Source organism: Theropithecus gelada, chromosome 20 (assembly GCF_003255815.1).
Source record: "Theropithecus gelada isolate Dixy chromosome 20, Tgel_1.0, whole genome shotgun sequence".
In the NCBI taxonomy this organism is placed as follows: Eukaryota; Metazoa; Chordata; class Mammalia; order Primates; family Cercopithecidae; genus Theropithecus; species Theropithecus gelada.
In genome coordinates this window covers 38908410-39052588 of record NC_037688.1, presented here as the reverse complement: position 1 = coordinate 39052588, position 144179 = coordinate 38908410, and the positions used below count along the sequence as shown (strand labels likewise).

The window sequence follows — 144179 nt, the reverse complement described above, 5'->3', positions numbered from 1 at the left end:
TGAGACAGAGTCTCGCGCTGTCGCCCAGGCTGGAGTGGAGGGGTATGATCTCAGCTCACTACAACCTATGCCTCCCGGGTTCAAGCGATTCTCTGTCTCAGCTGCCTGAGCAGCTGGGATTACAGACACCCACCACCATGCCTGACTAATTTTTGTATTTTTAGTAGAAATGGGGTTTCTCCATGTTGGCCAGTCTGGTCTTGAACTCCTGACTTCAAGTGAGCTGCCCACCTCAGCCTCCGAAAGTGCTGGGATAACAAGTGTGAGCCACTGCACCCAGCCAAATCTATCATCAAGCCCATTATTCAGATGAGAAAACTGAGGCCCTGGCAAAGATTAAGTCCCGTGTCCAAGGCCCTCGATCAACACTGGGCTAGATTCCGAGGCCAGTGCTCTTTTTTGCCTTGCCAGCCCTCCTGGCAAAGCTATAGTAGGCCCTGGCTAACACACAGGGACCCCCCCACTTGTGCCTGCTACACCTCAGTTTCCTCCTCTGTAAAATAAGATAATGATAACAGCACTTACCTCAGAGGGAGCATGTGAAGAGGAAAGGAACTAATATTTACATATATAACATTCTTGGCCAAGCATGGTGGCTCACGCCTGTAATCTCAGCACTTTGGGAGGCCAAGGTGGGAGGATCCATTGAGCCCAGGAGTTTCAGACCAGCGTGGGCAACGTAGTGAGGCCGTCTCTACAAACAATTTACAAATTAGCCAGGTGTGGTTGCATGCACCTGTAGTCCTAGCTACTCAGGGAGCTGAGGAGGGAGGATCGCTGCCCAGGAGGTCAAGGCTGTAGTGAGCCATGATTGTGCCACTGCACTCCAGCCTGGGTGACACAGCAAGACCCTGTCTCAAAAGAAAAGAATAAGCATTAAAATACATATATAAAAATAAAATCCTTAAAGCCTAGCACAAGATGACTTATCAGCAAATGTGGGGGCTGGACACGGTGGCTCACGCCTGTGATCCTGGCACTTTGGGAGACTGAGGTGGGCAGACCACCTGAGGTCAGGAGTTAGAGAACAGCCTGGACAACATGGTGAAACCCTGTCTCTACTAAAAATACAAAAACTTAGCCAGCCATGGTGGCGGGCATCTGTAATCCCAGCTACTTGGGAGGCTGAGGCAGGAGAGTTGCTTGAACCTGGGAAGTGGAGGTTGCAGTGAGCCGAGATTGTGCCACTGCATTCCAGCCTGGGCGACAGAGCAAGACTCTGTCTCAAAAAAAAAAAAAAAAAAAAAAAAAAAATCAACCAACCAACCAAACAAAAATGTGGGATTTTACTGCCTACCAGCCTAGTACTCTCAGCCCCGGCTGCAAATCCACCTGGGAGATTGATTTTAATGGACCAATTAGAGCAGGACCTCCTCTAATTGGTCTCAGGTGAAGCCCAAACACGGGTGTTTGTGGGAGCTCCCCAGGTGTTTCTCATGTTCAAGCAAAGGTGTGAAGTGCCAGGCCAGAGCCTCCACCACAGGGCTGGCGTCCTGGGTGCGCAGGACAGTCGGTGGCAGCTGGCAGGTGTCAGGAAATGCTGAAGGGCTGCTTTGTCGCCCTTGGTGTCTACATTGCTTGTTACTCAGCATCGAGAGTTTGGATCTCATCTCCCATCAGTTAGGAGGGAGGTCACCCACTCAGACCTAGGTCATCAGCCTTGAAATAAAGATGGGCTTTGTCCCATTCTGAAATTCCCTAATCCAAACATGAAGTCATCCCAGCCCTGCCTTTGGAAGTTCCACTCAAGGCTGAGCTGAGAAGGAGCCCGCCTGTTTCCTTCTAAAGTTGCACGCTGCGGGGCTCTGGATTCCCAGGAAAACACCCGAAGGGGAAATTTGGGTCTAGCAAGGACATGGGGTTGAGCAGAGGTCATTGAGCTCCTGCCTGGGGCTTGGGTCCAGGCTCACCCCTGCCAAATTTCTCGAATCCCTCTCCCGGAAAGGATGATAAATGTGTCTTCATTTCCTCATCCGAAAATGCCCTGCAGGTTCAGGATTGGAATGATGACACAGGGCTGGGCTGCGTGGGGTGGGGCTACCACACAACAGTCATGCAGGCTGGTGTGTGAGCCTCCTGGCAGCTCTTCCAGGATCAGCCGGTCCCCACTTAAAGACAGCTGTGGCTTGGAGGGGTTAAGTGCTCCAGAATCCAAGCATAATTTGTTGGAGTGTGAAGGTATCCATACCTTTCCTGGTCTGTCTAGACTAGAAATATGGCAGAATAAGATGCGGCTGAAACATCAGCCAGGGGCCCAAGAGACTTTCTTTTTCTTTTTTTTTTTTTTTTTGAGGCGGAGTCTTCACTCTGTCGCCCAGGCTGGAGTACAGTGGCACCATCTCGGCTCACTGCAAGCTCTGCCTCCCGGGTTCGCGCCATTCTCCTGCCTCAGCCTCCCGAGTAGCTGGGACTACAGGCACCCGCCACCGCGCCCGGCTAATTTTTTGTATTTTAGTAGAGACGGGGTTTCACCATGTTAGCCGGGATGGTCTCGATCTCCTGACCTCGTGATCCACCCGCCTCGGCCTCCCAAAGTGCAGGGATTACAGGCGTGAGCCACCGCGCCCGGCCGAGACTTTCTTAAGTTGTCTCTTTAAAATAACATGATTTCCATCCCAGGCAACAAGGCAAAAACCCGTCTCTACAAAATGTACAAAAATTATTACTAGCTAGGCACATGCCTGTAGTCCCAGCTACTTGGGGTGCTGAGAGTGGGAAGAATCTCTTGAGCTTGAGAGGTCAAGGCTGCAGTGAGCCATATTCATGCCACTGCACTCCAACCTGGGTAACAAAGTGAGACCCTGTCTCAAACAAACCAACCAACCAACCATGACTGGCTAGGTGAGGTAGCTCATGCCAGTAATCCTAGCACTTTGAGAGGCCAAGATTGGAGGATCACTTGAGGCCAGGAGATCAACACCAGCCTGGGCAATAAAGCAACACCCTGTTTCTACAAATAATAAAAAATAAAGTAAAATAAAATAACATGATGGAAGATGAGGAACAAGTCTGGGAAGCTACGTGTTTCCTCTTGGAGAGATTGGATCACCCTCATCTCCAGCCTGGTGTCTTGTGACAAGAGGTTGGCACTGGAAATGTTTGTTGACCTAAGCATTTATTTATTCACTCTTCAGCAGATATGTATTGAGCGCCTACTGGGCATTGTATGAGCACTGGGAACTGGAAAAGAAACAAGACTGACAAGGTCCATGGGCTGATGGAGCTGACATTCCAGTGAGTGTGTGGGGAAAGGGGTGGGCAGGGAAGAGAGACAAAAAAGTAAACAAGTAAAGATGATGAAAGATCATAATAAGGGCTGAGTATCAGTTATCTATTGTTGTATAACAAACACCCAACAATGTGTCGCTTAACACAACCTCCATTTATTTCCTCACAATTGTGCAATGTGGGCTGGGCTCAGCTGGGTGGTTCTTTTGCTGGTCTTTTCTGAAGTCATTCATAGCCTCAGTTCTCTGTCATCAGGTGGCTTGAGAGGGACTAGTCTTAACAATTAGACTTACATTTTTTTTTAAGTTGAATTAATTTTAAATGCAGAAACCAAAGCATTTCACATAAACCTCCAGCTTCTTTGGAAAAATCAGAAGGTGTGGCCATCCTGAGCCCACATTTCTGCATGGCAGCAGAGCATGTGCTGGGCAGTGGCTGTCCCCAGGAGATGGGGCATTGCTCCCCAGGTTCCCACAGCCCTGGCTTCTCTCTGCAGATTTCTAACTCTGAGCCTGTGCATCCACTGCCATTAAAACCCCTCAGTGATTGTTGTTCTGACTGTAGAGCCGAGAGGAAAGTGACACCTCTCTCCAACCCATGGCTCTAATCACAGTGGAAAGTGAAAATGGGCTGAGAAGAGCCTGCTTTTGATTATTTGTATTTGTTATTTCTCTCCACCTTTGCTTCACTTTTGTAACCACTTTGGCCTTTGCAGCATTTTAAACCTTCTGATACACAGTGGGAGGAGAGGGGCAGAGAAGTCTTCTGTAAACAGGTGACTTTGATGCTGTGCTCTGAAGGATGAGAAGTTGGTAGCTGAGAATAGTGTTAGGGGGAGATGCATTACCAATATCCTGAGAGAGCCCCGTGGCTGGAGCTGGAGGTAAGGGACTTCTTGCAGGGTCTCAGATGGCACATGCAAAGTTTGGGTTTCATTCTCAATGCAGTGAGACAGCAGCAGAAGGTTAAATGGTGCAGCTGCCGTGGAAAACAGCTTGGTGGTTCCTCCTGTTAAACATGGAGTTACCATATGATCCAGCAATTCTACCCCTGGGTGTATAGACCCAAGAGAAGTAAAAACAAGGACTCAAATACTTGTACTCAAATGCCCACAGCAATGCTATTCACATTAGCCAAAAGAGGAAGCAACCCAAATGTCCATCAATGAAGGAGGAATGGATAAACACAATGCGCTCTAGCTATACAATGGAATATTATTCAGTCATATGAAGGAATGCGGCGCTGGCCCAGGTGACAATAGGGATAAACCTGCAAAATACCGTGGGAAGTGAGAGAAGACTGTCACAAAAGGCTACTTACTGCGTGGCTTCATTTATATAAGTGTCCAGAACTGGCAAATTCCTAGAGACAAACAGCAGGTTATTGGTTGCCAAAGGCTGGGGAGAGCCGGGAATGACAGTGTACGGGGTTGCATGGGTACGGGGTTTCCCCTGAGGGTAACAAAAATGTTTCGGAATTCAATCGATGAATGCCCAACACCATGAATGTGCAAAATGTCACTGAATTGTTCTCTCTAGAATGGCTGACATTTGGGCAATTTTACCTCAATTTAAAAAAAGAAAAAATGAGGCCAGGTACAGTGGCTCACGCCTGTAATCCCAGCACTTTGGGAGGCCGAGGCAGGCAGATCACTGAAAGTTGGGAGTTCGAGACCAGCCTGTCCAACATGGTGAAACCCCGTCTCTACTAAAAATACAAAAGAAAAATTAGCCGAGTGTGTCTGTAATCCCAGCTACACGGGAGGCTGAGGCAGGAGAATCACTTGAGGTGGAGGTTGCGGTGAGGTGGTATCATGCCACTGCACTTCAGCCGGGACAAAAACGCAAGACTCTGTCTCAAAAAACAAAACAAAAAACAAACAAAAAAAGGAATAGAAAATAGGGAACAAATAAGACAAGCAATCAACACTCCACTAGCTACGTCGCTGGCAGTATTGAGGAAATGGGGAATCCATTTTCATGCCCAAAGTGGTGTTTCCCGTAGATGATCCAGGGGTGTGCAAGACTCTGGCTGGAGAGGGGTGGGTTAGCAGCATCAGGAGGGGTCCACCCACGTGTGCACCTGCCAGCTTTCCTGGTTCCCCCCCAATCTTGCCCCAGCATCAGGGAACTGGAGGGAACCTGGTCAGGCAAGTCTTCTACAGCCCTTAAACCCACATTTCTGAATTGGATTCAACGGAAGGCAGCTTTCTAGTTAAAAGCCCAGGGCCTGGAGCTGGGGGGTGACAAGGTGGGCCTCCCAAAGACACTGATGACTGAGGAACAGACTGCAGAGGCAGAGGGTGGGACTGGGCGGGCAGTTTACAGAAGGTGAGCAGGATGAGCAGGAATTGCTGGTGAAGGCAGGAGGGTGCATCTGTCGGGACTCCCCGCCCTCTCTGCTGTCTAACAAGAGAGCCTGGGTAAGGAGGGGCCTCCAGCAGCTCAAGTGGGCCCAGGGACTCCAGCTGTAGTGTCTGTGGAGCAGGACATTTGAGTGGCTCAGATCTAGGGAGAAGAGGACCAGCAGGCTCTGACCAAGGAAAGCTACGGCAACGTCCGGCCAACTCTGGCAGCAGATAGGTCATTTCCAAGATGTCCTGAGAAGGGTCCTATTCCGGGGTCCCTCCCCTCTGGACTCATCAGATTCTAACTTAGAGGGTGGGCTGCGTCGGTTTCCTATGGCTGCTGTAACAAAGTCCCACACACGCAGTGGCCTAAAGCAACATGGATGTGTTATCTCACCGTCCAGGAGGTCTGGTGTCCAACGCTGGTCTCGCTGGACTCGAATCAAGGCGTCAGCAAGGCTGGTTCCTCCTGGAGGCTCTCGGGAGAATCTTTTCCTTGCTCTTTGCAGCTTCTAGCGCTGCCACATCCTTGGCCTTCAGCCCTGTGCCCTGCTCCAGCCTCCGTGCTGGTTGTCACATCTCCTCTCTCTGGCCCTCCTGCCTCCTTGATAAGGACCTTTGTGATTGCAGTGGGCCCTGAGCGCGTGTGGATGTTTGTTCCTCCAAATCTCACGTTGAAATGTGATCCCCAGTGTTGGAGATGGGGCCGGTGGGAGGTGTTGGGGTCATCATGGAGGCAGATACCTCATGAATGGCTTGGTGCCCTCCCCACGGTAGTGAGTTCACGTGACAGTTGATTATTCAAAGAGCCTGGCACATGGCTGGGCATGGTGGCTCACACCTGTAATCCCAGCACTTTGGGAGGCCAAGTGGGGTGGATCTCTTGAGGCCAGGAGTTCGAGATCAGCCTGGCCAATATAGTGAAACCCTGTCTCTACTAAAAATACAACAATTACCTGGGCATCGTGGTGGGTGCCTGTAATCCCAGCTACTCAGGAGGCTGAGGCAGGAGAATCACTTGAACCTGGGAGGTGGAGGTTGCAGTGAGCTGAGATTCCATCATGAGGTCAAGAGATTGAGACCATCCTGGCCAACATGGTGAGACCCCGTCTCTACTGAAAATACAAAAATTAGCCAGGGTGGTTTGCACCTGTGGTCCCAGCTACTCAGGAGGCTGAGGCAGAAGAATTGCTTGCACCTGAGAGGCAAAGGTTGCAGTGAGCCGAGATCATGCCATGCTCTCCAGCCTGGGCAACAGAGCAAGATTCCATCTAAAAAAAAAAAAAAAAAAAAAAAGCCTGGCACCTCCCACCTCCCCTCTCCCTCTCCTTGCTCCCTCTCTTGCCATGTGACGCCGTGTGATGCACCTGCTCCCCCTTCACCTCTCGCCATGACTACCAGCTCCCTGAGGCTCTTGAGCCAATGCTGGTGCCATGCTTGTATGGCCTGCAGAACCGTGAGCCAAAAGATCTCTTTTCTGCGTACATTACTCAGTCGCAGATATTCCTTTATAGCAATGCAAAACGGACTAATGCAGGCCCACTTTGAAAATCAAGAATAACTGCCTCATCTCAGAGTCCTTAATCACATCTGCAAAGCCCTTTTTGCTGTGTCAGGTGACATATTCACTGGCTCTAGGAGTAGGGTGTAGATGTAATTGGTGGGGAGGTGGCAAAGATCAGGAATCTCAAGGTTTTTTTCCTGCAGAGGTGAGAACTCTGAAAGGTAGGCCCCTGAACGCGGCCAGGCTCTTCTGGCTGTGTCTCTGGGGCCCGTTGGAGCAGAGGAAGATTTGTTGGTGCCAGCCTCATTATACTGTGTATAATGACACAGAGATGGCACAAAGGACAAAGGACAGTCAGAGAGAGAATACAGGCCTGGGTATCACACAGATGTGGGTCCAAATCCTGGCTCTGCCTCAGACAAGCCATGAGACTTGGAGCAAGTTTGTTTTTCTTTTTATTTGAGACAGAGTCTCACTCTGTTGTCCAGGCTGGAGTGCAGTGGTACCATCTCAGCTCAACAAGACCTCCATCCCCCGGGTTCGAGTGATTCTCCTGCCTCAGCCTCCCAAGCTGGGATTACAGGCATGTGCCACCATGCCTGGCTAATTTTTGTATTTTGGTAGAGATGGGGTTTTATCACGTTGGCCAGGCTGGTCTCGAACTCCTGACCTCAAGTGATCTGCCCACTTTGGCCTCCCAAAGTGCTGGGATTACAGGCACGAGCCACCGTACCCAGCCATGGAACAAGTTTCTTAATAGCTTCTGACCATCTCGTCTCATCTCAGGAATATTCTGAGTGTAATGACTAAGTTTAGCAACCCCTCCACGGGATCTGGTAGGGGAGGTGTTTGATGAATGCTGGCCCTAGACAATCGCTGGGGAGTGCAGAGGACGGGAGGGGAGGGAGGCCAAGGCAAGCTGCACTTCCCTCTTCCTCTTCCGCCCTGCCCCACAGCTGTGCTGGACACACACGGGGCGGCTGTGGCAACTGCTCTCTGGCCGTGCTGGAATTGTGAGTGTCTCCTTTCCTGGTCACAGCTGATAAGTATATCCTGCTTGATACAAATACATCCACCCTTATGGCAAGAGTCCCAGGCTGGGAAACTGAGCACCCCACCTCTAACCCAAGGAAGTGTGCACTGCCTTTTCCCCATAAATAGTTCAGGAGTACACACTGTGGATGGGTGAGGGGTCTTCCCACCTCCAGGATCCATGCTCTGGGATGCAGCTGGGGAGATGTAGGCTGGGCTGGCAGTGGCGACCGTGCGGAAGTGGCGACTGTGCAGAAGTGGGTAGTTTGTAGCTATCAGTACCGCTGGGGCTCAGCGCCGAAGGCTTAACGGCCAGCAGGAGGAGGTCTCGACTGCACCAGCCACTGTTCTCAGCACTACCATGCATTAACTCACCGAGTTCTGGCACAGCTCTGAGTCTGTGGGTCCTTGCCACTCACTGTCCCCAGGGAACTTGAGGCAGAGAGAGTAGGGACCCAGCTGACAAACGAGTTAGTGCCGGAGAATGGATTTAAACCCAAGGTTAGCTCCAAGGCCTGAGCTTTTAACTGGAAGGTTGGCTCCTACGGAATTTGATTCAGAAATATGAGTTTAAAGGCTGTAGGAGACTTGCCTTCCCAGGTTCCTCCCAATTCCCTGATGCTGGGGCGAGATGGGGGATCACTGGGGAACACTGGTTGGTACACACGTGGCTGGGCTCCTCCGGGTGCTGTTAACCCACCTCTCTCCAGCCGGAGTCTGGGCCACCCCGGACCATCTACAGGAAACAGCACTTTGGGTATTAATATGGTGGGGCTCTGTGTCCCCACCCAAATCTTATCTCAATTGTAATCTGAATTGTAATCCCCATATGTCAAGGGAGGGAGCCGTTGGGAGGTGGCTGGATCATGAGGGCGGTTTCCCAAGCTGCTTTCATGCTAGAGTCCCACAAGATCTGGTTGTCTGGTAAGTGTACGGCTCTTCCCCCTTCTCTCTCCTCTGCTGCCATGTAAGACATGCCTTACTTCTCCTTCTGTCCATGACTGTGAGGCCTCCCCAGCCATGTGAACTTGAGCCAATTAAACTTCTTTTCTTTATAAATTACTCATTCTCAGGTAGTTCTTTATAGCGGTGTGAAAATGGACTAATGCAGGTATAAAAGTAGACTCCTGGCCTGGTGTGGTGGCTCACCCCTGTAATCCCAGTACTTTGGGAGGCTGGGGTGGGTACATTGCTTGAGGTGAGGAGTTCAAGACCAGCCTGGTCTTGAACATGGTGAAACCCCATCTCTACTAAAAATACAAAAATTAGGTGGGTGTGGTGGTGCATGCCTGTGATCCCAGCTACATGGGAGGCTGAGGCATGAGAATCGCTTGAACTCAGGAGGTGAAGGTTGCAGTGAGTGGAGATCGCACCACTGCACTCCAGCCTAGGCAACAGAGCAAGACCTTGTTTCAAAAAATTTAAAAAAAATAAAGACAGAAAAAAAAGAGTGGATTTCCATTTCCTCAATATCACCAGCGACGCAGCTACTGGAATATTAATCACTTTTCTTATTTGCCCCCTATATTCTCTCTTTTTAAAAATTGGGGTAAAATTGACCAAATGTCAGTCATTTTTGAGAGAACAATTCTGTGGCATTTAGCACACTCACCATGTTGGGCATTCATCTATTCAGTTTCAAAACATTTTTGTCACCCTCAAAGGAAACCCTGTGCCCATGAATAGTCACGCTCAATCCCCCCGTCTCCCCAGCCCTTGGCAGCCAGTAACCTGCGGTTCGTCTCTAGGAAATCTGCCAGTTCTGGACACTTATATAAATGAAGCCATGCAGTAAGCGGCCTTTTGTGATGGTCTTCTCTCACTTCCCATGGTACGCTGCAGGTTTATTCCTATTGTAACATGGGTCAGCACCCCATTCCTTCATATGGCTGAATAATACTCCACTGAGTGGGCAGACTGCGTTCTGTTTACCCATTCATCCACTGACGCACATGTTGGTTGTGTGGGCACATTTGGCTTGTGAATAGCGCTGCTATGAGCATTCGAGACAAGTATTTATTTGAGTCTTCGCTTCTCTTGGGTCTACAGGTCCAGGGGTGGAACTCCTGGGTCATATGGTAACGCCACCAAGCTGTTTTCCACAGTGGCTGCACCATTTACATTTCCACCAGCAGTGCACGAGGTCCCTGTTTCTCCATATCCTTGCCAACATCTATTTTCTGCTTTATTAAAATTTAAAAAAGTTATAGCCATGCTAGAGTAGAGAGGAGAGTAGAGAGTGTTTATCTTTTTTTTTTTGACAGGGTCTTGCTCTATTGCCCAGGCTGAAATGCAGTGGTGTGATCACAGCTCTCTGTAGCCTTGACCTCCGGGCCTCAAGCAATCCTCCCACCTCAGCCTCACAGGTAGCTGGGACTACATGCATGTGCCACCACACCTGGCTAATTTTTAAATGTTTTGTACAGACTGGTGGAGGTTCGGGGGAGGTGGATGGTCACGTTCTGTTGCCTAGGCTGTTCTGGAACTCTTGGATTCGAGCGATCCTTCTGCCCCAGCCTTTCAAATGCTGGGATTTACAGCCGTGAGCCACTGTGTCTGGGCTTATCCCTCACTTTTAAAAGCAGAGCTAAGATACCACTTGGCCCCACCTCTGCATAGCCAGTTAAGGAAATGGGTTTTTCAAGTCCAGTGCCCTTGGTAGAGAAGGATCATTGGTGTCAATGGACTGGGGCCAGTGGAACCAGCTGACCCAATCTTCAGAGGAAACCCAATCTTCCCCTTGGCCCAGTAACCATGGAGACAACCCCAAGCATGACCTGCTCACACCCCAACTCCAGAGTGGGCAGAGTTCACATGGATGGACTCCCTCAAGTTCTCCAGACACATACAGGTTTCTCTAAGAAGTCACTCAAACTTGGTATTAAAAAAAAAAAATCTTTGCTTCCATCAGCTCCTATTCCAGCTGAAGGACAGTGGTCCTGACTCAGCCCCCAGCAGCAGGATTTCCTGACCCCTTTACCACATACTGTCTGACTTTCCACCCATGGCTCTTCAACAACTGAGCCAGTTTCAAAAAAGGTCTGTCCTGTCTCCAGAGAGACAGGCCGGACTATAACATCATTCATTATGGGTGTGCACACTGGAACTGGCCTTGAATCCCAGCTCTGCCCTCCGCATGGGCCATGAGTTTGGCAAAGTGACTTCTCAATGCCTCAGTTTTCTGTGCTGTAAAATGGACACAATGATAGTGCCTTCTTCTTAGGGCTATTGCAAGGATGAAGTGAGTTAACACGTGAGGTGCTGAAGATGGGCTCCGTCATGTAGTTTTTCAATAGCAGATCTGTTATTACCATTGGGAGCAGTCCACACGGTTAAGGATGGTGACAGTCAACCCCTCACCTCTCCACTTGCAAAGTGCCTTCCTCCATAGACAGAGCGTCCCTCTGTCTCAGGCACTGGTTTTTGGTGGAGACTCTGTTAGCAACTCGCCCTCACCCCAAAGATAAAAGGGCTACAGGCCAGGCACGGTGGCTCATGCCTGTAATCCCAGCACTTTGCGAAGCTGAGGTGAGCAGATCATTTGAGGCCAGAAGTTCAAGACCAGCCTAGCCAACATGGTGAAACCCCATTTCTACTAAAAATACAAAAATCAGCCAGGCGCGGTGGCATGTGCCAGTCATCCTAGCTACTTGGGAGGCTGAAGCAGGAGAATCACTCGAACTCAGGAGGTGAAGGTTGCAGTGAGCTGAGATCGCGCCACTGCACTCCAGTCCGGGCAAGAGAGCCAGACCCTGTCTCAAAGTTAAATGAAAATTTAAAGGGCTACAGGCCACTGGACCACATGACCTTGTTATGAAAGGTGGAAAAAAATTTAAACCCACCTGCCACACCTACGCTCTGCCATGCTGTGGGACCAAAGATTAATATACTGCCTCTTTTCATGTGATTTCAGGGGGAGTCTGCAGGCGGCCTGTGCACTTGCCTGTCCTTACCTAACCTGGACGTTACGGCAGAGTTGCTGAGCTCTTTACCCCTTGCCCTCAGTGCAGATCTGTATTTGAATTATCTTTTTTTAAGTACTACCAGTCTTCGTAGGTTTACTGTCTCCGGACAGTGCAGGAAGAGGGAGCGACCGAGAATTCTGCTTTCTGCAGATGGAATTCTGCCTCATATTACTAAGCCCTTAGTATCAAGGTCCTCTAGTCCGCTGAAATCTACTTTCTTTCTCTCTTCTGAGGAAAGCCAATTTGAAACCATTTTCCAAGGAAGACAGCAAGGAGATTTACGCTGATGGCGGTGGAGAGGCTCAGGCAGTCAGCGATGGAGGAGGCTCAGGCAGTGACTGGGGTGTGGCTGCCAAGGGACGGATCTAACATCACAAGCCAGGGTCTAGGAGCTGACACCCACACCGTGTAAATGACAGAAACGACAACGTTCCATTCTGAAATCAAGCTGTATTGATAATGCTGATTTAGCAGGAACCACTCTAAAAATCAGAAACAATTAGAATGCCTTCCCCATCGAATTATTTTATTAGGTTAATTAAACAGCTTAAAGATGATTCATTTTGTGTGGCACCCTTCTAGAAAATATTTCAAGTTTTTAAATGAACTTCCAATACATAAAACAAAATTAGTTCAGCATATACACAAATTTCAGATCAAAATACAACACTCTGTTTCTGTTTTCTTACAGTTATAAAATCCAGTCAATACAAACTACATAAAAAAGATAAAACACTTTCACTGATCCTTGGTACAAGAGAACAGCATGATGGCAAAACGTTCCCCAAGCACAGGTCCTGGGTTCATGAAAAGGGACCAACCCCACAATATACTGAAGCATGGAAACAAAGTGCGTGCCACTTCAGTTAGGTTAACAAATGCTTTTTGCATCAGTATTACTTGTAAACCATAAAGCAACTTTTTAAAAGAAAGGTTATTAATTAAAAATTATTCTGACTGCTAAATTTCTTACCAGCAAGTGAATAGAAAATTATTCCACAAAACAAACTAATACCTTTGGACCACAGGATGTGAGACGTGACATTTCAATGAAATCAACTTAGCACAACTTCTCTACTATCCTACTGAACTTGGGGAGTACAATTTTATAAGTCGCAGCCTTCTAGCACTTCCAGTATTTTGACCTTTCTAAACCTGCCTTCCATTTAGCTATTATTTTCATTGCAAATCCCTGTTTTTCAGGAGTAGGACTTTATTAAAGATAGGATAATATCACACACAATATAATCTTAACTGAATATGTGTCTAAGTAGACCTACTTGGAATTCTACTAGATAATCAAGTTGCGGGATTTAAAGGAAATACTATTCTGCAGGTCCCATGTCGGAAAACACAGATATGTCCAACAGGTTTGTGTTGAACAAGATGAGTTTTGGTGTGGTATTTATATGGTATTCATGGCATTTTCCTTATAGTATTCAAAGCATCAAAATGACAAATCACGACTGCTAAAACCAGTCTTGGACAAAGGTGACAGTCACATATTCGAGGGTCCAGCACAACACTGGCATGAGCCAACAGGAGCCATGCCGGCCACCTGCTGGGCCAGGGACCACTGCAAACAGCAGCCCTGAATTAGGGAGGGTCAAATCGAATTTATGAATCTTGTTTTCAGAATTTCCTTGACGGTTCTCTTTCATGGCAGAAGACCCACACCCATGATGGAAAATGAAACAATGTACACGCTTCTAGTGTGTCATGAATGGACCTCACTCGCAGATCGGTACAGACATCACCGTCACTAGTAACACAGCAGGGAGTCTGCCCGCGCCTACCTGAGGAGCATCTGCGATACCGTTTCTGATGAGGACGGGACTGTGCGGAGGTGGGCAGAGCGAGGGGTGCTTTTGTCAGCTCTGCCGATCACTTCCAGGCTGCTGGTACACACCCCAACAGTGGCTGCAAAGCTTGCTCAAAACTTCTGCTGAAGCCACAGTGATTACTGGATGGTTGTCACAAAAGGTACGACACAAAAAACAAAGGGATATCACCATTATGTCGCCGGCGAACTGAAGGGGTACAAGATAGAGGAACTGAACAAAAGCTGAATTCAAAACGAAAAGAACCCCAATGGCAGAAAAAGCCACGAATTATTTAATTAAGCAAGTTGTGCTAATAAATAGCCTGTGCTTTTCTTAACTAAAGGCCACTTGATAGATCTCCCAACATAAAATTTTTATTCAGATTATCTTTGTTCTCATGGAGAGCTTGAATTTTGAGGTACGATCTCGGAAAAAGATGTTATCACCCACACAAATGGAAGGCTTACTTCTTTTTTCTTAAGCTGATGATATCCTTTTGCCTGCCCCATGTACCAGATCCTACATGATTTTTTAAAATAAAACGTAAGTCAATTTCAATGAGCATATGCTAGACTAACAATACATTTATTTTCTGAAGTTTCTTTTGAAGCACAAATTCCTTTTAAGAAGAATATGAAAAGGTGGTCTCTCTTGTAAACAAGCAGTTCTAGTTTCCGATCCCATCCACGATTTGGAGCACAGTGTGTTTTAAAGTCAGAGCTGAAGAGGAGAGAAGGAAACAAGGGCCGCCGCGCTCCGCTCTGGCGAATGCGAGCTGGAAAGGGACAGAGGAGAACCCACACGGAGGCTCCCCACATGGCTCTGCGAACGGACGTGGCAGAGGGCCTGTCACATAAGAGGCCACCCGGGTAGAGCACGTCTGGGAGCGCGGAGTTGCGCAGGGTGCTGAGGTAGTGAGTGCGGCCTCTGCCTGCCTGCTCTCCCAACTTGGAGGGGAGCCCTGAGGGCCTCTGGGGCCGGCCTGGAAGGTGTCATTCTAGCCTACAGGTGCCTAAGGGGCTGGGATGTGTCCTTAGTGGCACCTCTGAAGGGAGAGGCCCTGGGCCTGAGTTCTGACCTGGAGACTTGGGGACAGATCTGACTCTCGCAGCCAGGGCCAGCTGGTTGTGGAAAGTGCTAGTATGAAGGTCTGCTTAGGGATCTCTGAGGCTCCTGCTTTGGGCATTATGTGGTCCGAGGAACCAGAAGAGCTACTCTTCTCACCTCCCGCAACCTGCCCCAACCACACCTTTCTTTTCCTTTTTATTTTGGTTACATAACTCAAGCAGTTAAAAAAGCAGGCTGGAAGAGGGTTGGGACAGAGGAGCAGAGGGCAGGGTGGGAAAGCTATCCCAAGAAGAGTGAGTAAAAGCAATGACTCCAAACACGGCCAAAGCACCCTTCCTCCACCTTGACGGCAATCCCTAAGCCGGCAGAGAAAGATGCGCTGACTGCGAAGTGCCTGTTTTCTCAGAGATTCCACCTAGCAGGGTCTGTGGGGAGCCATAGCGGAACATGGAGAGAAAAACCAACACTGGTTCGAACGAAAGGTCATTCACCAGTGAAGGAAACGGGGAGAAGACACAGCCGGCAAGCTCTGAAGACGTGGCTTGCACCTCAGCCTATAAACCTCTTATGATCACGATCCCGTGTTTCCCCTATTTCTGAGCAGATCTTTTAAATTTTTTTTTAAATTTTTTATTTTTGTGAGACAGAGACCCCCTCTGTCGCTCAGGCTAGAGTGGAGTGGCACATTCCTGGCTTACTACAACCTCCGCCTCCTGGGGTCAAGTGATTCTCCTCCCTCAACCTCCCGAGTAGCTGGGATTACAGGGGTCCACCACCACACTCAGCTAATTTTTGTATTCTTAGTAGAGACAGGGTTTCACCATTTTGGCCAGGCTAGTCTTGAACTCCTACATCAAGAGATCCACCTGCCTTTGCCTCCCAAAGTGCTGGGATTACAGGCGTGAGCCACTGCACCCGGCCTGAGCAGATCTTTTAGAAGGCAAGAGGGGTCAGGACCCACAGGCAGAGGCTCGTGCCCTCTCCTCCGGAGCCGAGAGTAAAACTGCAGTAGATTTTCACCAGAGAGGAGGACAAGACAAAACCATGACAACAATCAGGTCCCTTGGTGACGACGTGCCCTGTCAGCAAGGCTACCGATCTGGACAGTGGGATGGTCGCCGCACCAACCTCCCCTAGGGCAGGAGAAACAGCTGGCTCACGTTCAAATGCTCAATATCCCACCCACCCCACCAAAACGTTTTCCTGAAATTTCATATAGCAATGTTCTTTCTTGAACCAAGACATAAGACTTTACATTTAGCCATTAGACTGTGACGAGTATTGCAGATCTAACACCCAACACGTCTCGCCCAGCACTCCTTTGCCTTCTATATTTTTATACAAGTTATGGATAAAAATGTCAAACAGGATGCTGCTAGAGTAGCTCACCTTAAGTGCTCTTGCCAAAGATACGTTCTTACCAACACTGTCTGAATATGGCTATTCAACCGACTTTTTGGTCCCTTGTTAAATCCTAGTTCTACTTCCTTTTCTTTTTTTTTCTTTTGAGATGGAGTTTTGCCCTTGTTGCCAAGGCTGGAGTGCAATGGCACCATCTTGGTTCACCGCAACCTCCACCTCCTGGGTTCAAGAGATTATCCTGCCTCAGTCTCCCAAGTAGCTGGGATTACAGGCATGTGCCATCACGCCCGGCTAATCTCCACGTTGGTCAGGCTGGTCTCAAACTCCTGACCTCAGGTGATCTGCCCGCCTCGGCCTCCCAAAGTGCTAGGATTATAGGCGTGAGCCACCGCGCCCGGCTGTTCTACTTCCTTTTCATATTCAGAGATCAAGAATGACTTTATCAAATGTCTTATTGAAATCGAGATAAGCTGAGCACATCATATACTCCTACCTCTGCCAGTCTCATAACCTAACCAGGAAAAGATGTGTATGATATGATAGAATGATTAAGTAGTTTACTTTTTGTACGACTTTGTTAAATAACCTTCTTTATGCGAAGGTACCAAAGTTCCACACGCACAGACACATGCACAAACACACATGCACTTACACACAAGTACTTGTAACACATATTTGTTTTTAAATTTCATGTAACATCCAAGTTAAGAAAGCATAGTTTAGGTCTACTGATCTAAAACAGAGATATAGGAAATATCTAATTTCTTTGACCAATATAGATTACCACCTTTGCTATTTCAATGAAAAAAAGAAAAATTCAACTTAAAGAGTTTTAAGTAATACTGGAGAATTTCACTGGGCATATTCTAAACAGAGGGTTATTTATAACTCTATGTATTCTAAACATGTATTTTGGGCTGTTTCAGCTATCTAGAATTGTCTTGAATTTAAGTATGAGAGATGTAGGAGAGAGGTGGCACGGGTCTAGAAAGTAAATCATTTTCTGGCTGGAAGCTCACACCTGTAATCCCAGCACTTTGGGAGGCTGGGGCAGGTGGACTGCCTGAGCTCAGGAGCTCGAGACCAGCCTGGGCAACATGGTGAAAACACATCTGTTAAAAAAATACAAAAAATCAGCTGGGCATAGTGGTGCGCACCTGTAGTCCCAGCTACTCGGGAGGCGGAGGCAGGAGGATCCCTTGAACTTGGGAGATCACGCCACTGCACTCCAGCCTGGGTAACAGAGCGAGACTCTGTTTCAAAAAAAAATAATAATAATAATAAAAATAAGAAAGTATTTTATGAACACAAGCATATAATACATTTACTTGTATATCATGTGGCAGCAGATGTGAGAATGCAGAAAGCTGTAAGGCCCGGGACACTCAGTGCAGGCAGCCTTGGCCTCACCCACAGGGCCTCCTATCACCCCATGTTGAGAGGTGACATAATCATGGTGGCAGCAACAGCGGTCACTGCATGCCAGGCGCTCTCCCAAGTGCTTACAGTCATCACCCAGTTAATCCTCGCAACGACCCACAGAGGTAAATCCTCCTGCTATTCTTCCGCATAAGAAATACAGCCTTGGGGTTAAAGAGCTTCTCAAGTCACAGAGCAATAAGTGTGGCAGAAGCCCCCAACCCCAGATGCACCTGACACCAAGGCCTACGCTCTCAACCACTGGGTTTGCAAGGAAAGTATATAAAGATGATTGCCTGAAAATAATTAAAATAACAAAGTCTGGGTTAAGTTAAAGGAATAAGCCTTTGTTCTCATGGAAATCACTTCCAGGAAATGTCTCATGTCCTGAGCTAAGTCAGTCTCATGTCCTGAGCTAAGTCAACAGGGTGCTAACAGATTGTCATTGGAGGAGAAGCTTTGCCATTCTACTATTGAAAGCAAGCCCTTTACTCTGAAAAGTACAAACATAAAAATTAAATCTTATTAATGCTTAAGGACAGTTAAACTTGGCTATACGTGGTACAACTTAAGCACCAGGTAAAATATACCAAGTATGCCAGGCTTTTAGAAATGGGCATAACTCTTTCGGCCACGACATCACTGAAGTCCTCCATTTAAGTAGGGCTGTGTACGACTGTGCCCTGAAACTGGGCGTTACAAGATCTCCCGGGAGGAGGAGTCTTGCCTACCACTGGTGAGCCTCCTCAGTTCCTTCCTCCTGACTTGGGGACCAGGCAAGCTGACAGACAGTAGGGAGGATGGAGGCCACCACGTGCGGGGTGTAGACGGCGCATACTGGAGGAAGTTGAGGGATGTTCCACGGACACATGGAACAAATCACATCATTCATGATTTTAAGTATCATCCAACTCTATATAGTTCTGCCAACCTCAACTCTGCACTTGGGGAACACTTTGAGTGAGGAGGAACTTAGCAATGAGCAGATTTTCATCAAAATTAAAGATTTTTGGGAAGCAATAGCACCTTATAGAAAACGAAAAAAACAGTATCCTCAAGCACCCAAATCCCAAATACTGGGTCAGATGACAGATGGACACATTTTCTTGTCTGATGCTAACAAGAATGGAAATCGAGCCCTCTGTTTTACACAGCAGTGGCGTTTAAATATACTACTTTTCTGCATTATGAAAACACAGCCTTTTAAAGACTCTTTAAAGTTCAAGTTGAGTTTCAAGTAATCATTTTGCAGCAACTCTAGGAGAATTATTGTTCCTCCTGGTTGTAAGTGCTTTTTTCTTTTTTTATTTTTTGTGTTTTTTTTTTTGTTTGTTTTTTAAGTAGTAAAATGGAAAAGAGGCCTTAGAGAATTGTATTCCTCAAGGCTGCTGACTGCCTGCTTCCAAGCTTTTGTTAAAGAACAGAATGTGTTGAATTCTTCTAAGTTGGCAGGGGATCAAGCACAACACGACATAATGAGGTAGCTGAGAACAGAGTTTTTCCTACAAACACAAAGAACAAGTGAATGAGTGCATGTAATTCTCATCCAATTAAACAGGAAACATGATAAAGCAAGTTACTACAGTTGTATTTAAACCAAGTTCACTGGTATAACTTGAAAAAATTTAACCCAAGGTTCTAAGGTATGCCTTATTCGTAACTGATGAGTAAAAACAATAAAAATAAGGTACCCAAACCTACTATTTGTACTGAAATGCTAAAAATAAGATCCTAATAAATATAATTCACCAACCAGAAGACAGAAGAACCTACGTTTGGGATGTGAATGATTTGAAAAGGCCGCTCATTTACGTGGATCCTATTCAGTGTCTAGTTGTTCACTTTATCTTAAGGCAGTGGGTCCCGCGGACTCTGTGGGTTGCCATCCTTTTCCACCTGTTCCTTCTCTAATTCAAATCACGAATGTACAATTTCTGGTTTTCTTTCAATGTCTGCAGGGAGGGAAGCTCAACAACTTTGTTGACCCAGGAAGAAATTAATATCAACATTTATAATCAGGCCAAACTTCAGTTGAGTAGTGACTTTAAAAGAATTAGTTTTAATCTCATCTCAAAAAAAAAAAAAGAAAAAAAGGCTGGGCGAGGTGGCTCACACCTGTAATCCAGCATTTTGGGAGGCCGAGGCGGGCGGATCATGAGGTTTAGGAGATCGAGACCATCCTGGCTAACATGGTGAAACCCCATCTCTATTAAAAATACAAAAAATTCACCAAGCGTGGTGATAAGCACCTGTAATCCTAGGTACTGGGGAGGCTGAGGCAGGAGAACTGCTTGAACCCAGGAGGCGGAGGCTGCAGTGAGCCGAGATCTCGCCATTGCACTCCAGCCTGGGCGACAGAGCGAGACTCTGTCTCAGAAAAAAAAAAAAAAAAAAAAAGAGAGGGCAACAGACATTTCTGACTAAATAATTATATAATGCAGTTTTATTTATTAGATGTTTAATTTCATGAGAAAGGGAAGGAGTTTAAAAATCCAATCACTTAGAGAATTTCAATGACAGAACTAAAAAAGAACAAACTTTCTACTGAGCGTGGCGGCTCATGCCTGTAGTCCCAGCTGGGTCTCCACGTCTAAGGCCAGGAGTTTGAGATCAGCCTGGGCAACACAGCAAAACCCTGTTTCTAAGAGAAATGAAAAATAAATAAATAAATAAAAAAGAACAAACTTTCCTAAACTGTATGCATTAGACCAAACCATTTGGCAGTATGACTCAATTCCTTAGATGTCACATAAATGGAACTATTATAATGAGACAATATTGAACTATGTTTAAAATGGAAATAATAACAGGATTACTTCTGAAAAACACAAAACCTTAGCAAGTTTTACCAGCTAACTTGCAAAAAATATAGGAAATGCCTAGCAGTCAATACCACTGAGCCTTCACTGCCAGCAGGCACGACAGACACCCAATCCAAGTTCGTGTTCTCGAATATGGGCAAATGGGTCCCTTCTCATCCTAACACTATAAATCTCTATAATTTCTACAAAACTACAGAAAGAGGAAAGAGTATTTCAAGAATTATTAAAAGCTAGCAATATATTTTCCTCAACATTCTAAGACATAGTTTATTTTCCCTTACTAATTACAAGGAATAAGAGAGGGAAGTATACATGAAGCTCTTTGAAATAAAAAAGTTTCTCTTTCAAACACATTTTCTTCTGTTCTTACGCCCTTAGTAAATTCTTAACCTTCCTACAGCTAACTAACAAAGAAAATCAAAGATCTTTCAGCTCATGCCTGTGCAACCAGCAAAGGACATGTTTGGGAGCTTAAATTGTATTAATACTAAAAATGATTATCCTATTATTAAAAATACTTGTATGCCTAGAAAAATCACGTTCTAGCCTCGCTGGCTGACTGGTAAGCTGATCATCCGAAGACCTGGCTTTTGCTTGTGGTTCTTGCTCCTCCCTAAAGTGAGAAATGAAGCCGTATCTATCAGGCCTCCAAGATTATCCTGGTACAACAGGGAGAGTGCCCCGCCTGTCCCAGAGGTGTGAGGATCAAAGGGGTATGTCCTGGAAAGATTTTGAGACCCACATAAAAAGAAGTCAATAAAGCCCAATATTAAACATGATCAACATTACAAGCTGTGCTGAGTCTACAGAGGGTCTCAAAAACCTGCAGCACACACGGAGATCACAGGACTGTACATCATGTACGTGAGGCACGTGGCATTGTTTATGCTATCCTACTTTCAGCTCCGTATAGGAGGCCGGCCCATCCGGATATAAAGTTTCTCACTGAAAACCCAGTAAAATCAGTCACTCTTGGAGTGCCCTTTTCAACAGAAGAACATTACTTTGATCACAAGAATCTTCTATTTATTTGTCAAATGTTTACTGACTACCTACTCTGTGCAGGCACTGAAATTGGCAGATGACAAAGACAGGGCCCTTGCTCATCCTATAGTGGGTTTATGACCTTGAGTGGGAGGGTGGTGTGACATCTGTCTCACTGTTCAGCTCCCAGGACGGCAAGCATAGTTTCTAGTGGGTGCTCATCAGACAGGTGTTGGCGGACCCCAGGCGGGTTTTGCTACACTCAGCTGGTCTCTTCTCACTGACTTCTGGACTCTAGTGCTCAGTAAGCCGCCAGTGGAAAAGCGTCGCCTCACCTTTCCCTTCCACCAGGTGTTTTTCACGGGGTTCCGGCATCTTTAAATTGAAACAGTCAAAGCGCCACCTCACTCTTCCCCCATTTAACCAAAGGTCTTCATCTGACCACGGGAGGCCTCTTGAATCATGAATGCCAACATTCTGGAAGGGAATACTGTGGTGTTTCTAGAATTCCTTGGAAGGTTTTTGGAATTCCTGGTTTGGTACACTGAGGTAGGAATGTACCAAATGGAACTCTAATGGGCCACGGTAGCTAAGACATTTCTCTAGAAATGAAACTTAACTACCCATGAGTAGCTTAGGTGCCATAGCTAAGACAGTCCTCTCTTTACCATGTTTGTACAAAGGATGTATTTCCTATACATTGACTAGGGAATCCCCCCAACTCATAAATTATAAAAATGACACTTCCAAACCATCAATGAAGAAAGTATCATCATTAAAGTGGTAGTGCAATATAACAAAGTGTTTACAAACAAAACAACATCCAACATACCCCCAAGTGCTCTTTTTTGGTTGTTATACAGTTTGAAAAAAGCCTCCGGTTAGCTATCAATTCCTTACAGCAATGAAATATTAAGCTAAACAATGAATTTACAAATTTCTTAGCCAAATCTTGACAGTATACCAATTACGAGTTGGTAACACTGTTTTTGATCCTTCTAAAGAAGAGAAATGCGAACACCAAGTAAAACTTATTATAAACTATAAATATTTCAATATTTACACTCAATATGAGTTTGACACCGTAGTATAAACTGAAGGTCAACAGGCTCAAGAATTTATCTGAAGCACCAGGAGACAGTAATATATGTAGTTTAGAACTACAATTCAAAAAGTAAACACATACCAATACATTTATCAGGTCAAATAGTATCACACACACACACGCACACTCACTCACTCCTCTCTCACACTTTTTCTTCTCACAGGATATAAGCACTATCAAAAACAAAACAAAAAACACTTTAAATTAAACACTTAAATCTTTGAAAAATCTAAATTTGGATGTGTTAAAGAAAGAAACTACCTATTTTAGACTGCAGCCTAGGAGAGATTCTTTAAATATTCACTTATTCTAACCTGAGACAACTTTCCTTCCGAAAATAAATTGCACTTCCCCCAAAGATATTTGTATGTAAAATTTAAGACCTATCCTGAGCCACCAATCCCAACACACACCTGGTAAAAGTGACTTATCAAGAAACAAGTATCAAAAAGTTATCAAGAAATGATGTTTCAAGGCATAAGTGGAATGTTAAAACACAAACCTGCATGAAATGAGTCAAAATTTATTTTACAATACTGAAATAACTATAATTTACAAAAGAGTCATGATTAATTTTGGAGCATAGTAAAACTAAATACAACCCTTTACTTCAACACAGTATTTGAATGCTGATATAGAGTAAAGTGACAGTTTGGCACTTAGCAGCTTTTGTTGGTTATTGCATCCCATATTATGTGGCAAATTTATTTTATAAAACATGATCTAATTTCTGCAGTTACAGTGTCAATGAACCGAAATTTAAAAAAAAAAAACACTATTTTTATAAAATGAATTTACCAAGTCATGCAGGTACTGATAATATTGCAAGAGGAACACATTCACTCCTAAATAATGAACTGTCTCCTTGGAGAGGCCTGGCGTAGACTGGAAAAAAAACTTTAAATGTCAGAAATTAAAAAAAAGAGAATTGCTGACGATCGTGGCTTTAACTGCATGTCAGTTACTGTTTTAATGTTCCCCAATTGCAGCTGCTGAATGCCAAGGTACTGTTCTGTACAGGATATTTCACCAAAGCAAATTTAGTTTTTCAGCTATTTGCTTCCTCTAAAACTAATGTCTAGTTGTAAAAAAGAAAAATCTGCCTTTCTTTGCAGAGGCCACATAGTTTGCTTTCATTAAAAGATCTCCACAGTGTCACTAAGAAAATGTGCAGACAACAGCTGACTGGTACACAAAACAATTCTGAACTTGGTTTTGACTGACATATTAAACATTATTGAATTACATGACTCTGCGGCACATCTGGCCTGGTGCCTCTGGTACATAAGATAAAAACCTTACACCTTCTCTTATCAGGTATCTTCTGGTTAAAATGGAGAGTTAATGTACCACACTCAACACTCTCTAGAACCCCACAGGCATAGCATCTTTCAGCAACTTTTGTAGCACTGTACTGACTTCCGGCAGGTATAAGAAAAAAAATCACAGTTAGGTCACCCTTTTTCATGTCTATGGGTGGGAGAACATAAGTCATGTTTTTCATATGCATGTTAATTGCATACAAACGTTCCATATAGGAAGTTTCTGGAGGAAATTCCTGTTCTCGATTTACAACCAAAGGATACCTTTATACATGTGTTAGTAAGACAAAATGCTGCTTCTTACAGCCATATTCCAAGAGGAAAAAAAAAGCTGTAGAAAACAATTAAAAATGAAGTACTGTATATTAAATTGATTAGAAATTTGACATTGCATAAAATTTAATTTAGGAAGTAATCAAGCACTTTGAAGTCCCCGATTTCACACTAGGGTGGTGTAATTCAAGTGGAAAACAAAGTATCTTACAAGATACGTTCCACGAACAAAAGACGTTTTTCCCCCAATGAGAAGTGGGGTAAAGTGAGTTGAGGTGGGAATGAGAGATAGGAAAGGAGGGAAGGAGGAAAAGATTAATTTGCTCTACTATGAACAGAATGAAATTAAGTTGAGGTAGTTTATTCTACCAGCCAAACTTTACTCGTAACACAATTTATCTAAAACTCTCACTAGCGAATGCCACTGGGAAACTTCTATTACAAAGACTAGATTCTTAACACAGATTCGCAGTCTAAGACAAGCTTTCAAACCCTAAACAGTAGTAAACAAGACTTTGTGTGCTTTCAGACAGGTTATGTGAAAAAGTTTTTGATCCCTATATATTTTGTCTGGAGAGCTTTTTTGTTTGTGTTTTTTTAGCCATAGCAGACCTTTATTATTTGTCTGACTCAGGTCTTTCTTTTATAAAATCTCCTACTCACTAATATCCTCATACTTAGAAAATGGTTTTGTTCATTGAGAAGGCAGAATGGCACTGCAGGAGACCCTTCCCAGCTCCACAGGTACTACCCCAGAAAGGATGCGTGACGTGTCTTGATCTAAGTCAACACAGAAGTGAGCAACTTCTTTCAGTTCACATGAGGGCTGCAACCTGACTCATCAATTTACTGAAGCTTTACATTACTAAGATAAAGTTATAAAAGAGCAATTTTCTCTTCATTTCAATTCATTATGATATAGCTTTAAAAAGATTCTTAGGACAGAGTACTAGGAATAAATGGAGACTAACTGGCATACGGTCCGATCTAACATTTTAGACACAAACCTTAATTTGTTGGGCAGGGTTAGGCATAATACATCCTTCCAAGTGCAGTGGAAAAGCAGTCTTGGCATGTTTGGATATGTTGATTTGCATATATGGATTTTGTTTGTTACCAAAGCTACGTATTTGAACACAGCAGTCAGACATGAGTTCCCTTCAGGGAAAATGCACCTTAGTATTTTAACTTTGATATTTTACATGATACCAATTCCCACTCCCTTTTCCTTTTGATATTTACTAGCCTCCATTGTCTACAGCCGCATCTAACTGGAGGAACTCACTCCTCCCAGGTAGTTTTTCAACAGTTACGTGTTCGCCCAAACAAGAGCTGAAGCTCAAGTTTGTAAGCATCATAAAGCCACCAAAGAGTTACCATACCAAAGCCCAGCACAGAGTGAGTTCAGCTGCCATCTCTGCTCTCCCTTTCGTAGCTATGTTATGGTGCCCTTGGGTCAGGATCTCGCTCTCTGCTCTGCTTCCTCCTCACGGGGAATGAACACGAATACGGAATAAGCCTTGCTGAAGCTGCAGGCGGAAAAGCTTGCAATTCGCAATGCGTAAGGCTGCACACCCTGTGCGGCGAAGGTCGGATGGAAGGAGTGGTTTAGTGTGGTGCCAGGTTCCTGTGCTTCTTTTAAACTCACGCACGTAGTCATAATTGGTACCTAAGCCACGGAAATAAGCAAGGGTGAGAAAACGTACCCAGAATCACCAGGAAACAGTTCCAAGCAAATCACCATAACACCCTTACCTGTATCAAGATCTCCAATAACATAAATACTGGCTCCTATAGGTACAGCTCCATAAACAAAAGAGGAACTGGCGGGGATGCATAAATTCTGGTCGTTAAGATAGATCCACCTGAAAACAAAGCCGATGCACAAAATTAAAGAAATCAAAAGGATGACAACAACGTCTCGGAAGACTGACACAGCAAACTTGGTGAGTCATCAGCAGTATCAGGCACTGCGCCAATCTCGACCCCATGTTCCACTGCCAGGTAATCGCCGACATGCTGCCAGTTGCTACAGATAGGAGTTTTGTCTGTGCTAGAATGAAGCATGTATTGAGTCATAAACAGCATGTGCTTTCCAACCTGCTTCTGCTCAGCACAAGGTTTCTGAGATTCATCCATGCTGTTGTTTACATCTGTCATTCATTTCTGTTTATTTCTAAGCAGTATTCCATCATACAGATGTACCAGAATTTGTTGGTTTTTCAGACAGGCTCTCCCTCTGTTGCCCCAGGCTGGAAAGCAGTGACGCAACTATGGTTCACTGCAGCCTCAACCTACCAGTTCAGGTGATCCTCCCACCCCAGCCTTCCAAGCAGCTGATATTACAGGTGTGCACCACCACACTCAGCTAATTCCTGTGTGTGTGTGTTTGTGTGTGTGTGTGTGTGTGTGTGTGTATTCATAAAGATGGGATTTTGCCATGTTGCCCAGGCTGGTCTCGAGCTCCTGGGCTCAGGTGATCTGCCCACCTCAGCCTCCCAAAATGCTGTATTACAGGCGTAAGCCACAGAGCCCAGCCCCAGACTTTCTTATTCATTCACCTGTTGATGTTCCAGTTGTTGGCTATTATGAATAAGGCTGTCAGGAACATTAGAGAGCAAGTTGTTTTTGTGGACTGATGAAATTGCTGTGCTATATGGTAAGGGTATTTTCTACTGGAAAAAAAAAGTGCCCCACTGCTTTCCAACATGGTATGTCATAATTTTGCATTCCAATTAGCAATGTGTGAGAATTCCAACTGCTCAGTATTACTGTGAGATCTCAGTATTATATTTTTAATTTTAGCGATTTTAATGGCGTACACTTCCCTGAAGACTAATGATGTTGAGCATTTTTGCATGTGCTTCTTGGTCATTTTACAGATTTTTTTTTTTTTTTGAGACAGGGTCTCACTGTCACTCATCCAGGTTGGAGTGCTGTGGCGCAATCACAGCTCACTGCAGTCTCAACCTCTTGGGCTCTAGTGATCCTCTCACCCCACCCTCCCAAGTTGGGACCATAGGTGCACACCACCACACCCAGCTAATGAAAACAATTTTTTTTTTCACAGAGATGAGATCTCACCACGCTACCCAGGCTAATCTCAGGTTCCAGGGCTCAAGTGATCCTTCTGCCTTGGCCTCCTAAAGTGTTGGGATTGCAGGTGTGAGCCACCATACCCAGCCCTATTTTATGTTCTGTTATAAAATGTCTGTTAAAAGGTTTGCTCATTTTAAAACTGGGGGCCAGATGTGGTGGCTCATGTCTGTAATCCCAATACTTTGGGAGGCTGAGGCAGGTGGATCACTTGAGCCCAGGAGTTCAAGACCAGCTGGGCAACATGGTGAAACCTTGTCTTTACAAAAATTACAACAATTAGCCAAGTGTGGTGGCATCTGTCTGTAGTCCCAGCTACTCAGGCTGAGGTGGGAGGATCGCTTGAGTTAAGGAGGTCAAGGCTGCAATGAGTTGAGATCATATCACTGCACTCCAGCCTGGGCAAAAGTGAGACCCTGTCTCAAAACAAACAAAAAAAAGGACGTAGCAAGACTGTCTCTAAATTTTTTTAAAATTGGGTTTACTGTCTTCTTATTGAATTGTCAGATTCTTTATATTCTGTGGATACAGATACTTTGTTAGATACATGTATTATGAATCTTTTTCCCAGCATGTAGGTTGCCTTTTCATTTTCCTAATGGAACCTTTTGAAGAACAGAAGTTTTTAACTTTGATGAATTCCAATATATCCTTTTCTTTTTTTTTTTTTGAGACGGAGTCTCGTTCTGTCCCCCAGGCTGGAGCGCAGTGGCCGGATCTCAGCTCACTGCAAGCTCCGCCTCCCGGGTTTACGCCATTCTCCTGCCTCAGCCTCCCAAGTAGCTGGGACTACAGGCACCCGCCACCTCGCCCGGCTAGGTTTTTGTATTTTTTTTTAGTAGAGACGGGGTTTCATCGTGTTAGCCAGGATGGTCTCGATCTCCTGACCTCGTGATCCGCCTATCTCGGCCTCCCAAAGTGCTGGGATTGCAGGCTTGAGCCACCGCGCCCGGCCTCCAATATATCCTTTTCTTCTTTTACAGTCACAGTTTCTGCGTCATTCTAAAAAATCTTTGCCTACCCCAATATGAAGATTTTTCTCCTATGCTCTCTTCTGGAAATTTTACAGTTTTCTCTTTTACATTTAGGTCTATGATACATTTCAAGTTACTTTTTTGTGTCTGGCAAGAATCACAGTTCACCTTCTTCCATATAGATAGCTAGCTGTTCCAGCACCATTTGCTAAAGGCTTTTCTTTCCCCTACTACATTGTCTTGGCACCTCTGCTGAAAATCAATTTAATAACCACTAAAAAGATTTAAGGCTCTATGAAGAAGTTGGTCCCAGAGCTGAGGCAGAGAAAATGTAAGAGGGGTCTGGGGCATCCTGTTGTGCCAGATAGGAAGTGCTTAAAAAAGGATGGGGGTGTGTCAAAGGACAAGGAAGCCACGGTGAAGCAGCTCCTGACAGCCGAGGCTGGAACTATGTGAGCATGAAAATCAGTAATGATGGTGCTGGATTTATAACTCAGGGAGTAAAATAAATATCCATGAATCCACATACTATAAATAATTTGAAAACATTAACAGGAAAAAGGGACAGGTTTCCTTTACTGAAAAATTCCAATTCATAAATGCAGAGGAATGACGGAAACAAAATCATCATCAGGCAAACACCACCGTAATGACTTCTGCAGGCTAGGTCTACCAGTGGACGCTCAAATGAGTGCTTGAGAGTTTCAGGAGAAAATGGTTTTGCAAATTCTCAAATTATCTCCACTAAGATATTTATTAATCACAACAAGAAAATCAGTTAACTTTCCAGCGGAGAAATTTAACACATACCACCTTAACCAAGTCATCAAGGTTAACGTCACCAGCAACAAGGCACATCAATGTGTTCTCCCTGATATGATGCAGAGAAGTGCATAATATGACTTCTGTGGTATTGCCAAACTGCATAACCTCAGTCTAATTGCAAGAAATCATTAGATCAATCCAAATTAAGAGATCCTACAAAAACAAAAAACAAAAAAAAAACACGAACCAATAACCTTCAAGAGGACGAAGGTCGTGAGACTCAACGAAAGAATGAAGAACCTGCTGGGTGTGGTGGCTCACGTCTGTAATCCCAGCACTTTGGGAGGCTGAGGCGGGTGGATCACAAGGTCAAGAGATCGAGACCATCCTGGCCAACATGGTGAAACCTCGTCTCTCCTAAAAACACAAAAATTAGCTGGGAGTGGTGGCACGCACTCGTAGTCCCAGCTACTCGGGAGGCTGAGGCAGGAAAATCACTTGAATCCAGGAGGTGGAGCTTGCAGTGAGCTGAGATGGTGCCATTGCACTTCAGCCTGGTGACAGAGCAAGACTCCGTCTCAAAAATAAATAAATAAATAAATAAAATAAAAAAAATTAAAAAAAAGAATGAAGAACGATCACAGATTAAAGGAGTCTAAGCAAACACAGTATCTGAATGCAATGTAGAATCCTGGATTGGATCTGGAAACTGAGAAAAAAGACATTAGAGGACAAGCTGGTGAAACTCCAGTAAGTCTGTAGTTTACCTAATAATTCTGGACAATGTAAATATCCTGGTTTTGATGCTTGTACTACAGTCATGTAAGATGTTAACACTAGGAGAAGCTGAGTGAATGACTTATTGGAAATGAGAACTCTTTGACTTTACAACTTTTCTACAAGTCTATAATAGTATTCGGGAAAAAAAGTTTTTTATTTCTTTTTCTTAAAGAGTAAATCTAGACCCTGCTAGGTAATAATAATGTTCTCTCAAGGAACAATCATCTGTTAACAGCTAAAAGGCATAGCTTGGTCACAGCGGACTTCAGTAGGACCTTGGGAACGCATCTAAATGGTCTTAAGAGTAACCAAGGTCCAGGCCTACCCTCACTGGAGGACACAGTCATTTGGTCATCACTCCATCATCTCTAACTCTATGCTGTGAAGCAGCCAGGGCATCTCAATGTCAAATAGAAATGTACAATTATTTCCCAAACAGCACTACTTTTATTTCAATGAACACTCTTCCTAGACTCTTCTACAGCAGGTAGCTTCCACATTTAGAATTCCAATAAACACAGAAGCCTAACGATCACAGAACAACTCAGAAACAAAGCTAAGCACCATGCTTCTAATGCCATTCATCTAATATTTGATTCAACTAACATCTGAATGTTGATAGGTGTCAGGTAGTTTGCTGGGACTGGGATATAGATTTTGAACCCTGACTCCCAAATGCCTCCAATAAAATGGAAAAGGGAAAAAAATCTAAAAGCTTGTGCTGAAAGTGAAAATGGAGGCCCTGAACACAACTTTGAAAGAAAATGTTTGAAAAACATCAAACTACAATGCTAGTTTATTCACATTTCACGTCTTTAGGCGTAAACATAAATAACTACACCTCAGCATTTAAGTTCTTCCCAGATTCTGAATCAAACCAACTTAGTTCATCCCTGGAATGATTGTATTAAGCTAAAGAAACTGGATTACATAGATGATCTACCAGGTTTTGTCCCAAGCACATCAATGATTCAGTTCCTGGGTTTCAGAAAAATAAGCCTAGGTGATCTATTTTAGGTAAAGACGAGGCTTCAAATTAAACAGAACTAATTTGAAAATTTAATTGAATTGCATCTTCAGGTGTGGCTGCTTATAAAATAGGTATAAAGGGCCATGAGGTTTTACATGCCACTCATCCTCTCACTGACCTGAACAGTTTAGCTGTCCCAGCCTGTCTCCTCATCTGTCCAGTGAGATACCAGATACCGTCACCAACCTCAAATGATTGTTGTGAGGATGAAATGAAATACCAATGTAAAGTATTTTGCATAGTTTCTAGTACTTAGAAGGTATCATTAAATGATAGTAATTTTTGCAATGAACAAGGCAATATCATGTCTTCAGTTACAATGTTTTCAAACATGGGCTTGTCAGTACTTGGCGGCTATAATGATGCACCCTCTGGTAACTCAGAATTAAGACTGCTCTGAGACTGAAGCTTTAAAATACAGCATGAATTACAACAGTGAACTTCAGAGACAGGGAAATAGAAGGGGAATGACAGGAAAGGAGAGAGGAAGAGAGCTACAGAGGAAAAGAGGGCAATCAATTGAGGAGAAAGGAGAGGAGGAAAGAAAAAGAGAGCTATCGTGAGGCATCTGCTTCCAGTATGGCAGAAGAAACTCTTCAAATGGCTCCTCAGCTGCTGCAAGTGTCAGCTGTAAACTCTGGACAAAATACAACTACCTGAGCGCTCTGGAAACTGAAGAAAAGCAGGTAGATTCCGGAAAGCAATGGAAAGTTGATTGAGCAAGCAACCCGTATGGACTAAGTTCCCTGCTTCTTGGTAGCTTTCTCTGAAGGCAGCCTCATGGGGGCAGCTCTGGGTAGCTAAACCCCTACAGAAAAGATAGCCATCTTTCTGGCTACAGGACTCAGCAATCAGGAAAAGGGGTCTTGAGGCAACCAGGATCTCCAAAGTGTGAGTGGAGAACCTGAGAAAGAAGAGAGGTAGAGAAGCACCCCTCAATTTGTGCGCATCCACTCATCTCAAGTCTTCAACTAACCCTGGAACCATGTATGCTTATGACTGAGGCTTCGAGAACTGGATTGAGATTTCAGCTGCCACCCATGGCAGGTGGCACGGCTTGCAATTTATGTCTAACGAAGTCAATTGCTGACTAAAACTCAGAGCAACACTCTAAAGCAATATAAGAAAATTCAAGGCCTCAACAACATAATAGTAACCACATCCAGGATCCAGTCTAGAGTTTCTCAACAAAAGAAGGCCGGAAAAATGAGAACCCATTTCTCAAGGGAGCAAACAATCAATAGACACCAACTCTTGAGATGACTCAGATACTGGAATTAACAGGCAAGGACTTGAACACAACTACCACAATGATGCTCAGTATGAGAAAGAAAAATATGCTTGTGATGGAAAGATAAGAAATTTCAGCACAGAAAATTCAGAAACCTAAAAACAAACTACACAAACATTTTAGAATTGCTAACATAATACTTGAAATAAAAAAATTCATTGGATGGAGATAACAAAAGAAAGCAGCAGCAAACAAGACAGAGAAACAGAAACCATCCAATCTGAAGAAGGAAAAACGATACTGCAGACTGAATGGTCATGAAAATAAAACATATCAGTATGTCCAGCTAAAGTGGTGCTCTGTGGAAAGCTGAAGGCTTTCACTGTTTGCCTTAGAAAAGCAAAAGATCTACCATAATTAATCTAGAATTCTACCTGAAGAAGCTAGAAAAGAGTAAAAGAAACCCAAAGTAAAAGGAAAACCTAAAAACAAACTACACAAACATTTAAAAATTGATAACATACTGTTTGAAATAAAAAATTTCTAAGATTTTCCGAGATCCATTTTACTTTTCTACTTTTTCTAGGTGAATTAAGTGGGGATGTGATAGGCATCGCCTCTCCTGCATTTTCTAGTCTTTGATGGTGGCATAATGTTTGCAGATTCCCCCAGGATGCAGTATTGCTTCTGGTTTTCTATTTTGGTAGAGAAGGAAAGTTCCAGGGACTTCCACTTAGCCCTTGTTGTCACAGTGGCCCCCAATCCATGTGTCAGAGAACCAGTATGGTGATTCTGCCAGTTGTCAAGTATGTCTATTCTAGTTATATATTCAGGAATCAAAAGAGGAAACTGACAGACCTCAACTTCAAAGAACAGTTAATATAACTCATATACTGTAAAAAATGAAGTAGAGGGGCATCCAGGCTAAGCAAATGCACGGAGGCAGTAAAACACAAGAGGGTTTAAAAAGTGAGCTGGAGTATAGGACATGTGAAAGAAAGATACTAAAAAAGGGTGAAGCTTTTTCTTAACTTCAAATCATGGAGAACCCTGAGTAGGTGGCTAAGTACTATTATCTTTACTTGGTAAGCAATGGGAAACAGTCAAGAACTTTGAGAAGGGCAATCAAAAACTCTGAGCAAAAAGTTTTTGTCAGGTTCGTCTTTCAAAACCACAAATGAGTAACTGCACAGGCAAGGCTGGCCAGAGGCTAAAGACACTACACAGATGAAGGAGTGACTGTGAGGAGAGCAGCGGGGCAGAGAAGGTGGGAAATGTGAAAAGTGCTACTGAGATTTAAAAAAGGACCAGACCTGGCAACTGATGAGTTGCAAAGTACAAGACAGAATTCAAGATGACTCCCTTTTTTGAGACAGGGTCTTGCTCTGGCACTCAGGTTGGAGTGTAGTGGCATGATCATGGTCCACTGCAGCTTTCACCACTTCCCAGGTTCAAGTGATCCTTCTGCCTCAGCCTCCTGAGTAGCTGGGACCATAGGCACGGACCACCATGCTCAGCTCATTTCTGAATCTTTTGTAGAGACAAGGTCTCACTATGTTACTCAGGGTTGTCTTGAACTCCTGGGCTCAAGGGATCCTCCCACCTGGGTCTCCCAGAGTTCTGGGATTATAGGTGTCAGTCACTGTGCCTGGCCAAGATGACCCTTTTTTGAACATGGATGACTGGGAGGACAGTAGTGTTACTAACAGAATAGGGACACAAGGAACAGAAATAGAGAAACTGTCATTCTGGGTATATGACGCTGTTGCTCTGACTTGGTAATACTTTATGGCAGTTTCTTTGCTTGCCTTTCAAGCAGTTTTGCTTTTATTCAGAAAAACAGAAAAGAATAAGATATGGCCTTTTTTTCCCGGAAAGTTTTAACCTAAAAATAGGGAACAAAGACAGGAAAGACAAGAGATTACTTAAAAACAATCGACATGGTCTCCAATCGAATATGGACTGCTCATCCGGCAACTACAGTTTCCACGCTCTGCCAATGTAACACATTTGCATCTGATCTTTTAAGAAAGAAACTACTCCTATATGTTGTTTTGTTCTATCAATAGTTATAGGAAAGCCTACATTTTTTTTTTTTTTTTTTTTTTTTGGAGACGGAGTCTCGCTGTGTCGCCCAGGCTGGAGTGCAGTGGCCGGATCTCAGCTCACTGCAAGCTCCGCCTCCCGGGTTTACGCCATTCTCCTGCCTCAGCCTCCCGAGTAGCTGGGACTACAGGCGCCCGCCACCTCGCCCGGCTAGTTTTTTGTATTTTTTAGTAGAGACGGGGTTTCACTGTGTTAGCCAAGATGGTCTCGATCTCCTGACCTCGTGATCCACCCGTCTCGGCCTCCCAAAGTGCTGGGATTACAGGCTTGAGCCACCGCGCCCGGCAGGAAAGCCTACATTTTAAAGTCAACCTACTGTGGTAGTTGAAAAGGTGGACTCTGGGGCCAGAATGCCTGAGTTCAGATCCCGCCTCAGCTCCTTGCTCCTTGTTTGTCTGTGGGCACATCGCTCACCCTTTCTGTGCTGTGATTTCCTCATATGGAAAATAGGAATAGTAACAGTACCTACATACACTTCAGAGTGCTGTTTTGAAGATTAAATAAATACATGGCATTTGGTGTTGTGTGTTTAATGTTATCTAAACATGTCAGAATCTTACATTGATAAGATAAATTAACAGCTTTCTTTATTCTATTTACAAACATTGGAGAGCTTAGGAATAAGGAACCAAACATACATGAATTTTATTTGGAAGTGCTTTTATTTATTTATTTATTTATAGACAGGGTCTTACTTTGTTGCCCAGGCTAGAGTGCTGTGGCACAATCACGACTCACTGCACCCTCCACCTCCTGGGTTCAACCAATTCTCATGCCTCAGCCTTCTGAGCAGCCAGGACTACAGGCGTGTGCCACTAGGCCTGGATAATTTTTTTTTTTTTTGTACTTTTAGTTAGAGACAGGGTTTCACCATGTTGGCCAGGCTGGTTTTGAACTCCTGGCCTCAAGTGATCCGCCTGCCTTGGCCTCCCAAAGTGTTGGGAATATAGGCTTGAGCCACTGTGCCTGGCCTGGAAGTGCTTTTAAATAGCAAAGAAGGAACAACAGTCTTATGTTTAATTATTATGAACTTAAAGCAAGTAATAGTTGTATTAAAAGCTTATCCACTACAAATATGTAACAACCTGATAGGCCAGGTGTGGTGGCTCGTGCCTGTAATCTCAGCACTTTGAGAGGCTGAGGCAGGCGGATTATGAGGTCAGGAGTTCGAGACCAACCTGGCCAACATAGTGAAACCCTGTCTCTACTGAAAACACAAAAATTAGCCGGGTATGGTGGTGCGTGCCTGTAGTCCCACCTACTCGGGAGGCCGAGGGGGAAGAATTGCTTGAACCTGGGAGGCAGAGCTTGCAGTACGCTGAGATCATGCCACTGCACTCTAGCCCGGGCGACAGAGCGAGACTCCGTCTCAAAAAAAGAAAAAAAAAAGGCCTTCATCCCTTGGGCCGTCAGCCCTCCCAGTCATGTAACAAGGAAGGAAAAATGTAGAGAAGTCTGAAAATTGGCCCCACTACAGCAAGTATCCTCTAAACTGCTCTCTAATAAACTTTCCTAAGATAGTCTATTCCTATAATTAGAAAAAAAGGCTACGCAAATATCCTAAATTTAAAATACAAGTTAGGTAGCATTTACATGCATTTCCAGCATCTTTGTAACTGCTCACTGACTGCCTTAACCTAAAACAGCATGAAATTAAACATTATGTTATGGCACCCTCTTCTGGTAACATAACTGAACTACTCAAATAAAATTATGGTTAGCATACCCATTTCCCCTTAGGATTTAAACATATTACCGCAATAAAAATACTGTTCAGTGGTTACAACAATAAAATGCGTGAGGAAAGAGAGAAGACATCGAGAAGGATGTTATCGACTCTACAAGACATAAGTGGCACTTTTCAGAGGTTTTAAGAATCTCGGACACCACGCTTTAGCCACTTAATCAACATTTTACTAAGTATCTGATACAAGCAGGTAGGATGTTGGAAGCCAGGATACAGAGCTGACGAAGGTGGACCTTGCCCTGAAGTTGCTTGCAGTTAACAGTTACAACCCCAGAGAGAGACTTGTCTGGAGTGCCTGGGATCACAGATGAAGGGATTTGAATCAGAGTAGAAGGTGTGAGAAGGCTTTCTCCAGGTTTTGAAAACTAAGCAGTTTTGAAAAAGGCCAAGCTAACTGGATGCTCAGCGGGAAGGAAGCTTTTAGGCAAGAAGCAGCATATGAACACAGAGCTGAGACAATCATACTTGATTTCGCAGGGGAAAGTGGCTCAGTGTAAAGTATCCAGGTTAGTAGCAGAAAAAGCAAAGGCCATATCACAAAAGGCCACATATGCTAAGTTAAGGAGTTTATTTATTTTTCTTTGGAGAACACAGGGTCTTGTTATGTGGCCCAGGCAAATCTCCAACTCCTGGGCTCAAGCAATCTTCAGTTTCTACTTCCCTAAATGTTGAGATTACCGGTGTGAGCCACCACGCCCAACAAGGTAAGGAGTTTTAAACTCTTTCCTAAAAGCTATAGGGAGCCAATAAATGATTTTAAGCAACTAAGTGTCAAGATCTGATCTACATATTAGAAACATTTTCTATTTAGAGACATTTTAAGTCACTAGCACTTGTGAAGTCACTGAATAAATACCTAGTATGCATTAGACATATCTCCTAAACCCATAATTTAATAAAGTGACTGAAAACAAAACTAAACAAAGCTAAAATACAACTTTGAAAGCACAAAGAAAAAGTTGCAGTAGCTACGTGAAACCATTCTTAGTTACCTTTTAAACTCGTCATGGTAGAACTCGGACTTGCAAGTTACCATCTCGCTACCCTGGGCGTCCTCACGACTTCGGACTCCCCCAAACACATACAGCTCCATAGCAACTCCACAGGCCACTGCTCCAAACCTGAAAGGCCACACACAGTGTATCAGGCACAAGCAGTACAACGCGAGATCTCACTCCCTCGTTCCTCTTATGCTGGTTTAACTCTGCAGCATTACTATGTAGGCCTTCCTTTCTCAGGAAATGCCAAGTCAAAGAAAAGGTTACTCTGAAAGAAAAGAACAAAACCCAGGTAGGGTAAGGGCTCCAGACCCAGTGAAGAGCGAGGGAATCTACAAAGTCCACCCACATCCGTGTACCTCCTCTCTTTCAGGGGACATATGGCAGTCCACTGCTGGGTCCTGGGATCATAACACTCCACAGACTCAAAAAGCTTTCCATAGGAGCCTCCACCCATGGCGTAGATTTTCTTTTTCATAGCTGCATAGCAGCCGATCTGAAAGTAGAAAACAATGGTGGGGGAGAGGCAACATTTCTCATTCAGGTCAGGTGGTGCCCACCACCAGGGTAAACTCTCACACATGCCCACCTTCCTATCTTGGTGTGTGGCTGATGACAGGGAAGGCAAACTACCAATAAAGGCAGACTTCTATAAAGTTAATTCTTTTAACACTATCAGTTATATTAAAGGTTTATTCAGGATATGAAGACACATTAAGTTTAAAATCCAATGTGTACACAAACTAGTTACCACAAAATGCGGTCCTCACCTTTCTGACCATGGTCAAATCAGGTTGCTTTGTCCAGGTTTTAGAATAAATATCGTAACACTCCATGGAAATCAGCTCCTTTTCACCATCCTCTCCTCCCAAAATGTACAGCATCCCATCTATCTCCACAATTCCGAAGTTATGTCTTGCCTGAAACGACATCAGCGATCTCTGAACACACAAGGCCAAGGATCATATTAAAAGCTAATATTCATATACTTAATAAAAATTAGAGAGACATAAAGAAGGCAACAATAGACACTGGGGACTCCTAGAGCAGGGAGGCAGGGAGGGGAGCAAAGGCTGAAAAACTAACTATTGGGTACGATGCTCAGTACCTGGGAGACTGGATTAATCTTACTGCAAACCTCAGCATGGTGCAATATACACACGTAACAAACCTACACATGTAGGTTTATACCTACCCCGAGTATAAAATAAAAGTTGGAATTATTTTTAAAAATTAGAGACATCTCTTTTTCCCAGTGTTCCAGCTGGAAGTAACACGTTCAAAACCATTTCTCCGGTAATGCTTCTTAAGGATTTCTGGCTTCCCTAGCAGCCCCTCTTCCAGCACAACAGCCAGAGAGGCCAAAGTCATTTCTCAAAACAAGGTTATGAAATACATGGTGAGTTCCTCAGAAAATCCTCACTTTTTAACCCATAATAGCTCACAAAAAGAAAATGAACTGTTACCTCTGGTTCAACACAATTATTTTTGCATAACAATGGGCAGTATTTTCAGGTTGATGTGGGAAAGGCTAGTATTGACCAGGGCAGAAAGGGCTGTGGAGGACAGGGTCAGGCCAAGGCTATTTGGGATCACAGAAGCCCTAGGTGTTTCATGTCCGTTTGTCAGCGAATATTTACGTAGTGAACCCTATGTGCCAAGCACGATTCTAGCGCTGAAAAAATGAAACACTGACCAGAACACACGTAATTCTCTGCCATCAAAGAGCTTATGTGAAAAACTTCAAAATGCCTGGTCCATGAGATGGTTAGACGTGGTATGAAGACAGGGACAGGAGAGCTAAGAGGCAGGAGGGAGGCCCGCTGAGAAGGTGCTGCGAGGAGGGGGCAGGCCACGCTGGCATCTGCACAGGGCAGGACAAACGGGAAGGCCGGCGTGAGAGCATTCCTGGAAGATTTCAGAAACGGAAGGAGGCCAGAATGAGTGAGGGCCAGGAAGGCGAGGAGAGACGGGCACTAGAAGGAGAGGTTGGAGCAAACGAGGCGGGGGCTTGGCAGGGCTGCTGTTTCTTCCCTGAACTCAGACACAAAACAAACAGAAGTGCTAAGGGGAAAGAGAAACACATCAAACACACCGAACCAGTGTTTTACCTCGTTCATGGGCGGCAATGCTGTCCAGGTATTTGCATCTGGATCATACTTTTCTCCCGAGCTAAGAGTCTGCTTATTTTCATCTTGGCCCCCAAATACAAACAAAAATCCTTCTGCAAAGATCAAAGGAAACACAAGAAATATGAAATGTGAGCCTTCAACACCCATAAATGCCATAGAATATATAGAAACAGCATCTGAAGAAACTCTGACGACAACAATGTTCTCTTTGGATTCAGGACTTTTATTACATCCCATTGGATCCTTGGTGATGGAGCCCAACCTGTGACTCACTTTGACCATTTCGCTTTACTCATTACTGTCTTTGAGTGGATTTTCACCACCCTATGATGAAAAAGGAAGCCTGACGTCACCCATTCAGTCACCAGCCAGCTCTGGGCCATGTCAGTTCATCTCTTCCACTCCCTCCCAGCCTCTGGGATTCTCATACAACATCCACACCACAGCGCACATCTGTTCATTCAAAACCCCAGGAATACCCAGATCTGAAGCACCTGTGTGCACTTTCTATTCAAAACAGGATCTAAGAGCAACTGAACTTCCGATTTCATGTAATGGTGTATTACGTTATTCTTCCGCAAAAAACACTTAATTTGCTGGATAAAACATTTAAAAAATAATCTTAGCTGGGTGGTGGTGGCTCACATCTGTAATCTCAGCACTTTTGGAAGCCAAGGTACATGGACTGCTTGACCCCAGGAGGTTCAAGACCAGCCTGGGCAACACAGTAAGACCTCATCTCTACAGAAAGCAATGAAATTAGCCAGGCATTGTGGTATTTGCCTATAGTCTCAACTACTTAGGAGGCTGAAATGGGAGGACCACTTGAGCCCAGGAGTGTGAGGCTGAAGTGGGCCATGATCATGCCACTGCACTCCAGCCTGGGTAACAGAGTGAGATCTTGTCTCAAAAATAACAACAATAATAATTTTCTTAGAAGAGGAGAAGCCAACAAAATAACAAGGCAAAACTGAGGGGAAAATTGGGACCTACAGAGGTTACCAAGCATGAAAACCATTTCACTCTGAGGGCATTTCCAATCTAGGAAAACCTAAATCTTTTGTCCTCGGGATGAAAAAGACAGACGTTTAAGCTCCAGGTCCACAGAAAATGTAGCTTCTGGCAGGAGATCCTCTCCAAAGTTCTACACTGTCAGGATGAAGGCCAACCAGAATTCGTATTCAGATTTAAACCTCCTTGCTATCTGGGAAATTATAAGCCTTGAATTTAATTTACAGTTAATACCAAATTAGTAATGTTTTCAGGCAACTGGCAGAGACAAATGCAAAACTTCTGTAGAAGAAAGGACCTTAATCTAAGACTTAGATTCTAACATCCCAGGACATCTAAGGCAGAAAGTTACGGCTACAAATAATTTTTTTCGATTTTTTTTTTCAGACAGTCTCGCTCTGTTGCCCAGGCTGGAGGGCAGTGGTGTGATCACAGCTCACTGCAACTTCTGCCTCCAGGGTTCCTGAATATCTGGGATTACAGGCACATGCCACCACACACCCAGCTACTTTTTGTACTTTTAGTAGAGATGGGGTTTCACCATGTTGGTCAGCTGATTTCAAACTCCTGACCTCAAGTGATCCACCCGCCTCAGCCTCCAAAAGTGCTGGGATTATAGGCATGAGCTGCGCCCGGCTGCTACGTATAATGTTTAATAAAATGAGCAGCATCCAGCCACAGATATCGGACATAACAAATATTAGACTCTAAGAAAAGACCAGCAGAAGTAGATCATAGGAAATAGTCTTGCAAAGATTTCAAATATTATAGTAACCAGAAAGATGATTTTTTCAAGTTGGATGATGAAGAATAAAGTCTAATATTTATTTAAAAAAGAAAGATAATTTAAACAAATGCTTATCATGTTTAAAAAATAAAAATTAACTTGAAGATAACTCCAGTAACAGGAACTATAGAAATAAGAGTGGATTTGAAGGTAATTAAGTTATTCTCCTGTAAAAAGACAAGAACTTGTAGAAATTTAAAAAAAAAAATCAATGGATAAATTTAATAGTAGATTCATCACAGTTAAGGAGAAAAGTCATTGACTAGAAGATAATCAAAAGATAGTAATGAAGAGAACAGCACAGTGAGACAAAAAGATGGAAAATAGTAAGAAAACACCAGAGAAAAATAGTAAGAAAACACCAGAGAAAAGATTTTTTAGACTCGCCACTGTCTTAACAACAATGGAAGCCAGAAGTCAGGGGAATGACTTCAATGTGCTGAAAAATAATAAATACCAAGCTGAAATGCTATACTCAGCAAAAATATTCTTTACGAATGAAGACAAAATAATGACATTTGCAGGCAATCAAATCTGAGTGTTGTCCACTAAAAGACCCATATTAAAGGAAATTCAAAAGGATGAACTTCAGAGAGAAGGGAGATGATCCCAGGTGGAAAGTTTGAGGAGTTAAGGAGGAACAAAGAAAGTGGCAAATCTAAATGAACACTATCTAACTACCTGCCTGCCTTCCTATCTAGATAATCAATCAACTATCTACCTACCTGTCTGTCCGCCCGTCCGTCCGTCCATCCATCCATCCATCCATCCATCCATCCATCCATCCATCCATCCATCCAACATATATCAAAAAAACACATATTGCATATATAGTAGCTCCCCCTTATGTGAAGTTTCGGTTTCTGTGGTTTTATCACCCATGATCAACTCAGTCCGAAAATAGGTGAGTTCAGTAAAGTAAGACATTTTGAGAGAGAGACCACATTCACATAACTTTTATTACAGTACATTGTTATAGTTGTTTTATTACTAGTTAATGTTGTTAATCTTTTACTGTGCCGAACTTAAACTTCATCATGGGTATGCATGTACAGTAAAAACACACAGTATGTACAGGGTTCAGCACTATCTATAGTCTCAGGCATCCACTGGGGGGGTCTTGGAACGCATCCCTCATGGATAAGGGCGATCTACTGTACATATTTATTAGTAATAATGTATTTTAATACTACAAGAGTGTGGAACATGGAAAATGAAGAAAAACTATTCTGAAGAGAACACAGGTACTGACTAACTTTGGACTTTGCTAATTTAAGACAGGCTGTAATTTCTAAGGTAATCTTCCTAAAGGACTATTAACAAGAATGTAAACTCCAAACTGGTAGAGAAGAAAAACTGAATGACAAGAAACAGTCAAAATCAATTTTTAAAAGGCCAAAAAAAAAAAAAAAAAGAAACAATGCAGGCTGGACAAATGGGAGGACCTCTTCATTCACTCATTTCCGTTTCCGTCAATTCCACTGTACACAGTTGCTCCTTCCATTGCTGGGTTTCTGAAACACTAATCCCTCTGGGATACTTTCAAAAATTAGTGATATAGGAGCCTTTGTGATAGGTGTGTATGAGTGAAAATTAGGAATATGTGTATATATTTTGGAGGGAAATGTAAGGGAGCTAATTCTGAGATGATGCAACAGGGACACTAGACCTACATCCTGCAGGCTACACTACTCTGTCCAGCTCTTCACTATTGACAGTAACTTTAATAATTTCGGGACTCATAAAAAGACTCCACTTCTATACTATGGTAGAGCCTTGGCCATTTGTATGATACAGAATGGTAAAGTATAGCTTTAAAAATGTTATAGCCTGGGCAACATAGCAAGATCCCATCTCTAAAAAGAAAAATAAAATAAAAAATAAATTTTTAAAGATAATGTTGCTGGGGAAAGACAATTAAATAAAGACTGCAGGAGGGCTGCTGACCATAATTAGAATGATGTGAGATGACACTTCTCAGGTGGACAAGGGGGCAGGACCATGGCGAAAAGAAAGGCAGCCAGCAAAGGCAATGCCTCAATGGCTATCTTTTCTATCACCTCCTTAAGGGAGAGCTTTGGATAAAGTAGTTTTCAAACTTGTAAAGGTCAAGTAAAACATTTTCTGTAGTAAATAACTTTAAGCTATTGCCTATTTAAGTAGCATTTCCTAAAGTCTCATAACTTCTTTTTTTTTTTTTGAGACAGGGTCTTATTCTATCACCCAGGCTAGAATGCAGTGGTGTGATCACAGCTCACAGCAGTCTCAATCTCCTGGGCTCAAGAGATTCTCCCACCTCAGCCTCCCAAGTAGTTGGGACCACAAGTGCATGGCCACCATTCCTGGCTAATTTTTTTGATTTTTAGTAAGGACAGTTGTCTCTCCTACGTTGTCCAGGCTGGTCTTGAACTCCTGGGTTCAAGTGATCTTCTCACTTTAGCCTCCTAAACTGCTGGGATTACAGGTGTGAGCCACTGTGCCCGGCCTTATACAACATATTTCATATAATTACATATTGTAATTCTAAGCTGCATGAATTTCAAAGATGGGACTACCATGGTGCAAAGAAATGCTGTGTTCCAGGTGCGGCCCTCCAGCTACTTAGTGGTAAGCCTCACTGAAGTTTGCTCTCCTGACATTAAGTCATCAAGTAATTGCTCCTCCACTAGTTCTGAAAAGCAGCTATGTGCTGAAGATCTGTGGAAAATAAGGACTGACAGAAGATACGGTTTTCCTAACCACGGTCTCAAAAGCTAGAACTACACTAAAAATATCATGTAGAGATAATAAAGTTGTATCTTTAAAAGGCTCTGAGTCATTCTGTAAAACCTTGAGATTACACATTACTTCATCTGGTGTTTAAGGAAAATTTGCCACAGAACGGTACCTGCTGAGAGAACTCCATGGTTAATTCTCGGCATGCTTAAAGGGGCCAGTTCGATCCAAAGCTGCCTGTTAGGGTCATAGAGAGGGCACATGCATCGCATCGCTGCTGTGGGTTTCCGGGAACTAAGGAAGTAAATCATTGATCAGTAGTTAATATGCTTCGTACAGTTCTTTTTATAAGTAACCATCACTAGTTTTAGTGCACTAAAGAATATTTAACACATCTAAAAAACTGAATGTAATTATGCTTTAGATACTGAAAAACATTATGAATTCTTGTTTACATGGAACTACCTCTTCCCATATACCACTTTTCAAACAACTCCCACCTCATACTTACACCCTCTCTTCTCCACCAACAGTCACGATGCACTCGGAGTAGCCCCGGGGTTTGAAGTTGGCCAGCATCGCCTCTCCTTGCTGTGGCTGGCTGAGCGGTATATTGCTACACTCTTTGACAATTTCTCGCACTAATGGTTCATTCAGCATCTGTTCCCGTAAATAACTGGAGTCCAACCCTGAAACCCACAGAGCTGACATAACATCCTTCATGTGGACCTGCAGAAGAGGGAAGAAAGATGGGGCGAAAACAATGGAAAATGCAACGCATCATTTTTAGAATCTACATTTTCCACCTCATGGAAAACAAACGGTTAACACTCAGGTTATTACCAGGCAAGTGAGACACATCGGTCCTGCTTGAACATCTTCTCATGGCCCTGACTGTCTACTTCCCAGAGTCTTGATAAGTAAAAGTTTAATTTTTAAAAATCATCAGTTTGAGGTATCACTGTAAAGTTTCAAGCAGCTTCCTTTACACCTTAAAGAAGTCCCATTTCAATAGGAAAAGAGAGGGAAAATACCAGCTATAATTTGCTTTCTTTCACACATTTGGATGTGCCATGAGTTAAATCATGTTTATACAAATATTATATACAGTAATAGCTCGATACAATATGGTAAACTTAGATAACATATCAACATTAATATTACAAGAAAAATATACAAAAGCCAAATTTAAAAAACATCCTGAGTACTATATAATCATTTCTGCAGTAATTACTATTAAAAAATATCTAACACGACTAATATGAATTATATCCTTTTACTGCTCAATCACTAAATTTGAACCAACCGACTAAAGTACTTTACAAATGTAAAATAAAACTGTGAGTTTTAAAAATCAACTGTCTTTACAGCATGACCAAAGGACAAAGAACTGCCTCACTTCCCCAGCAACCAGCCAACCTTAAGCATATCCCTTGCTTTAAGGCAAGAAAAGGGCAGGACGGAAGCTGGTGAGGAGCAGCATGTCCCACTGTGATCTTGGTGAGTAGGAGCACATTGGGAATTTTTCTAATTTTTCTACCTCCTTTACCAATTTCCCCAACTCACATGGAGAACAGAACACTACCTGTCCTTACCTGTCCCAATTAAAACTAATACTACAAATATGGTTTCTAAATACACATACTTCTGGGCTTACCGAATTCAAAAAATTATGTTCATCATCATCAAAACTTAATAGTTGAGTTTTAACTTACAAGAACAATTAACAGTACAATTATACATTTTGAGATCCATTCTCTAACACTTAATATATTTCTTATTTTGAAAACAGTAATTGGAGCTACTGTCTTATTTATAATAATCAGACTTAACATCCTGGCTGGGCATGGAGGCTCACACTTGTAATCCCAGCACTTCGGGAAGCTGGAGTGGGAGGATTGCTTGAGCACAGGAGTTTGAGACCAGCCTGGGCAACACAGCAAGACCCTGTCTCTACAAATATCAAACAATTAGCTAGGCATGGTGGCACACACCTATGGTCCTAGCTACTCGGAGGCTGAGGTGGGAAGATCACTTCTGCCGGGAAGGTTGGGACTGCAGTGAGCTATGATCGTGCCACTCTGGCTGCTGCACTTCAGCCTGGGAGACAGACTGAGACTCTCTGCCCCCCAAAACCCTCAAGTCCTGTGATTTTGCTCCTTCCTCCAAGGTATTCACAATTTGGATCTAGCGGCTGATATTCTTTAAGACTCTCTTTCCAGGCTGTCACTCCCAGGACCTTCCCTCTCGAAACTGCACTGCCACACAAACTCCAGAGCTTGCCTGCTTTCTCCTGTGTGGTGTCAATCACACCTGAAGCTCCTCAGGCCCATGCCCCTCCACCCCTGCCAGCGCTCCAAGTGTCACCCCCCTGCCTGCTGCAAGCACCTGAGGCCTGGCAGAGGTTAGCCTAGTGATGTAGTAGGTCAGGAAGCTGAGAGCCAGGGTGGGGATACTGCAATTCTATCATCTCCAGCTTGAGCTTGAAATGCATTTTCCCATTAAAAACAACATGCAAAGGATATTACACTCCTTACAAGGGTTAATATTTTCACTGATCTATTGTGTGGCATGGGCTTTTGCAGACTGGTCTCAAAAACCAACTACTTTCATGATATAGGAAAACATGTTTTACAGGTATCTTTTAGATTGCTGCTTTGTAAGTCTTTCACATTGAAGAAGAAAAATAAAACAACTATAACTGTAATTAAAAAGAAATACAAAGGCAAATTTGACCATGTTATAAATGACAGGTACCTTTCTTATTTCTGTATCATGTGCTATCCATCGAATTACTGCTTCAAAGACGTATCTTTCATTGCCAACGTTTAACTTCTCAAGAGAAATCACTTCTTTAAGCTTTTGAGGACTCAGTTCTAAGAATTCTTCCGTGCTGCTGACATCTCGGAAATGAGTCTCCAGGTATTCTGTGGCAAGGTAATGAACGTGATGGAGGCAGTAATGTAGTGCAAAGTCACGGATACCGATACAGTTCTCAGCAGCAATGCAGCCTTCCAAAAACTCACAGCACAGGGTTTTAAGGTCTGTCAGTAGTAGCAGGTCTGCTGCCTGAACAACATCTTGGATTGTATCTTCATTTAGCCTGATCTAAAAAAGTAGCATAATTATCTTATATTTGAATGTGTACATTTAAAACCCAAACCACTCATCTATTAGTTTGGGCCACATGAAATTTCCATTTATTTTAGATCAAAGATAATCGAATATTGGCAATTTCATACGGTTTAACCCAGCATTTTTTTTTTTCCCAAGAGTTGGAAGGCACCAACACAAGCAAATGTGTGCTTGGTTAACTTTTCCCAGCTCTGCCCTTGCTGTACCAATGTCAACCACCAATCACCCTTCTAGGGTAAACCGTCCATGTTGCTCACTTCTGTAATTCAGAGAAAAACCTTAATGACTCAAATGCTTGGGAAATGGAAAGTTCTACATTCTATGGTAAAGTCAACATGATTAAGCACCAGCATCAGAACTGATGAAAATCTTGTCTCCCAACCTATGAAGTTCACCCTTCTGCTAAATGGCATGCTAACCTGAATGCTAATCCCTTGAAGGAAGAAGGGTTTACAGTGTTTCAGAAGCCTCATTCCACATCCCAAAACACTGTACACAGTGCAATTTGGTTCACAGACAGATACATGTAGGCCTCAAAACTACTTTTTGGAATGAATCCCTAACACAAGGGTGTTTTTAGTTTTTTTTCTTCTTATTATGAACATCTACTTTTCCTTAATTTTCTTCAATTTTCTGACTAATGCTTCTTTCTCCACCCACTTCACAGTGTTCCAAAGCATCAGGAAAGAAACAGTTCTCCAAAATATTGCCACAGTCCTAAGTGGACGACCCCAAAGCATGGGCACTTCACCCACATTCGCAAATGCAAGGGAGACTTCATGAAGAGTACAGCAAGACACATTTTTATATTTTACACTTTTTGTACCACAGATTTCTTAAAAACTATAATTGCCAATCGTCTTAGAAACTGAAAAACAAAAATTTGGAAAGTAGTATGTTGAGTAAGCCACAAGTAGGGGAAAATGTTCCATTTATATGACATTACATTTAGCCACAAGACAGCAGGCAGCTGTAGACTCTTCAAATATAGGCACGTGAAAAAAACACTGAATTGCATTTCAATAAAACAAAACTGCTAATTCAGGAGTTTGTTATAACTTACATTGCAACTATCATTTTAAATTTCAATTGGAAACAAATCACAGAAGTCAATCCGTAAATAAGGTTTCAAGTTTCAAATCCAAGCCTAAACATGAATAGGCTCTTACTGGCTTATAACTCGTTATACTAATAACTGCTGCTGGACTGACTTTACAAGTTGGACCAGAGGTTGGTCTTAGGCCTGGTTTTGTGATGCTACAGAGTATCTCCGGGCTGTCCCCAAATTAACTTAAATTCATTTACTTTTAACAATCATCCATGTACATACCCACCCCCTAGTGTTGAGAGAAGAGAGAAAGCATGAAATCAAACCAAAAGCTTCAAAAAGGATGAGAATCACTGCGTTTAACTCTGGACAGAATGAATATATTTAGACAAAGAAAGCAATACATTCAGAATACTTAGAAAATATGTAGGAGAAACAGCCCCTACAGAAAGGAAAACAAGAGGGATGAAGAAGGAATAAAGGAGAGAGTAGGGAACAAGATCTCAGAAAGAATAAAGATGAAATGCATTCTCACACAGCAAAGGTAAGACGCACTGACCTCTTCCTTCGGTTAAAAAAACCCTCAAAAACCAAAAAACAAAAAAAATAACTAGCCCTGATTCACATGGAAGATTTTTCTTGAGTCCTCATGCTATGCTTGAAATCACATCATGGGGAATGGGTAGTCGGAGGAGGGCAAAGGAAAAGAAAGAAGTCTGATCGCTTATCATTTTCCTCCCTGGGTATCACAAAGCCTCCAGAAGTTCAAGTGGACATGGAGAGGAAAGGGACATCAGGAAGAGAGAATGAGGATGGGGCAGGGATGTGGGTACTACTGGGGCAACAGGACCAGGGCATCGTGAATAAGCTGCTTGTCATTTCTGTCAGTCCTCTTTCTCTGGGAACGATCTACAAGGAACTCTCTGTCTCTACCAAATAATCCACAATGCCCCAGGAAGTTCCTATTTCCATGCTATGGAGACAAAACAAGTTTTGTATCCCCAGTTGTGTGGATACAAAGCAAGATTGGATTTGGGATTCCAAAGCAAAAACCAAAAAGACAGCAGTCAGGGCAGCATCCCATGTTCTTTAATATCTCATATGAGAAGGTGGAGCTCAGAATGGTAGCGACAAACTGGGATTTGGGTCTAAGATCTTACTTCATCTGCTTCTCTAGGAGCAGAGCCATGGAAGAACACACGTGGGATGCCATTACCAGTAGGAGATGTCAGTCAATGCACACAGTGACAGAAGATGAAGATGACAGTGCTACTTTGTCATATAATGGATGAAAGGAGACCCTCACCCTGAGCTTGAGAAGCCTCTACTTAGGTCTTCCTTCCTTTGTTTCTCATCATACCTGCCCACTGAAGATGTAATCCAGGATCTCTCTCATAACCATTACCGATATCCCTTCAAGTTCAATCTTATAAGTTGATCCATCATCTTTTGGAGGATTATAGTTTAACTTTGTCCTAAGAAAGGGAAAAAAATGTAAAATTTCTATGAAAGAACAGAAATAGCTATAAATATTTATGTACTCAATACTCTATAACGTATAAGATACTTATCAGTACATGCATCCCCACCTAGAAAATTTAGTTCGTTAACTTTAGGTCTATGTATTTTTATAACTTTCAGCTACAAAACATTGGTCCCAGGATCCCAAATACTACTTCTTAAAAAACAAAAACAAAACAGATGAGCAAAGAACTAAGATCCACATGACCATGAATCTGTATTTCACCTTGGAAATCTCACTGTGTTTAGGCTTATTTTCTAATGGACTGAATTACCTAATTAATCTTCAATAATGTAACAAGGACTCCACAAACCTGCCATCCAAAACAAAAGCTAAGACCTTGTCAATAGCCCGCTTCTAACCAGATGGTCTTTCCCACCAATCCACTCCTCTGCTTCCACCATCGGATGTAACCATTATCCTAAATCCTACGCTCAATTTTTCCTTGCTTTATTACTGCATCCATGAAATAGATACTTTAAATTTTAAGGTGTTTTATAATTTATTGATCATCCATTTTTTATTGTTGTTTTATAAAGATGACTTAGTTTATAGAGGTGTGCATATCACACTGGTTCTTCTGTTCTTTCTGCCGTGCAATACTCTACTTTCCTGTTAATGGGCATCTGGGGTTGTCTCCAGGTTTTTGATACTGTGAACCGTGATGCTTCGACTATTACTGCATATGACTCTTTTGTACTATGATAAATACTTTTTCGGCTGGGTGCAGTGGCTCACGCCTGTAATCCCAGCACTTTGGGAGGCTGAGGTGGGTGGATCACTTGAGGCCAGGAGATCGAGGCCAGCCTAGCCAACATGGTGAAACCCCATCTCTACTAAAAATGCAAAAATCGACTGGGAGCAGTGGTGGCACACGCCTGTAATCCCAGCTACTCAGGAGGCTGAGGCACGAGGATAGCTTGAACCTGGGAGTAGAGGTCGCAGTAAGCTGAGATAACGCCGCTGCACTCCAGCCTGGGTGACAGAGCAAGACTCTGCCTCAAAAAAAAAAAAAAAATGTCCCTTGGGTCTACTCCGGGGAGTAGAATTATGCTAACTTATTCTCCGTAGTAGGTGGCGCAGTTTACAGCCTCATATACTATGCATGTGTAAGAGCATCTGTTGATTCATAAACTCCACAACATTTGAGTCTGTCATACTTCTTAAGTTTTGTCAACTGAATAAGTGAAATATGGTATCTCACTGTGGTTGTCATCTGCATTCTCTTACTAGCCACGTGCTGAACATCTCTTTGTATGTTTGTGGCCACATGTTTCCCCTTCCGCAAAACATTCATTCATGTCTCTCGTGTTCATTTTTTACTAACTGTCCTTCACATATTGAGGTGGAGGAGTTCTTTATGTATTTGTGATACTAATCGTTTAACAGATGAACTTTTTAAAAGGTGCCTTTCAAAAAACTTAAAAAAAGACTTCTTCCTTTTTTTTTTTGAGACGGAGTCTCACTTTGTTGCCTAGGCTGGAGTGCAGAGGCGCAATCTCGGCTCACTACAAGCTCCGCCTCCTGGGTTCACGCCATTCTCCTGCCTCAGCCTCCCCAGTAGCTGGGACTACAGGCGTCCACCACCACGCCCGGCTAATCTTTTGTATTTTTAGTAGAGATGGGGTTTCACCGTGTTAGCCGGGATGGTCTCGATCTCCTGACCTCGTGATCCGCCCGCCTCGGCCTCCCAAAGTGAAAAAAAGACTTCTTAAACAAAGTGATACAGAATTTGAAGAACAATTTTTCAGTCAATGCTTTTTGTTTTAAGAACTTATACCCAGATATTCTTGATATTTTACTAAGAAAATTTGAGGTTTTTAAAAAAAATTCAAGTGAAATTTAAAAATAGCTTTGAAACATGCTGTTGGCATGAATTATAACTCTGTTAAATCTCAGGATTGACACTGTGTTACCTGCTACCTAATAACCATGTTTTCTAAGAAAAGAAAAGTACACTTTCAAATACTGGTAATCCAAATAGTGAGTTACAGGGAGAACTTCTTAGAAACAAATATTTAAATTCATTATTTGCATTCAGACTTCTATAATAAAGTCAATAAAGAATCAGACTTTTGGTAGACTGAATACAAAGAGAATAGGAAATAATATTAACAAAATTTCATTTTTTTTTGTTTTTGAGACAGGGTCTCACTCTGTCACCCAGTCTGGAGTGCAGTGGCGCGATCATGGCTCACTGCAACCTCCTCTTCCCAGGTACAAGTGATTCTCCTGCCTCAGCCCCCCAAGTAGCTGGGATGACAGGCACCCATCACCACATCCAACTAATTTTTGTACTTTTTGTAGAGACAGGGTTTCGTCATCTTGCCCAGGCTAGTTTCGAACTCCTAAACTGATCTGCCTACCTCAGCCTCCCAAAGTGCTGCGATTACAGGAATGAGCCACCGCACCCGGTCACTGAAATTTCATATGCTAGAAAACAGACAAGGGTAACTGACTTGGAGTATCTGAGGAAGCTTAATCCTAATTTAGCAGTAAGCAAAGCTGAGATTCAACCTAAATTGGACTGAAGACTCCCGAAAGGCTCCAGGAACTGGTAATACAGGGTAGGTGACGACGGGGTTGGGGTGGGGCAGGGGGTATAAGATAAGCTAAAAAGAGAACTATTAACAAAGTCTTAGGAAATAGCTGAATTTCCGGATTCTCCCTCCATGTGTATACACTTCTTCCCTTCAAAGCTTAGTAAGACTCTTCCCAGCTCTAGTGAAAAACAAATGACTTATATTTTGAATAATATACAACTGAGGATCTCTGTACAGCGGAGCACCAGGCACATTTGAGGGTAGGTGTATTGTAACTGAGAGTTAACAGAATGTTTACATACTGAATGCTGGACCATTAGTCTTTTTCTCCCAACTCTGCTCCTAAAATACTGAAAGCCAGTACATATCTTCCAAGCAAGAGACAAAGACTTCTGGAGGACTTGATCTGCCCAAGGGTACAGACCCAAGGGCATGAACATCAATCTGCCCTAAGAAAATGACTCAGTTTGATCACACAATAGCGAAACCTGTGTTCAACAAGTCTTACCTATAGGACTCTGGTACTTCTAAAACTTTCTCATGTCACATTACACACAGAAAACGTAATATTACTCTGGGCTAAATAGAGGCGGCCTGTAGGCTCAGCTTCTGGATATGCTGCTCAGCTACTCTGAAGACTGACGCCATCAGTATCTTCACACACTTGCAACATATTTTTTTGGCACATGGGTTAAGAAACTGTTTTAGAGCACTGCTATTAAAATTGAGCAAACAGGACTCACTAGATATTTAACAAAGATAAAAGACAGGACCAAAACTGATAAGAAAAAAAGTAACTTAAAGGAAGTAAGGATTGTGCTAAAATGAAAAGTTCAAGAAAAAAGAAAAATTCATCTTAATCTTCCCAGAGGGAAAAGACAGGATATTGTGTACATAAAACAAGAGTAGGATGATATAAAAAGGAACATTCATAAGCCAGCAAAACATGTTAATGATTGCAAAAAAAAGTTTGTTTTTTCTTTTAATGTAGGATCAAGATAAAAAGTTGAGGAAATCTCCCAGAAAAGAGCAAAAAGACAAAGGCAGAAAATACAAGAGATGGCTGAACACATGGCTTACGCCTATAACCCCAGTGCTGTGGAAGGACGGCTTGAGCCCAGGTGTTCGAGACCAGACTGGACAACACAGCAAGACTTCACTCTATTTTTAAAAAATTTATTAAATAGTTTTTTAAAAAAGAAAATAGGAGAGGTAAGTTAAGAAAGCTGGAAGATCAGTCCAGAAGATTCAACATCTGAAAAAAAGGAATGTCACCCCACCAAAAAAGATAAGACTACTAAGGAAGTACTCTCAACAACAGATGAAAACACACCCACTCCAGAGCACATCATCATAATAATTCAGGACACTGGAAATAAAGAAAAAAGTCTTACAAGCTTTCAGAAAGAAAAATAGGCTATATGGAAAGGATCAAGAATCAGAATGGCTTCATACTTGTAAATGGAAGCTAAATAACAAAAAATAAATTACTTTAAAATTCTGAAAGAAAATTATTTCAGACCTAGATTTTTATAACCAGCCAAACTATCAATCAAGTGGCAGGAGGGAACAAAGACATTTTCGGCTATATGAAGTCACAAAACAATTTACTTCCCATGCAGCCTTTCTCGGGATGGTGTTAGAAAATGTGCCCCAACAAAACAAAGGAGTGTATCAAGAAAGTGGAACATTCTGGATATTAACAAGATGTAATCCAAACAGGAAGGAAGTGAAAGGAATGCAGAGTAATGGTGAAGGATGATCCTGGGATGACAGCTATGTACCAGCAGAAGGAAGCCAGTCCATTCTGGTGACAGAAGGCCCTCGTAGGTCTTTAACACAGAATATGTAATGTGTATGACAGTATACAGAGGATATTTAGACAACTTTCTTTCCTCCCTGTATTTGCTATCTACTATTCCTGCCCATACGGTTTCCAGTGAACTAATGATTTTACTCAAAAGGTACTTCATTGCCACTGGCTGTCCTCTAGGTGTATCTATTTGCCTGATGCTTTTATTAAAAGTGAAGGAAAGAATCTGAGTCAATTCTCCATCAAGAGAGAAAACAGTGTAAGTGGTAAGAACAAAATACCGAAGTATCTGGCTTTGAAATGCATCATATAATCTTTTTGGTAGCAGACATGTCTTCACTTAGGATGTCATGACTATTTGTATTTCTCAGTCACTGAACCGATTATCAACATATATAGCTTCCCAGCTCCAAATTCACCCTTTTTTGCTTGCTTTGGAAAAATGGATCTGATCCTTTTAAATCATTTTCCTTTGTCAAATGGCATGATGCTAAGCTTCAGTTAAAGGCACTGGAGAGACACTGCAGGAAGTGAGAATTTTGCTTGCTGGTTCTGGTGAAGAGACCTGCCTCCTGCTAGGCAGTCTTCTCCCCAGCACCAGGCTCCCACAGTGCACAGCTGCAACCACACCCTGAAGTCTTCCCCAGAGCCTCCTTCAAGCACCTTCCCATGAATAGCTTTCTCAGGCATCTTAGAGCAGCAGTCCCCAACCTTTCTGGCACCAGGGACTGCTTCCATGGAAGACAATTTTTCCACAGATGGGAGTTGTGGGGATAGTTTCAGGGTGAAACTGTTCCATCTCAAATCATCAGGCATTAGCTTCTCAAAAGGAATGTGCAACCTAGATCCCTCACATGCCCAGTTCACAATAGCGTTCACGCTCCTATGAGAATCTAATGCCACCGCTGATCTGACAGGAGCTCAGGCGGGAAAGCTCGATCACATACCTCCGTGTGGCCCAGTCCTAAGGACATGGACTGGTGCCTTAGAAGACAGATTTCCAGCAAGTTCCACAATGTGGCTTTTCTGCCACGCAGTGAGCCGTGGGTGTGTCCTAGTAAGTCAGCTCTGGGGTAGCAGATGCTCCATATATCTATTCCTGTATTTTTTAGAGTTTTCTTTACTTCTTACTGGCCAATCCCTCATTACTCTAATCTCCTGTTGTAGTTAACTCTTTATATTAAATTTTCTTTGTTCAAACTGCTCTGTGGTTTCTCTCTCCTGACTAGACCCAGATGGACACTAACAGTCACTAACGAATTTAGAGGAGGTATCTCCAAAACATGTTTGGATAGAGGAGCTTCAGGCTAGAATTAGAGTTCTTATTTTAAAGTAACCCAGGTTCAAACAAGAGCTAGCTGTACTTGTTTGCGTCTGTGGCATTAGATTCTCATAGGAGCGCAAACCCTATTGTGAACTGGGCATGTGAGGGATCTAGGTTGCACGTTCCTTGTGAAAATCTAATGCCTGACGATCTGAGGTGGAACAGTGACACCCTGAAACCATCCCCAGAACTCCTGTTGGTGGAAAACTTGCATGTGTCTTGCAGACAGTACTAGGATGGGGGAAACTAGGCTATCAAGGAAAAGGTTACAAGAAGCCCCTTTTATTATTATTATTATTAAAGTTCTGGGTTACATGTGCAGAATGTGCAGTTTTGTTACATAGGTATACACGTGCCATGGTGGTTTGCTGAACCTATTAACCCGTCATCTACATTAGATATTTCTCCTGTTATCCTTCCCCTAGACCCCCACCCACAACAGGCCCTGGTGTGTGATGTTCCCCTCCCTATGTCCATGTGTTCTCATTGTTGAGCTCCCACTTATGAGTGAGAACATGTGTTGTTTGGTTTTCTGATCTTGTGATAGTTTGCTGAGAATGATGGTTTCCAGCTTCATCCATGTCCCTGCAAAAGACATGAACTCACCAATTTTTATGGCTGCATAGTATTCCATGGTGTATATGCGCCACATTTTCTTAGTGTATCACTGATGGACATTTAGTTGGTTCCAAGTCTTTGCTATTGTGAATACTGCCACACTAAACATATGTGTATATGTGTCTTTATAGAATGATTTATAATCCTTCGTATATGCCCAGTAATGGGATTGCTGGGTCAAATGGTATTTCTGGTTCTAGATCCTCGAGGAATCACCACACTGTCTTCCACAATGGTTGAACTAATTTACACTCCCACCAACAGTGTACAAGTGTTCTTACTTTTCCACAACTTCTCCAGCATCTGTTGTTTCCTGACTTTTTAATGATTGCCATTCTAACTGGTGTGAGATGGTATCTCATTGGGGTTCTGATTTGCATTTCTCTAATGACCAGTGACAATGGGCGTTTTTTCATATGTCTGCTGGCTGCATGAATGTCTTCTTTTGAAAAGTGTCTGTTCATACCCTTTGCCCATTTTTTGATAGGGTTGTTTGCTTTTTTCTTGTAAATTTAAGTTCTTTATAGATTCTGGATATTAGCCCCTTGTCTGATGGATACATTGCAAAAATTTTCTCCCATTCTGTAGGTTGCCTGTTCACTCTGATGATAGTTTATTTTGCAGTGCGGAATTTCTTTAATTAGATCCCATTTGTCAATTTTGGCTTTTGTTGCCATTGCTTTTGGTGTTTTAGACATGAAGTCTTTGCCCATGCCTATGTCCTGAATGGTACTGCCCAGGTTTTCTTCTAGGATTTTTATGGCCCTAGGTCTTACGTTTAAGTCTTCGATCCATCTTGAGTTGATCTGTGTATAAGATGTAAGGAGGTTCAGTTTCAGTTTTCTGCATATGGCTAGCCAGTTTTCCCAACACCACTTATTAAATAGGGAATCTGTTCCCTATTGCTTGTGTGTGTCAGGTTTGCCAAACATCAGATGGTGGTAGATGTATGGTGTTATTTCTGAGGCCTCCGTTCTGTTCCATTGGTCTATGTATGTTTGGTACCAGTACCATGCTGTTTTGGTTACTGTAGCCTTGTGGTAAAGTTTGAAGTCAGGTAGCATGATGCCTCCTGACTTTGTTCTTTGTTCTTCTTGCCCAGGATTGTCTTGGCTATGCGGGCTCTTTTTTGGTTCCATATGAAGTTTAAAGTAGTTTTTCCCAATTCTGTGAAGAAAGTCAGTGGTAGCTTGATGGGGATAGCATTGAATCTATAAATTACTTTGGGCAGTAAGGCCATATTCACAATATTGATTCTTCCTATCCATAAGCATGGGATATTTTTCCATTGTTTGTGTCCTCTCTTATTTCCTTGAGCAGTGGTTTGTAGTTCTCCTTGAAGAGGTCCTTCACATCCCTTGTAAGTTGTATTCCTGTGTATTTTATTCTCTTAGTAGCAATTGTGAATGTGAGTTCACTCATGATTTGGCTGTTTGTCTGTTATTGGAATACAGGAATGCTTGTGATTTTTGTACATTGATTTTGTATCCTGAGACTTTGCTGGAGTTGCTTATCAGCTTAAGGAGATTCTGGGCTGAGATGATGGGGTTTTCTAAATACATAATCATGTCATCCACAAACAGAGACAATTTGACTTCCTCTCTTTCTATTTGAATACCCTTTATTGCTTTCTCTTGCCTGATAGCCCTGGCCAGAACTTCCAATACTACGTTGAAAAGGAGTGGTGACAGAGGGCATCCTTGTCTTGTGCCAGTTTTCAAAGGGAATACTTCCAATTTTTGCCCATTCAGGATGATATTGGCTCTGGGTTTGTCACGAATAGGTCTTACTATGTTGAGATACATTCCACTGATACCTAGTTTACTGAGAGTTTTTATCACGAAAGGCTGCTGAATTTTGTCGAAGGCCTTTTCTGCATCTATTGAGATAATCGTGGTTTTTGTCGCTGGTTCTGTTTATGTGATGGATTACATTTATTGATTTGCGTATGTTGAACCAGTCTTGCATCCCAGGGATGAAGCCAACTTGACTGTGGTGGATAAGCTTTTAGATGTGCTGTTGGATTTGGCTTGCCAGTATTTTATTGAGGATTTTCGCATTGATGAGGATTTTCACATCAGGGATATTGGCCTAAAATTATCTTTTTTTTTGTTGTGTTTCCACCAGGTTTTGGTATCAGGATGATGCTGGCTTCATAAAATGAGTTAGTGAGGATTCCCTCTTTTTCTATTGATGGGAATAGTTTCAGAAGGAATGGTGCCCGCTCCTCTTTGCAGAACTCGGCTGTGAATCCGTCTGGTCCTGGACTTTTTTTTGGTTGGTAGGCTATTAATTATTGCCTCAATTTCAGAACCTGTTATTGGCTTATTCAGAGATTCAACTTCTTCCTGGTTTAGTTTTGGGAGGCTCTATGTGTCCAGGAATTTATCCATTTCTTCTAGATGTTCTAGTTTACTTGAGTAGAGGTGTTTATAGTATTCTCTGATGGTAGTTTGTATTTCTGTGGAATCGGTGGTGATAACCCCTTTATCATTTTTTACTACATCTATTTGATTCTTCTCTCTTTTCTTCTTTATTAGTCTTGCAAGCAGTCTATCCATTTTGTTGATCTTTTCAAAAAACCACTTCCTGGATTCACTGACTTTTTGAAGAGGTTTTTGTGTCTCTATCTCCTTCAGTTCTGCTCTGATCTTAGTTATTTCTTGTCTTCTGCTAGCTTTTAAATTTGTTTAATCTTGCTTCTCTAGTTCTTTTAATTGTGATGTTAGGGTGTTGATTTTAGATCTCTCCTGCTTTCTCTTGTAGGCATTTAGTGCTATAAATTTCCCTCTACACACTGCTTTAAATGTGTCCCAAAGATTCTGGTACATTGTGTGTTTGTTCTCATTGGTTTCAAAGAACATCTTTATTTCTGCCTTCATTTCGTTATTTACCCAGTAATCATTCAGGAGCAGGTTGTTCAGCTTCCACGTAGTTGTGCGATTTTAAGTAGGATTCTTAATCCTGAGTTCTAATTCGACTGCACTGTGGTCTGAGAGACAGTTTGTTGTGATTTCTGTTCTTTTACATTTGCTGAGAAGTGCTTTACTTCCAATTATGTGGTCAATTTTAGAATAAGTGCAATGTGGTGCTGAGAAGAATGTATATTCTGTTGATTTGGGGTGGAGAGTTCTGTAGATGTCTATTTGGTCCGCTTGGTCCAGAGCTGAGTTCAAGTCCTGCATAACCTTGTTAATTTCCTGTCTCATTGATCTGTCTAATATTGACAGTGGGGTGTTAAAGTCTCCCATTATTATTGTGTGGGAGTCTAACTCTCTTTGTAGGTCTCTAAGAACTTGCTTTATGAATCTGGGTGCTCCTGTATTGGGTGCATATATATTTAGGATAGTTAGCTCCTCTTGTTGAATCCCTTTACCATTATGTAATGGCCTTCCTTGCCTCTTTTGATCTTTGTTGGTTTAAAGTCTGTTTTATCAGAGACCAGGATTGCAACCGCTGCTTTTTTTTGCTTTCCATTTGCTTGGTAGATCTTCCTCCATCCCTTTACTTTGAGCCTATATGTGTCTTTGCACATGAGATGGGTCTCCCAAATACAGCACACTGATGGGTCTTGACTCTATCCAATTTGCCAGTCTGTGTCTTTTAATCGGGGTATTCAGCCCATTTACATTTAAGGTTAATATTGTTATGTGTGAATTTGATCCTGTCATTATGATGCTAGCTGGTTATCTCGCCTGTTAATTGATGCAGTTTCTTCATAGCATCAATGGTCTTTACAATTTGGCATGTTTTTGCAGTGGCTGGTACCAGTTGTTCCTATCCATGTTTAGTGCTTCCTTCAGGAGCTCTCGTAAGGCAGGCCTGGTGGTGACAAAATCTCTCAGCATTTGTTTGTCTGTAAAGGATTTTATTTATCCTTCACTTACGAAGCTTAGTTTGGCTGGATATGAAATTCTGGGTTGAAAATTCCTTTCTTTAAGAATGTTGAATATTGGCCCCCACTCTCTTTTGGCTTGTAGGGTTTCGGCAGAGAGATCCACTGTTAGTCTGATGGGTTCCCTTTGTGGGTAACCCGACCTTTCTCTCTGGCTGCCCTTAATATTTTTTCCTTCATTTCAACCTTGGTGAATCTGACAATTATGGGTCTTGGGGTTGCTCTTCTCAAGAAGTATCTTTGTGGTGTTCTCTGTGTTTCCTGAATTTGAATGCTGGCCTGCCTTGCTAGGTTGGGGAAGTTCTCCTGGATAATATCCTGAAAAGTGTTTTCTAAGTTGGTTCCATTCTCCCCATCACTTTCAGGTACACCAATCAAACACAGATTTGGTCTTTTCACATAGTCCCATATTTCTTGGAGTTTTTGTTCATTTCCTTTTACTCTTTTTTTCTCTAATCTTGTCTTCTTGCTTTATTTCATTAATTTGATCTTTGATCACTGGATATCTTTTCTTCCGCTTGATCAAATCAGCTACTGAAGCTTGTGTATGCTTCACGAAGTTCTCATACTGTGGTTTTCAGCTCCATCAGGTCATTTAAGCTCTTCTCTACACTGGTCATTGTAGTTAGCCATTTGTCTAACCTCTTTTCAAGGTTTTTTGGTTCCTTGTGATGGGTTAGAACATGCTTCATTAGCTCGGAGAATTTTGTTGTTACTGACCTTCTGAAGCCTACTTCCATCAACTCGTCAAACTCATTCTCTGCCCAGGTTTGTTCCTTTGCTGGCGAGGAGTTGGGTTCCAAAGAATTTTCAGCCTTTCTGCTCTGGTTTCTCCCCATCTTTGTGGTTTTATCTACCTTTGGTCTTTGATGTTGGTGACCTACTAATGGGATTTTGGTTTGGATGTCCTTTTTGTTTATGTTGATGCTATTCCTTTCTGTTCGTTAGTTTTCCTTCTAACAGAGAGGCCCCTCAGCTGCAGGTCTGTTGGAGCTTGCTGGAGTTCCACTCCAGACCCTATCACCAGTGGAGGCTGCAGAACAGCAAATATTGCTGCCTGATCCCTCCTCTGAAAGCTTCATCCCAGAGTGGCACCTGCCTGTATGAGATGTCTGTTGGACAAGGAGCCCTTTTATTGTTTTCTATTATTTTTATTTTTGACTCATGTGACTGGATGGGTTTTATTATTATTATTTTTTAAAGATTATTCTACTGTCATATGTTTCCACAATGAAAGAGGATCATTTTTAAAGAGTACAGATTTTGGCTGGGCACAGTGGCTCATGCCTGTAATCCCAGGACTTTGTAAGGCTGAGGTGAGAGGACTGCTTGAGCCCAGGAGTTCAAGACCATTCTGGGCAACATAGTGAGACCTCATCTCTATTTAAAACAACAACAACAACAACAACAAAAAACGAACAAATATAAAGAATACAGGTTTTTCTCAGCAGGTGGCAGAGGATACACAATGGCTAAAAGGACAGAAAAAGAGACTTTCTGAAATATAAGCATGGACCATTTCAGACTTCCATAAAATGTGATCCTTTCCAAAGCCCATGAAAAAATGAATTGCTGTACAAAGTCTTCAAACATCTGAAGGTTAAATAACAAAACTTTAATTATGGTTTAAATTAAGATACTTACATCTGCCCCTGACACTCTCCCATCATCCTATCCTGCCCTTAACGTCCCTCAATACCATTTCTGCCTGCCCAATTCCTACCCGTCTTTGAAAGATCGGTTCTAATGCCAGCTGTTCTACAGGTTTTTCCTAGATCATTCCATCATGCCACAGGCTGCACCTCCGCCCTTACCTCTTTGCAGGTAAAAATAAATTCCTGTTATAAATTTCCCCAGCACTTTATCAGTAACTTTATTATGACATATGGGATATCAAGTTCTGGCCTACATTATGGTATTTCTGTATTTCCTTTACTAAACTCCAAGTTCCTTAAGGCTGGAGCCCTCTTTATCACTGTATGCTTACAATCAGCCCAGCAGTTTACAAAGTGAAGATGATGTTCAATGATCACATGTACAATAAACTTGGAGCTGACAGTGGTCTTTAAACACTCAAGTCTTTAAATGTGGAGCGCTGTCACATATGACTTTTTCTGATGACCTCAGGTACAACAAAGCTGAATCAGACCAAAAATTAGGAAGAACTTTTAATAACTGTATCTGTACAACACTGAAAGGATTCAGGCCCAGTGCTTCTCAAACTTTGATGCTCATACAAATCAACTGGCAACTTGTCAAAACAAGGTTTTTCTGATTCAGAAGGTTGGCGATGTGGCCTGAGTGCCTGCCTTTGTAATGAGCTCTTGGGTGATGAGGATTCTGTCGGTCTTCAAACCACTCTTTGAGTAGCAAGGGGTTAATATGTGCTTCTCCAATTATCTGTGCTATGTTTTTTGTATTTCCAATTAATCCCAGATGAATATTTTGTAAAACATAATGACTTAATTCCTAGATAAATAAAATTCAACAGACATAAATTACTCTGTCAGACTGCTAACAGAGTCTCTAAACTCTTGTGCTTCTATGACCACGGGCAGGTAACAATTTGCAGACCATCACCAGCCTGCACATGACATCTTAGTAGCATCAGGCTGGATGATCATCTATCTGTCTGCCAAGAATGAAGTGAAAGTTGGAAATCAGGGCCTCTAAAAGCCCTTCCTTCCAGTCGTGGATTGTAAGAGTCACTCAAACCTACTGGGAAGCAGTCTTGCTCCACAGCCTTCTGCCATTCACAGCCATTTCTCTCCCGCATTTCTGGGACAGTCACCATTCCTTTCTAATTTTGTAACTACACAAACTTGTTCTTATTCTTACTGTCTTCACTTTTCCCCCAACTCCCCAACTTAAATCTCTATATACCTTTTGTTTTATTCCATTGTTTTGCATTTCTTTCCTTCCATATACCTTCATTTTTCTAATACCTACCAAAACATTTTCGCCTTAGATTTCCCTTTTTTATCTAGAATTTTCTCATCTTGCACTTTGTTTTTATCTCTGCCACATATAACTGAGAAGTCAATGAACTGTACTGAATGAGTAATGAATAATAATCATTTAAAAAGAGCTAAGCTAAAGGGTTAACAACTGATCATTTTTTCCTTGAGTGAGCCTACAAATCAACAGGCCTTTTCTACGTTCTCCGTCCCCACCTCAGAAGGCTACAGGATCACACATGTAAATTTGTTGGAAGTCTTAATATTCTTTTATTATTACATGATTTCAATTTACAAACTCTCCTAGAAAATGCAGCAACCTTAAAATACCACCTTGACAATTTTACAACACTCTTAAAAAAATTAGAAACAATTGAGAGTATTATAAAAATGGATCTCAGGTGTTCAAATACAAATACCATGCATGACACATTGTTCCCAGCTTTCCGTTTCTAGGGGAAGACATTTCCCCTCTCTGCCCTGTTGCTCAACTGTAAACAGAAGAGATTAAGGTGATTTGCAGTCTCTTCCATCCCTGAACATTTCTTGACTGAGCTGCTGAAACGAGCTATATAGAATTACTGCAGAGACTCAGCCCCGAGACCTACCCTAGTAAGTCTTCGAGGCTTAACTCTGGCCAAATCAATCAGTACTCGAGGATTTATAATATACTTCTTGCACATCATGTGGTCCAAATTTATTTTTCTCCCAAGCACCCATCCTCTGGCCAAACTTTTAAAAAAAATTTTCTGTTCTATTACAGTAGAACAGAAAATAAAACAATATTCATTTTATTTTCTTGACAATATGGAAAAAAAGGACATAAGAAAAGTCACTGACTACCAGCTAAAAAAGAAGTTGGTATCCATGTTCCAGTGGATACCAAAAAAAAAAAAAAAAAACCAAAGTTTTACATCCATGAAAGGGGTCTACAACTTGTAAGTAACTAAAATTGAACCAAAGTCATCCACTGGGTACATACAGTCCTCTTCTTGCTTCCAAACTGCTGGAAAAGTTCAATGTGTCTAAATGCCACAACAAACCACCCAGGTAATAGGCCTGGTCATTGTCTTCTAAGAATCATTTTAGACGTGACTGAATGGGGTGTGACGTAACAGTGATAGAGAGTAAGTCTTCGTGACTTTTCTTCCCCTCTGATGTAAAAGCTTGTCTCCAATAGAAGCAAAGAAACATATTTAAATACAAAACAAGAGAATGTAATGTTGAAGAAGTCAAGATTTGCAGAAATTTGTGGGTGATTCATGGGCATTACTCATACAATTTCAAATGAATCATGTCATCATGTCACCTTGGATTGTGTCGCTACCAGGAACAGACTCTGAGATATTTGAAGAGGGGCCTGTGTAGCTTCTTCCTGTACCCACTTATGCCAAACTAATAATTCATATTCCCATGGGGAATTTGTTTCACAGATGCCTTCCAACTGCTTTTTTGTCTTCAGGAGCTCCTGAAAATAGACATTCAGGGAAGAGGATTTTTAGGGCAGTGAAACCACTCTGGGTGATACTGTAATAGTGGATCTGTGTCATGACACATTTGTCCAAACCCACAGAAGGCATACCACCAAGAGTGAACCCTGATGTCAACTACAATCTTTGAGTGACAACGATGTGCCAATGTAGGTTCAGGAATTGTAACAAATGTATACCACCCTCGTGTGGGATATTGATAATGGGGGAGGCTGTGCACGGGTAGGGATGGGGGTACATGGGATATATTTGTACCTTCCTCTCAGTTTTGCTGTGAACGTAAAGTTGCTCTGAAAAATAAAGCTTTTGGCATGGTGGCTCACACCTACCAATCCCAACACTTTTGGAGGTCAAGGTGGGAGAATTGCTTGAGCCCAGGAGTTTGAGACCAGCCTGGACAACAGAGTGAGACCTCCTCTCTACAAATAAAATAAAATAAAATAAATTAGCCAGTTGGGGTGGTGTGCACATCTGTGGTCCAAGCTACTTAAGAGGCTGAGGTAGGAGGATCACTTGAGCCCAGGAGGTCGGCGCTGCAGTGAGCTGTGATCATGCCACTGCACTTCAGCCTGGGCAACAGAGTGAGACCCTATCTCAAAATAAATAAATACATAAAAATAAAAAATAAAAGGATCTTTTTAGTACCCATTCAACTTAAACGAAATATCAATTTGCAGTTAATGTTTCCATTAACAGATGGCCTTGTCTCACACAAGCCTTTACAGCCCACTTTTGTGGGTGGGAAAACATCAACCCCTCTATCTCACAGTTCCTGCCATCCAAGAATTCCATCTACATGGAAGAAGAGCATTTCCACAGATGTCTGAGACACAACCAGAGGTCTCAGAGGGAAACCCAAGGAAGCCCCTCATCAGGCAGTGGGGTGTGGACTGGGTGTCAGGGGCCTAGAGGTGAGCTGCCCTCTGTACAGCTCCATGAGCTACGCAGGCTAATACCAAGGTGCTCTCCCCACTGGACAAAGCCACGTTAGTGGAGTGCTGAGGGGAGGAGAGAGCAACAACACACAGGATGGTCTTGGTGACCTGCCTGGGAACCGCCATCAGCCTCACACTGGAGCACTGAGAGCAAAGGAGATAAGGCAGGGGAAGGGGAGGAAATGCAGGAACCTGCAGGGGGCACCTCCTCTCACTGAGCTCGGAGCTGGACTCTTTACTATTTCCTTTCATTTCCCTCTATTCATTTCTCTCTGCCACCAATTCTTTTTACCTAGATTATGGTTTTTACTCACCATAAACACTTTTTTCCTCATACAGATCTTAGAATCATTTGAATGGACTTTTTTTTTTTTTGAGACAGAGTCTCATTCTGTTGCCCAGGCTGGAGTGCAGTGGCGTGATCTTGGCTCACTGCAACCTCTGTCTCCCGGGTTCAAGCGATTCTCCTGCCTCAGCCTCATGAGTAGCTGGGATTGCAAGTGTGCACCACCGCACCCAGCTAATTTTTGTATTTTTAGTAGAGAGGGGATTTCACCATGTTGGGTAGGCTCATCTCGAACTCTTGACCTCAAGTGATCCGCCCACCTGGGTCTCCCAAAGGGCTGGGATTACAGGGGTGAACTACCATGCCCGGCCACGTATTTTTAGTAGACACAAGATTTCACCATGTTGTCCAGGCTGGTCTTGAACTCCTAACCTCAGGTGATCTGCCCGACTCAGCCTCCGAAAGTGCTGGGATTACAGGCGTGAGCCACTGTGCCCGGCCATTTGAATGGATTTTAAGAGTAGTTCCCCAGTCTGCCTTCTCAGAATGTTCAGGAGAGCTTTATAAAAAAACAGATTCCTAGGTTCCAAACTAGGCCAATCAAATCCAGTCCAAGCATGTGCATGTTAAAAAAGTTCCCAGCTTGTCCTGACCTCCTCCATGCCTGGAACACCATCCCTCCACCCACCACCACCACCACCCCATAGTCACACAGTTTAATCCTTCCCTGGATCCAGGTCTCTGCTCCAATAATACCTCCAAAGAGCAGCCAAGGTACGCGCCATGTCTAAAACAACAAGCTTCCAACCCCCTTCCCTTGCTTTATTTTTCCATAGAATTTATCACCATCTAGTATGATGCATTTGTTTAATGTCAATATCCATGAAAATAGGGACTTTGTTTTGTTTCCTGCTCTATCCCCATACCAAATAAAATGGTACTGAACGGGCACTTGATAAATATGAATTGACTTGATAAGTGAGCACAGAGCCAGCTTAAAGAACCAGTAGATTTTAATATCGTGATGTTGGTGACTATTCTCATGTGGTTCTGTAGTCAAATGGCCACACTATTTAGAATGGCATCATGAACTGGCTGAGCGGTTGTGAGCTTTTCCGCACTTCATCCCGCTGCTTTGTCCTCCATGAGAAGGGGATTCTTTCTCTCCATATCAACCCAGGGTGTGCTGGACAGTCAGCAGTTCAATTCAATGCTCAAATGTTCCGCTATCCACAGTTGCCTGAATGTCCCCAGTGCAATAATCCGAATGGGAACTGGACTCTAGGGCTGGCTACAGGAGGAGGCTTTCATTTGGGAATAAAATAGTCGCACATCATCTCAGCCCGCTTCTCTGCTCTCTACTCAACATCACACATGCCCTGCCTGGGAAGATTCGGAGATGCAATGTAGTGAAAAGTCAGGAAAGGTTTCAGGAAAATCAAGGGTTTACTGTCCAGGTATCTTCATCCCACCAACCAACAACACAGTAACGAAGGTGACGGAGACCCACCTTCACAAGGGAGGTGCAGAAGCAACTCCCAGGAGGCCACAGCCACAGTCCTATCCTTCCCCAACAGCCTCCCTTCCCCCAACTATATAACACAGGCAGATCCACAGAAACCTTTCCATTCTCCTCTTGATATCACATCATCCACTTTGAAGAGGAAATATAATGTAGCATTTTGTATTTAGCTTTGCTCTGCGTAACCATGTCCAATTACATCTGTATCTGGAAGAAATATGAGAATAGCAATTATGTATCTTTGAGAGTCATGTGATTTGAAGAAAGGAGAAATTTATCTCAAGGAAGGTTATGTTTTCAGAAAAGAGAACATGGCAAGTGTGACTTACAAATGAAATGGGAAGACAGTGCAATGAAACTTTTGCAGAGTGTGCATGTGTTTGGGGGACAGGAAGCAGGAAGACAGCAGTCACAGAGCACCCCGGGACTGTAGACGTGCACAACTATAAGTCACAACTGGACCAGGGAGGAACGCAGCCACCCCTAGAGGGAGAGCTACAAAGTGTAACCAAACCAGTGAAAACTGGATTGGTGGATAGGTGGTTTGTTTTGTGTAGCTAGCCTCCTCACTGCAGCAGGTGAGATATTAGGTACTAAGTATGGATTCGGAAATAAGATCTCAACTAGTTGGTAGTCTCTGCCCTTGAGGAGCTGACAAACTTTTACTTCTAACCATAGACTTAATGTCAACGAAATGAAATGCTATGAATCATTTCTGGTTTGGATTTTAATCCAGTCATGTAAGCCTCTAGCATTATGTTTCATGATATAAAGTATCCACTGTGTTCCATAAATCCTTTTCCCCCCAGGCTGCTCATAGCCTATTCTTCCCCAGTTGTCCCTAATTAGTAAATGGTACTATTTTCTACCCACCTGCTTAAGTCTAAAATTTCAGAGTCCACCTATTAAATACAGAAGGAATGACTGAGTTATAAAATAAAAGTGGATACTAAAACTGGTGAATGCAGGTTGGTGAAGAATGGGATATTTACATAATCTCAAAGTGTTGCTCCCACAAATTATTAATTATAAAAAGAAAAACAGATTAATCTAGTGGAGTACTTTTTTTTGGCGGGGCGGGGGGGGGATGGAGTCTTGCTCTGTTGCCCAGGCTGGAGCGGAGCGGAGTGGAGTGGAGTGTGATCTCGGCTCACTGCAATCTCCGCCTCTTGGGTTCAAGCGATTCTCCTACCTCAGCCTCCCAAGTAGCTGGGACTACAGGCACATGCCACCATGCCCGGCTTATTTTTTTTGTATTTTTGGTAGAGATGGGGTTTCACCGTGTTAGCCAGGATGATCTCGATCTTCTGACCTTGTGATCCGCCTGCCTCGGCCTCCCAAAGTGCTGGGATTAAGCCACTGCGCTTGGCCCTAAACCTAGAGGATACCTCTTAAATCACGTGATCAAACTGAACAATACCCGTGTTGGGACAAACGAACATCACGGGTCTCCTGATATGATGCACTGAAGAGGACATGGTATCAATTTCGTGGCGTTCTTGCCAAAAATGCACCCCTCCCACCCAACTTAATCATAAGAAACCAAGCAAACCCAAGACAAGGGATATTCTATAAAAAAACTGACCAGTACCCACCAGAAGAGCTATGGTCATGAAAGACAAGGAAAGACTGAGGAACCACCACAGACTGGAGACCAAGGAGACAAGACAGTTGTAAGCACTGTGGAGCAGGCGTGTGCTATGTACAAGAGAGGGCAGAATCAGCTCTCGGGAGAGTGGTCACAGGAGGCTTCACAGAGATGGCACCCAACTCGGGTTGGCTGAGCACTTGCAGGCATACTTGGAGGGAAAGCAAGTACACCAAGGAAGGGGGACAGCAAAATCATTAGAGTAAAAGACTATATCCCAGGTGTGAAAGTTGATCATACAAACTGGGCCATTCTAGTCACACCCAATTAAATCTGAGTCAAGGACCAGGGTAAAAAGCATTTAGGGCACATAGCTCCTGCTCCAGGAACTAACTTTTCCACAAGACCAGCTGCTGAAACAGCCTGCTGCAACCCCACAGCCAGTCTGACCTGGTAGCTTGCTGAAATGACTTGCCATGTCTCCAACTGGTTTATCCACCACTGTTGCTTCCCAGTTCCTGAAAGCTTCTCTAGAGTTCATGAGTTTTCTTTATCTTTTTCTTTTGTCTTTTTTTTTTTTTTTTTGAGACAGATTTTCACTCTCGTTGCCCAGACTGAAGTGCAATGGCATGATCTTGGCTCACAGCAACCTCCGCCTCCCAGGTTCAAGAGATTCTTCTGCCTCAACCTTCCGAGTAGCTGAGATTACAGGCATGTGCCACCATGCCCGGCTAATTTTGTATTTTTAGTAGAGACAGGTTCCTCCATGTTGGTCAGGCTGGTCTCAAACTCCCGCCCTCAGGTGATCCACCCACCTTGACCTCCCAAAGTGCTCGGATTACAGGCATGAGCCACCGCGCCCAGCCTTCCAAGAGTTTTCTTTCAGAATATGTCCCAGTCTTCTCTTTGTTCTTCTGACATATTGAAGACCACCCAGTCTGGGCATATGTCCCAAAATGTAATTGTTGCTTCCCAAATAAACCGTTTTAAATTTAGAGATTTGCTCTATATTGTATACGACTTCAACAAAGGAATGAGAGAATACAAGGAATTTGGCAAAGCTAGAGAGCGGAATGCAGCCATGTGTATGAGGGGACAGGGTGGGATATGGGGAAGAGCTGTTCCTGAAGGACTTCCCACAAACAAACTTGGACTTCGCCTTGAGGGAAATGGAGCCGCTCCTTCAGAATCTGGTTTTCTTTTTTTCACCTATTGATTTTGAAAAAATTTTAGATTCTAAAAAAAGTTTTAAAAAATTGTACTGAGTTCCTTCGCACCCTACAATTATCCAAACTCAGAAATAAATATTGTTACAGAACTACTAATTACACTATATGCTTTATTCGAGTATCACCACTTTCTCCCCCGCAGTGTCCTTTCTCTGTTCTGGGATCCAATCTAGTCCCAACCTGCAGTTAGCTGTCATGTCTCTAATTGGTGACAGTTTGTCCTTCCTTCCTTGTCTTTGATGACCTTAACACTTTGATGTGCACTAGTCAATTACTTCGCATCTCGTTCCTCAACTGGGATTTGTCTTTCTTCTTTTTTGGAGACATGGTCTCTGTTGCCCAGGGTAGAGTGCAGTGATACGAGCACAGTGCAGCCTCAAACTTCCAGGCTCAAGTGCTCCTCCTCCCTCAGCCTTCTGAGTAGCTGGGACTACAGGTATGCGCCACCATGCCTGACTAATTTTTAAAGTTTTTGTAAAGATGGGGTCTTGCTATGTTACCCAGGTTGGTCTAGACTCCTGGGCTTCAGCAACCCTCCTGCTTCAGCCTCATACCTGCCAGGATTACAGGCTTGAGCCACCATGCTTGTTCTGTTTAACTTCTCATAATTCCACTGAGGTTATGCATTTTTAGCAGACACACTACAAAAATGACCTTGTATCCTTGTCTGTATCATATCAGGGAGAACATGATATTGCTATGCCTTGTTACTAGTGATGTTGAACTTTGTCACTTGGTTAAAGTGGTGCCTGTCGGGTTTCTCCACTGTTAAGTTATAATTTTTCCCTTTGTAATAAGTATACACAAGGAGATAATTTGAGAATATATAAATATCTTTTTCTCCTCAAAATCTCACCCTTTTTGTAGCCATCAGTAGATCTTGTCTGCTACAATAACTGTGGTATTTCAATGATGATTTCTATCCTCTATTCCTTCTACATATACACATTGAAATTCTTTTATAAGAAAGACCCATCTCCTCTCCTCCATTTATTAGTTTATTCATCCATTTATTCATTTATCCATGCACAGGCACATGGGTGTTTATCTTATTCTCTGGAGTAGAATGCAATGTTATATTGTTATTTATTTTCTTGCTCACATTGCTGAAGCACTGGCCTCCGGGAGTCCCTTCCGGGTGGCTCCTGTGCCCTGCACAAAGCCTCTGTCTTCTGAGTTCCTCAGTGCTTTCTGGCACAAAATGCTCCAGCCTCTTTGTGTCTTTTTCCTGCCCCAGCACTGAATCAGCCATGTCTCTGGAGATTAGAGTTTTAAACATTATCCAATTACATTCTAGAAACACCACTCTGGCGGCAGCAGTGTGGAGACTGATGGGGGCTGAGCAGGGAGGCAGACGGACCAGTGAGAGGTCCTGCCACAAGTCAGAACTGATGGAAGCTGGCACTTGAGCATGGGCAGGGCCAGTGGCAATGGTGAAGAGGAGACAGATTCCAGAGATGTGAGAGGTAGAAACGAGAGGCATGGGTATCAATTAGATGCTGAGAGTGAGGGAGGTGGTGGTATCTCTGTTGCCTCCTAGATTTCTCCTGGGGAGTCTAGTAGTATATTAACCCACGAAGTCAATGGAGGACAGCCCACTGGCAGGGGAAGGGAGCTAGGCTGACTGGGTTTAAGGTGGCCATGTAGCGGGCTTGGTATCAGCGGGTGTGGGGCTCAGGAGAGAGGTCAAGGCAGTAGCATCTCTGGGGTGGATGAGATCACCATGGGAGAGTGCAGGGTGAGGATGGAATCTTATGCCTAATCAAGGAATAGGAACAGATGAGGAGGAGAGCTAGAAAAGCAAGCCGTGGGCAACATGGGACAAAAGGTGCCATAGAAGCCTTGAGAGACTGAGTATCAACAAAAGGTATTAACAAAAAGATCTAACAGTGATAAATACAGCAGACAGGTCAAGATAAACACGTTTTCACTTGATTTGGCAATTATACATAGCAATTTTTTAAAGAACAGTTTTAATGGAGTCGTAAGACAAAAGCCTAACTGCAGATTGAACAAAAACCAGGAACCGAGACTGTGCACAAGATAGAGATATTATTCTTTCAAGAAGCCTGGTTGCAAGGTCAGGGAAATTATGCACTTGTTAGAAGAGGATGTTTTCTTTTTTCTTTTTTTTTCCAATATAAGTAGAGAGTTTATCTGGCCACATTTGAGGGCTGCAACCCAGGAACACCGATTCCAGTTGCCCTGAATGAATCTATGCTTCCTCTGTTTGCTTTTAACAGATGCGTTTGTTCAACATTTGCACATCTCCTACATGCCAGGCATTGGGAAAGATGAGCAGACTTTTCTGCTGGGGCAAAGAATCCAGGAGAGAAGGAAAAAATATAGAGGAGAAGGAAGAGAATAAACAACAGGAGAAAAAGGGTGGAGGAAGAGGAGATGAGAGAGTCAGGGAGGACAGGCCTTGACTATCAATCTTTGCTCTACAGAAGACTGGCATATAAATCATCATTAGGTCTAATTAGCGTTTTAAACATGATCTTCAGAGTTACAAGATTTTATGCCCAGATTTTAAAAAATCTAATACTGTAGATGAAAGGGTGACAAATTACAACCTGCTGCCTGTTTAGCCATGGAGATAGAAACGGTTGTTATATTTTTAAAAGGCTGTTAAAACAAAAACAAAGAAGAATATGTGACCAAGACCACGGGGCTTGCAAAGCACAAAATTATTTCTGACCCTTCAGAGAAAAAGTCTGCCAATCCCTGCTCTGAATGTTTTTACAATAGCAAACACACAACATTTAAAAATCCAGTCTAACAGATATGTGAAATAACAATTTTTGAGAAATCATTTCCAAAAGTGATGAAGTAATGCTGATAGATCTTAAAAAATGGTGACAGATCTAAAAAAAAAAACATAAGTAAGACACACACTGCTAGGGTCTTTATATGATAAGACAGTTTTCCTGGACAGTAACCTGGCTTCATGTAACAAACAACAAATCTGTTTCTATCTTAAGACCTGGGATATAGTCTCCAAAGTAGGTTTACCTGTACTCACAAAAAATACAAAAAGAACCCAAACTCTTTTTCTGATTTGTTTATGGTGTCATGATTCAGAAGGAAAAAACCCTACAAATTAAATGGCAAATGGAATGATATTTCTGAAGCATATAATATGAAATAGTAATATGACATAATAAGTTATTAAAAATGACAACTATGGGCATTACACTGAGATACGAGAGAGATGTAAAATGAATTCAAGTAAAAAGATGAACCGTAAATAACATGTAAATACAGATTTCAACTACTTCAACTGTAACTATACATTAAGTACACTGTTCAGAAATTGAGGGCAACATAAACTAAGCTCCAGTGTAATTTCCCTTTTGTGTGTATAAAATAGATTTTTAAAATGTAAATCCAGTTCATGTAATTTTGAAAGTGAAGCAGTCAATAAAATTTTTCTCTTATAAGACAAGTTTTGAAAATGCATGTTAAAATTTTAAGAGTTCAAAGACGATTAAAATGATGATGCAGCAACTTGTGAAGCCAAGAAATTCTGCTTGAATGAAACAAGCCTGGTTCCTTGTTCTGGTCACACCCTGACCTTTTGGAAAGGTACATAAAAGAAAGGCATTCATGCCACAACCTGTCAAACAGTTCTAGATTTTCTACTTTGGTGTTCTATTTCAGAGGCTATTCAGAGGCTCTTTCTACCTAACCTTAAGACCCCATGCAAATGAGCATCTCAAGAACAAGCCCCTTCACTCTGGGGGGTACTCTTATAAGTCTCCCCTATCTAATTAAAAACAGGCTCATCTTTTTTTTTTTTTTTTTTTTCTACAGTACACAAGCAGCACTTTAGATACCATAGGAGCTCCATATTTCAGAAGTAAGTTCACGTTTCTACTCACTTTCCATTTTCTCTTGCCCAATGTAGAGAGTTACAAGGAAGATAAAATGTTGTGCCTTTTCGAAGAAAGTAGACCTCCTAAATGAATCCAAAAGGAAGGCAGGAATTCATGTGAATTTATCATTGTCTTTGTACTCGTCCTTTTTGTGTAGTTCAAACCGAGGCATTAAGTGAGTGTTAAGAGACTGCCTCCTTTTTCCTTTTTTAGAAAGCAGATAGTGGGTGTAGGGGAAACAAAAACTACAGCCCCCAACACACCCCTCCAGTTCCCTTTAATAAAAGACAGGCAGCTCCAGGATGAACTTCCCGTTAGCATCTTTAAGCTCCGTCTGAAAACCACCTTTTTGCTTCTGGCGCCTCCTTAATTTATAATCCACTGCTATAACTTCTCCAAACAACTTGAAGCTGAAAATGCCTTCCAAAATGTTGTCAAGGAAATGAATGCTTCTCAATTAATTCTTTAGTCATGTTGAGACAAAACGCTCTCTCATCGGAGCTACTCTTTCTGAATAAAGAATTCGGTCTCTTCTTCTCTCAGCTTTCTTGGCATCAGAAATTGAAATCGTGGGCGCTGACCATGCCATCTAAAACAGTCCAAAATTAAGACTCTAAACTCTGTTGTAAAATGGTTTATTCTGTCCCTTTGCCCTACCCCACAAACGTATTCAGCTACATACTGAAATGTTATGGCAGAAAGTTCAACCTTACTTGGAAGTAGTATATTCAGCATCCTGAACTCTGACCTTTTACTTTTTTCGGCAGGACAGTCATGCACCATGTAATGACGTTTCAGTCCCTGATGGATAGCATATACAACAGTGGACCCGTAAGATTATCGTGCCGTATTTTTACTGTGGTTTTTCTATGTTTAGATACACAAAATATACTTACTGCTGTGTTAAAACTGCCTACAGTGTTCAGTACAGTCATATGCTGTATAGGTCTGTGGCCTGGGAGCAACAGACTACACCAGATAGTCCAGGCATGTAGTAGGCTATGCCCTCTAGGTTTGTACACTCTGTGATGTTCGAACAGTGACAAAATTGCCCCATGATGTATTTCTCAGAATGTATTGGTGCCATTAAGCAATGCTGACTGTACATACGTATCACAGACAACTCAATTATCTTTTTTTTTTTTTTTTTTGAGATGGAGTTTCACTCTTGTTGCCCAGGCTAGAATGCAACAGTGCGATCTCGGCTCACTGCAACCTCCGCCTCCCGGGTTCAAACACTTCTCCTGCCTCAGCCTCCCGAGTAGCTGGGATTACATGCATGTGCCACCACGCCCGGCTACTTTCTTTTTTGTATTTTTAGTAGAGACGGTGTTTCTCCATGTTGGTCAGGCTGGTCTCGAACTCCTGACCTCAGGTGATCCGCCCGCCTTGGCCTCCCAAAGTGCTGGGATTATAGGCGTGAGCCACGGCGACCGGCCAACTCAATTATCTTACATATGAAAGTTCTGCTTACGGACTGTGCCCCAGGCCCTGGACATAAAAGATGATGGGCTTGAAAATTACCCAGTCCATATGTCTACTGGTTTTCCACACTAAATGAAAGGCGATGATGCACGCCTTGCTGGAGGCACACACCATGAACTAAAGGAGCCTGCTGGAGGGAGTGATTATTTGGCAGAGTTGGAAAAATCTTACAGAGAAAGAGATACTTGAACTGGGCCTTGAATTATCTGCCAAGCAAGAGAAGGAAGTCAAGGAAGGCAGAGAGACAAGACACACATGCAGAAAGCAAAACACATTCACAGACAGGTGAAGTACTCTGCAGAGCTGTCAAGGACTAGAAGAATATAATTAAGGTGTTTAAACAGCAATGTTAACTCAAATTCAACACATCTAAGACAGACTGTTATCTCTGCGACTTTCCCTAGGCAGCCAGGCTCAAATCCTGTTGTCTCTTTTTTCTTCATTCTTAGTTCTCATGTTCAATTAGCATTCAGTTGATTTCCTCCCTAATTCTGGAGACCCACTGCCACCTTGGTGCCTAGGACACTGTCCCAGTGTGCTGCTCTCAATCGGTCTAGTAGCTCCATGTTCATCCCTTCCTGGTCCTGTAGATACACAGCAACTAAATACCTTCTTAAAGTAGGGCTTCAGCATAGTACTAGTCTTTCATGATCACCAACTGATGATAAAGTAAAAATCTAAACCAATAACCCGGTATGCTAGAATATGTCTTACCTTCCTCCCAGCCACTGTTTCTATTCACTACCCTGAACATGTGCCTGATGTTCCTACATTTATCCTTTGTTCTGCCTCAATGGCCCTGCTGTCCCCTTTCACCCACCCTACTCCTACTCATCCTCTCCAAGGCTGTGTTCAAATACCATTTCCTCCATATGTGATCGTCCAAGTAGTTCTTCCCTTCACAATTCCTACAGCTAGAAGTATCTGTATAATTAAAATAGCTTTTGTTCTATACTCTGTTTTTTCACAACTAAGCTGTAAAACTTGAGAGCAGACTCTGTATTTCACTAATCTTTCTACACTGTCCTGACTTTAATGCCCACAGTAAGTGTGATGAACATCATCTGTTGGTGACGATGAAGAAGGCGACAGCATGCCTGGGAGCCATCCTTGGCTGTGAGCCATCCCTGGTCTGCCCTTTTCCTCACCAACATGTCTTGGTGCCAAATGTCTGTAATCCAGCTGCTGTGTCCACCTCCACTGCCAAACCCTGGCCCAGGCCATCCCACTTTCCATCTGAACAACTGCAGTGCCCGCTGAAATGGCCACTGATTCCACTCTTGGCTTTTATAGAGCACACCCAGCAGCAATACATTGGAGTGACTTTAAAACAATGTACAAACAAGATGCTATATTCCTCTTTTAGAATACATCACTGCCCATCCATAGCCCCTGGATTTAGAAAAAGCCTAAATTCTCTATCAGACTCAACTATGCCATAAATTGCATTTTTGTCCCTTTCTCACACCCCACCACCTCCCCAGCCAGCTCCACATGGCAGCAGAAGTTTCATCTTCTTTGGAAGCAGTCTAAATGCCAGCTCTAACTCAGGGACCAAAGGCCTTCCCAGCCTCTCATCTGTGTCGATGCCATCCCACCCTTTCCTCACCACTCCCAGGTATGTGATGCTCTGTTCCCAGAGAGGTCTGACCTGGTCCTGGTGCCACCCCTGGTCCTGGTGCCTCCCCCTGCTCTTCTCGTGCCTAGGCCTCTTCCTTCCTCAGATCTCAGCTTCAATGGCACTACCTCGGAGCAGGGATCCTGTCACTCAGGCCACAGCGGCAGCCATGCCCATCCTCTGTGGACTTCCTTCAGTGTACTCACATGGCTTTGTAATTAGATCTCTTTACCACTCACCTTCCCAGGTAGCCCCCATGGATGCTGGCACCCCATCTAGAAAGGTCAATGAACAAACGAGCATATTAGAGAGGCTTAGCCAAGAACTGATGTTCTCTACTTAAAGAAAGTCGTTTCTGTAAATGTGATTAATTGCGGTAACTACTATAATAGTAAATGGTCAAATCAGCCAATTAAATTCTTTTAGGGCAGACTATCAGAAGTGTCTACTCTGATAAACACAGCAAATCTATTCTCTGCTCATTTTTGAGATTCTGAAACTACCCATAACACAGGGATGTTCTAAAAAAAAATAAGTGAAATCGAACATAATCTTTAAATCTTTAGTTTTATGTTTATTTCCTTCTCCGGCCCCACAGAGATAGAAAAATAAATAGACTGACATAGGTCTCCACATACTGTGTTAGTTTTGATACTCTTTGTGGGAGATCACTGAATACATGCTCCAGTGGCAGGTAGTACAAGAGGATGGAATCCCGGAAGGCGCAATCCTCTGTAAGTGACTGAAATGGAGGCTCCAGGAGGGCAGTGGCCTTGCCAGTTGGTTGCTGCTATCTTGCTAGTACACAGCCACTGCTGAGATGTCTCCAGTTATCTCCTCTGCATGTGTTGAACGACTACACCTGTAATCAACTCCCTAAACAACACCCTAATTATATATAAGGCCCCTTTACTGTGAAGAAACAATGCACAGTATATCTCAGTAACCTTAGACAATGCTAATTCTTGAACTGTAATCTACTGTTGGTAAACACATCCCCACAGCATATGGGTTAAGGCACTGATGACATTTCTTAAGGATGTCCCAAGACCTGTGATGACGGTGAATATTTTCATAACCCCTTTTCTAATCACTATGAAAGAAGCCTGTAAATAAAGGAAATGGTAACTTATTTTGCTCACGCCCCCCACTCAGCGGGTGATAAAAATGAGATGTCCATTCCTTTCCTACCAACAGCTGGGGTTACAATTTTTAGGCGGGAAATAAAGTTGATAGCTTTGATAGCACAAGACAGTAGCTGTTAAGGAGCCCAAGCAGGAGAACAAACCAACCCACCAAAAATCCCGAGAGAAGTCTCTCATCTGTTATAGTAAGTGTCAAATCCCTGTACCAACTTTCATGTAAGGAAGAGAAGCTAGAAGTTGTGGGAAACTATTCCCTTGACTAACCAAATGGAAGACTATATAATTAGCCAATGGGTCCTGCTGGCTTCCAGCTCCATCACTGAAGTAGACTGGGCGCTGTGGCATGGAGAGGAGAATGGCAAACACGAATATCAGGGGCCTTTCTAAGGATTTTCATTGTCCTTCAAAATCCCACTGTCCTTAAACTTCTGGCTTCACTTCTAGCGAATGTTCTCTGTGGGTTAGAAGACTCATATCAAACTTACAGCCTAAATGTGAGGTTTCAGTATGAAGTGTCTTACAATTCAGGGACTGATCAATATAAACAATTTAAGTAACAAAAGTGCAAATATTTTGAGCTCAGTAATTAAACAATTTAATATTATTCAGAGGCGTAGGCAGTTGTTACTGATGAATGCTAATATGACCATAAAACTACGTTTCAAAATATATCTACTCATATTAATATGTTACCATAAAAATCACAAGCATCAAATGGTCTTTAAAATTGTTCTTAAAAACAGAAACACTTTGTAGTTGAGAGAACCACAAAATATCTACGAGCAAAAATATACATTTAAGTTTCTATAAAAACTCAACTTCAAAAAAAACCCAAAGATATTTAATTGGTCTATATTCCATTATTCAACAGTCACCTTTTAAAAACTAGTCCTCCCATCTTCCATTTATGATATGCATTGGCATATCTAGGGCTTTACTGGCAGAAAGCCCTCTAGGCTTTACTCTACTGAAATGGAGGGCAGTGGCCTTGCCAGTTGGTTGCCATCATCTTGCTGGTATCTACCCGCTGCTGAGATGTCTTATCTCCTGTGTATGTGGTGAACACTGGAGATAACTAACAAAACATTTCACCAATATCTTATTTTCCCTAAGTATCCCATTTTTCTAATTTATTTGAACAGAGGAAAAGTCCAAATCCCTTCACTATAATAGCAAATGGCAAAGCACTATGTATTTCTATTTCGCAGTATTTCTGTAACAATTTTATGAGAAATTAGGGCATTCACCATTTATTCCCAGAGAGAAATGGATGCAGCAAACATCTGACCATCATTCTATGGCTAAGTCACTCTTTGGCCCTAAGTACTTAGGAAGATGATTTAACTCTGCTTTTCCGAGCACCAGGATCAGGAACTCTGGCAGAGTGTCCAGGCATCTAGATGCACATAGAATCTTTATGCTCTACAGAGCCAGAGCTGCCACCTTTACCTGAGCCTTTGATTTTCTTCCTTCTTTGGATTCATTGTGGCTTAGGAGGCAGAGAACCCACGGGAAGCACTCAAATGCAAGGTCGCAACCATAGTCTGCCACTTGTCACACCCCACACCCCCGCATCTCCACCCTTAACCCAGAATTCAAACTCACAAATCATTCATTTATATTACAGCTTTAGTACACAAAATGATAGTCTTGTATCTTTCAGAAGGATGATGCAACCCTGTGAAGAACTTACTGCATGGCACTCATAGGCCAAAGGAACCCTTATTTGTCCTAATTATGTTTTCTTTACAAATTATAAATAGATTTTAAGTCCCACTTTGATATCATAAGAACTCGTTAACACTTTAAACAATGGATAAGGCGGTTTTATAAACTGGATGCTTAGTCTATATCATCCAAATATAAATCCTAAGGAACCAGAATTTCTATGTGGAAGAGCATTTTACTTCAATCCTAAATTATATAACAAAAACTAATTTAAGAACATTGAAGGAGACGTCACAGGAGAAAATGCAAACTATAATAAGAGGCAGAAGTAAAAACAGTATAGGTAAACGAGTGAGGACTTATCCACTAGAGAAATTAACCAGAGCTAGGTTTTACTTCTATTACATTACTATTACTCACAGTAACAATCCTCGGGAAAGTTCTATGATAAATCTGAACACCCCACACTTCCCTTTATGCTAGAGTCATTAGTCTAACAAGAATTTTATTGATTTGTTTCATCATTTGAAACCTTCCAAAAACCTCCCAGAATTAGAACATCTACTACTACCAATAGTGACAACCACTGTGTTATATAAAATAAACAAACATCTTTAAACTGACATGAGTAATCTGTGTTAAACTGAAATTTACAAGTGCTCAGTTTCCTTAGAAGCCTGGATAAAATATGTCTTTGATCTTCTGAAACTGAACATAGTTATTATCACTTTTGAAAAACTCAGTAAGAATAGGGTTTAATCAAACAAGGTTGTGATTACAAAAAAGAAAAAAGGAAAAAAAGAAAAGGAAAATCATTGAGAACCATTTAACTATCAAGACCTTCTGGACAAATTTCATCTTCGGAGTAGTTGTTAGGAATGCCTTATAATAAGTAGATAAAAACGAAGTCTAGATCCCTTAAAAGAGACTCAGGCCCAGCTTATTTCCCATCACCATAAGAGTACAAGAAATAGGTAATGTCAATTTGATTTTAAGAGGGCTCAGGATTTGAAAAGAGACTCAGAAATTGGAGCTTCTAACCCCTGAGCACTAAGAAACTTCACAGGCTACAATCACTATTCAAGATCCTTATGACAATCATTCGGGAGCTGCTATGGAAGACTATCAACTCGAAGCACAAGCGGAGAAAAGATTATCAAAATATTGTAAAGTAAGCAAAACATTATTAACTGAGCATTACTGCGAAATCACTTTGCTTCACAGCCAGACTTTCATTACCAGGGAACGCTTAGTAGATGCTGCTGCCTCGGTAGTGTATTTTCAGCATTAACAGGGAAGCAAAGAATCTAAAAAGAGGCTGTGCAGTTATTCATATAAATTAATCAAGAAAAGTAAACTGGGAATGAAAAGCAGCCTCTGCACACACCACATAGTACTCATGGACTTTAGTGCCCATGTGACATTAAACTACAGTGTATGTTTCAGATATTCAAAATAATAATAATAATAATGTCCATGTTACTATGAAACTTGGACCTCCTACAGAGATCATATTGGTTTCCTTAAGTAGTTTCATCAGCATCATCTATGAGTCAAACTTTATATTTAAATGGCAAAACAGGCTCATCAATAATTAAGCCTTGGAACATACCCAGATTAATAGCATAAAACAAATGCTTGTTGCGATACAACTCTACAGGCCTGGATTTATACAACCGAATACCCAATAAAGTTCTATATGACAGGGGAAGAGAAATGCTTTAACATTAACATAACACAAAACTTTAAATGATACAATAAAGCTATAAAAACAGAAACAGGTCCTCCTCCTCACAACACATACACGAGAGGCAAAACAAAAATAGCACAGAGCTACATAACTTAGACTTAAAGGGGATTTGCTGTCCATGTAGCCCAACCACCTCAACTGACAGATAAGGAAGCTAGAGCCCAGAAAATTTGCTCATGATGACCTAGGCTGGATTTGAGGCCCAACGTCTCACTCTATCCTCACTAGACCTCAAAAAATAAGAGGGGGGAAAAAAGCCATTTACATTCTTAGCTGACTCATCATAGGATCTAAAAATCTTAGGAATCTTTTTTTCTTTTTCTCTCCAGGACTGAAAGCTAAACAAACTTTTGTTGCAATAGGTTTCAAGAAAACCCTAAATTTTACAAGTGACCACAGGACTGGGAACCTGTACAGAGCCACCACAATGTCATAGCAGTTCACTTTCAAATCCTTTTCACACACATTACTCCCCAAGAACCACAGCTCTGGAGAGAAATGGGTCTGAACTTTGCATCAGATCAATGGGACTGTGCCAGAATCGGAAGAGCCTCAGACATGAAGCAGAGCAAACTGTAATACTCAAAAGAAAAATAAATTTCCTGCAAGCCCCAGGGAGCTTTCCCCGGAAGGTCTCAGAGTTGCTGAGAAAGGAAAGACTCTGTGGGTGCTTATGACTACGAATTCAGTTTTGCCATTCTTATAAAGGTTGTTAGCTACTTTTTTTTTTTTTTAACCTAAGAGACAGGGTCTCACTCTGTCGCCCAGACACACTGCAGTGCAGTGGCAGTCATAGCTCACTGCATCCTGGAACTCAGGGGTCAAGGGATCCTCCTGCCTTAGCCTCCCAAAGTGCTGTAATTACAGCCATGAGCCACTGTGCCCAGCCTGTCAACTACTTTTGGTTTAGTTTCCCCAACAAACCAAAGAGAAAATCTCACCCAGGAACCAAAAGGAGGAAAAGCTTTGGGAAAGGAGCATGCTGGGAAAGGGGCATGCATGCCATTTACTGAGCTGAGGGACCCCAGGAGGTCCTGCCTCCTTCCTGGAGCAGCTGCACCCTAGGGCTGCATGACACATGCTCTCTACATAACCTGGGAATGCCAGTCCTCTGTGAGCTGATCATGAGGGTGTGCTGCCAAAGTTGAGTTTTCGGGCTTTTTCCTTTTATATTTAAAATCTTTCTAATATGGTATGATTGTTAAGGGAGTCAGCAGGAAAAACAAAAGCTAGATCAAAGATAAAGTAGAGTAAAAGATTAAACCAGTAAGTCAAAAGACTTTTCCATATTAAGTAGATAGTATGCCAAACAAAGTTACTTTAATTCCCAGTGTGACAGAGTTGGACTGGCTCCCTTCGTTGGGCACATAGTAAGCAACAGATAATACTGCTCCTATTTTTTTATGTATATGATTTATTACTGTACACACTGGGTCTATGTTGCCCAGGCTAGTCTGGAACTCCTGGCCTCAAATGATCCTCCCACCTCCACCTCTCATAATGCTAGGATTACAGGTGTGAGCTACCATGCCAGGTCATAACATTGCTTCTAAACCATAGAATGACACCAGCACTTATGTCAGTTACCAACACTAGGCCAAACACAGACATTAAACAAAATCAGAACTTCATAAAACTTCAGAGATAACCAAACTTTTGAACATCCAATTCACAGATTAATGACATCACAGATCTAAATGCTTAAGTTTCAAAAGGGAAAGATAAGAAACATCAAGTTCTAGAATACATAAATACATTTTGTTTCAATATAATTCTCTAAAGGGCTATTCAAACAAAACAAATACATTATAAAAGCCTAATATTACTGGTATTAAAATTACCAGTAAAAATAAAAAATTAACAAATTTATTTCTAGTCAGTAATACAGATTCGTCAAATTACTTTGAAACAGCTTTGAAATTGATAATTTTTAAAAAATCTCAAGACATTCTATCACTTCAAAAGCCAAATAAACTTTAAGCAATTAATCTGTCACTGATGAAACACGTATTGACTGATTCATGTTTACCTACAAAATGTAAAAAAAAAATCTGCCTTGCCTTTAAAGATGGTTGAAAATGGAAACCAAAATGAGACAGTATATAAAAGTGCTTGATAAGCATTTTAATTATAAGATACTCTAAGCCAGCTAACAGAGTTTACACAGAGAGAACAGTGAAATACAAGTGATGCTCTAACTTGGTAGGGTAAGAGTAGTTAGAAGGCTAGGTGCAATTAATTCGGAGTCTAATTCTAGTTCAACCATTAAGTACTAATAACCTCATAACACAAGTCACTAAAGTCCACTGAGCCCCTATTTTCTTATTTAGAAAGTGAAAGAACTGGACTAGAGATACTTCCTAATTCAATGGGTACTACCTTTGAAAACCTGGGAACAGACCTATGATGTGTCAAAACACTATTACATATTTCTTCACAGGTGGGTCAGTGATTAAATGAGAAGACTCATTTTTATCCCTCACTCATCAGATTAGTGAGCTGAAGCCTTGTCATCTACCAACAACTCACAGCTAACATGAGTAAAAGCTGGAAGCACAAAGCTGGTCTTCAAACTCTGAACCCAGTGCGTTTCTCAATTAGGTATAACTCAGTGTCTATCTACTATGAAAATGTAATGGAGTCAATTTGCTAATGTCCGAATTTGCTGTGGTAGAAAGAAAGGCAGTCATTCATTCGATACATTAACTGATAGGCACTGTTCTTTCTGGGTGCAAAGAGTAAAGCAGTGGATAAAAGAAAACACCGCCGGGTACCATGGCTCACGCCTATAATCCCAGCACTTTGGGAGGCCGAGGAGGGCAGATCACGAGGTCAGGAGTTCGAGACCAGACTGGCCAACATGGTAAAACCCCGTCTCTACTAAAAATACAAAAATTATCCGCGCGTGGTAGTGGGTGTTTATAATCCCAGCTACTTGGGAGGCTGAGGCAGGAGAATCGCTTGAAACTGGAAGGCGGAGGTTGCAGTGAGCCGAGATCACACCACTGCACTCCAGCCTGGGCGAAAGAGTGAAACGCCGTTTCAAAAAACAAAACAAAACACCACGACCTCATAGAGCTCACACTGTGGTTGGGAAAGACCACCAACGTAAATGTGTAAAATACGGGGTACATCATAGTGGTAAGTGCTACGGAGAAAAATGAACAAGGATAGCAAGCAAGGACAAGGCGATTTGCAATTTACTTCTTTTAAGCCAAACGGATGCCATTTAAAGAACTGTAACAATAACGCATCTAAAGTAGTTTTCTTCAGCATTTTCCCAAACAGGGAAGATGGTCTGCTGATTCCAATTTGAGATTGGTTGCTCAAACCTCTGAACTGCCAGCTAGAAGCTGTCTGTCACACTAGCAATCCCAATTCTGTACTAACGATGATACCTCGGCCCCCACTCCCGCCCCCCCACCACTCCACACCCCCCACCGCCAAAGAGCCCAAACGGATTTATAAAACAAATCCAGGAGAAACCAGAAGTTACAAGAGCGCTTGAACTGCTTCTAAGTTAGCACAAATGTCTCCCCAGTTCAAAGGTTAAAGTGCAGCGTTTGTGGTGGTTTTGCTGGGACAAAGCGCTAAGAATACACATCATTTTGCTTTTTCTGACCTGTCAATTGTAGTGATATTCTCTATCATTAGCCTATATTTAACCAGCTTACTAGGCAGTTTCTCCAGTTTTTAGCATTCCCCCCTTCCCTTTTATTAAAACAGCAATCTAGTTTGCAAGAAGGTTGCTAAAAGAAAAGATAGCCTCCTGCAAGATCTGATATACTTGTATAAGCACTGTCTTATCAACCTTTTAATTAACCTGGTTAGTTGAATTGGCAAATCAGGTTAAGTTTTGTTTTACTAAAGTATTAAAATGCCCTTAGTCGCAAGGCTCTCACGGTCCTCGGGTTGTAACAGCATCCTGAGAATTCGCCACAGTTTACTTCAACGTGTAACTCTTCTTTTAAACAGTTACCAGAAAGGAGCGGAAAAGACACGTTTGGCAAGGAGAAGAATTTCGCCCGGGGGATCTGACTACCAACCCAAGGAGAACTTCGAGAGGGTTTTCTCTGCCAGCACCCCGCGAGGCGCTGTCGGTCCGGCCTCCCAGCGGGCAGGGCGCTCCCGGCCGGGTTGGCGGCGCGGGCCCAGCCCCCGAGCGTGAATTCGGAGGCGACCGGCCGGCGAACTTCAGCTGGGACCGCGGGCCCGGCCAGGGCGAGGGGGCGACTCTTCCCCAGGGCGGCCTCGCCCAGCCCGCAAGTGCGGGTCCCGGCCGGCCCAGGACGGGGTCTGCGGGCTTCCGGGTCTCCGAGGCCGGGCGCCCGCCGGCGCATTGGGAACCGGGAGGGACAGGGCAGGGGATCGCGGCCCGGGTCCGGGGACAACTCCGAGGGGCGCGGGGGTCCCGTGGGGAGCGCGGGCCCGGAAAGCACAGAGGCCGCCCGGGGGACGCGGTCAGCGGGGCCGGGTTCCGGCGCGTGCCGGGAGGGACGCCACGCCAACGGTGACGCGGGGACCCCTGCGCCGGGGACAGGGGACAGGGTCTGGGGGCCACGCCCGGCCCGGCCGCCCCGCCTCCGGCTCCGGGCAGCAACGCCGCACCCGCCCGCCCGCCCGCCCGCCGCGGCCCCCTCCCCACCTGATGTAGGGACTGGCCGCCGCCAGGATGTTCTTCTGCACCGGGATCTCCTCCCCGTCGAGGACCAGGTGCGCGTCGCAGAAGCGGGACTCCTCACGGAAAGAGCTGAGCGCTCGCAGCAAACGCGCGGCGTGCTGAGGGTCAGACACGGCACTGCCCTCAGCCATCGCGGCGCCCGCTCCTCTGCCAGCGGGTCCGGCTCCCGACACCGCCCGGCCGGACCACTCGAGCCGCCGAGTCCCGCGCGCGCGCCCGCCCGGCCCGGCTCTCCGCGCTCTGAACAGAAGCTGGAGCCCCCGGAACGCGCCTGTGCCATCCGCGGCGCGCTGGGTCGGCGCCTTTAAGAAGCCGCGTCATGAAGTCATTTCTCCGCGACGCCCCCGCACCGTCGCTCCCCTTCCTCTCGCCCCTGCCGCTGGAGGCAGCCAATCAGAAGCCTCCTTCCTCCGCCCGCGTGACCAGCTCCGCCTGGGTGCAGCGGAAGGTGTAGAGGGATGAGGTAGGTCCCTGCGGCGGTGGAGGGATGTGCGGGCGGGCTAGGATTCTGTGGTTGAGCCTGTGGCCTCTGGGGCCGCGAGTTTGAATCCTGGTTGCAGCTCTTCCACTTACTAGCTGTGTGGCCATGGATAAGGTGCCCATCCTCAGTTTCTCCGTCTGCAAAATGAAAACGACTTTTTAGTGGTGTTGTGGACGCATGAGATGACGCATGGAAGCAAGGGCGCAGTCGCTGTAGCTTGCTTTATTTATGAGAGAAAAGGAGCTGCCCAGGTGAGAGCACAAAGACCCGAGAAAACAGACCCAGAAAAGATGGTTTTGGTTGCGGGCTAGGAAGGAGACGTGGCAAATGAAGCTGGAGAAGTCCGAAGGAGTCCTTAAGTTTTGCAGGGCCTCCTCGGTGTGGGAAGGAGGTTACTTTCTGCAGGGGTGAAGAACCATGCAAGGGTATTTAGCAGAGGGTTTTGTGCAGATCACTCAGCTCCTGCGTGGAGAATAAGGCGGGGATGAATGTGCTAAAGGCGATCGATGTTTAGGTATTGCAGGACTTGAGAGAAGGGAATGGGCACCTGGATGAAAGGGTGATGGGAGGTGGACAATGGTGGATTGTTTTAAAAGTAATTATGAGGGAGAGGGAGTCAAGGATAAATATTCTGGTTGAGTAACTGCATGCATGTTTGTACCTTTCAGGGAGAGCTAGGAAATGCTGAAGGGGTGGGCAGTAGAGAAGCAGATGTTTAGATTCAGACAGGCTCCCAACCCAGTGAAGATCAAAGCTGTGACAGAAAGGATCTCTGGGCCAGCTCAGCTGGCAGGCCAAGCCCCACAGTATCTGAAGTTTCCCTGGAGGCTGCTCAGGGCACATGGGAGTGTGGAATGTAGCTACCATTTTGTGCAAACGTTAGGTACTCCATAAGCCTCTAAAAAATTAACAATTTTATGAGGACCCCGGACCAGAAGAATGTGGCCAGCATTCCAGTTAAGACAGGATAGGATTTTCACTGAAGCAGCCCAGTCTTTTCCTTCAACCAACTGAGAGGCTCCAATAAAGTCTTGGGTATTTACCCTGACCAGCCAAGACTTTGGAGTCACTGGCAGGAATCTGGGTATCTAACTGTTTTCAGAGCAGAAGAATAGACGGGAAGGGAACGGCTGTGGAAGACACATGCATTTCCACTTCCTTCTGTAAATGCAGCGCAGTATTCCCGGATGCAATGATGTCTAGGATTTGCTTCAAAACAAAACAAAGAGATGGGAAGCAGATGGGAGTGTAGATGAGTCAAAAGTGGCCACAAGTTACTAATTGTTAAAGCCAGGTAATGGGGATGTGGAGATTCGTCGTACTGTCTCTATATTTTTGTGGATGTTTAATGGGGATGTGGAGATTCATTGTACTGTTTCTATATTTTTGTGGATGTTGAAAAATATTTTCTTTTTCTTTTTCTTTTTTTTTTGAGATGGAGTCTCGCTCTATTGCCCAGGCTGGAGTGCAGTGGCACAATCTCTGTTCACTGCAACCTCCGCCTCCCAGGTTCAAGTGATTCTCCTGCCTCAGCCTCCCAAGTAGCTGGGACTACAGGCGGGTACCACCATGCCTGACTAATTTTTGTATTTTCGGTAGAGATGGGCTTTTACCATGTTGGCCAGGCTGGTCTTGAACTCCTGAGCTTGTGATCTGCTTGCCTCGGTCTCGGCCTCCCAAAGTGCCGGAATTACAGGTGTGAGCCACCACACCCAGCCAAAAAATATATTTAAAAAGGTAAGAAACACACAAGACAAGCAGCTCGGACTTATCTTCTCCATGATACCTGCCCAGGAATGTCAGCTGCCCTGGGAGTCCTGCAGTACCTCCCAGGGCAGCTGACATTCCTTTCTCCAAGCAGTTGCTGTATTTTGAACATTGCTCCAGCAAGAAACTTATTGTAATGGGTTTATTTATCCATGTCACCTGCTATACTATGTTTATCGTAGCTCAGCATGATTTCCAGGTGTCAAGCACAGTACTTGGTGTGTAACAGTGCTAACTGAATGTTGGATGGATGGAGGGATTAAAAAAAAAAAGAAAAACACCTAAATACCAGACACTTAATAAATGTTTCTTGGGAGGCCGAGGTGGGCAGATCACAAGGTCAGAAGTTCAAGACCAGCCTGGCCAACACAGAAAAACCTCATCTCTCCTAAAAATACAAAATTAGCCAGGCGTGGTGGCGGGCACCTGTAATCCCAGCTGCTCAGGAGGCTGGGGCAGGAGAATCGCTTAAGCCTGGGAGGCAGAGGTTGCAGTGACCTGATACCGCGCCATTCCACTCCAGCCTGGGAGACAGAGCAAGACTCTGTCTCAAAAAAATAAAAAATAAAATAAATGAATGTTTTCTGAACTGTATTCTCTGTTGCTTCATAGTTAATTTGTGTTTGCCATTTTTAAGATAAAAAACCAAGGAGAGTTCTCTACACAATGTAGATATTTGATAAGTACTTATTCATTGCTTGATGTGCTAGTCTATTCTTTAAATAACAGAGGTTCCAAAACAAAGAGCTTCAGTAATAGGATCACAGTCAGGTAACCAATTATCCGAGTAGGAAGGTTGCCTTAGTTGAAGTAACTGGAGGTGAATGGGGATTTGTCAGGCAGGCTCTTCCAGGCAGAGGTGAACATTCCCTGTTGTTTTGACAGAAGGAGGAAATGGAATGACCATCAAGAGAAAGGTAGTCGCTGGCTTGAAAGGATCATCTGTGCAACAGGCAGCTAATCAGAAGAAGACCTTATAAATACTTTTGATACCACCCACACTGTTCCTATTATTCCCCGCCACTCCATCGGCCTAGTGAACTCTTCCTCATCCTTCAAAACCCAGCTTAAACATGACCTTCAGGAAATCTTCAGCTGGCTTCCCAGGACAAAGTGGGTCTGTCCTCTGCATGCTCCTGCTGCTGTGCGGTACTCACCACACTCTACTGTAATTTACTGGTTTATCAGTCAGTTCCGCTGCTGGGTTGTGAGCTCCTCCAAGGCAGGAGCTTTGCCATATCTACCTATGCTCCCAGGACTTACACAGTGCCTGATGTGTAGGAGGTACCCCCTGAATGTTTAATATAATTAGAAGGAGCATATCAGGTAAATTAGCAAAACAACCTATGGGATGCAGGATGTCAGACAATAGGGGTAGGTGGGCTTATGGGAGCTGAAGAGCACATGCTCCTCACCTCTAGCTGATTGCTCTGTGCGATAGGGGCCCAGTGGTGGTGGATCTAACAACTTTTTAAGAGATTCTGAAAATTCAGACTGACTTGAATATTCCGGGTTTTCAACATTAGCAACTAATTCCATTTGGGGGAAAAAATGTAGCATGGGTCTGCAGATAAGATCTGGCTATAATTCATGTTCAGAGGTAATCAGGAAACGATTAGTTGACTGAAAATGTAGTTGACAATCAGATGGATGCTAGGTTGCCAATAAAACGTGTTGAGTGGAATTCACATGCCCCAGAAAGCTCGTCCTGGTGCTGTGGGCCAGGAAAGGGGCCCAAGTGTGGGAAGAAGGATTCAGGAGGCAGAGCCTACTCTCTCAGTGCTGCCGGAGCCACTCTTGCTTGAGCTGAAGTACTGTGGACTCTTTTGCAGCCTTTCCTGGTATTGCTCAAACTGAGCCACCCTTGATACTGTGCCTCTCAGAATGATGGATTAAATGTTATTGTTTCCTTGCGTTCCATAGGCATCAGATATCAACTGTCATTGTGAAACATATTACAATGTAAGAGATTTGATATTGTCCTAACAGTGTTAGTCTCTGGTGGCTATACTGAGCTCTTCTGGTTTAGACGTGAAACAACCCAGAGAAAGGATTTATTTATGTATTCGTTTTTGGTCTGAAGACCAAAAAGGATGTTTACAAGATATTAACAGTAATAATTCATTCAGCAGCTGTTTTTAAAGCACCAGCTATATGATAACTGCTACAGATACAGTGATGGTGAAAGCACAGTTAGCTCAGTGTTATTTTAGAAGCTTTTATTTTGTGCTTCCTCGATTTATATTTTCTGTACTGATCGTGCATAATTTTTTACAATCATTTAAAAAACAAAGCAATTTCTTTTTGCAAAAAAAGGAAAAAAAGAGCTTTCTTTTGCTTTGAAAAATGAGCCCTCAAGAGAGGAATCCACTTGGGGATTTGGGCTTTTATTTTCTAAAAACTACCTAAAGAGTCCAGTAAGAGAAATAATGCAAAGAAAATATTAACACTGAAAATTCTTTAGCAAATATCAAGTCCAACTGATTCATCTTATTGAAGAGAAAACCAAAGTACAGATGAGCAAATGACTCAGTCTAGGTCATAGGTGTGACCCAGTCAGGACAGAACAGACTGAGGTCTAGATCTTCTGCTTTCCAGCCCTGTAAGCTTTTCCATTATACCAAGTCGACTTATCATAAACATTCATTTGTTTGAGACAGTCTCTTCTGATTCATTTGAAGGTAGTCTTCAGACATTTTATTGGGTAAATCTTTCATTTGTCCAAATCTATATATAGCTCTTTTCTTTCCAAAAAAAGTCTAGGCTCTTCCAAATTGCTGAGTCAGAGAACATCTCAGTATTTATAATGCTTGAGAGTTGGTTCTATATATTTACACAGTACTCAGAGATGTGTCTCAGAAACCAGTGAACTAATTAAATTGTAATGAAACTCCATGAAGGTAGTAACTGTTCCTATCCAAATTCATCGTGTACCCTACCCCAGCACCCAGTGCAGTGCCTGACACACGGTAGGTGCCCAATAAATATTTGCTGAAGGAATGAATTCTAATAGAATTGAGATTTTTCTGTGTACAAGGGATTATTTCACATGTTGTTTTTCATATTTCCCCAATGAACTCAAAATGGAAATATTCACCAGCCTGCTTGACGTTGCCATTTGAATAATAGAAACCTAGAATTTAACACCTCAGAAAGTAAGCTTCTACTTAAAAAAAATTAGCTGGGTGTGGTGACATCCACCTGTAGTGCCAGCAGGATCGGTTGAGCCCAAGAGGTCGAGGCTGCAGTGAGCCATGATCATGCCACCGCACTGCAGCCTGGGAGACAGAGTGAGGCCCTGTTTCAAAAAACAAACAAAACCAAAAGCTCCTGATTTTACCCCTAAACCTAATCATTTTCCAAGTAAATGGCAGCACCATTCATTTACCTAGGGGCAGAAACTTCGGGTCATTCTTGACCTCTGTCTCTCATACTCTTCATCCACTTCTCCAGTGAATCCTGCAGCTCTTCCTGCAGACTACATTTTTTTCTTTTTCTTTTATTTATTTATTTATTTTTTGAGATGGAGTCTTGCTCTGTCGCCCAGACTGGAGTGTAGTGGCTTACTGCAACCTCCAACTCTGAGGTTCAAGTGATTCTCCTTCCTCAGGCTCCTGAGTAGCTGGGATTACAGGCGCCCACCACCACACCTGGCTAATTTTTGTATTTTTAGTAGAGATGGCATTTCACTATGTTGGTCAGGCTGGTCTCGAACTCCTGACCTCAGGTGATCCGCCCACCTTGGCCTCCCAAAGTGGTGGGATTACAGGTGTGAGCCACCATGCCCGGCCCTGCAGACTAACTTCTGAATCCAGCCAGTTCTCCCCACCTCCTCCAAGACCACGCTGATCCAGGTACCATTCAGCTCTCCCGCAACAGCCTCCTAACTGCTCCCCTTGCTTTTTCTCTTGCCCCCTTATGAACTGTTTTCTCCTCCTAAGGTAATCAGATCAAGTCACTTCCCGGTTCAAAGCTCTCCCATGGCTTTCCTTCAAACTTAGGAAAAAAACCCAAAGCCCTTACGGTGGTCTAAAAAGCCCTGCGTGATCTGGCTCCCTCCATGGCCTCCTTTCCTGCCATTCCCCCCTCAGTGTGCACCAACCAAAATGGCCTTCTTTGCTCTTTCTTGAACAAGCCAAGTATATTCCCACCTCAGGGCTTTTGCACCGGCTAATTGCTCAGCCTGGAACTCTCTTTCCTCGGATTCTCATAGCTTGCTCTTTCATTCTTCTTACATCAGAGCTGCCATGTCAGCTCCTCATAAAGGCTTTGGCTCACACTCCTGTATAAATGCCTCCCCTTAACCGGCTTCATCTTTCTTCACTACGTGTAATCACTACCTAAAATTATATATGTTTATTAGTGTATTATGTATCTCCTCTGATTATAAGGTTTCATGAGGCCTGGCAAGGATTCTTATTTTATATATCAATGTATTCTTAACCTCTAAAGCAATGCCTGGCATATAGTATGTGCTCGATAAATATTTACTTATTGAATGAATGAATGAATGAATATTTTCCTGGACCTTTTCATCTCTTACTGCCTAACCTGATATTGCCAACTTGGAGGAAGATGAATTATCAAGAGTGATTCAAAGGACCTGAAATAAAACTTGCAAAGCTTAGAAGTTCACAATATAGCAGCTCTGGGGATAGGTTGCCCCAATATCTTCTTTCAAGCTAGGTCCTGTGCAAGAACCTTTATTCTCCCCTGTCAAGGTACACCACTTTGCACTTTTCACCCTTTAAATTTAGTTGTGTATTGTATGTAGTTTATACACCTGAAAGCATATAAGAGGTGCTGGTCTTCTCCCTAGAATTCTAGCCAGGGTACTGCTGGGTGTACGATGAGCTGGATTATTCTGCAGAATTTATATCGCATAAGTAATTTGCCTGTGCCTTAGATCCGTTTAAATATCTGTGAAGTCATTTAAATTCATTTAACTCAAGGGATTTCCTAACAACCTCCCTCTTGGTCTGTTCTCCCTGACTTAGAAGTTGCTTCTTCAATTTCTCCCTCTGTAAAATTGGGGTAATCGTAGCAGTCCTTACAGAGTGGTTATGAGGCTTAAATGAGACGGCAGTGATGAAGTGCTGACAAGAAGATCCGGCCTGTAGCAGGTGTTCAGTGAATGCTAAGAGCTGTTACATGTGTCATTACTGTCACCACCATCATGCCTGACGCCCAGCTCAAAAATGATTAGCTTCTAGTTGACTTTCAAGTCGAAATCTAGTCTCTTCACCTCCCAGTCAGGGCCCACCAGCGATACCGCCTCAAGTTCTGGTCCACAGTCTCACTGCTTGTTTTTCCCTAACATTAATGCTGGGTTTTTGGTGAATTTCATCCATTTTCTAACTCCACCTGATACCTTCATTTTCTACTCCAGGGCTTTAAACATCCCAGTCTACTGCTTTTATTGAAGTTCCTTGCCTTTAATTTATTTTTTTAATGTTTAAATCCATCCTTATGTTTTCTGAAATATGTCAGACCTCTTCTTTAACCAGTAAGTTTTGAAACTAATTAATACTTTAATACATTTAGCTTTTAAAAATGTCTTTATTGAGGTATAACACACAGTAAAGTGCACTAATCTTAAGCGTATGGCTGAATGAATGTTTCCGTGTGAAGTGGAAACATTTCACACATGTGAAATATAGAACATTTCCAGCAACCCAGAGGCTCCCTCAGGCCCGTTTCCAGTCAGTACTATCCAAAAGAAACTGGCCAGGCGTGGTAGCTCACTTCTGTAATCCCAGTACTTTGGGAGGCCGAGGCGGGCGGATCACAAGGTCAGGAGTTCGAGGCCAGCCTGGCCAACATAGTGAAACCCCATCTCTACTAAAATACAAAAAAAATTAGCCAGGTGGGGTGGAGGGTTCTTGTAATCCCAGCTACTTGGGAGGCTGAAGCAGACGAATCACTTGAAACCAGAAGCCGGAAGGCAGAGGTTTCAGTGAGCTGAGATCGCACCACTGCACTCCAGCCTGGGCAACAAGAGTGAAACTCCATCTCAAAAGAAAAAAAAAAAAAAGAAAACGCTGTTATGGTTTCTATCACTATTGATTTGTTTTTCCTGTTCTTGAACTTTTGCATTTGGTTTCTTTCACTCAAATATGATGTCTTCAAAATTCTTTCGTTTTGTTGCTTGTAGCATAATAGTTGGTTCTTTATTGCTATGAGTATATCATTGTGTGACTACTCCACAATATACTTATCCATTTTCCTATTGATGGATAGATAATTATTTCCACTTCAGGGCTATTGTAATAAAGCTGTTATGAACATTAAAAAATATATGGTTGGCACTTTCGGAGGCTGAGGTGGGCGGATCACTTGAGGCCAGGAGTTCGAGACCAGGCTAGCCAACATGGCGTCTCTCCTAAAAATACAAAAATTAGCCATGTGTGGTGGTGGGCATCTGTAATCCCAACTGCTTGGAAGGCTGAGGCAGGAAAAATCTCTTGAACCCGGAAGACAGAGGTTGCAATGAGCCGAGATTGCACCACTGCACTCCAGCCTGGGCAACAGAGCGAGGCTCAATCTCAAATAAATAAATAAATAAATAAATCTCAAATAAATAAATAAAATAAAGCTATATGGTTGAACAGATGCACTTTTTTCCTCAGGCGGATATGGTGAAGAGTTCAGCTGCTGGGCTGTAGGGTAGGCACATATGTTCAGCTTGAGTAGATGCTGCCAAACAGTTTTCCAGAGTGGTTGTACCAAATTATACTCCCACAGTAATGTCTGAGAGTTCCAGTAGCTTCACATGCTCCAGTAATTGGTGGTCTTTTAATTATGCCTGTCCTGGTGGGAATATAGGTGGCCTGGTGGGCGTCTTATTTTAATTTTTATTTCTCTAATGAATAATGATGTTGAGCACCTTTCTATATGCATTTTGACCACTTGGTGACTTTTTGGGGTTAGGTGATTACTGAAGTTCTGTCTCATTTTTAACAGTTGGTTTTTTTTTTATTTTTTTTTTATTTTTTGAGATGGAGTTTCACTCTTATTTACCAGGCTGGAGTGCAGTGGCGCAGTTTCAGCTCACCACAGCCTTGGCTCACTGCAACCTCCACCTCCTGGGTTCAAGCAATTCTCCTGCCTCAGCCTCCCGAATAACTGGGATTGCAGGCATGCCCCACCACGCCCGGCTAATTTTGTATTTTTAGTAGAGACAGGGTTTCGCCATGTTGGTCAGGCTGGTCTCGAACTCCCAACCTCAAGTGATCTGCCCGCCTCAGCCTCCTAAAGTGCTGGGATTACAGGCATGAGCCACTGCGCCCGGCCAACAGTTGGATTTTTAAGTTAATATTTAGATGTTCTTTATTATGTATATATAATTATATATAAATAAAGACAGATTTCTTCTCCCAGTCTGTGGCTTGCCTTTCTAACCTGTAAATGGTACCTTTGATGAAGAGATGGTCTTAGTTTTCATGAAGTTCAGTGTATCAATATTTTCTTTTATGGCTAGTGCTTTTCATAATCTGTTTAAGAAATCTTGGCAATCGTGAGATTCTCCTTTGCTTTATTCTAGAAGCTTTTTTTGTTTTCCTTTTCACAATTAGGTCTATGCTCCACCTCAAATACATGCATTTTCTTGAATCCAGCTCAGAATTTATCTCTTTTCAGAGGCTCATAGACCTAAATGTAAATTCACTCTTGCTTTTAATCACTCATTCATTAAAAAAAAAAAAAAAAAAATTAAGCACCTACCTTATGCCAGGCACTTAGGGGAAACCAAAGGCAATTAGAATCAACATTTGATTTAAGAAACATATTGGCTAGCAGGGGAGGGAGTGAGATTTGCACATGAACAATAACTGAAAAGTAGTCCTTTAGTTGGAAAATTTGATGTGCCCTGATCATTCAAATATGCTGCGTGGAGTCACCTCCTTTATTAACATAGGCAGGTGGAATCCATTCCCTAAATGCCAGTGATCATGTCTTCAACACCCTTTACTGGTACCCTTTACTCAGGTAAAAGTCCAGGTCTTTGTGCCTGGCGCTTGAGGTGTCCACCATCTGGCCCCTCTCTCCTTCCTCAACCTCATTTTCTGAATGTTCATTATCCTTCATCCAAACCCTCCACACGGACCCACCTGAATTCCTGAACAGAATCAGCTGATTCATCCTGCCAGCTCTTTGTCTCTGCTTTTCCCTCCTGCCTGAACTTCTCTGCTATGACTTTGATGCCTGAAAAACCTCTTGCCGCTCCTGCATTACCTCTGTGAAGCCTCTTCCAGCTTGCTTGCGCGTTGAAATCTACCTCAGGAGGCAGATTGCAAGATGCAAATCCAGCTTCTATCACTTTCCAGCTCTGCAACCCTGGGCATGTTACTTAAGCTGCCCAAGCCTCAGGTTCCTCACTGGGAATAATTGTAATTCCTGCTCTATATGGTTTTGCACAGAATGGACAAGTGTGGCTGGGTGTGGTGGCTCACACCTGTAGTCCCTGCACTTTGGGAGGCCGAGGCAGGCACATCACCTGAGGTCAGGAGTTTGAGACCAGCCTGGCCAATGTGGTGAAACACCGTCTCTACTAAAAATACACAAATTAGCTGGGCATGGTGGCAGGTGCCTATAATCCCATCTACTCGGGAGGCTGAGGCAGGAGAATCGTTTGAACCCAGGAGGCAGAGGTTGCAGTGAGCCAAGATTGCACCACTGCACTCCAGCCTGTGACGACAGAGTGAGACGCTGTCAAAAAAAAAAAAAAAAAAGTGAACAAGTTTATCCAGATACAACTGGGTAGCACAGTGTCTGGCACGCAGTAAATTCTCAGTGTGTGTTAGTCTAAAAAAATGTCACACCCATCACACTAATGACATTTATTTGTTAACATTTTGGTCCTTACACCAGACTGGGAGTTTCTTGTTTTTAACATTTAGTTATTATTTGTTTTTTAAATTCAAAATAGGATCTCACCATTTTGCCCAGGCTGGACTCCTGGGCTCAAACAATCCTCCCACCTCAGCCTGGGAGTTTCTTGAAATCAGAGCTCTTTTTCTTAATTCTTCTAGGATGTCACTTCCCCTAGTACCCCTTTGGGAAGTTCTTATTCAGTGCAATTTCCTGTGCAGGGAGCTTTATGTTTATTACCCTCAATCCTTGCAACCACCTACAAGATAAGAATTAGGGTCTCCATGTTATGGTTTAAAAGATGGAGGCTTGCTGGGTATGGTGGTTCATACCTGTAATCCCAGCACTCTGGGAAGCCAAGGTGGGCAGATCACCAGAGGTTAGGAGTTTGAGACCAGCCTGGCTAACATGGTGAAAACCCATCTCTACTAAAATACAAAAATTAGCTAGGTGTGGTGGTGCACGCCTGTAATCCCAGCTACTTGGGAGGCTGAGGCAGAAATGCTTGAACCCAGGAGGCAGAGGTTGTAGTGAGCCAAGATTGCACCACTGGACTGCAGCCTGAGTGACAGTGAGATTCTGTCTCAAAAACAAAAAGATGGAGGCTCAGAGACATGAACCCCTGTCCTGTGCTAATGTCCTCAACTAATTCATGGTATAGCCAGGGTTTTGAATCTTTGCTTCATTGCAAAGTATATGAGCCATTCATCATATATTGCTGCCCCTCTGTGCATCCCCAGTGCCTACACAATGAACTTGGGAAATATTTGATGAATGGAATTCAATTTGATAAGCCCAGAGCCTACCCAGTGTTTCAAAATGTATCATGGGTTCAATCGAAGCCTAATCAATCCAAGACTGAGAATCTCTGGCAAAGCAGATAGCATCTAGTGCAGCTGACTGTATTTTCAACTTTTCCCTCTTGGGAAACAATGGTTTCAACATCATTAATTTGTACTTTGCGACTTCAAGGTGTGCTCTTTAATTGACACAATGCTGCATTTCCAGAGGAACAGGTTGTCACTTTTCACAAAATTTGTCCTATTTAATGGAACTTTGTCTGGTGTCTAATTACCTATCATTTCTTCTCTTGCTTTATGACAGTTCCACGCTTTTTTTTTTTTTTTTTTGACACAGAGCCTTGCTCGTTGCCCAGGCTGGAGTGCAGGCCGTTCTCCTGCCTCAGCCTCCTGAGTAGCTGGGACTACAGGTGCCCGCCACCATGCCTGGCTAATTTTTTGTATTTTTAGTAGAGACGAGGTTTCACCATGTTAAGCCAGGATGGTCTCGATCTCCTGACCCTGTGATCTGCCTGCCTCGGCCTCCCAAAGTGCTGGGATTACAGGCGTGAGCCACTGCGCCGGGCCAACAGTTCTAAGCTTTTTTTTTTTTTTGGAGACGGAGTCTCACTCTGTCGCCCAGGCTGGAGTGCAGTGGCCGGATCTCAGCTCACTGCAAGCTCCGCCTCCCGGATTCACGCCATTCTCCTGCCTCAGCCTCCCGAGTAGCTGGGACTACAGGCGCCCGCCACCTCGCCCGGCCAGTTTTTTTGTATTTTTTTGGTAGAGACGGGGTTTCACCATGTTAGCCAGGATGGTCTCAATCTCCTGACCTCGTGATCCGCCCGTCTCGGCCTCCAAAGTGCTGGGATTACAGGCTTGAGCCACCGCGCCCGGCCAGTTCTAAGCTTTTAAAATGGTGTACCAAGAGTCTTGGGAAGACCGTTTTCATTAATGGAAGCTTGGCCTCTCTAGCTCAATTGTAAATGTCTTGAGAGCAGGGACCACGTTGTAACCATCTGTATCTCTCATGACACCTGACGCAGGCAGAGATGCAATAAGTCTTTGCCACATTCGTTATCTGTGTACTTGTTTCATGCTGGACACTGGGCTAGGTCTTGGGAAGGAGAAAGGGGGAATCAGATTGAGATCTTGTCCTCTAGGAGCCTCCAATCCAACAGGATGTAAGACTGAAACACCAAAGTCTGACATGGAAAAATGGTGTGTGTGGTGGGGAGTGTGACTGAGAGCTACGCTAGGCTACACCCATTCTCAAAAGCATCATTTGTACTTAAAGATTGGTGGGAAATTCTTTGATATGAAAACAAGCGTGGGTCTAATATGGAGTACACTGCACCGCTGCATGCATTTTAAGGTAAAACACAGATTTGAAGATGCTATATTAAGACTTCTCCCTCCATTTCCCTCGTAGGTGACTTCCCTGTTCTCCACCATTAGGAGTATTTTGGTGGGTAATATTAACAGACATTGCCATTGGCATCAGATAGAATTAGATTTTCAGTTCAAGGTCTGCACTGTCACTTCCTGGCTGTTTTGTGTGACTGAAAAAGTGGTCTGTATTCTCTGAACCTCAGTCTAGTCATGATTTTTGTGAGAATAAGTGTTCTTTTTTTAATTTTAATTTTAGAGATGGGGTCTCACTGTGTTGCCCAGACTGATCTTGAACTCCTGGCCTCAAGCAATTCTCCCACCTAAGCCTCCCAAAATGCTGGGATTACAGGGGCATGCCACTGTGCCCCGCCAGGATAAGTGTCTCATATAAAGCTTTGGTCACACACATGGTAGCTTTCATACTTACTGTGAGGAAATGAATGTTTACAGAGTGGATGGATGGACGGATGGAGTTGGGAACAAGACAGTCTGTTGCCACATAACAAAAAACGGCATATATTCCCTTTATGATTAATTATTTGCAATTCTATAGTATTCTGTACCCTCAAAGTACTTCTATATTTACACAAAAAATAAAGAAATTAGAAGTATCTGTATTTCACCTATGAGAAAAATAGAGGCCTCAAGAAATGCTCACAGTCTTTTAAAAATGACATTAGTCCACTTGAGATTTGAACCAGCACCTGGTTCACAACTGGTTAGTCTGGGCGTAGGAACAAGGAGAAGGTACACACCTTTCACATGACTGACTTTCGTTTCTGAGCTGTGTGCAGCCTGTGAATTTCAGCTATAAATCCCCAGACACAGAACCACTGAATCCTCAGAGCTGGGGCAGTGCAGAAGTGCTTCACTTCCCTATTGAGAATCCGAGGCTAGCTGTGGATTCTACTCTCCTTGAGAACACGCAGGCACACAGAAAGTCACATGCAGTTTCAGGAAGCCAGTGGGCACCCTGAAGCCCCTCCACCACACCTCCTCAGGTACTCATGACCCCTCTACAGTGAACAAACTGAGACTAACCAACCCCAGAAACCACAAACTCATTACCTGCAGGCACACTGGTGGAAACAGTAACACCCAACATCACAAATTCTGGCAACTTCAGCCAGGGACAACTCACTATCTCAACTCTGCAATCATTTTAATTCTAAAACATTTATCCTTCAAGAACTATTCAAAGCCAAACCATTCATTTCCCTCCCAGACTTTCGCAAGTCTTGGTGGAGATGAGAATTGAGGTTATCTGTATTTTAGAGATCAAAATTGCCAGTGTGTTAATGGAATGGGGTGGAGCCCAGTAAACAGGATAATCCATAGGTTACTCAGCAATTGATTGGCTTCACAACAGGCCATGGCTTCATCGCTGTGAAAGCCAAGATTGGCCACTGTAGATAAAGAACCAGATTTGCCGCTGAATGAGGCTTAGGGAGGCCATTCAGCTCACACGTTCATTCCACACACATGTACTGAGTACCTGCCATGTGCCAGACACTGTTCCAGATGCCTAGAATACATCTGAGACTAAAATATGGAAAACTCCTTGCCCCACGAAACATACATCCTAGTGAGAAAGGTGGACAAATACCAACAAACATCTTAAGTAAATTATACAATATATTAAATGACAAAAAGCTATGGGGTAGAAGAAAACTTAAGTAGGATAAGGGGATTGGGAGTGTGTGTGATGGAGGGGCAAGCTGTGATGTTAAATTACGGTCAGGAAATCCTCACTGAAGAGATTCGAACAAACTTGATGGAAGGGAGAACACACATTCCTGAAAGGACTGAGCCAAGAGACTGCCAACAACGATGCTAAACAGTTAAAATTCATTCATGCACTCAACAAATATTTACTGAGTGCATTAAGAACTGGGTGCTTGTGGTCATCTAAATAGTGGCCCCCAAAGATACCCAGGTCCTAATCCCTGGAACCTGTGAATGTTGCTTTATATGGCAAAAGGGACTTTGCTGATGTAGTCAAGGTAAGGATCTTGATATGGGAATAGTCTCCTGGATTATCTGGGTGTGACTATGGAAGCAGGGGGAGAGAGGGTGAAGTAATGGGGCCACAAGCTAAAAACGGAGGAAGCTGGAAAAGTCAAGGAAATGGATTCACCTATAGAGGCTCCAGAAGAAATAGCCCTGCTAAGACCTGGGTTTTCATCCTTGTGAGACTCATTTTGGATTTCTGACCCCCAGAAGTGTAAGAAAATCAATTGATGTTGTTTTAAGGCATTACCAAGTTTGCAGTAATTTTTTGCATCAATAGGAGACTTGTGTTCATGTGTGAAGTGCTGAAGCATAGTGCTCAGGCCAGCATGAACTGTCAATAGACTTTAGCGGTTATTGGTGTTGTAATTATTATAATAAACAAGCTCAGTTCCTGCCCTTACCTAGAGAGGATGCACAAACAACATGGACATCGCTGTCCCTCTTACACTAATTCCAATGGTAATGCAAAGAACCCTGAACTAGACCATGGCTTTTTGCTTTCCCCAACCAAATGGCAGACTGAAGACAAAGTCACAATGCCAAGGTGACCTTCAGGCAATCCAGGCCTTCCACCAATCCCAAAGCCACCCCCCAAGCTTTCCCACCTATTCCAGGACATCAGTACCCTTCAGTCCTTCTCGAACACAGTGGATGTATTCACCTAAAGAAAATACTGGTGAATCGTGCCAGGACATATGACTCTGAATGAAGCACAGATATGCTGGACTAACCTGAACCTCACCAGGACCCTGCGATGAAGACAGAGGAAGTCGTTTAAATCTCCACTGCAGAAAGAGCTGTGGGACCCACCACTGACGCATCCATCTGGGTTTTCTGGTCTTGAACTAAGCCTTGCTGGGGCCAGCAGAGAGCTGCCCTACAACTGCTTCTCTTGGAATGAAGGAAAAATCTAGGAAATGTAGGAGGGAAAAGGGCAACTTTTTTTTTTGCCCTATCTGGAAGATGTTTCAACCCCAAATGGTGACTCTTTTGTTGGCACAACTAGATATCCATGTATACAAGAACAAAGTTGGACCCCTACCTCACACTGCATACAAAGATTAACTCAAAATGGATCATAGACATAATTGTAAGTGCCAAAACTGTAAAATTATTTGAAGAAAACATAGGAGTAATTCTTTTTGTCCATTTCCTAGATGCGACACCAGAAGTGCAAGTGATCAAAGAAAAATTAGATAAATTGCACTTCATCAAAACTTAAAAACTTTTGTACTTCATCAAGAAAGTGAAAAGACTAGCTACAGAATGGGAGAAGATATATGAAAATCATATGTTTGATAGAAGGTTTACATATATCAGATATAAAGAACTCTTGCAACTCAACAATAAAATGACAAGTACCCTGATTAAAAAAGGATTTGAGGCCAGGCACGGTGGCTCACACCTGTAATCCCAACACTTTGGGAGAGTGAGGCAGAGGGATCAGTTGAGATCAGGAGTTCAAGACCAGCCTGGGCAACATGACAGAATCTCTACTAAAATACAAAAATTAGCCAGGCGTGGTGGTGCACACCTGTAGTTCCAGCTACTCGGAAGGCTGAGGGAGGAGAATCACTTGAACTCAGGAGGTGGAGGTCGCAGTGAGCTGAGATCACACTACTGCACTATAGCCTAGGGACAGAGCAAGACTCCATCTCAAAAAAAAAAAAAAAAAAAAAAAAAAAGGATTTCAGTAGACATTTCTCCAAAGAAGATATACAATGGCCAATAAACACATGCAAAGATGCTCAACGTCATTAGTCATGAGGGAAGTGCAAATGAAAACCACAGTGAGATGCCACTTCAGTCCCACTATGCTGGCTAAACTAAGAAAAGCAGACAATGCCAAATGTTAGGGAGAATGTGGACATAGTGAACTGTCATACATTGCTGGTGGGATTGTAAAATGCCACAACGACTTTGTAAAACAGGCAGTTCATCAAAATGTTAAACATAGAGTCACCATGTGACCCAGCAATTCCACTCCTAGGTATATACTCAAGAGAATGAAAACATGTCCACACAACAACTTGTACATAAATGTTCATAGCAACACTGTTCATGACAGCCAAAAAGAAGAAACAGCTGGGCATGGTGGCTCACACCTGTAATTCCAGCACTTTGGGAGGCTGAATGGGAGGATCACTTGAGACCAGGTGTTTGAGATCACCCTGGGCAACATAGTGAGACCCTGTCTCTACCAAAATTTTTAAAAAAAATTGGCTGGACGTGGTGGGCGCCTGTAGTCCCAGCTACTTGGGAGGCTGAGTCAGGAGTATCCCAACAGATGGGGAGCGGAGGTTGCAGTGAGACGTGATTGTGCCTCCGCACTCCAGCCTGGGCGACAGAGTGAGACCCTGTCTCAAAAAAAAAAAAAAAAAAAAAAGGAAAAGAAAGATAGAAAAGAAGAAACAACCTAAATGCTTACCAATTGTTAAATGGATAAGCAAACTGTAGTATATTTGTGCAATGAATGTTATTCAGCAGTACAAAGTAGTCACAATTCGTGCAACGACATACATGAACCTTGAAACAGAATTAGTAAAAGGAGGGTCACAAAAAGCCCACATGTAATTCCATTTATATGAAATGTCCAGAATAAGCAAATCCACAGAAGGTAGATTTGTGGTTGCCTAGGACTGGGGGGTGCAGAATGAGGAGTAATTCCAGTGAATACAGGGGGGTTTTTTTGGAGTGATTAAAAATGTTCTAAAATTAGGTAGTAGCGATGGTTACAGAACTCACAATATACTAAACTAAAATCATTGAGTTGTACATTATATATGTATGCCCGGCTGGTCTCGAACTCCTGGGCTTAAGCGATACTCCCAGCTCGGCCTCCCAAAGTGCTGGAATTACAAACATGAACCACCACGCCCTGCTGAGTTGTACATTTTAAGTGAGTGAGTTTTTTGGTATGTGACTTAGATCTCTAAAAAGCTATATATATATAAAGGACTGTCAGTCCTTGATTGTCCTTGAAGCCACCTTTGGAAAATTCCCTTTAGTTAATGCCAGTTTCATTTCTGACCTGAGTGCAGATAAAGTGGAGGTCTGCTTGGGGCTGTCTTTTGCTATGGCCCCCACCTTCTGCCCAACAGTTCAGGTTTTCAAGATTCTCATATGCTTCCCTGACTCCAAGGCCAGGCACACACTCCTTTTTAAATTTGGATCACCTGTTTCACCTTGCCAACTGCTACCATCCTTCCTCTTGTGGCCGTCCCTGGCTAAGGCTGCAGAGGTACACCCATTTTTCACCTCCATTCCATTGTATTGTGTTGGTTTTTCACAAAGCCATACACTCCCTGAGCACACGGAGGCACTGGTTTTTTCCAGCACTATCTGCGAGCACGGTCTTATCACTGAATAAGTGAACGAATGTGTGAATATATGCCTGAAAAAGAACGTGTATTTGTGGCCGGGCGCGGTGACTCACGCCTGTAATCCCAGGACTTTGGGAGGCCGAGGCAGGTGGATCACCTGAGGTCAGGAGTTGGAGATCAGCCTGGCCAACATGGTGAAATTCCATCTCTACTAAAAATACAGAAAAATTAGCCAGGCGTGGTGGCACATGCCTGTAGTCCCAGCTACTTGGGAGGCTGAGGCAGGAGAATCGTTTGAACCCGGGAGGTGGAGGTTGCAGTGAGCCGAGATCGTGCCACTGCACTCCAGCCTGGGTGACAAAGTGAGACTCCGTCTCAAAAACCAACCAAACAAACAAAAACCATGCATTTGTATGGAGTGGAAGAATATGGAGAATTGGAAAGACTGTGGAAAAGGAAGGAGGGAGGATTTGAATTAAAATGATATTACCATGTACCCATGTTTTCTCAGTTTCCTCAGAGATGGGTTTTCTCAGTCCTGCCACCATTTTGACCATTTGAGCCTCAAATATCCAAAATTGTCTTCTCAGTTTCAGTCTTATGAATCAAGCCAAACCTTTGGCCTTTCAAGAAAACACCCATTACCTTGTTTTTCTACTATTTGGCTCAGAAATTTTGAATTGGGAATCTAGCTGAAGAAAATAACAGTAACAGCCACCCAAATACAGGGTAGGGGATGAACTCTAGAATCTTATGCAGGACATTACTTATCAGGGCCTTATCTATGATAGTCAAAAATTGGAAATAACCTAAATGTCCAACAGTAGGGTAGTCTACATTATGCCATGCCCCCAAGAAGGAATAATATGCACCCATTAAAAGAATTTAGTGACCTGGGAAAATGCTTGCATCATATGTTAAGTGAAAAGGAGTAGGTTATAAACTGGTGATCACTAATATGTAAACGCTGCCCACACACACACACTCAAAAACACCTGGAGAAAAATATATCAAAATGATTTCAGTGGTTTCCTTTTGGTAATGTAACTGTGGTGTCTTTCTCATTTATTTCTTTATCCAGATGTGCTACAATGAACAGATAAGACTTAACACAGGAAAAACAAGAAACCCTAAGCCTGATTCTTTCCACTGCTCTTTCTTGGGAAAGACTCTCAGCACCTGCTTTGTTCAGGCAACCACGTCTGTCTCCAAATCCTTGCCCTGCACTCCCAGCCTGGCAGGACCAGCCCCTTGCCAGTTCCCTCTGGCCACTCAGGCAGGTCCTCAAGTCCCGGCCCATCAGGAAGCTTTTCTTTTTCTTTTCTTTCTTTTTTTTTTTTTTTTTGTTTGAGACGTTGTCTTACTCTGTCGCCCAGCCTGGAGTGCAGTGGCGCGATCTCAGCTCGCTGCAAGCTCTGCCTCCCAGAGTCACACCATTCTCCTGCCTCAGCCTCCTGAGTAGCTGGGACTACAGGCGCCCGCCACCATGCCCCCCAAAAATTATATTGTATAAAAACACAATATAATTTTTTGTATTTTTAGTAGAGACGGGGTTTTACTGTGTTAGCCAGGATGGTCTCGATCTCCTGACCTCGTGATCTGCCCACCTCGTCCTCCCGATGTGCTGGGATTACAGGCGTGAGCCACCGCGCCCGGCCTTGGGAAAGCCTTTCTTAATTATGAGAAAGAAAGAAGCTGTCCTCTTCCCCACCCAGGCTGAATACAGTGCCGCCACATCTCTCTTTGCTGGTTGTGTCCAAGAAAATCTGCCTCTTAGCTGCGACTGGACCTCAAAGGATGCTTTTCGATGTGGCACAGGAGCTGGGGCAGTCGGCGCTGTTTTTCTGGGCAGGATCTCTGAGTCTAAACTCACTGGAAGAAGTTCAAGTACTGAGGCCACACATCTCATCATTGTTGGATGTTGAGAATGGTGGTGATGACTTTTTGGTCTGCATGTCCTGATTTGTCATGAGAAAGACATCTCCTGGCCATTTAAAAACCACCCAGTCTTTTAAACAGTTTTTAAGAAGCCATCAAAGGTGTTTATACTTAACCTGGACCAGCAACCTTCTTAAAGGAGTCAGGCTGAACTTTGTTCTGGAGGAAGTGTTTGAGCAAATATTGTAGACGTCACGCCAACACACTTAGATTTTTTGTGAGTTGATTGCCCAAGTGTCTATCCAGCTTATTCCAGAATTGGGATTAAATTAGAGAAAGCTTTGGTGGAAAAAGTTAGTGGGTCAGCAAACATTTGGGTTTCCTACTGTGTACCTGACGCTTGCAGCACAGAGCACTTGAAAAATGCTGTGGCTTTATCAAAGCAATAAAGAAATCCAGAGTGACTTTTCCTGCAGAACTTCCTGGTCATATATTCCACCCACATGAAACATAGCAAGAAAGGCTAAGAGGGTAAGATGGAGTGTCTTGTGGGTCCTTCAAGAATGGAGCATGCATCATAGCTCTTGTGGAGTTTTGAGCTAATTACCCTGGTCTGTATACGAAATGTGTCAGAATTAAGGACCCAGATAAATTGAATATCTTGGCATCAACCTTTGGTGGTTTTGAAACTGAGAAAGAAAGATTTGGCGTGCCAGCCTCCCTCATCAGTCTGGTATTCTACCTGTCATCTTCAACAAGATAAACAAACCACGGACATATTTTTCTTCCCCGCAGAACTGCACCCTTTTTCATGACTAGTTCTGGGTACTGTTAGGCAATAGGAATCTAGTAGAAAGGAGGTGGGGAAGCATTTTTTAATTCTACCCTCTTCTCAAATATTTAAAGTGGAAGAATGAGTGGGCGAGGGCTTGTCACATTTTTCAATTCTTTTCCATTCCTGCCACCCAAACGCAGCCCTTAATCAGGTTTTTCTCAGGTCACTAGAGTTGGCATTTCTCCTTTGTCCATTTTGTTTTGTTTTGTTTTGTTTTATTTTATTTTATTATTTTGAGACAGAGTCTCACTCTGTCACCCAGGCTGGAGTGCAGTGGCACGATCTCAGCTCACTGCAACCTCCATCTCCTGTGTTCAAGTGATTCTCCTGCCTCAACCTCCCAAGTAGCTGGGATTACAGGTGCCCACCACCATGCCCGGCTAATTTTTGTATTTTTAGTAGAGACAAGGTTTCACATGTTGGCCAGACTGGTCTCAAACTCCTGACCTCATGATCTGCCTGCACTGGCCTCCCAGCATGCTGGGATTACAGATGTGGGCCACCACGCCTGGTCCCCCTTTGTCCATTTTATCAATGCTGGAGGCACTGAGGTTCCCAAAGGCGATTCTGAGGAAGAGCAGATGGTTTTTGTCCTGCCATTTCCATGGCTTGCGTTTTTGTTGAACAGGGTATGTAAGCTTAGGGCAAAAATGAAAATGCTGAGAACGATAGGAGGGGTTTTGCAGGACCAACAGGGAGGAGAGGAGAGAGGGGAGTGGTCAAGGACAACAGGAGTGAGGAACCTTAGCAGGGAACTGCGTGTGTTGTCATTGGGCTCCATGTGGACTCGCTTCCCCATCTCCCGGGAGCTCTCCCGTAAGACATCCATTTCTTGTTGACGCATTGACGAGTTGAATCTGTTGGGAGAACTGGTGCATTCGTTCATTCAACAAGTATGTATCGAGTGCCTACATTACACGAGGCAGTGTTACAAGTGTTGAGGATAAAATAGTGAGTCAGACACACCCAATGCCTAATGACTTGGATGAATACCCACCACGACTGGATGAATCTTCAAGGAATTCTGCTGTGTGAGAAAAGCCAATCCCAAAAGGTTAATACCGCATCATCTCATTTACATAACATTTTTGAAAGGACACCATTTTATGGTGGTTGCCAGGGGTTAGGGATGGGAGTTGAGGAGGGCGGGAGGTAGGTTTGGTGACAAAAAAGTGACATGAGGGATCCTCATGCTGACATGCTGTTTGGTATCTTGCCTGTGATGGTGGATGCAGTCTAGAATTTGTCTAGAACTATATACACGTACACACAAATGAGTACAAGTAAAACTGGGAAATCTAAATAAGATTGGTGGATAATATCAATATCCTGGTTGTGATATTGTACTATATAAATTTGCAAAATGTTACAAATGGGGGAACTGGGTAAAGTCTGCATGAGATCTTTCTGTATAATTTCTCAACACTGCATGTGCATGTACAATTATCTCAATAAAAACTTCAATGAAGGAAAAAAAAAAAAGGGCTTGGCTGGGCATGGTAGCTCACACCTGTAATCCCAGCACTTTGGGAGGCTGAGGTGGCAGATCACCTGAGGTCAGGAGTTCAAGACCAGCCTGGCCAACATGGTGAAACCCCGTCTTTACTAAAAAAAAATACAAAGATTACTGGGCGTAGTGGCACGTGCTTGTATTACCAGCTACTAGGGAGACTGAGGCAGGAGAATAGCTTGAATCTCGGAGACGGAGGTTGCAGTGAACTGAGATTGTGCCACTGTACTCCAGCCTGGGTGACAGAGTGAGACTCTTGTCTCAAAAGAAATTAAAAAAAAAAAAAAGGAAAAAACAAAAAAAAGACTGGGCAAGGTGGGACGTGCCTGTAATCCTAGCCCTTTGAAAGGCCAAGGTGGGAGGATCACTTGAGCCCAGGAGTTCGAGACTAGCCTGGGCAACATGATGAAACCGTGTCTCTACAAAAAATACAAAACTTAGCTGGATGTGGTGGGACATGGCTGTAGTCCCCATTACTCGGGAGGCTGAGGTGGGGGGGTCACTTAAGCTTGGGAGGTTGAGGCTACAGTGAGCCAAGATGGCACCACTGCATTCTAGCCGGGGTGACAGAGTGAGACCCTGTCTCAAAAAAAAAAAAAACAAACAAACAAAAGTAAAAGCCTAACTCCCTGGCCTCATGGAGCCTACATTTTGGTAGAAGCTAAGTATGGCTTCATGGTGGTTGCAGGGCAAAAGCTAAGACTATCCTCGAGGGAGCTGCCCCTCTGGGGGATTCCATGCAGTGCCACTAGAGAGTCCTTCCCATCCTCCAGATATGTCATTGAATCCCCATTGGTGACTGAAGGAAATCCAGATTCAGGAGAGGAGGTAAGTGTGGAATAAGGCTGTGAAGCCCAGCTCCCCCGATCCCATGACCTGGGAATTATCCAGCCTGCCTGTTTCTTTACACCATGCATCAGGCACCCACTTGACTGTAGACTCAGATGACTCTGGGGCTCCCGGTAGTGGTGTGGCATCCCACTTGTCTTGTTCCCCACTTTCTCCATCCCCATCACTACCTGGCTCAGGGGCCTTCAGCCTCCTTCCACGCTGCCCCAAATGCCTGGTTTATCTTGGCAGCACGTACAAGCTTGGAGAAACTCCTTTTACCTATGCACATGGGCATGGCTCACTGCTCTAGTTCTCAGCAGTAGGGAAGAACTCTCATGCCAGCCCAGGCCCTGGGACTCAATCTTGGGTTCAAGCCCCTTGGCTGTGGCTAGTCAGGTCAATGTCCAGTACCTATTAATCCCCTCCTGCAAAGAGGAGTCCCACACCAAAGTGTTAGTCCCATTGCCTGTACAATGAGGCATCGTGCTGGCTGTGAACCATCAAGCTCTGCAACTATTTTATTGCCTTAGAAGACCTTCAGGGGGAGAAGCCATGAAAAAATAAAAGTCTGAGTAAAGTTTTTATTATTTTCTATTATGCCATGACTTGCATGGAATGACCACAAAGTGGCATGCCTTCCTGGTCACATAACTTAACTCATCAGGCCTGGCTAGAAAGCGAGAACTCCCAGATACACAATTTAGTCCACTAGAAAGATGGGAGGGAGCAAAGGAAAGAGAAAGAGACAGAGGAAGGCACAATGATAAATAACTATCTGTCTCTTCTGTAACAGGTTAGTGGCTCATTCTAAAAATGATGATAATGTCCTTGAATATCATTTCCAATTCATGGTCAAGGTCTTTATGTTAAAGGAAAGGAGTTTTCTTAGAAGAACTGGATCTAATCAATATATATTTGATCTTCAAATATTTGACTTTCAAACAAAATTTTTACGGCCAAAATAAAGTGAAAGAAATGATACTGACAAACTCTCTTTCCATGCCCTTGTGAAAGCGCCCACAGAAAGAATAAGTACAAAAGGTAACCAAGGCCCTCCCCTCTATCCAAAGAAATGTATCCATGGAGTTCTGACAGCCAAGCTTCTCTCCCCCGTCCAAACCTCAACACCATCAGGTTGGAGGAGCCCCATGGCAGTCAGAAGCCCTGTCCCGCTGTTCCTCAGAAGCGGCCTGCTTTTTTGCGTCCCCGTCCATGTCTGCAATGAATAATCCGTGGAGATCCATGTGCATATCGACATCAACGGAGGCACGGGCCAATTCTGTAAAGCTTTTGGCATCCAGAATGAGCAGAAAAGGTGGCTTCTGGGGATCAGTAGAGACAATGGCTGATAGGATGACTCCTTTGGGGAAACAGAAAGAAACCCTTTGTAAAAGTGCAGGCTTCAGTCGGAGGGATGAGTTTCTCAGCGTGTCTCTCCGCCCTCTTTAGACATATGTATCTAACCAAATCAGGAGGGAAGTGAATTGGAGACACTGTAATAGAAGGGAAAGGCCTGGAAACTAGGAATCAGAAAATTTGGCTGTAGGCCGGGCGCGGTGGTTCACGCCTGTAATCCCGGCACTTTGGGAGCAGAGGTGGGCAGATCACTTCCGATCAGGAGTTCGAGACCAGCCTGGCCAACATGGTGAAACCCTGTCTCTACTAAAAATACAAAAATTAGCTGGGTGTGGTGGTGGGTGCTTGTAATCTCAGCTACTCAGGAGACTGAAGCAGGAGAATCATGAGACTGAAGCAGAAGAATCACTTGAACCTGGGAGTGGAATTTGCAGTGAGCCGAGATCACACCATTGCACTCCAGCCTGGGTGACGGAGTGAAACACCATCTCAAAACAAACAAACAAAGAAACCAGAAAACCTGGTTCTAGCCCTGACTGGGCCAGTCCCTTGACCTCTCGGAGCCTCAGTCTCTTCATCAGTAGAGGTGGGATAATCTCACCTACACTCACAGGGTTGCCGAGAGTATCTCCTGCATGATGGATTTTGAAAGCACACTAAATTATTGCAGGCATTGAAGAATGGCATTCGTTTTGTTTGTTTGTTTTGCTTTTTTGAGATGGGTTCTTACTCTGTTGCCCAGACTAGAGTGCAGTGGTGTGATCACAGCTCACTGCAATCTCGATCTCTTGGGCCCAAGCTATCCTCCCACCTCAGCCCTCCAAGTAGCTGGGACTACAGGCACATGACATGACATCTGGCTTATTTTTGTATTTTTTGTCAGATGCGGTCTCCCTATATTGCCCATGCTGGTCTTGAACCCCTGGGCTCAAGCAATCTGCCCACCTTGACCTCCCAAGTGCTGGGATTACAGGCAGAAACCACCACACCTGGCTCGAAGAATGGCATTTCAATGGTTAAACAAAATAATGCATATCAACTTCCTGCAAATACTCTCAATGCCCCCAGAGGGTCCCAGGTTGAAGAGCAGTGGAGCATCGTTGAAGTCAGATTGGCCTGGATTTACATCTTACCTCTGAATGTATGGGATGTGTGACCTTGGGCAACAAGGTCACTCTCTGAGCATCCCATTGGTAAAATGAAGATAATGATACTCCCTCCTCACAGAGAATGTAAAGGAAGTGTCCACACCACTGAGTGGGAGAACGGCCTGAGCAGGAGGCAATGCCAGTGGTCCCCCGCCTCGGAGATGACAGTGACACGGGGTTGCTGGCCTGACGTGCCATGCCATGATCAGTAGGAAGACAAGACCCAGGTGGAAAACCACTCCCTTGTCACCTGAGGGAAGAAGCTGGCAGGCTCAAGTGGGGCAGCCTGCCCTCCTTGCAGGTGTGGCAGCCCCATTCCCAGCGTGGCCAGGTGACATCCCCACCTATGGTTCTAGTTACCCTCCTTAGCCTCCTCAGGGCTGTGGGCAGGGCATTTCTGAAGCATTTCTGAGAATGAAAGGGGAAGGATCATTCAGTCAAGTGGAAACCTAGAAAATAGAGGTGGGCCACAAATACACATTTCCAGGGGCGCTGTGAAACATTTACGTGCTTATGCATTGTTAAAAATTTGGATCCAGGCCAGGTGCAGTGACTGACACCTGTAATCCCAGCACTTTGGGAGGCTAAGATGGGAGGATCGCTTGAGCCCAGGAGTTAGAGACCAGCCTGGGAAACACAGTGAGACCCTTTCTCTATAACAAATACAAAGAATGAGCTAGGCATGGTGGCGTGCCCCTGTAGCTCCAGCTACTTGGTAGGCTGAGGCAGGAGGATCACTTGAACCCAGGAGTTTGAGGCTGCAGTGAGCTACGATTATGCCACTACACTCCAGCCTGGGCAACAGAGCAAGACTCCATTTCTTAAAAACATTTCTTTTGGATCTAGCCACTGTAATCAATTTTAAAACCAAGATTCTGCATTCTGAGAGAGCTTAGTGTCACTGACTGGAAAGGAGATGGACTTTGTGCAGTAAAAAACTTAAACTTGTCTAAAAAGGAGACTGGCTTTTGTCCTCAGTTTCTGGGAGGTCACCTCTATACTGGTGAAATGTCCTGCTTGATACAAGTATCTTTGTATACATGGGGGCCTTGCGCCACACCAGGCAGTCTACCCTTACAGTGGGATTTATGGTGGGGCCTTGGGCCACATGGTATGAGCTTGATCTCCAGGAGGACTGAAGACTAAATAAAGGTCAGACACACAGGCGGGCAACCATGTTTACATGACTGAGCCCCAGTATAAACTCTCCATACCGAGTCTCAGGGGAGCTTCCTGGCTGGCAATAATATTCTGTGAGCACTGTCACACAGCATTGTCAGGAGAAGTCAGTGCTATCTGTGACTCTTCTGGGAGAGTGCAGCTGGAAGCTCCTGTGGGTCCCTGCTGGGCTCTGTCTTGTGCACCTCTTCCCTTTGCTAATTTTAGTCTGTATCTTTTCACTGCTGCAAACCAGAACTGTGAGCATAAGCGCTTGCAGTGAGGTTGGTGATTCTAATGAATTATTGAAGCCAAAGGGTGTCTCGGGGACCCTCAAACTTTGCAATTGGTATAAGAAGTAAAGGTAGCCTTGGGGACTCCCTAACCTTTTAGCTTTGACCTAGACAGATGTAGACTTCAAAGCACCAGTCCACCCCCTTTATGAGCTAGGGGGTCAGCTGCCCCTAGATGGTGTCTCTGTGGGAAGGGGGATCATGAGCAGCATGCAGCAACTAGGCTTGGCTTCTTAGAGTCTTACCGTCATCCTCATCCTTGGCGCCTGGTGTGGGCACAAACAGGGGTTCCGCTGGCCAGCAGTCGTCCTCTCTCCATTTCAAGCATGACTTTGTGAGAATGTCATATTTTATTATCTGTACATCCAACGAGGAGAAACACAGAAATGAAGCCCATCGGATATAGACTTTTGACATAATCACCCAATGACAGCTACCTCTGGTGAGCACAGCCAAGAAAGGACAGGAGCTAACTCTCCTCCCCGTGGTTTTTTTGTTGTTGGTTTTTGGTTTTTGTTTTTTTTTGAGATAGAGTTTCACTCTTGTCACCCAGGCTGGAGTGCAATGGCGTGATCTTGTCTCACTGCAACCTCCACCTCCACCTCTTGGGTTCAAGCAATTCTCCTGCCTCAGCCTCTCGAGTACCTGGGATTACAGGCATGTACCACCACACCTGGCAAACTTTTTGTATTTTTAGTAGAGACGGGGTTTCACCATGGCCAGGTTGGTCTTGAACTCTTGACCTCAGGTGATCTGCCTGCCTCAGCCTCCCAGAATGCTGGAATTACAGGCATGAGCCACCGCACCCAGCCTCCTCCCCCAGTTTTAAACATGGGTCCTCCGGCCACCATGTAGCTGATACAGCATAAGGAATTCTTTTAAAAATTAAAATATTTTTAAATTTATTATTATTTTTTAATATAGAGACAGGGTCTTGCTATTGTTGACCAAGCTGGTCTCGAACTCCTGGCCTCAAGCAATCCTCAGCTCCCCAAAGTGCTAGGATTATAGGTGTGAGCCACCACACCCCGTCTAAAAATTAAAATATTGACTATATCTTATATTTGGCATTGCACTGCAATTTTATATGAGTTAAATAAATGAATACATTCAATGCAAACATTTAAAGTATAATACAACCCCTTTGTTGCTTTAAGAGTGCAATTCTCTGAATCTCTCTTAATCTCCCAACAGGCCTATTTCTCTCTAGGTCTGGTATTAGTGGAGAGTGGCTTGGGGTATGGAGGGGCGGAGGCTTAATTTTTGGCTGTGGACATTTCTGCTCTGTTTGCAATAAAAAAAAGATTTTCCATTTTATTATGAAAAATGAAGATGTTTAAAAAAAGTGATCCCTGCACAGCACTTCACACAGTGACCAGCACACAGTAAGTGTTTCACAAATGGTAGCTTAAGAAGCACAGTGGGCCAGGCATCGTGGCTCATGGCTGTAATCCAGCACTTTCGGTGGCTGAGGCAGGAGGATCCCTGGAACTTAGGAGTTCAAGACCAGCATGGACAACACAATGAGACCCTGTCTCTTTCTGTGTATTTTTTTAAATAAAAAGGAAAAAACAAATCAAAACAAAAGAAGCAAAATAAATCCTCTAAGTTTCAGCTGCACCCTCTCTGCTGGAGAGGGTGAGTTCCTTAGGTCAGGGACTGGGCATCCCCCTGCTGACTTCCTTACCCTCAGTGCCTACCACATTGTAGCCCATAGTTGGTGCTCAATAAATAAGTATTGAATAAAGAAATCAGTGAATAAACTCCAGCTATAACCTCTTACCCAAACCTTAGCCCATTAGGTGCCACTCCCTCTCCCAGCTGTCCATCCTTACTTCAAATTTATCTTATCCTACACTTACCTCCCTCTGACCTCCTGTTTTCTAATCAATGTCTCAGAACCTTAGAATTCAGCGTTGCATATAGACGCAATCACTGTAGGAAAAGCCTGTGAATACACAGAGAACAGTACCTTGGTTGGGATTGGACTCCATTGAACTCCTGCAGCAAAGACATACCGGTATCGCTTTCCATTGTGAGCATAATTGACCCGTGGAAGCTCTAAGCCTACAAGGAAATTAGAAGGTGGATGAAGCCCCCATCACTGGGGGCTGGGAGCATCCACCCTTCCTGTCAGACTGGGTAGCCTTTCCTCAGAATTCGTTCCCACACCAAGATCCCTGAGCTTGATTTAGAGCCTGGATTGGATCAAAGGTGGTCAAAGGCAGGGGACGGAGCCTCTGATAATTACCCCATCTCTATCAGAAAGGCCTGGAGCAGTGTACCACAGACCTAGGTTTTAAGTGTATAAACATCTTTAATTATCCAAGATAGAAATCAAAGAGAATTGCATGATTAAAATCAGAGGCTACTGCAATTTCTTAAAGCTCTTTTCAAAAAAGTGCTGATGTGTGTATGTGTGCACGCATGTGCATATGTGTGATGAGAAATGGGAAGCTGGCTGGGCGCAGTGGCTCACGCCTATAATCGCAGCACTTTGGGAGGCTGAGGCGGGCAGATCATTTGAGGTCAGGAGTTTGAGACCAGCCTGGCCAACATGGCAAAACCCTCCCTCTACTGAAAGTACAAAGAAAATTAGCCAGGCATGGTGATGCATGCCTGTAATTCCAGCAACTCGGGAGGCTGAGGCAGGAGAATCACGTGAACCCAGGAGGCAGAGGTTGCAGTGAGCCGAGATTGTGCCACTGCACTCCAGCCTGGGCCACAGAGTAAAACTCTGTCTAAAAAAAAAAAAAAAAAAGAAATAGGAAGCTGTGCCAGGCATAGTGGCTCATGCCTGTAATCCCAGCTCTTTGGGAAGCTGAGATGGGAGGATCGCTTGACGCCAGGAGTTCAAGACCAACCTGCTCAACATGGCAAGAACCCCATCTCTAAAATTAAAAACTAAAAACTAAAACAGAATGGGAAGCTGTGGAAAATGGTGTCAACGGAGAATAGTTAATTAAATCTGGTGAATTATATAATAACATTATGGAAAAATAACATTTAATAATGATTTTAATAACATGGACAAGTGTCCATACCATAAGGTTAAGTGTAAAATGCTGACTATAGAATTACTATATCTCCACTAGGTTACAAATGAAGAGAAAAAATTTGGAAGCATTCCTGGGGTTATAACTGCCTTATAGTTTACACTTTCTACGATAGAATCTAAGTTTCTCATTATGTGAAATTTTCATCATCTTATTTTTACATAATCAAAAATCTTATTTTTTTCTCTCTGTGTGTGTGTGTGTGTGTGTGTGTGTGTATAGATATATGGGGGTTTTTTTTTTGTCGTTTTTGAGATGGAGTCTCGCTCTGTCGCCTGGACTGGAGTGCAGTGGCGCCATCTCAGCTCACTGCAACCGCTGCCTCCTGGGTTCAAGCAATTCTCCTGCCTCAGCCTCCTGAGTAGCTAGGACTACAGGTGCCTGCCACCACATCCTGCAATTTTTTTTTTTTTTTCTATTTTTAGTAGAGACAGGGTTTCACCGTGTTAGCCAGGATGGTCTTGGTCTCCTGACCTCGTGATCCACCCGCCTTGGCTTGCCAAAGTGCTGGGATTATAGACGTGAGCCACCGTGCTTGGCTGTACATGTGTATATATGTATATATGCCTATTGCATCAAATTGAATTTCTAAGTCTGAATACTGAAATGGATGTTCAACTCTTAGGAAATATTCCTGGTGGTTGCCACCAGCTGCTGGTGAAGATACAATGTCCAAGAGAAGAGGAAGTAGAGATACATCCACGGATAAATGCTGATTAGGTTCAGTGGGGCAGGAAGGGGAAAGAACTATTGAGGTGGGAAGGAGATGTCCAATCCCACATATGAGGAAGCGTGAAACTTCCAAGGGGACAGGCCCAGATGAAGGTGAGGCAGATGGAACATTCCCATACTTAAATAAGAAGAAGTTGTGTGCCCTTGACCTCAAAGTAGGCCTGAGATTTCCAAGATGTTCCTGGGCCCCTCTCAAACCAGTGATTCTCCTGCCTCAGCCTCCCAAGTAGCTAGGACTACAGGTGTGCCCCACTACCCCCAGCTAATTTTTGTATTTTTTAAAAAGTAGAGATGGGGTTTTGCCATGTTATCCAGGCTGGTCTCAAACTCTTGACCTCAGGTGCTCCACCCGCCTCAGCTTCCCAAAGTGCTGGCATTACAGGAATGAGTAATGCCTGTAATTGCCATTGTGCCTGGCCCATAGTTACATGAAATTAAGGCTGGGCCTCCCAAAGTGCTGGGATTATAGGTGTGAGCCACCGTGCCTGGTCCTTAATAGCCATGTCCTTTGAAGAATCCTCAGGATGTGGGAAAATACTCAGGTTACATTCATTAAGTGCAAAAGGCAGCTTCAGAACATTCTAGATGATATGGAATGTATTTTGCAAAAGTACAAATACAGAGGCAATGGGCTTTGGGATAAGAGAAGGCTGGGGTCACAACCTGGCTCTGCTGCCTGCCTTTTGGCAAATTTTGCAATTGTCTGAACCTGCTTCTTAGGGCTATTCTAATATTGCTGCCATTGGCCGGACTCTCCCTATAGGCCAGACCCCACACTAAGGCCTTGATGTGCATGAACAAATCTAATGTCAACAATAACAGAATGACACTGCTGGGATGAAATGAGAGCAGTCTGAGAATTCGCCAGAAGAGACCCGGCCTATGTCACACAATCCACGCATGATGGGAGGACTGGATGGGTATCCCAAAGGGCTGTCACAGGTGCAGGGATTATGGGTAGTTTGTTTATTGTTACACTTTTTAGTGTGCACAATATTGCAACAATAAATAAGCATGATCTTCTCAGGAAAGAAAAAAAATGTGGTGTGGTGGGTGAGCAAGGATGGGGGTGGATGCCTTCAGACCTGGCATCACCTATTGATTCATTTCTAAAGACTCCAAGCGTATGAGTTCCCTCACAGAACTGGTTATGGGATGTATGGGATGCCTTTTACAGAAGTGGATTCTTAGGTCAAATCCAAGGGTCATCCTAAAAGAGTCCCCAAGTCGATGTGCTCTTCCAGATACCCAAACTTCCTGGCATGGGGCAGCTGATGGAACAAGGCTCTCAGTCTTTTTTTTTTGGGCAAAGTCTCTGTTGCCCAGGCTGGAGTGCAGTGGCGAAATCTCAGCTTACTGCTCTGCCTTCAGGGTTCAAGCAATTCTCCTGCCTCAGCCTCCCGAGTAGCTGGGATTATGGATTACAGGCATGCACCACCACACCGGTTAATTTTTGTATTTTCGGTAGAGATGTGGTTTCGCCAACTTGGCCAGGCTGGTCTCAAACTCCTGGCCTCAAGTGATCCGGCCACCTTGACCTCCCAAAGTGCTGGGATTACAGGCGCGAGCTACCGCACCCAGCCAATGCGCTCAGTTTAAATGCACACCGCGCCACTCTCTAGCTGAGTCTCCTTGGACAAGTCCATTCATTCTGTACTTTGACGTATTGAACACAGACCTCTGTATGCCAGCCTTTGTGTCATGTGCTGCTGATACCCTGTGAGCACAGCAACACAATCCTCACCTCATGGGTTTATATTCTGGGGCAGTGGTTCTCCATCATGGCAATGGTGCCCCCATGGGATGCTGGCAATGTCTGGAGACATATTTGGCTGCTCCAATTCAGGATAGGGGCCCTCCGGGCTTCTAGTGGGTAGAAGCCAGGAATGTTGCTAAACATCTTACAATTCCCTGGACAGCACCCACTGCAAAGAATGACCCAGCCCCAGATGGCGACGGTGCCCAGACTGGGGAGCCCTGCTCCATGGGTGTGACTCCTGTTCTAGAGGGTCTGCGTTCTGTGTGTAGCTCCAGGTCTCTCAGGCCTAGTTTTCTCCTTCATATTATGCAGCTGATAACAGCTATTTTGCAGGATATTGTGGATGTTGAGAGGTAGAAATGGAAAGGTATTGTGCCTGTTCAATAAGCCCGTGTTCAGTAAGGGACAGCATTTGCAGAAGTCATCTGGCCCAGCAACCACCCACTGCCTTCCTATTTTTATTTTTATTTTTTTGAGACAGTGTCTTGCTCTGCTGCCCAGGCTGGAGTGCAATAGCACAATCTCAGCTTACTGCAATCTCTGCCTCCTGGGCTCAAGCGATTCTCATGCCTCAGCCTCTTGAGTAGCTGGGACTACAGGCCTGTGCCACTATACCCAGCTCATTTTTGTATTTTTAGTAGAGATGGGGTTTCACCATGTTGCTCAGGCTGGTCTCAAACTCCTGGCCTCAAGTGATCTGCCTGCCTCAGCTTCCCAAAGTGCTGAGACTACAGGTATGAGCCACCATGGCTGGCCTTACCCATTGCTGAAGATAGAGGAAAGAGAAATGTCCCCAGATGCTTCTCATCGGGGCATCCCAAGAGCCTTTCCTTTTTGGCCCTTGTACGTGCACAGGAGGGAAGTATTATGTAAAGAGGCCTCTGGGGTCCCCACGAAAATCTGCCCCTTTCCTAATCTCAGGACCAGAGGATGCATTTTACCTTCATAAAGAAATTCCGGCTGGCAGTAGACTTGGCCATCTTCTTCCTTCAGGGCCGTGGCTGTTGTAGATGCCACTTTGATTAAATTTGAGCCCACTTCTGCATTCTGAAAAAATTCAGTTTTCAAAGAGTAAAATAAAAACGTGTCATCCAGAGCAAACATTTGCTTTAGTGTATATATTTTAAAAAAATGCTTGAATACATGTCATCTTGGTTTAGCCTCACATTAATCATAGGAAGCAGTTCTTTTTCTGTTGTTATTCTTAGTCTCGGTTTAAAAAATGAGGATTGGCCATTTAAGGTGACTCCTCCAAGGTCACATACCTGGAAGGTGATAGGACTCCTTTCTCTTACTCTGAGCCTGCCTTATTCCTCACAGGGAAAATTAATGTGCTTCTAAGAGTAAGTTCTCACTTTTAAAGTACTAGATGATTCACCTATATAAAGCTGCAGCAGTCATTAAAAGGATGCTTCTGAAGACTTTACAACAACACGGGAAATGCTTATCACACAACACTGAGTAAAAGCAGCATCAGGACAAATTGCATATGCAGTCTGAGCTCAACCGCATTAAAAAAGTTTACATTGAGAAGAGGCAGAGAAATATACTAAATATGTGTGTGTGTGTGTCTGTGTGTGTGTGAGTACAATTTTTTTTTTTTTGAGATAGAGTCTTGCTCTGTTGCCCAGACTGGAGTCTGGAGTGCAGTGGTGTGATCTCGGCTCACTGCAACCTCTGCCTCCTGGGTTCAAGCGATTCACCTGCCTCAGCCTCCCAAGTAGCTGGGGTTACAGGCACATGCCACCATGCCTGGCTAATTTTTGTATTTTTTAGTGGAGACGGGGTTTCATCATGTTGGCCAGGCTGGTCTCAAACTCCTGACCTGAAGTGATCCACCCCCATCAGCCTCCCAAAGTGCTGGGATTTCAGGCATGAGTCACCATGCCTGGCCTGAAATATACCAAATATTAAAAATACAACAGATGATGAGGATTATGGGGGACTTCAGTTCCTTTTTTGTATGCCTCTCTGTATTTTCAGTATTTTCTCCTAGGAAAAGTTACCACTGCAGAAATGAAACCAAACATGCAATAAAAATTATTCGGTGGAAAAACAACCTTCAAGGACATTTCTTGGTTTCAATTTACAATCAGATGTTGCTGTGTTCAGTATCTTGCTGTCATCAGTATAAGCGAGGAGAGGGATTTAGCATGATTAAATATTTATCGAGCATCTACTACTCCCTGTTTCCCTCATGTACTAACCATGGGACCTTGAGCAAGTCACGTGGCCTCTCTATAGTTCTGTTTCCTTATGTGTATATTAATAGCATATGCATCTTTGAGTTATTGTGCAGATTAAATGACATCATCTGTACAAATGATTCACAAGAATGCCTGCTTAACAGTAGGTGCTAGATAAATGTCAGCTGCTTCTGTTGATGACATTGTTGTTGTTATATTATTATTACTATCATTACCATACTACTACTACTATCACTTATTATTATTCTATAGCTGCCACCACTACTGGAGGTGAGTACAGGTTAGGCTCTAGAAGATACTGAGGAACGAGACAACGGAAAATTATTGTTATGGCTGACTTCTCATTTAAACTTTTCTCTACTTTCTGCATTTTCCAAGATGGCTTCTATTTTATTTTGGGACAGGGTCTTGCTCTGTCACCCAGGCTGAGTGCAGTAGTGTGATTATAGCTCACTGTAGCCTTAAACTCCCAGGCTCAAGTGATCCTTCCATCTCAGCCTCCTGAGTAGCTGGGGGACTACAGGCATGCGTCACCATCCTTGGTTAATTGTTGTGTTTTTTGTAGAGACAGGGTCTCACTATGTTGCCCAACTTCGTCTGGAACTCCTGGGCTCAAGTGATCCCCCTCTCTTGATCTCCCGAAGTGCTGGGATTACAGGCATGAGCCAGTATACCTGGCTCAAAATGGCTTTTATAATTAAAACCAACCTATTTTAGGGATAGCAGCATTTGTGTTGGAGAGCATGAGAAGTTTACTGCAACTTAGCAGCTGAACCGCAAGGGTCCTCAGAAATTAGTTTAATTCAGTCTCGATTTGTAGAAGTAACTGAGGCCTAGAGAAGGAAAGGAACTGGTCCAAAGTCACAGGGAGAGAAGCAGAGCCTATTCCTGGGGCCTTTGTATTGATTCTTTGGCCCAGAAACAAGAGCATTGCTGGTAGAGGGTGAAGGCAGTGCAAAGGCCCTGAGGCTGACTCTTCCCCATCCCCGAAGGTCTAGGAAGAAACACCCCTTCCCTAACAACTCCATCGGAATCTGCAGTGTCTCCAAGGCACTGGCCCCGAGCTGTAATTATCTTCTTTATGAAACTCTTTTCCTTCTTTTAGCTTGTCTGCCCCAAGAAGCCAGGGACCAGATTTTGCTCAGTGCCTGGCACCTAGTGCCCAGGAAGTAATTGCTGAATTAATGAGTGAATGCACAACTCAGTCAGCTTTTCTTTGGGCTGTCAAGGGGCAAGACATGTGTTTTGCAGGGTGACTGTAAGCATCAAATGAGAGGAAATGCAGAGACAAAGGAGCCCAGCACCTGGCCCATTGGTGGCATCTTAGAAACATTTGGTTGAGCGCAGTGGCTCATGCCTGTAATCCCAGCACTTTGGGAGGCCGAGGTGGGTGGATCACCTGAGGTCAGGAGTTCGAGACCACCCTGGCTAACATGGTGAAACCCCGTCTCTACTAAAAATATAAAAATTATCTGGGCGTGGTGGCACGTGCCTATAGTCTCAGCTACTCGGGAGACTGAGGCAGGAGAATCGCTTGAACTTGGGAGGCGAGGTTGCAGTGAGCCGAGAACGCGTCACTGCACTCCAGCCTGGGCGACAGAGTGAGACTCTGTCTCAAACAAAACAAAACAAACAACCACAACAAAAACCAAACATTCAGTGCCTCTACCTGCATGGCTCTGCAAGCTGGTGGGAGGCCCTTTCTGGTACCTTGCTAAGCGTGTGACGGCAACAGGCCTCTGGGCACGTTCCAGCCTTGATTCTTAGGGAGTTGGTCTGCACAGACATCTTATAACTCCAGCCCCAAACTGGTCAGACTGGTTGAGGAATAAACCGTGAATTTTTCCATCCACAGCAATAACAAACATGACTTGGCTGCTTTCGGTGGCCAGCATGCTCGGTTTTAGGAAGACATCACTTTCCAGCCAGAATTCAGCACCATCTTGCAAGCTTGCACTGAAATCCCTACACTTAAGGGAAATCCCACAAGAAGCAGCCATCACCATCATCCCCTAGAATGCTGCCTGCCCTATGAAATTCAGCGCTGTGGTTTTCCATGCAGATTCGAGCAGACCTCTTTTCCTCAGAGCCAGCTTCTTCGTCTGTGTAAACTCGGGGGAGTGGTTCATATTTTAGAGTAGTGCTGGGTATAAGTGAGGTGGCTTCCACCTGCATCTGAGCATGATGTTAGGATTAAATTAAATAATGGTTGTGAAAAACAGGCTGATCCAGGGCCAGACACGTCGTGCAGCCAGACGGGCATACATTCCAGTTGCAGCTCAAATCCCAGGGATAATTCTACAAAGTTGGGCAAGTTACTTTCTCATCCGTAGATGTGGGGGATCATAAATAACTTAGAACGTTGTGATGCAGATTAGCAAAGCATTTAACAGCCCCTAAATTTCGCAGGAGCCAGAAGGAACGTACAAGTGGAGGCCCACCAACCTTCTGTCTAAATACACCAAGCAAATTAAGTCAAACACCATCTCTGTCCCTGTCTTGACACACAGCCCTTCATGATGGTGTGGAGCTGGCTGTCCCAAATGGCAACCGCTAGCCATATGTAGCGATTTAAATTAAATTAAATTTAATTTTACTTTTTTTTTCTGAGACTGAGTCTCGCTCTGTCGTCCAGGCTGGAGTATAGTGGTACGATCTCGGCTCACTGCAACCTCTGCCTCCCGGGTTCAAGCAATTCCCCTGTCTCAGCCTCCTGAGCAGCTGAGATTACAGGCATGCGCTACAATGCCTGGCTAATTTTTGTATTTTTAGTAGAGATAGGGTTTCATCATGTTGGCCAAGCCGGTCTTGAACTCCTGACCTTAAGTGATCCACCGCCTGGCTTAGCCTCCCAAAGTGCTGGGATTATAGGCGTGAGCCACTGTGCCAAGCCTTAAATTTAATTTAAAAATAAGCTTAAGTAAAATTAAAAATTCAATTCCTTAGCTGTGCCAGCCACATTTCAAGTGTACAATAACAACTCGTGGTTAGTAGCTACTGTGCTGGATAGACAGAATGTTCCAGCAATGCACCGTGCTGGTCTGAAAGGACGACTATGAATTGAGAACCCAGGACTCCTTAGAGTTCTGAGCTGGAATGAGGCAGTCTCTGGCCCCTGGCTCCTTCCTGCCTTATCCCAGGCTCCACCCCTCACTGCATGGGTACCCTAGCCAGCACAACCAAGGCAACAGTCAGCCCTGGCCACCTCGTGGGCCTGCGGCAGTAACAGCAGAGTGGCACAGTCTGCCCTTCGGAAGACAGGTATTGGAAGCAAGGCTAGGACCTTCAGGGGCTTCTGGGATCCCAGGTGTCCAGCGTATGGTTGGGGTGGGGGTGGAGGCACCCCTCTGGGTAGGCAGAATGCCTTGGCCCTGTGAACTCACCCTGTGGAGTAGGGGTCCTGCTGGAGAAAGAAAGGCTGGCCCACAGACCTCCTAAGTGCCAAACCCAGAGCAGGGACCCCTCTTGCCAGGATCTAAGAGCAGAAAAGGCATTGAACACAGAGCCTGGCACCTAGGGAGTCCTCCATGAATGGTGGCTTCTCTTATTTGAGCGTCTGCATTTGTGCATTTGGAGATAGAAATCAAACCCACTGATCCAGTCGTCAAAGCTACCCCTTCCAGGTCCAAAGTGTTTCCTCGTGTCAATGCCCCTTAGGCGTGGGTGCACACGAACCTAGGGCCTCACACAGTGCTCTTCAGGACCAGGGCAGGGCCAAGGTCCAGACGACCCGCCCTGCCCACACCCCTCCCAGCCACTCCCCGTCACTGCTGAGCCCTGCCTCAGGCACCCCCACACCTCCCTGTGTAAACAGGCCCACGGTGCCCACAGGCCCTGCCGGCCCCACCTTCCTTTGACCCCAGCTGGCCCCAAAGCAAGAGAATCTGGGATATTCGGGACCTCCTGGCCTTTTAAATAGAATTTGCTATTGCCTGTTCTATGTGGGAAGTACTTTTCACTTGGAACGGGTTCCAAAGGCTAAAGGAAGATGCTGCGCCCTTTTGGAGACCTTGCTTCCCATTTTTCATGTATTCATCATTCATTCATTCATTTCAAGTATTTAAGAGCATCCTCGGAGTGCAGCAGATGAGCTGCTGATGAGACAGAGTCCCTGTCCTCCCAGAACTTAGGCTTGAACAGGAAGAGGGAAATGAACAAGTTACTTACACTTGACATAAATGTTGACAAAGAGCTACAAGGCGCAGTTAGAGGATACAGACTCACCTGCCGGGTCATGCTGCCGAGCCCTGACCTTGGAGGTTCTCTCCCATGGCTGCATGGCAGAACCGGGGATTTCTGAGACCACACCCAGGCCTGGGCTTCCTTGGTCTGGGCCGAAGCCAAGGCCCAGACATGGGGGTCTCAGGGCTCTCCAGGGGAACCCAATGTGCAGCCAGCCAGGGGGAGCAGGAGTGTCAGCCCAGGAGGACAGAGTTGCAGACAGAGAGGACAGCAATGTCCTGCAAAGGCCTCAGGCCCAGAGGACATCTGAGTAGAGGCAGCATCTTCCTGAAGTTGCTTCTCCAATAAACCTTTGGATAGGATGGAGCCAGAGCCGCTGGATCAGAGCATGTAAGGCTCGGTCCACCTGCCTGACTTTCTGATTTCAATATGCAGGCGGAGCCACTTGAAAGTGCAATAAGAAGACATATTTAAGGGACGATAAGTAGCAATTAAAAAGCGTGGCAGGAGCTACCCATCCCGGGGCTTGCTTTCCTTTGCTAGTTTCAAAGCAGCAGATGGTTCACACGACAGCTTTTTTTTTTTTTTTTTTTTTTTGAGATGGAGTCTCACTCTGTCGCCCTGGCTGGAGTGCAGTGGTGGGATCTCAGCTCACTGCAGCCTCCACCTCCTGGATTCAAGTGATTCTTCTGCCTCAACCTCCCAAGTAGCTAAGATTATAGGCAGGGGCCACCACGCCGGGCTAATTTTTGCATTTTTAGCAGAGACAGGGTTTCACCTTGTTGGCCAGGCTGGTGTTAAACTCCTGACCTCAGGTGATCACCTGCCCGGGCCTCCCAAAGTGTTGGGATTGCAGGCATGAGCCACTGTGCCTGACCACATGATGGCTTTTAAAGATACACAAGCTAACATTCTTAGCTTGGTTCCAAGGAAGCAAAGCACTCTCGAGTGTGATAAAAGGTTATAAAATCTTGCAGGGTGTGGCAGTGGGAGGGAGCGTGTTCCTCTCTGTGTACCATCCCTGGGCTGAGGTCAGCCTTGAGACTTACTAGCTTTGTGCCTTGTTATCCCTCAGTACTTCCTGGAACCAGGAGACAGTCTGAGGGGCTGCATTGTGCTGCTTCCGGGAGCAAGCGGTGCAGGGGTCCAGGGCTCGTGTGCTGATTTCATGGGACATGGCTGTTCATCCAATAGCCCTGAGTCACATGGGGGAGAAAATCAATGCCATTTTCTCTTCCAGTCATTCTGACTAGGTCAAGGAGAGTCTCAATGAGGTGCCACGATGTCTTTAATGCCTAATACTTTTAAAACTTTGCTTTTTCACAGAGAGATCAGGTCTTGGCAAGCCACAGCCCTCTGGCTGGAGCTCAAGACCTCTGCTTTATTTCCATTATTTTATTCTCATGCTTGTCTTCTCTGTGCAGCAAGCATTGCCAGCTTTCTACTGGGTAGTGATGTGTTTCTTTTCAAATGAGTTAAGTAGAGAGTGAATTGATTGAAATGAAAAAAAAAATGGATTTTTAAATGTTAAGTAGAGGTGATATAAAATATGACAAAAACCATGGCAGAGATACACAAATGGCTATGGGTGGGAAAACAATGGAGAGATGGGGGAGGACCCCAGCTCTGGAGTCAGACAAACCTAGGTTCAAATGCCAGCTCCCCTGCCTGCTGGCTGGGAGGGTGGCTGAATTCCTGCACTGAGAAACTGGGTTGTAAGGGTGGGAGAAGGCTCCCTGGATACGGTAGGACCATCTGCCAGGCCTGCAGAGCCCCAAGTGTGCACCATCTGAGGCTCTTTCCTAGGAGTTAGAGCTACTGGGGAGAAGAGCAGAGTTCCTACTCCTTTGTAGTTACAAACAGGAGTTTAAGGCTGGCCACGGTGGCTCATGCCTGTAATCCCAGCACTTTGGAAGACCGAGGTGGGTGGATCACTTGAGGTCAGGAGTTCAAGACCAGCCTGGCCAACATGGTGAAACCTCATTTCTACTAAAAATACAAACAAACAAAAAATTAGCTGGGTGTGCTGGCACGTGCCTGTAATCCCAGCTTCTTGGGAAACTGAGACAGGAGAATCACTTGAACCCGGGAGGCGGAGGTTGCAGTGAGCCAGGATTAAACAACTGCACTCCAGCCTGGGTGACAGAGCAAGACTCCATCTCAAAAAAGAAAAGGGGGTTTAGAGACAGAGGGGGGCAGGTTCCAGTCTTGGCTCTGCCACTCTGGGCTGTGTGACCTTGCCCACATTTCTTAACTTCTCTGAGCCTCAGTTTGTCCATCGCCAAAATGAGGCTTCTACAGGAACGTTTCCCACAGGTTGTTTTGATCATAAGTGAGGTAAGAAAAACAAAATGCTTAGCAAAGTACCTGGCACGTAATGTGTATTTAGTCAATGTAAGCCATCAACATTTAATTGAATTGAATTTGGTTTCATTTAAATTAATTAAGTCGTGAAGTCAGTGAGTTCTGGAGCCAGAAGTCTTTGTAAGTCTCTGTAAGTCAAGCCCAGAGCCTTGGCCACATCACCCTAATTGGGGATAATGTCTGGCCTGGTGGTCATTCTTAGCACAAGAACAGAGCTTTTCAACATCAGGGAATTGTGTAAGCAAATGGTGATGAATCCCTGCCATGAACAATTAGGCAAATGTTTAGAATGATGTTTCAAAGAATATTTAATGTCATGGAGAGATGTTTAGATACATAAATAGGTAGAAGAGCAGTCTGGGCTGGGCACGGTGGCTCACGCCTGTAATCCCAGCACTTTGGGAGGCCGAGGCAGGTGGATCATGAGGTCAGGAGCATCCTGTCTAACACGGTGAATTCCCCCATCTCTACTAAAAATACAAAAAATTAGCCAGGTGTGGTGGCGGGTGCCTGTAGTCCCAGCTACTCGGGAGGCTGAGGCCAGAGAATGGCGTGAACTCAGGAGGCAGAGCTTGCAGTGAGCCGAGACTGTGCCACTGCACTCCAGCCTGGGCAACAGAGTGAGACTCCATCTCAAAAAAAAAAAGAAAGAAAGAAAGAAAGAAAGAAAGAAAAGCAGTCTGTAAGATAGTATGTACCTATTCAGCAATAAAAAGAAATGAAGCACTGGACGGGCGCAGTGGCTTACACCTGTAATCCCAGCACTTTGGGAGACGGAGGCAGGCAGATTGCCCGAGCTCAGGAGTTCAAGACCAGCCTGGGCAACATGGCGAAACTTTATCTCTACTAAAAATACAAAAACATAGTCAAGCATGGTGGCAGCCACCTGTAATCCCAGCTACTTGGGAGGCTGAGGCACAAGAATTGCTTGAACCTCGGTGGCAGAGGTTGCAGTGAGCCGAGATTACACCACTGCACTCCAACCTGGGTGGCAGAGTGAGACTCTGTCTCAAAACAAGCAAAAACCACAACAACAACAAAAAGAAATGAAGCACTGATACGGACTCCAACACAGATGAGCTTGACAACACTGTGCTATGTGAAAGAAGTCAGACACAAAACACCATGTATTCTAAGACTCCATTTATATGTGATGTCTAGAAAGGGCAAGTCCGCAGAGACAGAGAGGAGATGACAGGTTGCCTGGGACGGGGAGGGGAGGACTAGGAGGTGATGGCTAAGGGGTATGGGGTGTGTTTTGGAGGTGATGAAAATGTTCTAAAATTTATTGTGGTGGTGGATGCACAACTGTGAAAATATACCAAAGGCCGTCGAACAGTTTAAATGGGCAAATTAGGCTGGGCACAGTGGCTCACCACTGTAATCTCAGCACTTTGGGAGGCCAAGGTGGGTGGATCACCTGAGGTCAGGAGTTCGAACCCAACCTGACCAACACGGTGAAACTCCATCTCTTCTAAAAATACAAAAATAGCTGGGCATGGTGGCAGGCACCTATGTAATCCCAGCTACTTGGGAGGCTGAGGCAAGAGAATTGCTTGAACCTCGAAGGTAGAGGTTGCAGTGAGCTTAGATCATGCCAGTGCACTGCAGCCTGGGCTACAGAGTGAGACCCTGTCTCAAAAAAAAAATAATAATAATAATAATAATAAATAAATAAAAGGACAAATAGTATGCTGTGTCGATTACATCTCAATAAAGCTGTTAAAAATTATGTACAATATGATTAAAAGGAAGAGTCATACACACACACACACACACACACACACAGAGACAGAGAGAGAGAGACTGGGAGACAAACATACATATCCACAATGATCATCTCAGGTGGTGGGTTTACAGGGATTTTTTTTTCCTTTTTACTTATCTATATTTTTTAAAGTTTTTATTATGAATCGGTACTACTTTGGGAAAAACAAGGAAACCTTTTTTTTTTCTTTTTCAAGAACAGTTCGTTTTCGATTTCAATGTCAATCAAATAAGAGCCAAAGTAACTTCCCACCTGGGCCCACATCTCTCTAGAAAGAAAAGGGACCTCCTTGGAAGCCATTACCTTGTCCGCGTGGAGGGGCACGGCAAACCTCCTGAGGGTGGGGACCGAGGTGAGCCTGGAGTTCTCCTTGAAGTCCTGGTTCAGGTTGGCCAGGTAGAAGAGCTGGTAGAGGCTGTTGTCCTCGTAGGCAATAACGTCAAACACGATGCAGCCGTCCTCTTCATACGCGTTGACGTGATGGAAGACCACCATGGCGTCTGTGTAAAACTTGGTCTGCACAGGCTGCCTGGTCCTTTGGTCGATGATGTGGATATAGGTCTGAAAAAGGACGCACACCAAGGGGTCAGCTCACCCTCTCTCAGCCTGGCACTGTGGCATCTGGGGACTGAACAAAACCCAGCTCCACCAGGCACTAGGCTCAGGACTGTGTCCCCATTCTGCATTCTGTGTCTACTCCACAACACCAGACAGGCAAAAGTGCCCCCCAAAATGAGAGCTGTTTATTGTATTTCCATGAGTGTATCTTTCACATGGAGAGAAGGGACGCTTTGCTGCCAGAGTCTTTGCAGTCACTAGGAGGACAGTGTTTGGAGAGACTCTCCAGTGTGCATGTCCCCTTGTTCCATTGTGCTGACATCCCAGCTCCCTGGTTATGACCAAGTTGGGGAGAATCTGCCAGGTGCCAGGTCCCATCTAAGACTGGAGCCTTGGCAGGGTACAGTGGCTCATGCTGTAATCCCAGCACTTTGGGAGGCTGTGCGGGCAGATCACTTGAGGCCAGGAGTTCGAGACTAGCCTGGCCAACATGGCAAAACCCCATCTCTACTAAAAACACAAAAAATTAGCCAGGCATGATGGCGCATGCCTGTAATCCCAGCTACTCAGGAGGCGGAGGCAGGAGAATCGCTAGAACCCAGGAGGTGGAGGGTGCAGTGAGCCAAGAATGTGCCATTGCACTCCAGCCTAGGCGACAAGAGCAGAACTCCGTCTCAAAAAAAAAAAAAATTTTGCCAGACATTGTGGCGCATGCCTATAATCCCAACTACTCAGGAGGCTGAGAGAAGAGAAAAGCTTGAACCAGGAGGCGGAGGTTGCAGTGAACTGATACCGCACCATTGCACTCCAGCCTGGGTGACAGAGTGAGACTCTACCTCAAAAAAAAAAAAAAAGAAAAAAAGAAAAGAAAAACTAAAAGTGCACGCGAAGGCAGAGAAAGGTGGAGTAACACTGTGCCAGTGGGTAGTGGTGGCTCCCTTCAGACATGGGGTGGACGGGAGGCGGGGTAGGGGGAAGTGAGTTGGGGAGGATTTTATACATGGCTTTCTATACTTGTATATTCTTCGAATAGGTAACACTGAGAACTACTGGATATTTTACAAAAGTGAAGTGACAACAGCAAAAAAAAAAAAAAAAAAAAAAGACCAGGTGCAATGGCTCACACATGTAATCCCAGCACTTTGGGAGGGGAAGGGAGGAGGATCACTTGAGCCCAGAGTTTGAGGCTAACCTGGGCAACATAGCAAGACCCCAATCTCTACAAATCAACAAAAAATTAGCCAGGCATAGAGACATGTGCCTCTGGTTCCAGCTACTTGGGGGACTGAGATGGGAAGATTGCTTGAGCCCGGGAGGTTGAGGCTGCAGTGAGCTGTGATCGTACCACTGCACTCCAGCCCGGGTGACAGAGCAAGACTCTGTCTGAAAAACAACAACCCCCCCCAAAAAAAATACCCAACAAATAAATAAATACTGGTAATACATACATACACACATGCATATATACATATATTCGCACACATATGCACATACATGCACATATACATGTACACATATACATGCATACGTGCATATACAAGCATGCAATACATGCATACATACTTTGAGCACTCAGGTGTACCTGAATGGAAGGAGAGGTTTCTATTGAACGGTCTGGTGGAACATACTGTCATTACAATGTCTAAACCTCTGGCAGCTACCGCCCTAACGCTACAGCGGGGCGGAGGCTGGGAGGAGCCCAGTTCTCCATCAGGACTGAGGACTCACTCCTTTTGCTGCTGGGCATAGGGGGACTGCCACGGCTTCCACGTTTGCCCAAGGTGGCACCCCCTTGCCTGGACAGCCACATCAATGACTCATCACCGTGGGGGTACAAAGGCCTGGGGGTCATTCTGAAGGACCATCCAGAACTCGCTGGAAGGTGGGTAGACGCTTCTGGCAGCCTCCTCCCTTTTCCATGCCACTTCCTCCCCTTAACCTTCACCCTCCTGCAGACCGGCCTCTCTTCACGGGCAGCCAGCACCCACTGGGCTAGAGTCCAGCCAGACCTCACCTTCTCCTCCCTGTGGAAAGCCAGGCAGGAGGCCCAGCTCATTCTCCGGATGTACGCAGTTGCCATCTTGAGAATATCCAACCTGAAAGGCTGCTCAAGGAAGATGACATAGTTCTCGGTGACTCCAAAGCTGTGGTAGTAGCTTGGGGAGAGCAGGGAGCGGGACGGGATGGAGCAGAACACCTCCGTGTGCTTCCAGGGGCTCTTCTCCTGCTTCTTGCCCTCTAGCAAGACAAAAAGCAAGCCTCAGGAATTGTGCAGGATATGGCTGGCCCCATAAGACCACACCAACGTCACCTACAAACTGACTTGATTGCTGAAAAGAACCTTTACATTGGCCGGGCGCGGTGGCTCAAGCCTGTAATCCCAGCACTTTGGGAGGCCGAGATGGGCGGATCACGAGGTCAGGAGATCGAGACCATCCTGGCTAACACGGTGAAACCCCATCTCTACTAAGAAATACAAAAAATAGCCGGGCGAGGTGGCAGCGCCTGTAGTCCCAGCTACTCGGGAGGCTGAGGCCGGAGAATGGCGTGAACCTGGGAGGCGGAGCTTGCAGTGAGCTGAGATCCGGCCACTGCACTCCAGCCTGGGCTACAGAGCGAGACTCCGTCTCAAAAAAAAAAAAAAAAAAGAACCTTTACATTAAACAGCAACACGTAGACAGATAGTGAGGTTGTTGCTGCGGCTGCTGCAGAGGGCCAGGCTGAGACCTTCCACTCAGCACCCATCCCATATACAATCTGAAAACCACCGAACCAAGAGGGAGCCCTCCAGGTCAGGGGTCTTCAACTATAGTTTGGGGGCTAAATCCTGCCTCCACCTGTTTGTTTGTTTCAGATAGAGTCTCCCTCTGTTGCCCAGACTGGAGTGCAGTGGCACAATCTCAGCTCAATTCAATCTCTGCCTCCCAGTTCAAGTGATTCTCCTGCCTCAGCCTCCCGAACAGCTGGTATTACAGGCTCACGCCACCACGCTTGGCTAATTTTTGCATTTTTAGGAGAGACGGGGTTTCGCCATGTTGGCCAGGCTGGTCTGGAACTCCTGACCTCAGGTGATCTGCCTGCCTTGGGGATTAGTGCTGGGATTACATGTGTGAGCCACTGCGCCCAGCCATGATTAGGGGTTTTATATAAATGCAGATAGTCAAGCTAGGCTGTAGGATGGCCATTTTATAGATGAGAAACTTAGGCTTAGTGGAATGGGCTATCATTATGGTCAGTCACAGGGTTAAGCCAAGAAAACACAGCTCCCTTCGCCTTCCTCCTCTTTTATCAGGGATTATGACTCTCATAGAGTGAAGGTAGAGAACAGAATAAAATAAAGCACTCATCCATGTGCCTCACCCTGCACCCAAACACGGAAGGTGCTCAATACATGTTCAGTTTTCTTATTCCTCTGCAAGCATGAGTCACTCACTGGTCAAAAGGCCTCCCCACCCAGGCCTGCGGCTGGCTTATAATGAGTTATCTGCAAACTTCCCCACCTCTCTTGTGGCCACCTGTGCACCCTGTAAACAGCTGGCTGGTGGGAGGGATGCTGTGGGGTTGTGGGATAGTTATTTTCTTTATAAAACAAATGGAACACAGTGCAAACTGAAACAAAAAGCACTGGCCTGGGAGGAGCGGGTTACGGCGAGTCCCAGTGCCACCGCCAGCATGGAGCAGGTGCTCAGAGGATCTCTGCTTGCAGGATGTCAGTGGCTCCTGGGAGCTATGTGACTGGGGTGTCTCACCTGATCCCCTGAGCCTCACAGTCCTTCTCTGTAATACAAGGTGGCAATCGCAAATGCCTAGACAATCCCCAGGTATGGCATTCTAGGATTCTGAGCTTGACCCCTATATCCCTTTACTGGCTTAATTAATGAGAGTTCTATTTAACAAGTACACTCCATGTACCTTCTGACCTCGGAGGCTCACCTCTCCAGGCAGAGCTTGGTAATTTGCTCAGGGGGCTCTACAAGACTATGGGGGATGGGGAAGCAGCAAGGATCACAGGCAGAAACTAGTTTTTCCTAAACTAGAAGGTCAGAGGAAGCACTGTTGTAGTTCTGCACTGTCTCCTGAGTCCTGTCAGCTGTCTTCACAGGCCTAAGTCTCCTGGGTGTGGTTCCCAGGAGGGTCCTGGACAAACATGGGCTAAGAACCTCCGCCTCCTCCCCCTCAGGATCATGCAATCACAGTCAGTCTGGGCTTTGCTCCAAGATCCCAGCCCCACATGGAAGAGGTCCAGAAGGCCTGGAGAATAGGACAGGGATCTGGAGTGGATCCCAGCAGGGCTGAGCTCCCTAAACAGCCCTGGAACCCTCGCTGCAGGGGCTGGGAATGAAAGTAAGTAGCATAACCTTACCATAGAAAGGTTTGTCAGGAGACTGAAAAACTGAATGGATGGATGGATGAATGAATCGATAAGTGGGTAGGTGGGTGCATGAATGGGTGGATAGTAGATAGATGGATGGATGGTGGGTGGATGGATAGATGGTGGATGGAAGGATGGTGAGTGAATAGATGGGTAGATGCAGATGGTAGATGGATGTTGGGTGGGTGGATGGATAGATGGTGGATAGATAGATGGATGGATGGTGGGTGTATAGATAGTGGGTAGATGGATGAATGATGGATGGATGGGCAGGTGGGTGGCTAAATGGATGGATGGTGGGTAAGTGGATGGGTCAATGGATGGGAGAATGGGTAGATGGATAAATGGATTCATGATGGGTGGGTGAATGGGTGGGTAAATGGATGGTGGATGGATGGTGGGTGGATGGATGGATGGGTAGATGGTGTGTGGGTGGATGGATGAATGGATGGAGGGTGAATGGGTGGGTGGATGGATGGATGATGGATGGAAGGGTGGGTGGCTGGGTATCTCGATGGATGATGGATGGAAGGGTGGGTGGGTGGGTATCTCAATGGATGGATGGATGGTGGGTAAGTAGATGGGGGGATGGATTGGAGAATGGGTAGATGGATAAATGGATTCATGATAGGTGGGCGGATGGGTGGGTATATGGATGGTGGATGGCTGGTGGGTAGATGGATGGAGGGAGGGATAGCGTATGGGTGAATGGGTAGGTGGGTAGATGGATGGATGGTGGATGGGTGGGTGGATGGATGGATGATGGACGGAAGGGTGGGTGGGTGGGTAGCTCAATGGATGGATGGATGGTGGGTAAGTAGATGGGGGGATGGATGGGAGAATGGGTAGATGGATAAATGGATTCATGATGGGTGGGCAGATGGATGGGTAGATGGATGGTGGGTGGATGGATGGACGGGTGGTAGATAGATGGATGGTGGGTGGCTGGCTAGGTAAGTGGTGGATGGGTGGGGTGGACGGATGGTGGATGGGTGATGGATAGGTGGATGAATGGTGGGTAGATGGGTGGATGGATAGTGAGTAGATGAATGAATGATGGATAGATGGATGGTGAGTAGATGCATGAATGGATGGATGGTAGATGAATGAATGATTAGATGGTAAGTAGACGATGGATGAATGGATGGATGGTAGATGGGTGGATAAACTAATAAAATAATAACCTGGAGCCTAAATAAAAGGAAATTAGAATAGTAAAGGGATTTATTTCTTCCAGGAGGAATCCCAGCAACTCCTCTTTTCTTCTAAAGGAAAGTACTGAGATCATGGTCATCTGAATAATCCATGGGAGAAAGTACCACACTGAGTCTTGTGTCATCAACAAAAAACAGAACTCTTCAGAAGGAGCCAGCCTTGGCTGTTTGTGTTTTATTCGATTCCCCAGAGTGGCCTACCTGGTACTGTGGCAGGGATCTTAAAAATCACATATTTTGTCTTCCCCTTTTCCACAATGGATGTGCCCATGTTGAGAACATTTCCAGCCTCATCATAATGGGGATGTGACGTTGCCAGATTTACCGCCACGTATTTACGATAATCGACCTGCAAGATATGACACCTCCTGTTTTTTTTTTAAGTATTTACGATAATCAATCTGCAAGATATGACATCAACTGGTTTTTCAAAGGAGAAAGGTTGAAATCCTGTGAAAACGTGACTGATTCTAGCTTCAGAGAGATGAGGGATATTTTTGCACATCTGAAAACGTTACAGAATTTGCTTTTAAAGACTTTCACTCTCGTGACCTGATACGACTTCACATGGGGATTTGAGGGGCTCAGACAGTTAACAGGTTGCAGGGGAGTTAGGGAGCTGGTATGCTTCTGGGGCTATCATTGCAATCCTGCTGCTTGACCTTGCTGGAATCCTCAACATGGAAACAAGATTCCTCACTGCAGAAAGATCTGAGCAATGACCTGGGCAGAGAGGTAGCCTTCGAGCTAATCTTGGCTACAGCTCTGTCATTCTGGCTTAAATTCTGCCGTTTTGCATTGCATAGAAGCATAAATCTCTAGGCCTCTCTTAGAGGATTATTCTGGGAATGGAAAGGTTACAAAAACACTTGGTCAAAGTGAAGCTCGATGAACGAGCTGAATAATCACCCTCACTCTGCAATCCACAGCTGCAGAATGATGGAGCGGCCGCAGACCAACCGTCTGCCCTTCCTTCCCTAGAAATACACAACCTCCAGCCCAGAGTCAGATAACCCCATTCTCTTCCAGCATTTCCTCTCTGTAGCCTTGTGGAAAGTGTCATCAGTTGGACTGATGCCATCTAGCTTAAAAGCAGCTGGACATAATTTCACAGCTAAGAAAAGCCTCATCTCTTTAACAGATCGTTAAAACGTATTGCGGAGATATCGGACTTTTGAACAGCCAGTTGGAGAAAATTGAAAGTGGGTCTATTGATTTTCACCAAAATGTTGACTTGATTCTTCCCAGGAAACGTATGTGCTTGGGCACTTATTTTTGTGTCCTCGCTTTTTGCCTAACGCCTCCCTCTTCAGGTCAATAGAAGGTAGGATTTCGCTGAGAATCGCAGGTGTTTCAACAGAGGCGTTCATTCAAATTCTCACTGAACTCCCTCAGTACCAAGAATTATGAACACAGTTACGGGTTGAATTGTGTCTTGCAAAAAGACAGGTTGAAGTCCTCACCCCAGGTATCTGCGAATGTGACCTTACTTGGAAATAAGGTCTTTATAGATGTCATTAAGTTAAGATGAGGTCATACTGCAGTGGGGTAGGCCCTAATGCAATGACTTGTGTCTCTGTAAAAGGCAGAACATGGTTGGGCATGGTGGCTCACACCTGTAATCCCAGCACTTTGGGAGGCCAAAGCGGGCTGATCATAAGGTAAGGAGATCAAGACCATCCTGGCTAATATGGTGAAACCCCGTGTCTACCAAAAATCCAAAAAATTAGCTGAGTGTGGTGGTGGGTGCCTGTAGTCCCAGCTACTCAGGAGGCTGAGGCAGGAGAATCACTTGAACCCGGGAGAAGGAGGGTGCAGTGAGCTGAGATTGCGCCATTGCACTCCAGCCTGGGCGACAGAGCGAGACACTGTCTCAAAAAAAAAAGAAAAGACAGAACATTTGGACACATAGACCTGTAAGGAGAGGCAGTGTGAAGACTGAGGCAGAGGCTGGAGGGATGCATCTACAAGCTGAGGAACACCAGGGGTTGCTGGCAACCACTAGAAACCAGGAAGGGGCCAGGGAGAATCCTCCTCTACAGCCTTCAGAGAGAGCATGGCCCTGCTGACACCTTGGTTTCAGACTTTTAGCCTTCAGAATTGTGGCACAGCAAATTTCTGGTTTTTTTTGGTTGTTGTTGTTTGTTTGCTTTTGTTTTTGTTTTGAGACAGTGCCACTCTGTCATGCAGGCTGGAGTGCAGTGGTGCAATCTGGGCTCACTGCAACCTCCGCCTCCCGAGTTCAAGCGATTCTCCTGCCTCAGCCTCAGAGTAGCTGGGATTACAGGCACATGCCACCACGCCTGGCTAATTTTTGTATTTTTGGTAGAGATGGAGTTTCACCATGTTGGCCAGGCTGGTCTTGAACTCCTGACCTCAGGTGATCCGCCCATTTTGGCCTCCCAAAGGCGTAGGTCACCACGCCCGGCCAATCTCTGTTGTTTAAAGCAAACTTTTTTGTAGGACTTGGTTACAGCAGCCCCAGGAAACTGAAACAGACACAAAGATAAAAACAACACAGTCCCTGCCTAGCATCTAGCACTAAGTGTGGCGCTAGGGCACTGGATCCAACGGTGTTAGAGGAGGGACCCCTCTGGTGAGCTCCTTTCAGGCTGAGCAGCCTCACCCCGGCCGTCCCCGACCCTCCCTTTCTTGAGTCAGGAAGTGATCCTGGGTTACTTATGTGTTGATACCTTCTCCAGGGTTTCCAGAGTCTGTGGGTTGATCTTCCTGATGTAATTGGTCTCTGAGGTCGCATAGAAGTCTTCTCCGCACTTCATGATGTTGATCAGGCAGTTGTCTGTGAAATCGGGGATGGTGTGAGACAAGTAGGTGAAAGCTCTGGGGAGAAAAGCAAATCAACAGAGTCAGTGGCTGTGTCCACCCAGCCAGAGGAGTCTGTCCTTGATGGCTTTCGTTTTCCTAAAACGTAAAAATGCTTTACTTCAACTAAGAAAGAAAAAGCAACTGGGTCCCAATGGGTCACTTGAGGAATCCTAAGAACTCAGATATCAAGATCCCCAAAGACACCCCCAGGTTGAGTCAGCTAAGAAGTGAGTCAGCCAGAATGCCATGGTCACCCGCTGATCCCTCTCGGGTTCCCTAAAACCCAAAGGTCTCCGACATCAGAGCCAGCAAGACATACTGTTCCAAAGTATGTCAAGAAGTGCTACGGAAATCATACATGAACCCATAACGGCTCCCAAAGCCTAACAAGGCAGCTGATAACGGCTTTGCCAGGAACGTGAGTCCACACTGGTTATCTCGAATTTATCCAGGAAATTAGTTTTTAATTTAAAAAGGAAAACAAACTAATTATGAGTTAAGAACACATAGCTCATTTGCTCAGAAGGTACACTTGAAGCAAGAAGAAAGAAAAACCAGAGGGGCTTATCGGTGGTGAAATTGGCAAATCCTGGATCGTTTTACTGGGGAGTGCTCCTCCTACTGGCAAATACTGGAACAACAAGGAGGATTGGTTCCAGGACCTCCAGGTCATGGTTTTAAATTCCTGATTATGGTATCTCCCCTACCAGGTAAGTATGGTTGTTTTAAATTCGTTTACTCCTTCCTCCTCCTTTCCCACTGGCTCCTGCCCCACACTTCCTATTTGCAAATGTGAATTCAGTGCTTGCTCTGAGCCAGCCCTAGAGCTGGATACTGGAATGGGAGAGATGACTTCAGTTCTCAAAAAAGCAGAAGCAATCTTCCATCTCTGGGCCAGTCTACCCTTCAACTCTTTCATAACTCTTCTATGTCTAGAGAGTTTCAGAAAGAAGATACTGATGGCAGGCCTGATTCCCTGGCCAATAATTTAATTGTCAAATATGTAACACATTCTTATGGATCCTAACCCAGATTATTTAAAATGTATGCAGTGGCCAGGTGCAGTGGCTCATGCCTGTAATCCCAGCACTTTGGGAGGCCAAGGTGGGTGGATCACCTAAGATCAGGAGTTCAAGAGCAGCCTGATCAACATGGTGAAACCCCATCTCTACTGAAAATATAAAAATTAGCCTGGCGTGGTGGTGGGTGCCTATAATCCCAGTTATTTGGAAGGCTGAGGCAGGAGAATCGCTTGAATCTTGGGGGGCGGAGGTGATGGTGAACTGAGATTGCATCATTGCACTCCAGCTTGGACAACAAGAGTGAAACTCTGTCTTAAATAAATAAACCAATAAAATGAAATAAAATATATACAGCAAAAAATCTCTCCCTCTCCTCACCACCCATCTGCCCCACGTCTCCTACGCATCCTTTCGTAGTTTCTTTATGCATGTACAAACAAAATTTAATCTAGATTTCTTCCTGCTTTTTCACACAAAGTACATCTTATAACATGCTCTTTCTACACTTTCCTTTTTTTTTTTTTTTTTTCACTTAGTCTATCTTGGAAATGTTTCTGTAGAGCACAAAGAGAACGTTCACCTTCCTTTTTACTTCTACATGGCATTTTCTTGTACAGTTTTACTGTTACGGATTTAACCACTCCTCTTTTAATGAACATTTGGGTTGTTTTCAGCTACTTGTTATAACAAAAGATGCAGCCATAAATGACAAATACCTGCTGCATGTGTCATTTTGTATGCAAGCAATAGATCTCTAGGCTGAAGGGAATGTGCCTTTGTAATTTTGACAGATGATTCCAAATTCCTTTCCCACCAGCCATGCGGGAGGGCTTCTAATAATCTGTCAAATGCTCTTAGCCTCTCTGGCGGTCAGTGATCAAGAACTGTGTAGCACCTCTGGTTAAAGGGCAGTCATGTGGAGTTTTCGTACACCCTAACGAGAATTGTTAGAGGAGCAAATGCTGGTTATTTCAGCCATCAAGGAGAGCAAAAGGCATGAAATTTGCTCAGATTTAAAACAGGCAGTTACTTAGAAAATATGTTTTTGCAGGGGTCCGGATAGGCCATTGTTCCAAACTCAGACACCACAATCCTGTTTGCCTCAATATTGGCGTTGTAGGTATCGCTTCTCAGGTATTTGCTCCTGTAATAGATTTCACCTGCAAGAGAAGAAACAGCATACTCTCAGGCTGACAGCTTTACAGGGCTTTGAAATCAATGTCAGTTAGGGGTTTTATTGGGGGAAGGAGGTGGTTATTTCACCAGGACAAGCTCACTTAGTACACAGGGCTGATACAATTAGCATTTGAAATATAATTTTATTTAATTTAGTTATTATTTTATTATTTTTTTGAGTTTCGCTCTTGTCGTCCAGGCTGGAGTACAATAGTGCAATCTCGGCTCACTGCAACCTCCGCCTCCTGGGTTCAAGTGATTCTCCTGACTCAGCCTCCCAAGTAGTTGGGATTATAGGCACGTGCCACCACACCCAGCAGATTTTTGTATTTTTAGTAGAGATGGGGTTTCACCATGTTGGCCAGGTTAGTCTCGAACTCGTGACCTCAGGTGATCCGCCCACCTCAGCCTCCCAAAGTGCTGAGATTACAAGCATGAGCCACCGTGCCTGGCCTGGAATATAATTTTAGACATACATTTTCTCACTCCTGACTAACAACAGTATGGCCAGATAGGTAAGTGTTACGGTTTCGATGTTTTGTTCCTTCCAAATCTCATGTTGAAGCCTCTGATGTTGGAGGTGGGCCTAGGGGGAGTGTTTGGGTGATGGGGTGGGTCCCTCATGAATGGCTTAGTGTTGTCGTGGTGATGAGTGAGTTCTCACTCTATTAGTTCATGGAAGATCTGGTTGTTTAAAAGATCCCTCCCTCCTCTCTCTCTTTCTCTTTCACCATGTGACGTGCCTGCTCCCCCTTTGCCTTCCGCCATGAACCAAAGCTTCTTGAGACCCTTGAGGCCCTTGCCGGAAGCCAAACAGATGCTGGTGCCTTGCTTCCTGTACAACCTGCAGAACTGTGAGCCAAATAAACCTGTTTTCTTTATAAATTACCCAGTCTCAGATATTCCTTTATAGCAATGCAAAATGTGCTAATGCAAAATATGCCTGTTCTTAGTTCCATTTTCCATAGGAGGGAACTGAGGCTCGGAAACATTCTATTGTCTTGCCCAGGGTCACCCATCAGAGAGTGCTGACCAGGAATCATTCATCCCTTCCACCCTGTTTGTGTCCCTCCAGGGAAGGGGCAGAGCTGGAGGACTAATCTAGAAGGCTGCATATGTGGGGTGGGTTTCCTCAGGGCCCCATTCAGTCCTGGGAGCCCTGCCTCCAGAAGCCTAGTTGATCACTTCAGTCTCTCTGGAGTAACGTTTGATAGTGAAGGCAACCAGGAGGCGACCTAATGCCCAATCCTGCGTACCAATAGAGGGTCAGACCTGTGTTCAATGTGTAATTCATCCAGATTCTTCAGAGAGTCTAACTCATGGCATAAATCTCTTGACCAGTCCATTGAGACCAATCTGAAAATATACCAGATGGTTCTAGACCTGTGTTCGTTTTCTGTTGCTACCGTAATGACTTACCCCTCACTTGGTGGCTTTACACAACACATATTTGTTATCTCAGAGTTTGAAAGAAAGTCTGAAATGAGAATTACAGAGCTAAAATCAAGATGTCCACAGGGCTAGTTCCTTCTCGAGGCTCCAGGAGAGGTCTGTTCCTCACTTTTTCTAGCTTTGAGAAGCTGCTGCCTTCCCTGGCTCATGGCTGCATCACTGTGACCCCTGTCCCCTGTCCCAGTATCACATCTCCTCTGAGGCTGACCCTCCTGCTTCTCTCTTGGGATTACACTGGGTCCATCCCTAATGTCAGATCACCTCCCCCATCTCAAGATGCTTCACCTAATCACATCTGCAAAGTCTCTCTCTCTCTCTTTTTTTTTTTTTTTGAGATGGAGTCTCACTGTTACCCAGGCTGGAGTGCAATGGTGGAATCTCGGCTCACTGCAAGCTCAGCCTCTCTGATTCAAGTGATTCTCCTGCCTCAGCCTCCCCAAGTTGCTGGTATTATAGGCATGTGCCACCACGCCCAGCTAATTTAAAAAATATTTTTAGTAGAGACAGGGTTTTGCCATGTTGGTCAGGCTGGTCTCAAACTCCTGACCTCAGGTGACCCACCTGCCCGGCCTCCCAAAGTGCTGGGATTACAGGCATTTGCCTGGCCTGCAAAGTTTCTTTTGCTATGTAAAATAACACATCTAGGCTGGGTGCGGTGGCTCACGCCTGTAATCCCACCGCTGTAGGAGGCCGAGGCAGGTGGATCACCTGAGGTCAGGAGCTTGAGACCAGCCTGGCCAACATGGTGAAACCCCATCTCTACTATAAATGCAAAAATTAGCTGGGCATGGTGGCACACCCTTGTAATCCCAGCTACTCAGGAGGCTGAGGCAGGAGAATTGCCTGAACCCAAGAGGCGGGGGCTGCAGTGAGCCGAGATCACACCACTGCACTACAGCCTGGACAACAGAGAGAGACCCCGTCTCAAAAACAACAACAACAACAACAACAAACCCACATCCATGGATTCCTCCTGGGGCAGGGGTGAGAGGAGGTCCTTCCCAGCTGGGAATAAGTCAGGAGAAGTTTCAGGGAGGAGGTGGTGCATTAAATAGCTCTTAAAGGATGAGAATTTGACTGCAGTATGCTGGGGAGAGAGGGCAGAGCTGTCCCGTTCACCCACTAAGAGGTCTGTAAGCAAAGGCCCAGAGTTGAGAAAATGCAGATCCCTTCTTGCAGGCACTGAGTCCAGCTGGGCTGGAACATTAGAGAGGGATTTGGAGGACGGGAGTGAAATGAAATTGGGAAATGGGTTGGGTGGTCCTACTGGGTTTGCAGGCCTGGTAACTTTTTTTTTTTCTTTTTTGAGATGAGTCACTCTGTTGCCCAGGCTGGAGTACAGTGGTATGATCTTGGCTCACCGTAACCTTCACCTCTCAGGTTCGAGCGATTCTGCTGCCTCAGCCTCCTGAGTAGCTGGGACTACAGGCATGTGCCACCACGCCCGACTAATTTTTATATTTTTAGTAGAGATGGGGATTTCACCCTGTTGGCCGGGCTGGTCTCGAACTCCTGAGCTCAGGTGAACTGCCCGCCTCGGCCTCCCAAAGTGCTGGGATTACAGGCATGAACCACCGCACCAGCCCTGAGAACTTTATTTGGTGGGCAATTTGAAACCTCAGGGTGGGGTCTAAAGGAGGCAGTGTTTTATTGTCTTTTGCTGTTAATTAGCAAATGATATTATGATTTTTTCCTTTTACAGAACACATTTCTTTCTCATGGTATAATATGTGCTTCCAGTGTTGGTACAATTACAACACACGGAAAAGCCAAGCCTGGGACATAGTGACATTGCATTCCAATAAGCAAAAAGTTGACCTCAGAAATGTGCATCATATATTGACTGCCACAGGATGGGTTTAGAGGAAACAACATGTTTCCAAGAAATTCTCGCTCAGTGCCTTTTGATATTTTAGGAAAAGGAAACTAGTACTAAGAGCCACCATTGGTTGAGCACCGGTATACTAAACACTGCCGGGCACTCTATGTGTGTTATCTGGTTTCATACTCAACACTGGAAGCAAGTAGAATACTCCAACTAGAAATGCATTCACTGGGGAAAAAAAAACATCGACCATGCGCAGTGCCTTATGCCCGTAATCC

At 44.1% G+C, this 144179-nt stretch overlaps 2 protein-coding genes across 3 annotated transcripts in view; both read right to left on the bottom strand.

Annotated features, from left to right (window-relative positions):
* Positions 1-23148: 23148 nt before the first annotated feature.
* Positions 23149-86045, bottom strand: GAN (gigaxonin). Its single transcript, XM_025370616.1, has 11 exons — positions 85721-86045; positions 49170-49284; positions 46384-46734; positions 44138-44355; positions 43799-43920; positions 39093-39205; positions 37752-37901; positions 37341-37477; positions 36976-37104; positions 26010-26119; positions 23149-25923 (listed from the first exon to the last, which is right to left on the bottom strand). The coding sequence occupies exons 1-11, from the start codon at positions 85885-85887 to the stop codon at positions 25742-25744; spliced, it is 1794 nt and encodes a 597-aa protein (XP_025226401.1). The 5' UTR covers positions 85888-86045; the 3' UTR covers positions 23149-25741.
* Positions 86046-110006: 23961 nt separating this feature from the next.
* BCO1 (beta-carotene oxygenase 1) overlaps positions 110007-144179 on the bottom strand; it is a 52758-nt gene continuing 18585 nt past the window's right edge. Inside the window, exons 3-11 of one of the 2 annotated variants that reach the window (XM_025370847.1) lie at positions 140479-140608; positions 138294-138441; positions 135802-135949; positions 132029-132252; positions 129760-130017; positions 119877-119982; positions 115361-115455; positions 113634-113745; positions 110007-110793 (exon numbers count right to left, since the gene is read on the bottom strand). In XM_025370847.1, coding sequence (XP_025226632.1) covers positions 110564-110793; positions 113634-113745; positions 115361-115455; positions 119877-119982; positions 129760-130017; positions 132029-132252; positions 135802-135949; positions 138294-138441; positions 140479-140608 — 1451 coding nt within the window. In that variant the 3' untranslated portion in view covers positions 110007-110563. The remainder of the gene's footprint in view (positions 110794-113633; positions 113746-115360; positions 115456-119876; positions 119983-129759; positions 130018-132028; positions 132253-135801; positions 135950-138293; positions 138442-140478; positions 140609-144179) is intronic. The other variant, XM_025370848.1, reaches the window with a different exon arrangement.

Coding starts and splice junctions, on each gene's coding strand:
- GAN (XM_025370616.1), bottom strand. CDS start 85,887: ATGGCTGAGGGCAGTGCCGTGTCTGACCCTCAGCACGCCGCGCGTTTG. Junction 49,285..85,720: donor GCGGCCAGTCCCTACATCAG/GTGGGGAGGGGG, acceptor TCCCTTTCTTAG/GACAAAGTTAAACTATAATC. Junction 44,356..46,383: donor ATGATACAGAAATAAGAAAG/GTACCTGTCATT, acceptor CCTCTTCTGCAG/GTCCACATGAAGGATGTTAT.